We start from the raw sequence: 144,179 nt of genomic DNA on the forward strand, positions 1-144,179 counted from the left end.
TAATGGATGTTTGTTGATTGAATGTCATGACCCCTCCACATATAGACATCCACTCATTCTGTGTGTTTGTATATCTACATTCTTTGAGGGGTTACACATTTTATATCGACTGAATGTCCTATTTAAAACAAGCTTTTAGTGAAATCCTTGATGAGTGGAATCATCTAGGAGACATCCTCAACCTCTTCTTTGAAGAAGCACTGTGCAATAAGAGATTTGGTAGCAGCAGACCGAAACTGAAACCTTGACTTTGCTTTCTACTATTTGTATGACTTTCACGAAAGTAACTTTATAATCAAAGCTCATATTTTTGTATCACTTTAAGGTTTGTGAAGGACTTTCTTTGCAACATTCCATTTGATCCTCACAATAATCCTGTGTGGCAATTGCTATTTTTATCGCCATTCTACAATGGACGAAACTGAATTTCAGAGAGGTCAGTCGACTTTCCCAGAGTCAACAGAACCAGTAAGCAACCGAAGCAAAAATTGAATCAAAGTCTATGAATCCAAGTTCAGCAGTCTATACAACATTCCTCTCTGCCTCTCATAAACTCTCTGGACCTCAGTGTCCCCATCCACAAAATGAAGAGGTTGTACCAGATAGAGTCTCATACAGATCTAAAGCTATGATCATGCTGCCAAAGGGTCCCAAATAGGACTGGGTTAGATGCCATAGACTGCCTAGAAAGCCTATTTCCAATGCTATTTTATATTTGATGCACTATTTTAACTTGAGGGAGAGAGACCTTTGTTAGTTGGAGAAATTAAAACAACCAATCAATAGCATTAATTAAGCCTCTCTCATATACCAGGCAGTATGCTAGGCACTGGAGATAGAAAGACAAAAATGAAGTTGTCCTTGCCTTTAAGAATCTTATATTCTGCTGGGGGCAATGATATGTAAGCATAAGTATGCTAAAGTATATTAAAAATAGTACAGAATACTAAAGAGGTAATTTCAGGTGTGGGAGCAGCACTAACAGCTGGGGAGGTCAGGGGAGGGCCTCATATGGGAGGCAAGGCTCAAGCTGATTTTTGAAGTTAGCTACGAAATCTTAGAGATTACTGGTAACTTCACTGAGAGCATATTCACTTCAGAAAAATAAAATTGTAAAGTAGAACAGTGTCTCATCATTGTTGTTTTGTGGGGTAAATAAGGAAGTCTTTTCCACTTTTCCTTCTGGGAACTTCTTCCCCTTCTTCTCCCCTCTTCTCTAACTTTTTCCCAGGGGCAAAGCTTCCCCATACTGTCCTTTGATCAAACCTAACACTTCACCATTCTAGGCCAGGCCTAACCCAGGCCAAGCCATTGATGCAGGCTCAGGGCTTAGAAAGCAAGGAAGTTCTTGTTGGTAATAATACAACTTTACTAGTAATAAGAGATTGAAAGACTATGATTCCTAAGGTTAAAAAGGATACTGACTTAGATAAAACTCTACTACCAATTGCCTCCATAGTCATCATGGTAAACGGCCATGCTAAGCCAGGAAGGGGTTCTCTGTAAGGTAAGAGGAGCTTTGAGATCCTCTAACAGCAGCTCACCCTTGGCTGGACCTTTTATGCCTCCAGTGACAAGGGATCAGATGAACAGCTTCCTTGTCTCTTTAAAAGACTATTCCCATCTACATAAAATGTATGTGTGTCTCCCTGCATACACAGTGAGGAAAGAGTGCATTCTAGCCACAGGGGACAGTCTGTACAAAGGCACAAATAGAATGTTATGTAGGAGGAACAGCAAAAAGGCAGTTTGGCTGGACTGAAGAGTGAATAAAGAGGAATGATATATAAGAAGCTGAGAAATGGAAGTCGAAGCTGTAAAGTATTTTAATGACCAAACAGAGGAGTTTGTATGTGATTTTGGCATTAATGGGGAAGTACTGGATTTTCCCGAGTGGAATAGTAACTTAGTCATGCCCAGTTCTGTGGAGGATGGATTGGAAAGGGGGGAGAATCAAAGTTGAGAGACCTGTTAGGATGCCATTGCACTATTCCAGGCAAGATGGGATGAGGGTTTGAACTAGGGTGATGGCTATGTAAGTGGAGAGAATGGAACAGAATGGAGGGAGAGTATATAAACAGAATTAACACAACCAAACACCTGACTGAATGGGATGTGGAAGGAAGAATTAGCTATGATTCTGATGTTAGAAACTTGGGTAACTGAAAGGATAGTGGAGTTCTCAGCAGAATGAGATATGTGGAAGAGAATGGGTTTTGAGGCAAAAGGTAATGAGTTCTCTTTCAAATTTGAGAAGTGTACATGATATGCAGGTCAAAATATTTAACAGGTAATTGTCGATGTGGAACTAGAGGTCAAGAGAGAGACCAGGTTGAGATACATAAACCTGGAAGTCATCTGCAAGGCGATGATAATTGAAATTGAGGAAATCATGCATAGTAGAGAGAGAGAAGATAAAAGAGTCCGGCATAAAATCCTGGGGTACATTCATAAAGAGCTGGTTTGACCAGCAAATTAGACTAATAATGAGAGGGAGAGAGAGAGAGAGAGAGAGAGAGAGAGAGAGAGAGAGAGAGAGAGAGAGGGAGAGAGAGAGAGAGAGAGAGTGTCTTAAAAACCCCAAGAAGAGAATGTATCCAGAGGAGAGGATGATTATCAATGTCAGAAGACAGAGAGAAGTCAAGGAGGAAGAGGATTGAAAAGCGTCATTAGATTTGAAAATTAAGAGCTCACTGATAACTTTGTAGAGAGGAGTTTCACTTTAGAAAAAGCAAAATCACAAAATAGAAAGATATTTTGTTGTTATTGTAGCTTTTGGGGGAGGGGGAGAGAGGGCATGGTACACTATTCTACCTTCCTTTCTTTGACCTTCTTTTTCTCCCTGTGACCTCTACTCTAACCTTTTACCAGGGGCATAATTTCTCCATTTTGTTCTTTGATCAGACCTGACAATTCCAAATCCTTCCAGGTCTGTCCTCTCCAAAAGTTTCCTAACATTTCAAGAAGATTCCTTCCCTTACCCTTTCCATCTTTGCCACCCTGAATCAAAACTGTAATTCCCTCAGTGCTAGTTGACTCAACAAGAGGCTAGGAGGAAAACAATTCAATCACACTAATTCACAATAAAGTGTGGATAATTAGCAGTCTATTTAACCCTCTCAGGGAACGTTTGAATTGTTTTAAGTGAAACTTGTCAACCCAAATTAATCTCTAAGTGTTGTAAATCTCAGTCCATGGGATACAAGGAAGAGAAAGAAATTTGTGCTTTCTGAGGGCAATTTTCTTGTTTGAATACTTCATAGTCATTTTATGGTGGGGGTGGGGGGGAACCCTGGCATCTTAGGTGTCACAGTGAATAGAGAGCTCAGGATCTTTAATCAGAAAGACCCAAGTTCAAATCCTGCCACAGACATTTAACAGATGTGCAACTCTGGTCAAGTCACTTAGTCTTCATTTCTTCATCTGAACAATGGGGCTAATAATAGAACACACCTCACAGAGTTGTTGTGAGGATCAATTGAGATAGCATGTAGTATGGTTTATAGACCTTGAAGTGCTGTCGAAATGCTGATTATGATAATAATAATAATAATAATAATAATTCCAAATAACAAGAGCTCTGTGAAGTCCCCCCAAACCTGAAAAGCTCTGCACACAAATTCAAGGAAACACTGTGTGCCTGTCAAATGAGGATTAACCTGGTTGACATTTTGAAGATTGTTGAAGGACAATTTATTTCCTGAGGACCGAGCCGGTAGCTAATGTCAGAGAAATGCATGAACAATTTAGCCCACCAGGTAATGAATGTTTCTGAGGACAATCTACTGATGAATTTGAACTAACAAGGCAAGCTGGATTGGCATTTGTGTTGGTGGAGAGATAAGTCACAACCATAAATTTAGTATCTTTTAGACTTTAGAGGGCTCATTTTGGGAGGGGAGGTTCATAAATTCCTTTAAAAGCTTAACTAGTCAGAAAAGTCAAGAATATCAAGGAGATGAATGAAAAAAAAATGTGAAGGAACATGGCTTAGCCTTACAAGATCTCAAATTGCATTACAAAACAGTAATCATCAAAATCTGATACTAGCTAAGACATGGAATGGTGGATCGGGGAATAGATTAAGTATACAGTACATAGTAGTAAATTACCATAGTGATCTAGTATTTAATAGACCTAGGGACAAGAACTCACTATTCAACATAAACTGCAGGGAAAATTGAAAAGCAATTAGACAGAAACTTGGTATAGACCAATATCTCATACTATTTCCAAGATAAAGTCAAGATCAGTAGATGGTTTAGACCTAAAGGTTGATACCATAAGCAAATTAGGACAGCATAGCCTGTCATATCTATGGATAAGGGAATAATTTATGATCAAATGAGAGATAGAGAACATTATGAAATGTAAAATGGATAACTTCCATTACATTAAATTTTTAAAAAAATTGCACAAACAAAAGCAGTAGAGCAAAAATTAGAAAGAAATCAGAAAATTGGGGAAAAATTATAGCAAGTTTCTCTTGTAAAGACCTCATTTCTTAAATATAGAGAGAACTGAATCAAATTTATAAGAATATAAGTCATTCCCCCAACTGATAAATGGTCAATGGATATGAACAGGCAGGTTTCAGATGAAGAAATCAAAGCTATTAATAGTCATAAGAAAAATGGTTGAAATCACTATTGATTAGAAAAATGCAAATTAAAACAACTCTGAGGTACCACTTCACACATCAGATTGGCTAATATGACAAAAAAGTAAAATGACAAATGTTGGAGAGGATGTGGGAAAATTGCAACACTAATATAGTGCTTTTGGAGTTCTAGACTGTTCCAACCATTCTGGAGAGTAATGTGGAGCTATGCCCAAATTGCTATAAAATTGTGCATATCATTTGAGCCAGATCAATACCCCAAAGAAATTTTAAAAAAAGTAAAAAGGACCCATATGTACAAAAGTATTTGTAAGAGTTCTTTTTGTGGCAAAGCATTGGAAATTGAAGGTATGCCCATTAATTGAGAAATGACTGAACAAGTTGTGGTGTATATTTGAGATAGAATTCTATTGTACTACACAAAATGATGAACAGGCAGATTTCAGAAAAACCTGGAAAGACTTGTATGGACTGATGCAAAGTGAAATGAGAAGAACCAGGAAAACATTGTACACAGTATCAGCAATGTCTTGTGATGATCAGCTATGAATGACTCAGCTCTTCTCTGCAACATAATGATCCAAGACAAGTATAAATGATTCATGGAAGAAAATGCTATCCATAGCCAGTTAAAGAACTGATAGACTCAGAATGTAGATTGAAGCATATTTTTCTACTTTATTATTTTTCATGATTTTATTTCCTTTTGATCCATTTCTTCTTCCACAACTGTGATGAATATAGAAATATGTTTTACATGATAGCACACGTATAACCTGTATCATACTTCCTGCCATTTTCAGAAGAGGGAAGGGTAGGGAGGAAGAGAGGGAGAAAAATTCAGAACTCAAGATCTTGTAAAAATGAATGGTAAAAATGTTCTTAATATGTAATTCAAGAAAAAAATACTATTTAAAAAAAACCAAAAATTAAAAAAAGAAATGACAAATAGAATTCTCTTAGAAATATCTAGAAAATTTTACATGAACTGATGCAAAGTAAAGTTAATAGGATTAGGGGAACATTGTATACATTAACATAAATATTGTATGATGATCCACTGTTAACAACATAGCTATTTTCAGCAATGTAATAATCTAAGATAATTCTGAAGGACTCATGGTGAAAAATGCTTTCTACCTCCAGAGAAAGAACTGATGGAGTCTGAATGCAGATTGAAGCATCTTTTTGGGGGGAGGGTCTGTTTTTTCCACAATATGACTAGTATGGAAATATGTTTTGCATGACTGCACATGTATAACCTATATCAAGTTTCTTGCTTTCTCAGTGAGAGGGGAGGGGAGGCAGGGAGAGAGAGAATTTTGAACTCAAAATTTTTAAAAAAAGAATGTGAAAATTTTTTACATGTAATTGGAAAAAAGTAAAATGTTTTTAAAAAGAAAAAAAGAAAAGATTTTTTAAAATCTTAACTAGTCAGGAACCAGTTATTCTGAGAGCCAGGTCACTTGGCCTTGACTACTAGGGTAATTCCCAAAATAATGGGTTCTCATTTCAAGAGGATTAATTAAGCACAGCCTCAGAGATGACCTGGAAGTTATTAATTGGAGGAATTAAATGGGGTTCTGGACAGGGTTCAGCAAGGGATGTGCAAATGGCCTCACTTTTAATCTTTTCAGTAGTTTGCTCTGCCCATAAATCTAAGACTAGTCTGGGTTGATCTAACCCCTTTGTCCATCATTTGTGATCTTCTTAGTCAGTGGAACCAATTCTTAGCCAAGAATTTAAGGTAACTAGAAAAGTTTCCCATTAGAACTTTGTATCATCATTTCTTAGGTACTTGCTATTGCCAGATTCTCTTCTAAGTGCAAAGGAAACATAGAGAAAGAGTGATTCAATCTTTACTCTCAAGGAGCTCATATCTAATATAGGAGGCAGTTCTATTCAAACTTCTTTGGTGGGGAAACTCATGAAGGGGGTAGAAGTCAGATTATTTCACTGTGTCTGAAATTTGATCAGTACAGATGCCTTTGCATTATTGTTTTGGGAGTCAGGAAAGATAATTTCTAGTCTTGGATTTGTCATTGCTTAGTGTGGCCTTGGCCAGTCACTTAGCCTTCATGGGTCTTAGCTTCCTTATGGTAAGGAGAAAGGAACAAGTATTTATTAGCACCCACTGTATTCCAGACACTGAGTTTAGCATTCTTTAAAAATGTCATCTCACTTGACCATCATCAATAAAATGAGATTGGGTAGATTTTCTCCAAAGTCCCTTATATTGCCCAAATTCAATTATTCTCTTCCTCTCCCTGTGTTCCTCCTTTCAAGGAGGACAAACCATCTTTGTCTTTATGAGAACTCTGCTAAATTAATTTATGCCAAAGGCATTAGTCTTTATCAGATGTGGACAGAAAATAAAAATATGAAAATGGATATGAAAGCAGAGAAATTTACACTGAAAGGGAGAAGTATAATTAAAGATGTTCATAATAAACTTTGGGCTAGTACTGTATATAAGAAAGATTATTTTCCCTAATTTCCTTCAGATCTCATTTCAAGTGCCACCCTCTATATGAAACTTTTCCTTCTCTATCCACCTACTACCTTCTTCCCTGCAAAAATTATCCTAAGAGAGACAGTGGATAGAAAACCAGTCTCACAGCCTGGAAGATGCACTACCTACTGTGAGTCTGAACAAGTCATGTATCATCTCTCTGCTCTAGATAACTTCTTAAGGTGAAAAGGGCCAACCTAGACTGGTAGAGGGACTTTCCTCACCCAAGAGTTCCCTATAATAGTAAAATCACAGGTTCCATCCCCATCTTTTTCTATTTTAAGAATACTTACATATACACATGCTATCCTTTCTGATAAAATGTAAGGTCATTACAGGTAGGGATTGTTTCATTTTTTTTAAATCTCTTTGTCTTTAATAATTGTATCACTACTGAAAAAGTTTGCATCCACATGTGATCGGGTCATGGAAAACTGAATGCTGTACCTGATAGAGAATTCAGGGCAATTATTTTTTATTCAATTCAGTGAATATTTTTAGATTTTTATTTTGTGTGAGGCACTGTCCTAGGTACTGGAAATACAAGGACAAAAATGAAACAATCCTGTGAGTGGGGTGGATCTAATATGTAGAAGTGAATAAGTGCAAAAGATCTATAAAACACAGTCTATATAGAGGACAAAAAGTGAGTTGAACCTCTCTAGAATTTGGCTAGCTGCTCTCTGTTCCAGTATAAAACAGATCTGATCAGTTCGCATTTGTACTTTGCATCTAAGGATTGCATAGGTATATTCCATGAAACACGGGGAAGAAATTGTATAAGAGACCCCAGGAAGGGATGTTAGAGATAGGAACAGCTCCAAGTCAGTGACTGGAAATTAAAGACCAGAAAGAACAATGACCTGAAGAACTGGCAGATAGTTTCCCATCTATCAATTTTTCACTAGGCATAATAAAATATAATAGCTCTAAGATTTCCAATGACTACATGGTAGTCTAATCTTCTTATGAAATATTAATATTAAGTGGCTTGAAGCTCAAGTAGGAAACTGGTTTCATGTGCTTTCAGACCACTTGGAACAAAACCAAAAAGACCAATTTAAAATCAACTGGTAATATTTCAAAGCCATCCATTGGAGAGCTCAAAAATGAAATGAAGTGATCTTTATGTTACTGTAAGCAAATTTTTTAAAAGGGCTTGGTAATTTAAAATTTTTTCTCATTCTATTGTAAGTCAAAGTATAATGAGGATAGTTAAGACAATATTATGAGAAATCGACAATTTCATTTCAGTGAGATTCTTATGTAGTGGATCAGCAATTGGAGCTGTCATTATTTGATGAAAATGAGTAAGCCTGGAGTGCCTGTCAGAATTGGTTGTGGACCAAATATCACACTGAATTATTAGCTTTAGGCTTATATCTCCAGCATACAACACAGTTTGGAATATCCATGAAGGAGCATAGATTTCATATGAAATGAATGGATGCTGGGGATCAATCTTTTAAAGAGAAACTACTTTGTATGTATCAAACAGAGTTAAAATTTGGACTTTATGTGCCCCAGGAAAAATCATGTAAGAGGAAAAAGGGAAAGGTAGAGGATGGTCTAACCAGAGTAGTAATCATATTTGGAGAGGTAGAGGTCCATCTCTCTCCTTAGTTCATCATCTGTAAAATGTGGGAGCTGGACTAGAAGATTTTCAAAATCCCTTTCATCTCTGAATCTATGATTCTATGATCATATGGTCCATCATCGTGAAATTATGACCACAGATAGGGAGCAGGAAAGTGGATCTTGGGATAGGGGCATTTCAGTGATGAAACCTTAGGAGTAGCACTCGAGGTTTGTGGCAGTGAAGATGTGAGGTTATTCGGAATCCAGAAATCAATACTTTGGAAAAAAGTCCTGTTTGTCCTATGCTAAGCAAAACTATGGTCTTAGATTGTTTCATCAAAGCTTTTTTTTAAAAATCTGAAATGGATCTTAGGGAATGTTGGCCAAGTCCCTCAGTGTAGCATTGTGGAAACTGATACCAAAATTGATTAATGGACTTACAGGAGTTAATCCAGCTATTCAGTAGCAGAGACAGGGCTAGAACCTGGGTCTCCTTATATTGTACTTCCCTCATGCCACACTGTCAACCTAGAATTCAATATACTTTCTTATTTCCTTAGTCTGGTTCTTTGTTCAGCCTTTCTAGAAAGCTGCTCCTTCCTGTCCATGTTCAAGTGAACATTAAAGCTGTGCTTATATGTGGCAAGCAGACTGTATGTGGAGTATGTATGTGCCCCTAGACTCAACAGCAGTGGTAGCATTAGCCACTAGGTCAAAATATTTTTTCTAGATCAATTCTTAACATTTTTCTGTCAAAGGTGACGGTCTGGTGAAGCCAATGGACTCCTTCTCAAAATAGTATTTTAAATTCATAAAATAAAACACTTAGGATTACAAAGGAATCCAATTATATTGGAATACAATTATTAGAAATGTAATACATATCACCTATGATATATAGTAGTGTGTATATATGTACATGTGTATGTGTGTATATATGTATGTGTATATATGTACATATATATATATATGTATTTGATCATAGATCCTAAGTTAAGAACTCCTAAGACAAAAAGGAATGATGTCCTTTTCACATGACACTTTGTTATTATATCACTTTCCTCTTTTCAAAACACAGCACAAAATTTTCATGTTCCAAAAAGCTCTCTTTGATTGCTTTTATTTTTTTTTGATTGACTGCTTGCTTCCTAAGGTCCTCTTTCCACTCTCTTTAAACCTATGAGCCATCTCTATCCCACCCTCCACTCTCTTTCCATTTCTGTCTCTCTATCTCTGTGTGTTTCTGTCTCTGTCTCTTTGTCTCTGTCTTGTCTCTCTCCCTCCCCCTTGCCCATTGCCTCCTCTCTCTCTCTCTGTTTCTCTCTCTCTCTCTCTCTCTCTGTCTTTCTCTCTCTCTCTCTGTCACACACACACACACACACACACACATTCACACCTGATTGCATTAATTCCTTCATTGCTTCTGGAATCTATATACTATATTTGCTTGCCCTTGTATGGTGCTTTGTAAATTTCATAAGACTCTGTCATTTACATTGCACACTAGGTAGCCCTAGGTCTTTGAAAGTCTGTATTTGTGTATTCTTTTCCTTTGCCATCCTTCCAGCAGCACAGAGTGTACAGATCAACATGTCATGGATGAAAAAGGTAAGGGGAGAAAAGAATAAGTGGTAAGGAAAAAACATTGAAATCAGGGTGGAACTCAGTCTGAAGAGCCAGCGGAAGTCTTGTTGCTTTGTCAGTGCTAAGAATTGGCTTTCCCCTCTGCCCCCTGTTCTGGCACCTTGTCTGTTTCTACACCAATCTTCCTTTCCCTCCTTTTATTTTGTTTTTGCTTTGATCAGGGTGACTAACCTTTACATATTTGCTGCTTCAGCCTAACTGGACTGCTGACTACTGCCCTACTTCAACAAACCGTCTCTCCTACTTCTGTGCACCCATGTAAGCCATAGAATGCACTCCACTCAGCATCCTCTTCCTTCAAGTGTCATTCCGGGAGCCATCCCCCCATCTTTAAGTTTTCCCTGATTCTCCTCACCTAAAGGTATTCCTTCCTTCCACAAAATAGGGTTCATTTCTGGGATCTCTCCTTTTCTCCATTCATGTCTCACCTTGGACAATACTTATCCATGTACATGCCCTGTCCTCCTCATAGAATGCAGGCACTGTGACAGCAGGGGATATGACATTTTCATCCTTGTATTCCTAGCACTTACCACAGGGGCTCATACATAGTATACCTTGACCTAGAAGGATAATACAAACATAGATATAGAAATGAAAAGAATCTCAGATGCTATCTGCTCCATTTTGATACAAAATAAACCTGAGATGCAGGTGTGTGAAAGACTGGCCCAAAGTCACATAGTCACTACTATGTATTAGAGATGGAGTCTGAACTCAGGTCTTTTGACTCCAGAGACAATGCTCTTTCCATACCTCACACTGTCTCCCAAACTTAATAACTACATTGGTTGCTCAGAAGCCTTCCTGTCATAGTTAGGTACTTCCTAGAGATAGCATGACCTTTTTCTTATAAGAGGTTCTGACAAATAACCAAGCCCAGGCAACTCCGAATCTTCAAGCTGTTGAGGAGTATCTTTGTCATTAGAGGTACAGTAGTATAAAAATGCTTTGTCAGTCTTTCTAAACTCTCTAACACTTTTCGGATTTTTGGGTTCATCATTAAATAACAACTGGTATGTAATTTCTATATATCAGGCACTGTGCTATGCACCAGATATATGAAGAGGAGCAAAAACCATCCCTGCCCTCTATGAGATCACAGTCTAATGGAGGATACAACCAGCAAACATCTGTGTACGTACATGATAGAGACAGGATAAATAGGGGATAATCTCAGAGGGAAAGAACCTGCTATGTACAGAACTGGGAAAGGCCTTTTTGCACCACATGGGATTTGAGCTCAGTCTTGAAGGAAGCCAGGGAAGCCAGTAGATGGAGATGAGGAGAAGCCAAGAAAACCAGTAGATGAGATAAGGAAGAAGAGCATTCCAGGTATGGAGGACAGCCAGTGAAAAGGCATCTTGTCTGGGGGTGGTATTCTATGTTTTAGGAATAGCAATAGGGTAGAGTATGTGATAGGGAGTAGAATGTAAGAAGACCAGAAAGATAGTAAGGGACCATGTTATGAAGAACTTTGAATGCCAGATTGAACATTTTACATTTGGTCCTGGAGGTAATAGGGAGCCACTGGAGTTATTGAATGTGTGTGCATGTATATATGTGACATATTAGACCTCTGTTTTAGGTTAATCACTCTGGCAACTGAGTGTAGGATGGCTTGAAGAGAAAAGAGACTTGAGGAAGGGGGATTAACTACTAGACTATTGCAGTAGTCCAGGAGTGAAATGGATGATGAGATAGCTCTTCTTTTCCATTGTCATGCCCATTCTTCCCTTACTATGGGCATTCCTCATATGAAAACTGGAAGAGATCTTCAAGTCGTCTAATGACAATAGCAACAGCAACCCATATTTATATAATGCTTTAAGGTTAGTACAGTACTTTGCTTTGAAATATGTTGTCTTATCTGAATCTCATAACAACCCTGTAAGGTAGCTGCTATTATCTCCCATTTAACACTTGAGGAAACTGAGGCAATCAGAGGTTAAGTGACCCACAGTCACACAGCTAGTAATTCCTTGAGAGAGAATTCAAATTCAGCTTATCCTTATCCCAAGTCTAACATACTCCATCAGCCACCTTTAGACAAGCATCCTTGTATCACCATCATCATCATCATCATCATCATCATCACCATCATCATTATATTAATATTAACTGATATTCATATAAATGATTTTCATATATTTCATTTTCCAAACTATTAAAAAGGTTAAATCTTTGGTTAGATGTGGTTAATCTTCATACTAGAAGAGTATTGGGCCTTCCCAACATGCATTTTTCTTTTAAGCCTGGACATCTGTTTTCAGTGAGATGGCCATTTTAAAGCAGTGGGTGCCTTTTAGTATTGCTGATATATATCTTGATTTTTTTTCACATTTACGCCATGTAGATTGATTTCTTTTATGTTTGTTCAGCTCAAACCTGCTGCTACTTGAGAGAGGCTGAAATGCAATGCCATTTGTCATTTTACCTGGCCATGTCTTTAAGTGACCTCCCTTTTATTGAATATTTTCAACATCATTTATTTATAGAATGTATATGAAAACAGCCTTTCACCACATTAAAATATCTTTCATTCACTGACCTCACACCATATCTCTCCCCATTTTCTTCTTTAGGAGCTGATTCTTAAGGGGATTCGTGGTTCCCCTATTTCTGTTCATGGCACATTCTGTCTTCAATAATTCACCTCCACCAGTGCTTTCTTTAGGTCCATAGCTGAGAAAGAGAAAAAAATCTTTAGTGCAGCTTTCAATCTTGTCTTCTCTTTGAAATTGTGGGGCTGAACTGGAAGCTTTACAGTTTGGCAGGCTGAAATTACATTGGCCCTGGCTGCTCTGCTCCGGTCAGCTGCATGGCCATTTGCTGTACAGCATCAAGAAATGTGTTGGTCTGGGCTTTCTTCAGCCACCTCAGGAAATATAATAATCATGATATTTGAAATGATCCTGGCCATTCCTGACTCCACAGCCAGATTTTTTAGCTACTGGGAACTAGGAGCTCATAGGCACCTACCTACCTCAGCTCAGATCAAGTAGGAATTTTGTTCTTCTAATACATGAAAAATTTGTTGAGTGCTAGAAAGCCAGTAATGACTTGCAATGGTAGAGGCCAGGCATGGGATTAGGGTGGAGATATCATACAGTTGCTTAGTGGAATGGGAGAGGAAGCTTGATTTCTCTGAAGCGTTTCTTAAATAGCTGAACACTGAGTTGCTTGCTTGATAGTAAAATGGAGTGTAGACAAGATGATTTTTCTTTATTGGATTTGGGAGGATGCTCTGCAGAGCCATGGCACCAAGTGTATTCAGGACTCCTCTATGGCTTTGGATCTTTCCTATGTTGTTCAGTCATGCCTGATGCTTCGTGACTCTGTTTGGGATTTTCTTGGCAAAGATACTGGAGTGGTTTGTCATTGCCTTCTCCAATCATTCCTATACTTGCAGGTATAAGCCTAAAGTGCTTGTTATTAATCCTTTCATTTTCTAACACAATGGCGATACACACAGTGATGCCACACTGTTGGTTGGGTGCTGTTCAAAAGTGAGACTTCAGGCCCATTAAGAGTATTTCTTAATTTAGGGACAGAAATTGAAGAATTTAGATGAATGCTCCTTTTTGTATTCTCATACCTGTGGTATCTGAAAAACTCTGAGTGAAGGTTTCTTTTTTTAACATCAATATATAGAAACCTAGGGAAATGTGGATGTTTCAACTATTACTGTTTTAGGGGCTCATACAATCATAGATCATATATTTAGTTTTGAAAAGTTTCTTCCAGATCATCTAGTTCAACACCTTCTCTTTTGGGGGGAAGGGTATAAAGCAGGGCAATTGGGGTTAAGTGACTTGACCAAGGTCCCACAGCTGGTAAGTGTGTCAAGTGTCTGAGGCCGGATTCAAACTCAGGTCCTCCTGACTCCAGGGCAAGTGCTCTACTCACTGCACCACCTACCTGCCCCCTGAGATCTTTTTTTAAACCCCTTTGTTTTATAGCTAAGAATCCCAGTTTAGGAACAGCCATTTGAGATTTTTGTCTTTAGGGTTCTTATGATTAGCTTTGGGATGTAGGAAAGGACTAAGGAAATGTCACCTGAATGATAAAACTTGTTGTTTTATTGTTTGGTATACTGCCACTCTGGTGGAAGCAGAAATGGGTTAAGGGGTGCTCAGGAGGAATTATAAAGTAGATGAAGGAGCTAAACCATAAAAGGACATCACTTCAGGAGTATCCAGGGATGCTGTGATTTTTCAGCCATTCACGTTCACTTTTTTGTAATATGTAGCTATTGTCCCTTGCAAAGCTTGTGATCTCTCTTGGGTTCTAAAATATTAAACATAATCTCCTTTTCCATCCAGGAACCAGAAAATTGCAAGCAGAAAATGAGCAGAGATTTGGATTTAAAGGGCAATGGGCCCATCACAAAATAAATCACAATTAATGTTATATTTCAGCAGAGTTAAGTCATTGTCTGAGCTGAATTCAACGTTGCTTGCAAGGAAGTCACGTAGAACTAAATGGTGGCTGCAACGTTTAAGACTAGACTTTGTATCCAGGACACAACAATCTGATGTATTTGTTGGGAGCTGATTTTAAATCCAAACAAAGATGGACCTTGGAGTTGTATTGCAATGCACCAGAGATGAGTGTAAATGGGTAGCACAATTAACTGGAAACCATTCAGTAAGTCAATAAACATTTATTAAGCACCTACTACATACTGGGCACTAAGCTAAGAGCTGGAAATACAAAGGAAGGTAAAAAAAATGGTCCCTGCTCTCAAGAAACTTATGGTCTAATGGGACAGGGAACATGCAAACAACTACATACAAACTATATACAACATTAATTAGAAACAATCAACAGAGGTAAAACACTAAAATTAAGAGGGATTGGATAAAGCTTCTGGTAGGAGCTGGAATTTTAAGGAAGCCAGAGAAGCCAAGAGGCAATGAGGAAGAGGAAGAGCATTCCGGGCTTGAAGGAAAATGCCTGGAGTCAGGCGATGGAGTGTTTTGTGAGAAGAATAGCAAGGAGACTGGTGTCACTGAATCTCTGAGTAAGTGGGGGATGGTATACTGACTGATTTCACCTCTCTAATTTTCTTATTTGTAATGAGAAAATGTATATGAAAAGACTGTATGAAGTGCTATTTCACATTTGAGTTGTTTATTATTATTTATCTGGCTAATGTCTGTCAACAAGGAGGAAGCTAGTGAATCCATGAATGATATCTAGATCACAGGTCACAGAGTTGGAAGGTACCTCAGAGGTCATCAAGTGTAAACCCACCTCTGCTTTCCTTCCTTCCCTCCTTCTTCCTCCTTTTCTTCCTTCCCTCCTTCTTTCCCTTTCCTTCTCTTCCTTCCTTCCTTCCTTCCTTCCTTCCTTCCTTCCTTCCTTCCTTCTGGGGGAGAACCCAGCAAATATTATCTTGTTTGTCTGACTAATGATAGTCTTTTTACCTATCAATACTTGTGTGTTTGAAACTCAGGGTGGTTATGGAAATGAAAAATGAGAAAAATTAAAGACAAAGGAAAGAATTTCATGAAATATTACTGAAGAGGCACAAGTGACTGGAATCTTCATGAATTTTATTCAGTTCACTCTCTTATTTCCACTCCTTCAAGGGAATATCTTCTTTCAGGCCTGAAGGTTGAGCGAATTAGATCTTTTTTTCTCCTCTGACCTGACAAGCAGTAAAGCCCCTTCCCAAGATGACAAAATCCATTATCCCCCAGAGCAGTGACAGCCTCTCCCCAGCACCCCACTCCATTTTCCTTGTGTAGTGATGAGGCTTCAGGAGTCACTTCTTTCATACTAGACTCTGATGGGTCACAGGCGCAAATCAAATCTACATTCTTTCCATAAATCTAAACTGGACCATCCCCAGAGGTGTCTGCTTTCTCATTTGTTTAAGTAGATCCCAGGCAGCAGCTATTCTATGAAGGAGTTTGAGTCAACATGTCCTATTCATGAGGAAAGTTCCAAATGAGGAATTCAAGGGTGTATGATGTACTAGGGAGGAGTCCTGAAGAGAAGGACCCTCAGATTCGGGGTCAAGTTCTGCCATTGATTAGCTAGGTGTCCTTGAACAAATCATGTGCCTGTTTAAGAGTTCAATTTTCTGATTTCACAGGTTCAGAGCTCAGACCCAACTCAGAGATCATTTAGTGCCATCCTTTCATTTTACAGATGAGAGAACAGGTCAGAAATGGCAAGCCTTAATGTGACCAAGACCACACATCAAATAAGTGGCAAAGCTACAATTTGAACCCAAGTCCTCTGGCTCTAAACCAGCAACCTTTTTCAATCTATGTTACTTCTCAATAAGTTAAAGAAAAGATAGGAAGAGATGATAGTCAAAACTTCTTCTGGCTTCTAACATCCATTACTTAACACCTGATTATGTAAAGAGTGTTGAAGTAGGAATCTCAAGTGTTTATTTATTCACAAGAAAGATCATTACCATTTTGTATGCTTGGAAGCCTCTCCCAAAGGTGGACCTATCTTGGCAAAGATGTGCAACTTGATAAAATTCTTTAGATGGATCGTGTGGAGGAGCCAGAGCATGATTTTTAATAATACCATGAAAAAATCACTATAAAAGCTGGCATTTATATAGTACTTAAAGGCTTCTATAATCCTCTCCTCTGATAAATTTCATTCCCTGTTTGCTACTCTATTATCTATTCCACCAATCTCAACATTACATATGTTCCCTTTCCATACTGGTGAATTGATTTCCTGTCTTGGACATTTGATTCTTCCAGTACTCTGTGGAATCTATGGTCTAGAAAAGTATACCTTGGAGCTTGATTTCCTTAATGCTCCCTGGATAGTGATGGCTTTCTATTACAGGCCTTGCTCCATGCATTGGTGGGTAAACTGTGGGAGAGGATGACATCTGCTTTGTTGAGATGTTTGGTCTCTCTTTCTATCAGTGTCTGCATTGCCAATGTGATATGAGCAGCTGCTATGAATATATATATATATATATATATATATATATATATATATATATATATATATATATTAAGGATTGAATCCCATAGTATAATAAGCACTCTTCACTCAAGACAAAACCAGCACATTTTATTTTTCATAGAAAAACAAAGCTCAACAGAGTAACAGAAATATTTACACACAGCACCAGACTGGGAGCACCAACATCTGAGTTCTCATTCACAGCCCAGGGTCCCTTGATAACAGCTATTCAGAGTCCCTAATAGAGGAAATCAAAAAGGTCTCAGATGAAAAGTCTATCCGATCTATGAGTGAACCCCAAGGCAATATCAATCTTTCAGTATATAGTTTTCTAACAAAGACTTGGCACTTGATTGGCTCATTGCAGAAAGGCATGAAAGCCTATGTGACTCAGTGCCTAATTGACTCTCTGTGACTCAGCACAGGATGTGTTACAGCTGTGAACTTGGCCAGAGTTCAAAGGAGTAAGACATCTTTGATTGATAAGGCAAAATACCTGTGTACCTTTAGACCTGGAAACACAGGCCCTGTTCCAAGGAGAAAAAAAGAACACATGTAGTCACATAGGCCTATAAATATACAGGGAAGATCTTTATATTCCATTAACCTTTCAGTGTCCTGTCCCAACTTCTGAGTATCTAAATCCCACCCACACCCAGAATTTTCCATTATCATCCTTACTTAATGTGATGAAACACTAAAGAAGCATTACTACCAGCTTTTTAGCCAAGTGTCCATTGACTATACATTATTTTCTGACCTTTGTAACCCAATTTCAGTCCTGTGAGTTCCAAGGATATAGCCTGATTAATCCCAATCAAATCAATCTCATCCCTGGGTAAAGTCACAAACCCATGCTGATCGGGTCTACTAAAAATTTATGTTACATAATCTCAACTTGGGGCTCATTGTTCAGTTTGCTTACACTCACCACAATGACAATTCCAAACCTTTTCATCCATCCCTTTTCATTCCTTTCATAGCACCCCATACCCTAGCTGGGGACCTTGCCTCATACTTTACTGAAAAGACATCCAATGAGAACTTCCTCTTTTCCTTCTGATTCATCTCAGATCACTCAGACATCTTCCTCTACTATCTCTTCCATTAACTCTGATTCTTATGAAGAGATGATTCTTTTCCTGGCCAAGGCAAATCTCCCTACATGCACTCCTGATCTCATCCCATCCTGTCTTTTTTCTTTTAATAAATTTATTTTTATTTTTAATTTACAACATTTCAGTTCCACAAGTTTTTGGGTTTCAAATTTTCTCTCCCTCCCACTGCTCCCCCCAGCCCCCCCAAAATGGCATGCAATCCAATGTAGGTTTTACATATACCTTTGCATTGGACTTATTTACATAATAGTCCCATTGTAATGAAGAATTATAATGAATGGAATGAATCATAAGAAAGGAGAAAGAAAACCAAAAAAAGAAGGAAAAAAAGAGAGGCAAAAGTTTGCCTCAATCTGAATTCAGACTCCATGATCCTTTCTCTGGATGTACATAGCTTTTTCCATCATGAGTCTTTTGGAGCTGTCTTTGAACCTTGCATTGATGAGAGAAGTCAAGTCTATCAAAGTTAGTCCTCACAGATACCATGTGTCTATAATCGCGTATAATGATCTTCTGGTTCTGCTCCCCTCACTCAGCATCAGTTCGTATAAGTCATTCCAGGTTATAATGAAGTCCGTCTGCTCCTTATTTCTTATAGAACAATAGTATTCCATTGCATTCATATACCACAATTTATCTATCCATTCCTCAATTGATGGGCATCCCCTTGATTTCCAATTCTTTGCCACCACAAAAAGAGCTGCTATAAACACTTTTGTACATACGGGTTCATCCTGTCCTTTTCAACAGATTTTCCCCTCTAATATCTCATTTCTCTAATCTTCATTCTCTCCCTATCTATTGACTCCCTTGATGCCTATAAACTAAAACTTGCTGCCTGCAACCTTACCTCTGTACCTCTATCCTTAAAAATTTTCAGTTAATCCTACTGTCTCAGCTAGCTATTGGACTATATCTCAACTCCCATCACAGCTAGACTCCTACAACTCAATGCCTCACTTCTCTCATTTGACTTTTGAGACTCCTACAGTCTGACTTTCAACTTCCTCCTTTAAATGAAACTTCTCTTTCCAAAGTCATGAACAATCACTTAATTGACAAATCTAATAATTTTTTCTTCAATCCTCATTCTTCTTTGCCTCCATCTAGCCTTTGAGACTACTGATTATCCTCTTCTCTTCAATACTCTCTCATCTCTAGGTTTTCATGACGTATTCTCTCCCTTTTCCTATCCGTGTGACCCCTCCATCTCAGTTGCCATTGCTGCTTCTTTATCCAAGTCATGCTCACTGACTGTGTTGTCTCCCCAGGATCTATCCCGGGACCTCTTGCCTTTTCCATCTGTATTATTTACTTGGTGCTCTCATCATCTACCATGGGATCAATTGTCATCTCTATGCAGATGATTTCCAGAGCCATATATACAGCTCTAGTCTCTTTCCTGAGCTATCTATTCTTGTATCACTAATTGACTTTTGTAAATCTTGAACTGAAAGTCCTATAGGCTTCTTAAGCATAGCCTATCCAAAACAGAACTCATTAACATTCACCCAATGCTTCACCTTTTCTGAACTTCCCTATTACCATCAAGACATCTTCTCAGTCACCTGGGCTTGCACCTTTAATATCATCCAATCTTGGCAATCTAGTTGCCAACTTCTACGTTTTCTACTTTCCTAACATCTCTCGTGTAAGTCCTATTCTCTTTCCTCACACAGCCTCCACCCTAGTGCACACTCTCATCACTTCACACTTAAATTACTGAAATAACTTTCTGGTTGGTTTACCTTCCTCAAGTCTCTCCCCTTTGCAATCCATGCTTTGCTAAACTGTAGACAAGATTTTCCTAAAGCTCAGATTCAACTATGTCACCTCTCCTTCCACACCTACCTCCTTACTCAAGAAACTGAAGTGGTTCCAAGGACCAAATATTAAATCCTATTTGGCATGTATTTATTTACTTATTTTTAGATATCGTCCCTTCATATTCAACACACCCTGTGTCCTTTCCCTCTCTCTCTCTCTCTCTCTCTCTCTCTCTCTCTCTATATATATATATATATATATATATATATATATATATATATATATATATATATATATTTGTATATATACACACATACACACACACACATACATATATGCACACACACATATGTTCCCTTCAACTACCTTAATACTTAGAAATGTCTCATGAGTTACAAATATCATCTTTCCATGTAGGAATGTAACCAAAACAGGTCAACTTTAGTAAGTCCCTTATGATTTCTCTTTCCTGTTTACCTTTTCATGCTTCTCTTGATTCTTGTATTTCAAAGTCAAATTTTCTATTCAGATCTGGTCTTTTCTTTTTCAAGAATGCCTGAAAGTCCTCTATTTTATTGAAAATCCATATTTTGTCCTGGAGTTCTATGCTAAGTTTTGCTGGGTAGGTGATTCTTGGTTTTAATCCTAGCTCCTTTGCCCTCCGGAATATCATATTCCAAGCCCTTTGATCCCTTAATGTAGAAGGTGCTAGATCTTGTGTTATCCTGATTGTGTTTCCACAATACTTGAATTGTTTCTTTCTGGCTGCTTGCAATATTTTTTGCTTGACTTGGGAACTCTGAAATTTGGCTATAATATTCCTATTAGTTTTCTTTTTGGGATCTTTTTCAAGAGGAGATTGGTGGATTTTTTAATGTATGTTTTACCCTCTGGCTTTAGAATATCAGGGCAGTTCTTGAAAGATGATGTCTGGGCTCTTTTTTTGATCATGACTTTCAGGTAGTCCAATAATTTTAAGTTATCTCTCCTGGATCTGTTCTCCAGGTGAGTGGTTTTTGCAATGAGATACTTCACATTGTCTTCCATTTTTTCATTCTTTGGTTCTGTTTTATAATTTCTTGATTTCTTATAAAGTCACTAGCCTCTGCTTGCTCCATTCTAATTTTTAAGGTAGTATTTTCTTCAGTGGTCTTTTGTACCTCCTTTTCCATTTGGCTAATTCTGCCTTTTAAGGCATTCTCCTCCTCATTGGTTTTTTGGAGCTCTTTTGACATTTGGGTTAGTCTATTTTTAAGGAGTTATTTTCTTCAGTATTTTTTGGGTGTGCTTTAGCCAGTCATTGATTGGTTTTTCATGATTTACTTCCATCACTCTCATTTCTCTTCCCAATTTTTCCTTTACTTCTCTTACTTGCTTTTCCAAATCCTTTTTGAGCTCTTCCATGGCCCGATACCAATTCATATTTTTCTTGGAGGCTTTTGATGTAGGCTCTTTGACTTTGTTGACTTCTTCTGGCTGTGTGTTTTCATCTTCTTTGTCACCAAAAAAAAAAAGATTCAAGAGTCTGAGTCTTTCGCTGCTTGCTCATGTTCCCAGCAAACTACTTGACCCTTGAGGTTTTTGTCAGGGTACGACTGCCTTCAGAATGAAGAGTGCTTTGTCCCAAGTTTCAGGGGCATTGTGTTGTTGTTTTCAGAGCTACTTGTGCATGGCAAGCTCTGCCACAACAGCGCCCTCCTCCCCCAAGAACTGCCAACGCGGAATGTGGACCCAGATCCAAACAGGGCAAAGTAAGAGAACCCTGTACTCATGCCCTGATCTGCAGCTTGATTCCTCCCACCTGGGCCTGGGGCCAGAAGCAACCACAGCTGGAGCTCTGGAAGCAGTTGCAGGAGCTTCCTGCCACTGCAGTCGCAGCACTGTACCACCTCCACAGGTCCTGGGGCTGGGGCCTACTGCACACTCCTCTCACCTTGGTCCAGCAGCTTTCCCACTAACCTGCTAAGTTGTCTTTGGCGCTTGTGGGTTGAGAAGTCTGGCGGCTGCCACACCTCAGTGATTCAGGGTCCTATGGCTTGCTCGGTCCCATCTCCTCAGTGCCTGGTCTGTCCTGATGTGGCCCAGGCTGGGCTGTGCTCTGCTCCAAGCACAGTGCGATAGACACTTCCCAGCAACCATCCAGGCTGTCTTGGGCTGCAGATCTGCTTCCCTGTGTTATTTCATGGGTTCTGTAGCTCTAGAATTTGTTCAGAGCCACTTTTCGCAGGTGTTTGGAGGGATTTGGGGGAGAGCTTGAGTGAGTCCCTGTTTTCCTGCCACCATCTTGGCTCCACCCCACCCTTGACATTTAAACCTCTTCACAACCTGGCCTCTTCCTGCCTTCCCCAGTTTTATACTTTACTGCCATCCATATTTATTATGACCCATTGACCTTGTTCTTGCTGTTCCTTTCACATCTATCTCCTAGTTGCTGTGCCTGTTCACTGACCAAATCTCTCTTCTTTCTAGAATTCTCTATCTCCTCACCTCTGCCTCCTCGGTTCCCTGGTTTCCTTCAAAACACTGCTTAAATCCCACCTTCTGTAGGAGGTATTTTTCTAGTCCTCCAGTCTTCAGTGCTACTGACTTCACTCTTAGATTACCTTCCATCCAGTCTGCATGTATATATGCATGTGTCTTGTATGTAAGTGGTTATTTCTATGTCATCTCCACCATTAGAATTTCAGCTCTTTGAGGGAAGACATCATATGTTTGCCTTCTTTGCAATTACTGCTGTGCCTGACATGTACTATGCTATTAATGAATGCCTGTTTACTGATGTAGACATCTTAAATTCAACAGGTCAGAAACTGAACTCATTATCCCCCACCCCCAATCATCCACTATTGTTAACTTCTTTAAAAACTGTTGAGGTTACTGCCATCATCCAGTCGCCCTGTCCCACAATCTAAGTCGTCGTCATCATCATCATCATCATCATTATCATCATCATCATCTTCTTCTTCTTCTTCTTCTTCTTCTTCTTCCTCTTCCTCCTCTTCTTCCTCTTCCTCTTCCTCTTCTTCTTCTTCTTCCTCTTCTTCTTCTTCTTCTCCTCCTCCTCCTCCTCTTCCTCCTCCTCATTTTCCTCTTCCTCTTCCTCCTCCTCCTCTTCTTCTTCCTCTTCCTCCTCCTCCTCCTCCTCCTCCTCCTCTCTCCCTCCTCCTTCTACCTCTCCCTCTTCCTCTCTCTTCCTCCACCCCCCCTCTCCTCATATCCAATTATTGTCAAGTTCTGTCATTTCTACCTTGGCAATATCTTACATATAGTTTCCTTTCTCTCCTATAACAATGCCATGACCCTGATACAGGCCCTCACCTCCTCATGCCTGAACTGTTGCAATAGTCTTCTGGTTGGTCTCCCCACCTCTAGTTTTTCCTCACTCCAATCCATCCTTGACTCAGCTACCAAACTGTTTTTTTTTAAATGTAGGCTTGATCAGATCACTGCCATTTTTGATCAACTCCAGCATCTCCCTACTACCTCCAGAATTAACCATAAAATCTTTGTTTAGATTTGAAAGCCCTTTATAACTTGTCCCCTTCCTACCTTTCCAGTCTTCTTAAACATTATTCTCTCCTCTCCCACTCCATACTCTATGATTCAATGACACTGGTTTCTGCTGTTCCTTGCATATTAACATTCTTATCTCCTGACAAGTAGCATTTTCTCTGGTTCTCTCCCACACCTGGAACTCTCTCCCTCCTCATCTCCACCTCCTGACTTTTTAGCTAAAGTCCCATCTTCTGCAACAAACCTTTCTCAGTCCTCTTTAATCTTCATATGTATCTTCCTTTGAGACTATCTCCATTTTATCCAGTGTATATGTTGTTTGTAAGTAGTTATATCCCCCATTAAAATGTGAGCTCTTTAGGAACGGGGACCATCTTTTGCTTTTCTTTGTAACTCAGGCACTAAGCACAGTGCTTAGCATGTAGTAGGTACATAATAAATGCTAATTGAGTGACTGAGTGAATACTTTAAAAGTTTCATCAAATCCAGGAATTAGATCTGCAAGGGACCATGTAGTCCAATCCCTTCATTTTACAGCTGAGGAAATGGAGGCCTAGAGAGGTTTTGACTTGCCCAAGGTCACACAGATAGTAAGGGTCAGATCTAGAATTTGTACCCAGGTTCTCTGATTCTGTAATCAGTGTTCTCTCCACTGCACTCCAAATGTCCAGTTCATTTGCAGTTAGCTCTCATCAGAGGAGTTTTGATTTTTGGAAGCATTAGGAATTCCCAGAGCATCAGGCATACCCATATACAAATATATATTTAAAAATATTCAAAGCCAATTATGAATCTTGCATTATTTAGATTTGAATTATTCCCACTGTGCCTCCTCTATATTAGGCATGCACAGTCTATTGTTTGTTCTAAAACATTAACTATGCATTAACATTCAAATGAAACAAACATTTCTTAAGTTACTACTATACTAGTGGTACATTCCACACACATAAGCACTCATATTTCACTCTCCTTCTCTTTTCCCCTTCCCACCTCCATCCTACCAGCCATGGCATCTTGCAAGACAGCCATTTGTCTAGTTGGAGAAACTATTCAGAAGAGAGAGTCAAAAGAGATTTAGAGTTGGGGGTAGAAGAGAGACACAACTGGAACAGGAAGCAGTTTCAACAAAAGTCACCCTTGCAGGGAGCTTAATGTATATTTTGGAAAGAACTAGCTTTGTCCATTGAAAGTCAAAATATGGAGAGGAGCAGAGGTAGGAAATCCAGCTAAGTGACCCACCAGCAGAGATGCTGCATTAGAGAGGAGCAGCATGAGGACATCATGAAAAGAGAATAAACATTGGCATCCTACATAAATTGGCTTTGCCAAATTTATTGTCTGCATGTTTCACTATCTACGTAGGATACACTCATATTATATATATAATTGACATTATATATTGACATTAGGATAGCATACCCCCAGTTCAGCGGGGGTTTTTTATAGTTACTTTTCTTCCTATGTTATCTTAATAAATGCTTTGTTTTGAGCTAATGGTGACAACTGACTGACCCATTAAAGGCAAGTATTTCAGTAGGGGTGTGTGAGCTATAGGTTTAGGAGTGTAACCTGGACATATCCGAGCATGCCCAGTTCAGTTACCTAGGAAGCACCCTTGACGAGTCTTTGGAGCATGTCCAGATTGCCTCACATAGAAGATTTTTAATCCCCTTACATGAGGGTGGGGGTGGCCTCCTGTAAGTGGCTGACTGCATTTATAAAACAGATAAGACTGAGCTGAAATTCTCTTTTCCTGCTGCTCCCCTTTTGGACACTCATATTTGAGTGAGGGTAAAGATCCCAGTTCATTCATAGTATGGGCACTATGAACTGAGCTGGTAGGAGGAAAAGGATTTTCCTTCTTTTCTTCCCTTTCTTTTATTCTACCTCTGAGAGGGGGGTGTTTCTGTTCTATGTTGTTTATCCTCTTCAGTTTAAGGTGCTGGTGGTGATCCCTAGGAGACTCTGGAGTTTGAACCATGTTGACTTTGGAGTGATAGTGCAGCCACCCAGCCTGGAATAAAAGCTCTGGGAAGCCAGGGTGCCTGAGACTCAAGCTCCAGAGGGTTTGGGACTTGGAACTGGGACTATGCTTTATAGGAAGTGAGCTAAGCTATTAATCCAAATCCTCTTCCCTTCTCCAGAGACTTAAGGTGGTACAAGTTGGGGATGGGGAGGGGCCAGAGAAGGAAGGAAGATTAGGCCTCTCACTTATTGGAGAAGTAAGTTTCTATATTGGTGGGTGTACTTTTTGAAGTAAATATTTCTATGCAATAACTAATTTCACTGTTAGTGGATAAGGGAACTGATGTGTAAGGGACCACTCTTATAATCAAGAGAATTACATTGGTAAAGGCTGGAACTATTTGCAGAGAGTCTAGATACCATGAAGTCCCCTAACAGGTACTCGAGAATCTACTTGAACACAGGAAGTGGGACCCAGGACAGTCTGTGTTACAGGACCATGGACCCATTGAATACCCCTGAACCTGAGAATTTCTCTGTGTTCAAGAAAGTACCTTTGAACACTTGATTCCTCAGACTCAACCTTCAAACTTGCAAATTCTAAATTGGGGAAGAAGCCCAAAGAGGGTTCTCCACTTATAACTTACCAGACTTTGAGTTTGATGGTCATAGCCAGGTGTGGGGAATCTAAGAACAGATCTGTTCTGTGAAGTTTGGATTCAGTCAAAGGGCTACACTTGAGGACCTAGAGAGCCACATGTGGCCTTGAGGCTGCAGGTTCCCCACCCCTGGAATAGCCTTTGCAAAACCATGGTTAATTGTGCGTCATACTGAGATATTAGAAAAAGCTTTGGTAAAAGACCATATAGTGTAGTGGAAAAAATAATGAAAGAAAATTAACAATGCTAATGATTTTGATGAGTTTCTTTTTATATTTTCCATTAAAATTAAAAACCTGATGGAAAATTGTTCCCAACACAAAATAATAAATGACGTTAGTTATGCATTATTATAAAGCAGTAGCATGCAGTTGAGTCTCTCTGACAACAGATTGAAGCTATCATCAAAGGAATAGTATCTCTTAACCAAATAGAACAAAATTCTTCTTTCTGGGTTGCCCTACAGGTGAATAAGTTATCACTTATTATAACTGTGCCCTGTAAGTAATTTTACTATATTAATGTAGTTAAAATATGAGTTATCCAGGGGTTTGTTTTTTATAAAGAAGTTGGTATGTTGACAGAATTGAACTTTGAAAAAGATATTAATTGTACTGAGTGGAAAGTTTTGGGGAAGGGAAAGAAGTATGTGGATTACAGGAAACTTGAATCAAAAATAATGCCATAGAAAGTGAGAATGGTAGGGTGGGATGTCAAGGCAATCTGATGAAATGTCAGAAGAAATGGTCAGTTAAACTGACTAGGTGACCATTATACCTAGTAAAGTTTTCACTTCCATAGGGACAAATGGACCTTTTGTTTCATAGTTGACTTCTGCGCAAAGCGTGAAAAGCACTTGGAGGCATGAGGGGAGAAAACAATGAAAGGAATGAACTAAAGAGAAGAAAGGTTAAAACTTTGGACATGTCTTTGGGCATGAGGGCTTGTCAACCACTCTAGGTAGCATTTAATAGAGCATTTTGAATCTGATTTTCTTGTTCATTTTCTTCCCTCCTTAATTTAATTTCCAAATCCATGGAAGTGATTCTCATACTGCCTTGACTACCCTGGAGAGGAATTTTCTCCTCTTCTTAACAGAATAAAGATATTACTGCCCTCATCTAAGTCCATTTCTTTCCATATCATCCACCAATTTATCTCTGCCTTAAGGTGTGAGAACTAATCTTAATTCAGGAAATTCACAGCTTCCATCTTTTATCCTGCCCCTGGCTCTTGCTGTATGCCTTGTGATTTGACTAACATGCATTTTTTAGCAGGTGAGTTCTTGTTTCTTCCTTTCCAGTGAATAAGTACTGTCATCATTAAGTTCATATTTATGTGCATAAATGGTTACTGGTACAGGGCATGTGGGCAGTAATGTAGGAGTTGTCTGTGTTAGTCACCATTCTGAATTTTATAGGTAGCTGTGTGTAAAAGGCATTATTAAAGTGGTTTAAATCATTGATTCAACTTGAAATACCTGGAGTCAAACTAGAGAATGTTGCTAAACTGAATCTTGCAATTGAATTCAAGAGACTGCAATGTTTTTCTCTCCTTTCTCATCAGCACAACATCACATCACTTCTAAAAAAATAGCAATTTCTTAATGGGGGATAGAGGTGGTTCTTGCCTCTGGGTGGAACAGAAGCATATGGGGACTCTGGAAGGGTTGCTGCCCAACTCTTTATTGTGAGCACCTCTTTGGCTGGCTGATTTATAGAGCCACTCTCACGATGACTGTCTTGGGGGTGATAAAAGCTTTTAAAGAAGGGAATTATGGAGGCTGAATGGCCTCGCCATTTCCCCAAGCATTCTCCTGTACAAGAAGAGACAATCTATGTTTCTTTCTTGGAATGACAGCCCCAAATAGCATATTCTAAGGGTAATAGAGCAGAAGGCTCACCCAACAGTGTTTGGCAGGGTTTGGGGGAATCTTCACAGTGAGGGGCTCAGAGAGTACCCTGATCATCAATGGATATTTATTGAGCATCTCTTATATTCAAGGAACCTACTGTGCTCAGTGATTTAAGTGCTATACAATACAATCCTTTCCCTCCAGGAGATTAAGTTCTAATTGGGGAGATAAGACATAACATATCCACCATGCATTTACTAAATGCTTTCTGTGTGTCAGGCCTCATGTTGAGAAAAATACACATGAAAAAATAACTACAGTTAGGGATTATATATGAGAAATTCCAAAGGAGTGGTACAGATGAAAATGTACATAAGAGTTCATTGAGAGAAAGCTCATTTCCAGCTATAGCAGTCTGGGAAAACTTCACAGTTGAAATAGAATTTGACCTGAGTCGTGAAGAATGAGGTAGAATCAAGAATTTGCTGGAGCTAGTCATACCAGCTCTGCAGAGCTGATTGTCAAGTTGTCAGTTTGAGCAATTCCACCCTGAAAACTGTCAAATGCTAAAAATCAAGGTTTGTTTTGTTATTTTGGGCTCGTCTCGACTTAAGAAAGTGATGAAGAAATATTAATTGTTCAGATTAAACTTAAAAGCATGTTGTATGTACATGTTTATTTTTACAGAGATGGTTGTTAAATATTCACAAGCACACCCCTGAAATAGGATATAGAACTATGGTAGTTGGAGAGGGGAAGGAAGGACTTTCCAAATGAAAAGAGAAGGCATCTATAAAGGTGCCAAGTATACTTTATTAAATTCAGCTTTCTGTATGCTATCTACATGCTTTTTCACTGGCTATCCCTCATGCTTAGAAGGCTCTCCTTTATCATTTATGCTTCTTAGAATCACCAGCTTCCTTCAAGGAAGACATAAACCTAGGATGGATTTCTCATCTGCCATAAGACAGATGGGAGAAACAGTATCCCCAAAGACATCAAAAGGCTACAATGTTGGACCAAATTCAATAAGATGGAATTTAATAGCAAAAAATGTAAAGTCTTAACCCTTGGGTTCAAAAAATCCATTTCACAAGTCCAAGATGAGGATGTGTGACTATTTATCTGAACATGACTCAGGGGCTTTGTGGAATGTAGGTCACTATAGATCAATAACATGCCATAGGACCCCAACAAAGCTAATGCATTCTTGGGCTATATTAAGATGCATAGAAGGCAGGACTGGGAAGGCAATAGCCTTTCCTGTACTCTGTCATGGTCAGAGCACATCTGGAAAGTGATGCTTTGTTCTGTGTGGGGCATATTAGGAAGCATATTGCTGAGCTAATGAAGATGACTAGAAATGAGAAAAGTCTTGAGTTCACCCCATATGAGAGCTGATTGAATCAACTAGGAATGTTTAGCCTGCATAAGGGAAGACTTAGGTCTATTTTTAACTACCGACATTTTGCTGGTGTTATATGGCAGTGAAGCAAGGAATCCCATCATTTCCAAAGACCTAAGGGTGATTATGACAAAGAGAAATGAAATGGTGTATGGTGGGTCTGAGCAGACTGCACCATATAATGGAGGATCCCAATAGTGCAGTTTTAATCTCTAATAGCTATTAAATTTTCTATCAAATTTAATAGCTAATAAAGTTTAAACCACACTAAGACTTTTGAGACACCCTGTGTAACCAATGAGGAAATGTAAAGATGAACAGGAGTCAACATTATCAATAGAATGGCAGAAACTAGGCATAGATCAACATCTCACACTGTGTACCAAAATAAGGTCAAAATGGGTACATGATTTAGACATAAAGGGTGATGCTATAAGCAAATTAGGAGATCAAGGAATAATTTACCTGTCAGATCTATGAAGAAGGGAAGACTTTATGACCAAACAAGAGAAAGAGAACATTATGAAATGCAAAATAGATGATTTTGATTACACTAAATTTAAAAAAAAAGGTTTTGCACAAGTAAAACCAGTGCAATCAAGATTAGAAGGAGAGCACAAAGCGGGGAAACAATTTTTAAAGCCAGTGTTTCTGATAAAGTCTTCATTTCTCAAATATATAGAGAATTGAATTAAATTTACAGGAATATAAGATATTCCCCAATTGATAAAGGGCCAAAGGATATGAACAAGCAATTTTCAGATGAAGACATTAACCCTATCTATGGTCATATGAAAAAATGCTCTAAATCAATATTAATTAGGGAAGTGCAATTTAAAACAACTCTGAGGTACCACCTCACACCTATCAGATTATCTAATGTGACAGAAAAAGGAAAATGGTAAATGTTGGAGAAGATGTGGGAAAATTGGGACACTAATGCGTTGTTAGTGGAATTGTGAACTGATCCAACAATTCTGGAGAGCAATTTGGAACTATGCCCAAAGGGCTATAAAACTGTGCATACCCCTCGATCCAGCTATATTACTACTAGTTCTGTATCCCAAAGATATCACAAGAAAGAAAAAAGGACCCACATGTACAAAAATATTTATAGCAGCTCTTTTTGTGGTGACAAACAATTGGATATTGAGGGGATGTCCATCAATTGGGGAATGGCTGAACAAATTATGATAGGAATGTAATGGAATACTATCATTCCATAAGAAATGATGAGTAGGTGGATTTCAGAAAAACCTGGAAAGACTTACATGGACTGATGCTGAGTGAAGTGAGCAGAACCAGGATAACATTGTACACAGTAATAGCAACATTATGTCATGATCAACTATGATTGACTTAGCTCTTTTCAGCAATCCAATCATCCAAGACAAGTCCAAAAGACTCATGATGGAAAATGCTATCCACATTCAGAGAAAGAACTATGGAGTCTGAATGCAGATCAAGGCATATTATTTTAATTCTTTTTTTGTTTTTTTCTTTCTCATGACTTTTCCCTTTTGATATGATTCTTCCTTCACAGCATGACTAGTATGGAAATATATTTAACATGATTGTACATGTATAACCTTTATCAGATTGCTTCTTGTCTTGGGGAGGGGGAGGGAAAGGATAGAGAGGAGGAAATTTGGAACTCAAAATCTTATAAAAGTGAATGTTGAAAACTATCTGTACATGTAATTGGAAAAAATAAAATACTATTAAGTGGGTAAAAAAGATTATCATTAGGGAATGTTTTGGAGAAAAGACAAGATAGATAGGCAGTGTTCGTGTGGCAAGAACAAGAGATGACAGGTAGACACCCTAATGCTCCATTGATACGTGTGATGCCGGAAGGAGACAAAAAGACCTTTGGCACATTTGGTGGATCTCTGGGAGTGAACTCTTGGGAGAGCGTGGGATAAAAGTCACACAGAATGAACATTTGTGAATGGATTGTAACTTACATCAATTGCAGAAAACTCCCTCATGAATGAGAGCAGAGATCCACTTGAAGAATTGAGGATAATGTTTGTCTTCAGATTTTTAAAGGGATATCATGTGGAAGATGTTTAAAAATGCAAATCAGGAAATGACATGTTAGAGTAATGCCACCCATGAATACTTAAAGGAGTTCAGAGGAAAAAGATCCCACAACAGATTGACATGCTCCAAGAATACTAGAAAGTTAATGTGACATAGTGGATCAAATGCTCAATCTGGAGTCAGAAGAGCATAGCTCCAAAATCCAATTCTAATGCTAGCTGTGTGGATCTGTGTGAGTCACTTAACCCGTCTCTGAGCTTCAGTTTTGTCATCTATAAAATCAAGATAATAATACCTGGGGTACCTACAGGATGGGGTTGCAGCAATATTCAAAGGAGATAATTAATATGTAAAACACTTTGAAAATTTTAAATTTAAAGTGACGTAGCAATGCCAGTTGCTGTAGAGTTGTGAAAAATTAAGCTTGGCCTTGAAGTGTGGGTGGGAATCTGGTGGGCAAAGAGGAGATGAAAACAGTACTTTCCAAAGAAAAGGAACAATAGAATAACAACAGCAGAAGTAACAATTATAACATTGGCTAAAATTTATACAGCACTTTGAGGTTTTCAAAGCACAGGTTCAGTAGATAGAGCATTGAACCTAGAGTCAGGAAGACCTGAGTTAGAATTCAGACTCAGGTACTTATTAGGTGTATGACCCCGGGCAAGTCACTTTACCTGTCTGCTTCAATTTCCTCATCTGTAAAATGGGAAGAATGATACTACCTGTATCACATGGTTGTTGTGAAGTGAAAAAAAATGAAATAATATTTACAAAGGGCATTGCAAACCTTGAAGCATGGTATGAATGCTAATTCAAATTTTTATTATTTTTTCATCTGATCCTCATACGAGAAAAGGTTTGGCAGCAGAAATCCTCAAAATATGTTTAGGGGTGTTTCATCAGTTACATTTTTACTTTAACTAGATAATATTTAATGCATAATTTAAAATGACAATTGAAAAATAAAACAAGCACTAGACAAAGGAAGTGATTTTCTTTTCTGTGCTGTGACAGATCCTAAACCAAAGATGCCTTCCTATGTCCATGCACCCCAGCTCCCAAACTACCCCTCCACCCTTCCCCTGGCCACTTGCCTTTTCTCCTATGCCCTGCCATGTCTCTGATTCTATCACTTCCAGCTTAGGATAGGGAAAAATAAATGGTGACTGATAAATGGCCTCTTTCCACTTTCCTCAGTTCTGAATGGCTATAATTATAAAAAATACAAGATTGATGTTGGCTGAGGACGCTGAACGGCCAAATCAATTCTAAGAGCCTGATCTTTGATCCTTTATGTTTGTTGAAATCTGCTTTCTTCAGAGAGAGGGAGTTGGAAGAAAAAGGGGATGATGGCTTCTGCCCATAATGGTCTGATCAGAGGACCCTAGGAGATGGCAGAGAGTAGTGTGCATCGATTTCTGGAAAACTTCAGTCCTTGCTAAAAAGGTGGCACAGTACACTGGGAAACATATTGGATTTGGAACCAGAGGAGCCAATTTCAAATTCTGGCTTGGCCACTTTAATTGCCTTTGAGACACTGGACAAGTCACAACCTCTCTGGACCTCAGGGTTTTTTTTATCTATATAAGGAGGGGATTTGGTATCTAAATGAAATGGTTCCTTCTAGCTCTAAATCGATTATCCTGTGACTTGAATGGAAGTACTCATGTTTCCCTGCTCAGGCAGGTTTCTGGCCTTTGTAAAAGCATTTGTTTTCTGTGACTTACATTGCACAGAGTAGGCTTAGTGCCAGTTCATATATGTGTAAGAATCAAAAATTATTTCCCATGGGAGGAAGCACAGGACCATGGAAAGAAAGCTGGATTTAGAGACAGATCCTGGGTTCAAATTCTGTCTCTTTTATTTATTACCTGCATGCACAAATTGCCCAACCTCTCCAGGCCTCAGTTATCTCATCTGTAAAATTAGACTTGAAAGAGATGCCCTTGGAAGTTCCTTCTTGCTCTACATCTGATTCTTTGATCTCATGATACTGTTCTATGTGTCACCACACTATCAGTGATGGAGGGTGTATATATACAGAGAATACATGTATTCAGAGAACATACATAGAACACATATGACTAAATAATACACATAGAAGGCATAAATGTAGAGACACATGTAGCCAGGATGCATGTGATTAGATTAATCCATCCCTTCAATACTGCAAAGCTACTAATATTCTCTGGGGATGTCACTGGTCTGCTTTCTGCAGCTTTCTTTTGGGTGCTGTATCTCTTCTCTCTGTTGTATTATCCCTGCTTGGAATCATTGCTATTCTTTTGGTCACTGAGCTGCTCTCTCTTGGGGTCAACTTCTGCTCTTTGCTCTTTTCTACTATGGTGCAATAGTTAGTAAGGTTCTCCATAGTAAGTGTGGACTGGATTATGAAATATAACAGTCAGCAAAAATTCAGCATTCATGGGAGCAACTAGGGGTGCTTAGCTTGAAAGAGAGAAGACAGGGAGTGGAGGATGGGACATGATAGCTTTCTTCAAGTATTGGAAGGTCTGTCATATGAAAGAGGAATAGACTTATTCTACTTGGCTCAAGAAGATAGGGCTATGAATGATGCATAAGCATTAGAGGGAGGCAGGTTCCGCTTGATATCAGGAAAACTTCCCAACAGTGATAAATATCTGAAAGTGGAGTAGGCAGCTATAGGAGGTAATATCCACCATCTCATCATAGGTCTTCAAAGAAAGGCTGGACAATCACTCATCAGGTTCATCATAGGATTTTTTGGAAGTAGATATAGAGTTAAATGGTCATTAAAGTCCTTTTCAATTACAAATCAATCTAAAATTGTGATGATTAACTGTAATATTTTAATTGATTTTTCCCCCTGGAACAGATTTAAAGATCTTGGACTCAGCCAACCGTTTGACTTAAGGTTAGAAAAATTCCTCTTTTAACACTTGTCAAATTCCTCATTGTCAGACTATATCCCCATAAACCATTTTGTGGATCCCACCCAACAAAACTGTATGGAATCAATCATGATGAAGTTTTTTGGAATGCTCTCTGATTGACATGTAGATCAACCTAGGGGCAAGATCAGAGGGAAATAGTAGCTTGAGTGACCACCAAGTATGTTGTGTAAAAAAAAAAAGCCAATCATAGTTTGTTATTCTATATAGTACAAAAGTACCAGTCTCTCTATACGGTTATAATATTTTAGGGGAAGTCCTTTTAAGAAAGGGTGCTGGGGGCAGCTAGATGGTGCAGTGGCTAGAGCACCAGCCTTGGAGTCAGGAGGACCTGGGTTCAAATCCAGCTTCAGATACTTGACACTTACTAGCTGTATGACCCTGGGCAAGTCACTGAACCCCAATTGGCTCACCAAAAAAAGGAAGGGTGCTGAATAATGTGCTGAGGACCTTTCAGTTCCTCTATACATATGCTCCCAGAACATTTGATATCCTTAATTTCATTGTATCATCAGTTATTTTTAAAATCCTCACCAACCCATTTCTAATGGTATCCTAAATTTCACCTGCTTCTGACCAAGGGTAACTTTCAATGAGTGAACCCGGGGGTGAAAGGTTTGCTTCCCCATATACATTCAAATGTAATCCATGCTCTATAGCAGGGTTGGCCAAGTATGTAATATGTACATGGTGGTTTTCCATGGAAAGGGCTATATTTGTCATCTTGAGCAGAGGTACACTCTGTCTGGCAAAAATAAAAAATCCCAAGCAAATCAAAGGATGAACCTACCCCATATTCCTGACACATTAGCTCTATTCCTTGTGGGTACAGTAATTTAATGCAGAGTGGGAGAAATGAGAAAGAATGAACAGGCAAAAAGACGTAAGACTGGCGTTAGAAAGCCCATGCAGGTGTGTGGTTGGACCTTAACACGTTTTACTGCTGCAAAAAGGAGATTGTGCTAAATTTCTCCCAAATTAAGTTTTCCTTTTTGCTTCTGAAGAATAATAAAAAAATAGCTGACTAAGATGTTTATTCTGTGAATGCTTAAAATAAAATTTTAGCAAGGCAAAAAAAAACCCAAAACCCAGAATAGATTTAAATTTAACATTGGGAATGTCTAACAATACGTGCAATGTGTAATTAAACTCTAATTTATCTGCCCTAGCATTCATTAATGGCATCTAAACCAAAGGAACATTGGAGTTCTTTCAGAAGCAATCAATAACCCATTCTGGCAGGGACACAAGTCCTGGACCTAATTACCAGTCACAAAATCATCATGGTTGATTGAAGAAGGTGCTTGGATTAGAAGGGGGTGGGGAGTGCCATGTGGGGCTATGGGCCCTTGGATGCCGCTGAACTCCAAACTCATACCTGGTTTTTCTGACCCGTGGGAATAGTTGTATTGAGGGGAAATTCTAATTAAACCTTATGTTTCTCTTTCTTTTGTCTTAAATTATGGTGTTCTCAGTGAAAGTCTTTCTTTTCATTTTCCCGGAAGAACAGATAGTTTAATTCACCACATTTTACAAGATTGACGCGGCACATTTCTCTCTTTCAACAATCTTATTAATTGTATTCACTATCCTTCATTTTCATTTGTTTGCTTAGCTTTCAGAGAAATTCATTAAAAAATCTTCAGTCATATTCTGAGTATGATACAGTCATCCAGCTGTGCCTGGCTCTCTTCTAGATGCTGAGTTTGAGAAAGAAATGTTAGCCATTGTTGGTGTAGCAGATGGAAACCTGGGCCAAGATTCAGGAAGACCTGAATTCAAATCTAACCTCAGACTCTCGTTAGCTTTGTGATCCTGAACAAGTCATTTAATTACTGCTGGCCTCAGTTTCCTCATGTACAAAATGGGGATAATAATAGTAGTTACATCCCAGGGTTGCTGAGAAGATAAAATGGGACAATACTTTTAAAGTGCTTTGCAAACTTTGAAGTCCTATATAAATGACAGCTTTTTATCATTTTGTTGCTGTTGTCCAGTTGTTTCAGTCACATACAAGTCTTAATGATACCATTTTGGGTTTTCTTGGCAAAGATACTGAAGTGGTTTGCCATTTCCTTCTCCAGCTCATTTTACAGATGAAAAAACTGAGACAATCAAGGTTAAGTGATTTGACCAGGGTCACACAGTTAATAAGTGTCTGAGGCCAGACTTGAATTCAGGTCTTCTTGACTCCAGACCTAGTGCTCTATCCACTGTGCTGCCTCGTTGTCCACTAGCTATTATTGCTAATTATTGTGGTTTTATTGCTTATTAATTATTGTGGTATTATTATAAGTGGCTATGGTTTTCCCTTATGCATACGGTAGCCACCACCAAGGGTCTTCACTGTAGTATGGCATAGTGAAAAGGGCATAGCAATGATAATTAAGAAACTTGGGTTCTAATCCACACTTTGCTACCTACCAGCTATGTAGTTCTAGACAAGCCACTTAATGTCTCCGAGACTCAGTTTCCATCGCTATGACATGAGGTGGTTGAACTGGATGATCTTTAAGACTGATTAGAACAAACACATTTTAAGGTCTGCTGGTGTGCTATGACAATCGTCCAAGCATTTGGCGGGGGTGGGTGAGTGAAAGGAAGGAAGAAAGGAAACAAACATTCATTAATCACCTATGTGCTGGGCCCTGTGCTAAGCACTTTATAAATATCATTGCATTACCTAGCTGCCCAGATGGTAAGGGGACTTATGAGGTGATGCTGTCAGGAGCAGGCTGGAAACTTATTTCCTAGACCAGGAGTGAAGAACCTTCGGCCTCGAGGCCACATATGGCCTTCTAGGTTCTCATGTGGCCCTTTGACTGAATTTGTTCTGTGAAGTTTAGATTCAGTCAAAGGGATGCACTTGAGGACCTAGAGGGCCACCCCCATGCTAGACAATGACAAGCAAGAGATCATTATCATTTATATCATTTATAAATATCATTATTGTATCATTTATAAATATCATTATTCTATCTATCTATCTATCTAGCCATCTAGCCTAGGTTTGCAAAGACCTTCCCTCTCCATAACTCTCTGAGGTAGATAGTTTAAGTATTGTTAACATAACAATGGCTTATGGCTTCTTCAGTTCCTGTGCTGTTAGTAAAGGAAAGAATTCAGGATGGTCACCCTCTGGACCCTCAGGCCCTAAGATCCGCCTTACCACTGAAGCCTCCAAACCTCTGGGCCTTGTCATTTCCCTGGTCTCTGAACCCTTCAGATTCATTGGCCTTGCTGTATGCCTTGCCATTGTACCCTGCAGACCACTGGGGCTTCCCATCTACTTTGTACTTTCCCTTATGTGTTGTTTCTTCAGAGTAGAATGTAGGCTCTTTGAGGGCAGGAAGAATCTTTAATATTTATATCGCTGACACTTTTCACATTTCTCAGCACCTAGTAAGTGCTTAGAAAGGACTTTGCCATTCATTCATTTTAGAATGGAAGCTCTATTTGTTGTATCTGTATCCCCAGACCTTTCATAGCACCTGTCACATAATAAATGCTTAATAAATGCTTGTTGATTGATTAATTCATTCTCATTTTACAACTGAAGAAACCGAGGCTCACAGAGGTTAAATAACATGTACTCATACTTATAGCTTAGGTCAAAGCAGGTGTCAAACTTGGCTATATTTACTCCAAACCCAAGATTTTTTCCATAAGACTATATGGATGATGATGATGATGATGATGATGCTAACTTACATTTAAAGCACATCCGTGTACTTCTTTAAGGTTTACAAAATGCACTCTATAGAATCTCCTTAAGGGATCCAAGTGCTTGCTTCCCCCACCCCTCCTCCTCCAGCATAACCTCCCAGTCTGTTGAGCAATCTCACCTTCCTTTTAGCAGTGTTATATCAGGAAGCACAGATCAGCATATGGGAGGTTAGGTGGCAAATGAGCTTTTAGGTTACGGTGAGAGTGAGGAAGCAGCAGGCTTAAATTTTACATATCCATTTTTCAATTGAGTCTCTTTAGGGGCAGTTTGAGTATCTAGCTGTCAATGGTTTTGCTTACAGAATAAGCATCTTAACCCCAAAATGTGACTTTAACTTCTGAATTAAAGATACCAACATCAATAGACTGGTGAGTGGTATACCCTGATTGCTTTGTTTAGGCCATGATAATGGTTCTTTATTTCGATTCTTCAAACAAAGCACACCAGAACCTCAGTGACCCTGACAGTCATGATCCAGATGCCTCTGTTCTTTTTCTACTGTCTTCTGGTCTCACTCTGCATTCATTTTCTATTTTCTAAGCATCAATGCTAAACCTTAAGATGATGTTAAGTTCTGTGGTCCTATGGGCTTTAATTAGAAGTTCATCAGCCATTTGGGACTTCTTCCACGGAATCTACTCTCCTAGGACTTAATTCCTGTGAAATAAACATGATTAATGCTTGCCTTGCTCTTAAGGATCTCACATGGCTAAAAACATGATAGTTGCCCTCCATTGACCATTATACACCTTTTCTTTCCAAAGTCAATCTCTTATCCGTCTTATCTTCTAGGTTGTCCCAGAGCTCTCTTTGTAATGGATTTTCCATTTTTCCTTGCTTTTGAAAAGCCTTGTCTGCTCTGTTTATTTGTTTATTTTTTCTCCTCTACAATCCAAGCAGAGTTTGAGGCTAGATTTATGACATGTTCTCCAGGGGAAACAAAAACCTCAGACATTTATTCATTCATTAAACCACCGTTTATTAAGCACTTGCTATTTATAAAATGCTGTGCTAAGCAGAACTGGGGTGGGGATACAGAGATAATTAAGACATGGTCCTGTCCTGAAACTAACAATATAGCAGGGGGGCCAAGTGATATATACGAATGTGTGATAACTATGAAAAATGTAATAACCATATGTCAACATGTCAACATCGAGGATCTGTGATTTTCCCATTAGACTGCCCACACAAGGCTTAATCCCTTGATAACCTATGAGATAAGTCTGAGAGACTTCCCTGATACTAAATGACATGCTTGCAGTCATACAGCACCAGAGATAGGATGACTCCAAGTCTATCACTCTAGCTATGATTTCAATTTGTCTGTAATAACCATAGCACTATATGAATTAAATAAAATCATGAGAGGTACAGAGTTATAGGGGAGATCATTCCTGACTAGAGAAATCAAGGCTTGTTAGAGTTGGCATTTAAAATGGACCTTTAAGGACAAATGTCATTTTTTAAAATGTGGATTTGGAGAAGACTTAAGCAAAACAAAGGCATAGAGATGAGAAATTGCTGGACACATACAAGGTAAAGTGAATGGTCCAATTTTGCTAGAGTACAGGGAGGTCTAGAGGAGAGGAGTGTGGGATAAAGCTAAAAAAGGCAGAAAGATTGATTAAGCCCCCTTCTTTTGGTTACATTACACTGCACATAATACATTTTATTTGGTCTAGTCCAGAATTATTCCCCCATGTTCCTATATGGCAATGCCTATATAACGTGAGACAATGAAATAGAACTTTTGCATGTCAGGGAATTTTATAGGAAAGGGTGAAACAGGATCATAGAAGAGGTGAACAGAGGACAGATAACCACCTAATTGAATGATTACATTCTACTTTCTGAAAAGACAAAGGAGCATGTCAGTGCTGAGCAGAGTAATACGCCCTTCATTTCATGCTATAGATGAGAAGCTCCATGTGAGTGCGATTTCCAGATAATTGAAGCTTATCTGTCCATTTAAGGGCCTTGGCTTTGTTTATTACCACCATTTTGGATGCAATCCTTTTCTTGTGCCACATACTTCCTTGCCTTTTCACATACTGTATATCGATCTTAATTTAATTCTTCTAGTGATGCTAACGTCATTATCAAGATCTTCCAGTACTATAATGTGCTATTTTTCAAGGACACTCAAAGACTCCCTCTTTGGCTACTGAGCAATACAGGGTAATTTACCCCTTATGTTCAATTGTCCCAAACCATTATGCTTTTTGAGTTGTTATTTCATTTAAAAAATCCTTTTCAGCCTCCTCATTTACAGGAAGCTTAGGCATTACTACATCCAGCTGTTGCCACTGAGTAGGGACCTATTCTAGCAGGTTTTCCTCCCCCTTATCTTCCTTGTTCTTTACTTTCTATTTTGATGATTTTAAACTGCTGTGGACTGAAGAAAGAAAATACCAAGGCTATTAGAACTATGTCTAAAATAAAAGCAAATAGACTGCGAGTGAGGTCAGAGAATGAGTAAAATATATTAGCTCTAATGCATGGATTTCATGACATTCAACGTAGTTACTCAAAGGCTCTTTTGGATTGCTTCTTGATTTTCACTGGTATCTTAAATAACTGAAATTTATATATAAGTGACTTTGGGATTTGAGGTGTTACAGTGTTATTAACAAAAACATAAAGACATTCTCATACAACAACAAAAGCCAACGTAAATTTAGATTTACTGGTGATGTCCAGCATTGCTTTATCAACAGTATTATTTGTGAGAGTACAATTGGTATGATTCTCTAGTGTGTGTTGACTTTTAATTACCATGGAATATTTTCCTTGTTTAGTACAAAGTTGGAAAGCCTTAAGTGCATCAGAAATTTCTCCGTGTTTGCTGGTGCATGGTTCTGCAGACACCTCCCCTGGAGACATGGTAATTTTGCAACTTTATATTCAACACAATTCTAATTATAAAGTGTTCTCTTTGAGAAGCGATAGCCAGACTGTTGGCACACTGTGCCTCTTGTTATATCGGTAAGGATGACAGCATAATGACTGATGATAGGCGTTGGGTTCCCTCATTTCTCCTAATTAGAATTTTCTCAGCATTATCATGCTTTGTAACTAACCAGCTTAATCCTGACAGTGGCTAATGTGTTTGGGATGGTTCTAACTTTTTATTTCATCAGGAGGAAGTAGTTCAATAAGCCGATCAGTTATGTAGGCAATCTACCCTGGCTGGCACACTCCCTCCTGCTGTCTTGCTTCCTGTGGGTCTGGCCCTGGTTTAGCCAGAATAGTAGTCCTGCTTTGAGGAAAGAGGCTGATGTTTTCTGTCCATGGGAGTAGATGAATAAGGCAGTATAGGGGCATCTAGATGGGGAAGTAGTGGAGTAGCTAGGTGGCACAGTGGGGAGAGCCCTAGTTCTGGAGTCAGGAGGACCTGGGTTCAAATCCAGCCTCAGACACTTATTAGCTATGTGACCTTGAGCAAGTCACTTAGCCCTGTTTGCCTCAGTTCCTCATCTGTAAAATGAGCTGGAGACAGAAATGGCAATCCAGTCCAGTATCTTTGCCAAGAAAACTCCAAATAGATTATGAAGAATTATATAGGACTGAACAGCAGCAGCAGCAGTATGAATTTATGTTGTCTCCTCCATTAGATCTATGCTTCTAGAGGACTGGGACTTGTTCATTTGTCTTTCTATCCCCAGGGCTTAACACAGTACTTTGCACTTAGTAGGCACTTAATAAGTATTAAGGGCCTGCTATTTGTGGGACTCTATGCTAAATGCTGGGAACACAAGGGCAAAGAATGAAAGAATTCCTACTCTGAAGACCTTATATTCTAACACATAAGCAGGGACAAAATAATGTAGGAGAAACTGAATCTCAATGTGTAGGAGACCTAGGACTGGAAAACCATCCTAGCAGGAGTAAGATTTTTCTAGGGAGGCATTAAGACATATGGGGAGTTGTCCTGGATCTGATTGCCATAGGGAAGACTAAGGACAAAATACATCCTTGTGTGTGTTACAGGTGAGAATATTGGGGATTAGGCAGGGGGTAGGGAGGGCTCCTGGTTGTTGTCAGGAGAAGTGGTGGGTATTCCCAGCATTCAGCACAGTGCTTAGCACATAGTAGGCGATTAATAAATCCTTGTTGACTGACTAACTTAAGCTCATGGTTTCCTGGTTCTCTGCTTGGATTCATGATCTTCTCCAGTCCTTCAATCTTAAGCCCTCTTACAATCCAGGAAGCACAGAAAAGGATGATTTCTGGCATCTATTGGAAAAAAAACAACACATACAAAAAAAAACTGAAGAGAGAGGGCAAGCATGTAGGGGATAGGGTGGCAGAGAAAGTCTGAAGAAATTCAGCCTGGAGAAGAGTGAGACATGGCAAGCTTGGGGGCCCTCCTTAAACAGAGGTTCCCAGAGGAGTCATCCAATCAAAGGGAGAGGCCTCAGAGCCGGAGGATGGTTTTGAAGGGTGAATTTTCCAGCTGGACTGAGGCTTAGGGATGAAGAGCTGAGGTATGGTAGAGGAGGTCTGGAGTGCAGCCCAGAGAGGAATGAAGGATTTTATTGTCATCCTTCTGGCCAGGATGCTGACAGTGATGAGTCACCTGGCTTAATGATACCTAATGAGGCACACAGTGTACCTCAGGTAAACCTTCATGGTCACTTGCTAGGTTTCCTGAAAAAGGTAGTTTTTAAGCCAAGAACCACTCAATTCTTGTTTACAGGATAGATGTAGGGCAATAACTCTTAAGAGTGAACTTGGTGTTGTCAGAAGAAAGTTGTATTTGGAGTTAGGAGCTCCAGGTTCAAGCCTGGCTCCACTAACTTATTAGCTATGTGACCTTGAGAAAGTGATTCAACTCCTCCTGGTCTAATTTTCCTATCTCTAAAATTAAATGTGAATAGTAGGACAAGATGATCTTGTGGATGAGACAGAGAATTGTTGTCTCAACAATTGTACAATTGAATTGTAGACAAAATTGCACTGGTTGAGTAACCAATCCCAAAGAATAGCCATTAAAGAGTGGATTTCAGATTCAATTCAAGTATTTAAGTGCCTACTTCCAGGTAAGAGAGAATATAACCTAACGAATAGAAAGCTGGCCTTGGAGTCAGGATGCCCTGGGTTCAATCCTTGCTTCTCACATGTACATGCTATGTGTCTCTGAACAAGTGCCTTAGTTCTCACTGTCCTCCAGACAATTCTTTGACGGTGTCAGTTACAGAGAAGTTGCTGATCTGTCCAGGTAGCAGAGGCCCCTCGCTTGGAGGTCCCTCTGCCGTTTAGACCACAGGTCTAGTGAAAACAAAACATGCTGCCTACTGTTCTAGGTTATGAGGACCTGGACTAAAGGGAGGGAGTTACACAAGGGCAGAGAATGTCACCACAAAGGACTTCCTAGTCTATCAAGTCCTCACACGCCATTTTATAAAGAAAGGTACCAAGGCCACAAGACGTTGAATAATTTACCCAAGGACAGGCAAGTAGTTATTGATGGAGATTTGAATCCAGTCTTCAAACTCTAAAGCCAGCACTCTCTCCACTGTACCATACTGGGGAACATAATCAAGACATATAGAGGTATGGTTAGTAAGAGCTGGCAACCATTTAGATCTAACGAATGAGATGCTTAATCAATGTTAGTTTCAGTCAAGAGAAGTAACCAAGGTGGTTGAGGTAGTTGGAGGCCCAGATGGGTGCCCCAGCCCCAACTTCAGCTCCCTTTCCCTTACATTTCTATGCCTTTTTAGCTTTCACTAGTCTTATCCACTAGCTTTTCCACTTTGTTTTAGGCCTCTGCTTATTCACTTCATTTAGTTCTTACTCCACATGGCCTCTTCCTCACAAGTTGTTGGAAGGGAGATGGTTTGCAAAGCCTAAACCTCTACAAAAAAATGTGAACTATTTTTTTTAAAAAAATCATTTTTTATTATTCTTCACTTGAAAAGCACCAAGGGCTGTGCCTTCTCTCCTCCTATAAACCCTTCTGAAGTGGAAAAATGAAGCCTAGAAAGGTTAAGTGATTTTTGCCTAAGGTAACATAGTCAGTAAATAGCAGAGGGAAGATTTGAACCCAGGCCTACAATTCCATATCTATTACCATTTTCACCATACAAACTTCCAATCAATTCAAATCAACCCATTTCACTGTTACTTGCAAAGGCAATTAGAGGAAAGTTTAAATAATTGCTTATAATGATTCACTTTTCATTTTCTTGAAATCCGGCATGGGCTATTTAGATTAATTGGCCACCTGACTGGGCATATCCAAACCCTTTCTGGCTTACTGACGGGAATTTTTTTTGCCCATATGGGTGTTTATCTACTCTCTGTCAGAGATAAGGAGCCTTTCATGATGGGTGAAAATATTCCTCAAACTGCCACCTTCCACCTCTGAATTCCTATCTCCCTCGACTACTGGTGGGGAATATTTTTCCATAGCATTATAATTTGGATTACATTTCCCAATAAAATAATGTTAAAAATGATGGTTAAGTTTCCAGGCTGATGCAGAAATACCAATGTCATCCAGAGGGTAGTTGAAATAGAGCTACATTCTGAGTTCTAAATAGCTGACCTGGAAATCAACTTTAGGAACACACACACTGCTTCTAAGTCAGGGGACTGCATCTGTGCTTTGTAGTCACTGCTCATCCTCCTCTTTCTGGCTTCCAAACACATGTTTTGTACTCACCAATTTGCTCAATAGGAACTGTCTTCATGGAGTACATTCAGCTTTGTAATCCTCTCCTAGTTTGTAAAATTAGGAAATGCTCAGCATTATTTGAGTTTCAGAATTTTCTTTCATAAATTGGATCGTCATGATCAGATCCAGGGATTATTGATCTGGGGGCAAATTGAGTAAGGAATGAGAGAATGGGGAAGCAGAGGCTTAGGGGATTCAGTCACACAAAGGGTTGGTACATCTCCAAGCCAGTCTGCCCATGCCCATGAAAGGATTGGGAAGGGGACAATAGAGGGGAAGATGGCATGTCCTGGAGAGGGGCACCACAGTGATAGGAACCTGGGGGTGACAACCTGGGGCTATGATGCTAAGTGGTGTCACATGCTAGCAGAGGGGATATGGTCACTGTGGAAAGGGGAAGACAATGCACCCTCTCAGATGGCAGTGCCTTAGGGTAAAGCCCTGGTAACCTATTCTAGTAATACCTTTGATTGTGGTATAATGTAAAAAAACATCATATGGGTTGGTCAGGTAACTTGGGTTCTAAGAAGCCTCTAACAAGCCATGTAAATTTGGGCAAAGTCACCTCACCTTACTCTTATCCAATATAAAGGATGTGCCCAAAGTCTTAATGTACTTTTAAACTTCAATAGCTTAATCTATTTAGATATTTAATATAATTCTAATATCTTTCATTCACATAGCACCTTACAGTTGGCAAAACACTTACAAATATCATCTTATTTGAAGCTCACAACAACTCTGGGAAGTTGGTGTTATTAATAAACTCATTTTACATATGAAGAAACTGAGGCACACAGAATAAGTGACTGGTCCAGATTCACATAGCTAGTGAGTGTCTGAGGCTGGATTTGAACTCTGCTCTTCCTGACTCCAAGTACAGTGCTCTTTTCACTGTACCACTTATAGCATATATGTATATGTATATATGTATATACACACATGTATCCACATACATTTAATTCTAAACAATTAAAAAGCTTTGAAAAAGAGAAGAAGCTTGGCACTAGTTTGTAAAGGACTTTAAATGCCTTTAAATGCCAAATAGGAGTATAAGCTTCATTGAAGGAAGCAAAGGATTATAAAAGGTTGTGGTGAGAAGAGAGCGGATGCATAGGCATGCTTTAATATTTCTATAGTTTTCTTTCAAGAAGAAAGGGCAGCCAGGTGGCCCAGTGGATAAAATACCTGGATTGGAGTCAGGAAAACTCATCTTGAGTTCAAATCTGGCCTCAGACGCTTACCAGCTGTGTGACCCTGGGCAAATCACTTAACCCTGTTTGCCTCAGTTTCCTCATCTGTAAAACGAACCAGAGAAGGAAATGGCAAATCACTCCAGTATCACTACCAAGAAGCTCTCCAGTGGGGTCACAAAGAGTCACACATGACTGAAATGACTAAATAACAACAATTCATAAAGAAATATGGCTACATTTTTATACCAAATTTATATACAAACTAATAGAAGTGCTTCACTTTTAGGAAATTTGAGAGGGATACATATATCAATACACATGACCATGGCAAGTTTTTTTTTCCCATGTATTTCTATTTCTGTGAAGTTATTGTAAGAATGAAAGTGCTTTTGAGCACATATCACAGGCCCAGTGCTCTGCTGAAGGCTGGATGGGATGTTAAGGAAGCACAAAATTCCAGGTTCCTTGTTGTGGAGAAGGTTGCAATCTAGTGAGAGCAAATTAGTGCTCAACTCAGGAGCAAAGGCTAAACTAGCGGAGGGCTGCTGGAGTCTTGTTACAGGGCATAGAATTTAGAGAATACTTACAACACTTGAAGTCATTAATGTCATTGAAACAGCTGAGCTCAGCACTCAGTTATCAAGAATAATTCATTACAAGAGGAAGCTAACTGATGAGTGGGTGAAATCCTCCCTTCTTCCCTTCCTCTCTAACCCAAAGGCTGTGAGGGCCCACTTGGTGTCATTTAACCAAGCACTGCTTCTATAACTGAGAAGCAGTGTGTTATCATGACCAGAATGTTGGATTTAAAGTTAGGAAGATCTGAATTCCAATCTTGCCTCTGATCACTTAATAGCTGCGTGATCATGGGCAGATTGCTTAACATCTCTGGGGCTCAGATTCCTCATGTATAAAATGGAGATAATTTGTTGTAGTGTAGTTGTTTCAGTCTCCATCACTGGGTTGCAGTGAAATTTAAATGAGATGATGTATGCAAAATGCTTTTACAGACTTTAAAACATCTGATGAATGGGGCGGAGCCAAGATGGCGGCTGGTAAGCAGGGAATAGTGTGAGCTCCATACCGAGACCCTCCAAAAACGTATAAAAAATGGCTCTGAACCAATTCTAGAACGGCATAACTCACAAAACAGCAGAGGGAAGCAGGGCTCCAGCCCAGGACAGCCTGGATGGTCTCTGGGTGAGGTCTATCCCACACGGAGCTGGGAGCTGGGAGCTGGGAGCTGGGAGCTGGGAATGGAGTGGAGCAGAGCCCAGCCTGAGCGGCGTGGACCATCCAGACCAGAAGCCGGGCGGAGGGGGCCCTAGAGCCCTGATTCAGTGAGTTGCGGCAGTTACGAGACTTCTCAACCCACAAACACCAAAGACTACAGAGAAGGTTAGTGGGAAAAGCTGCAGGAGTGGAAGGAGTTCACGGTTTGGCTTCCAGCCCCGGGGGCAGCGGAGGTGGGGAAGCTACAGTTGTTGTTACTTCTGGCTCCAGGCCCACCTGGTGGGAGGAATTAAGTGGCGGATTAGAGCAGGGATGCACAGCCTGCCGAAGATCTAAGCCCAGTTTGGGTTGGGGGTTCTTGGGGAAGGAGCAGTGCTGGTGTGGCAGAGCTGGCACCTCCCCCCAACACGTGGAACATAGAACTCTGTAATCTACAAGCAGTCATACCCCACTGAAAAACTCAAGGGTCAAGTTAGTTGGCTGGGAATATGGCCAGGCAGCGAAAACGCACCCAGATTCAGTCTCAGACTTTGCATTCTTTCTTTGGTGACAAAGAAGACCAAAACATACAGACAGAAGAAATTAATAAAATCAAAGAGCCGACAACAGAAACCTCCAAGAAAAACAGGAACTGGTCCCAGGCCATGGAAGAGCTCAAAAAGGAGTTGGAAAAGCAAGTTAAAGAAGTAGAGGAAAAATTGGGAAGAGAAATGAGAAGGATGCAAGAAAACCATGAAAAACAAGTCAATGACTTGCTAAAGGAGACCCAAAAAAATACTGAAAAATACACTGAAGAAAACAACACCTTAAAAAACAGACTAACTCAAATGGCAAAAGAGCTCCAAAAAGCCAATGAGGAGAAGAATGCCTTGAAAGGCAGAATTAGCCAAGTGGAAAAGGAGGTCCAAAAGACCACTGAAGAAAATACTACCTTAAAAATTAGATTGGAGCAAGTGGAAGCTAGTGACTTGATGAGAAATCAAGATATTATAAAACAGAAACAAAGGAATGAAAAAATGGAAGACAATGTGAAATATCTCCTTGGAAAAACCACTGACCTGGAAAATAGATCCAGGAGAGATAATTTAAAAATAATTGGACTACCTGAAAGCCATGATCAAAAAAAGAGCCTAGATACCATCTTTCAAGAAATTATCAAGGAGAACTGCCCTGATATTCTAGAGCCACAGGGCAAAATAGAAATTGAAAGAATCCATCGATCGCCTCCTCAAATAGATCCAAAAAAGAAATCTCCTAGGAATATTGTCGCCAAATTCCAGAGCTCCCAGATCAAGGAGAAAATACTGCAAGCAGCCAGAAAGAAACAATTTGAGTATTGTGGAAACCCAATCAGAATAATCCCAGATCTGGCAGCTTCTACATTAAGAGATCGAAGGGCTTGGAATGCGATATTCCGGAGGTCAATGGAGCTAGAATTAAAACCTAGAATCACCTACCCAGCAAAACTGAGTATCATGTTCCAAGGCAAAATATTGGCTTTCAATAAAATAGAGGACTTTCAAGCTTTCTCAGTGAAAAGACCAGAACTGAATAGAAAATTTGACTTTCAAACACAAGAATCAAGAGAAGCATGAAAAGGTAATCAAGAAACGGAAATTGCAAGGGACTTACTAAAGTTGAACTGTTTTGTTTACATTCCTACATGGAAAGATGATGTGTATGATTCATGAGACCTCAGTATTAGGGTAGTTGAAAGGAATATGCATATATATATATATATGTTTATGTATATATATATAAGTGAATGTGTATGTATGTATGTATCTATGTGTATATGTATGCGTGTGTATGTATGTATATATATATGTGTATGTTTTATATATATATACATATATATATGTAAAAGAGAGAGAGCAGACACAGGGTGAGTTGAAGATGAAGGGAAGATATCTAAAAGAAATAAAATGAAATTAAGGGATGAGAGAGCAACATACTGAGAGAGGGAGTTAGGGAGAGATAGAGTGGGGTGGATTATCTCGCATAAAGGTGGCAAGAGGAAGCAGTTCTGTGGGAGGAGGGGAAAGGGCAGGTGAGGGGGGAATGAGTGAACCTTGCTCTCATCAGATTTGGCCTGAGGAGGGAATACCATACATACTCAGTTGGGTATCTTACCCCACAGGAAAGAAGAGGGAGGAAGATAAAAAAAAATAAAAGGGGGGGATGATGGAGGGGAGGGCAGATGGGGGTGGAGATAATCAAAACAAACACTTTGGAAAGGGAACAGGGTCAAGGGAGAAAATTCAATAAAGCGGGATGGGTTGGGAAGGAGCAAAATGTAGTTAGCCTTTCACAACATGAGTATTGTGGAAGGGTTATACATAATGATACATGCCTGGCCTAGGTTGAAGTGCTCGACTTCTTAGGGAGGGTGGGTGGGAAGGGAAGAGGGGAGAGAATTTGGAACTCAAAGTTTTAAAAACAGATGTTCAAAAACAAAAAAAAAGTTTTTGCATGCAACTAAAAAATAAGATACACAGGCAATGGGGCGTAGAAATTTATCTTGCCCTACAAGAAAGGAAGGGAAAGGGGGATGAGAGGGGAGGGGGGTGATAGAGGGGAGGGCTGACTGGGGAACGGGGCAACCAGAATATATGCCATCTTGGAGTGGGGGGGAGGGTAGAAATGGGGAGAAAATTTGTAATTCAAACTGTTGTGAAAATCAACGCTGAAAACCAAATATGTTAAATAAATAAATTTAAATAAAATAAAAAATTATAAAAAAACAATAAAAAAAGAAAAAAAGAAAAAAGAAGAAAAAAAAGAAAATTAAAAAACAAATCAATAAAGCATATATTTTCCAAAATATATCTGATGAATGTCCATCATTGTTACTAATAATAGTAACATTAGTAACTAACAGTTACTAATAGTAACTAATAGTTACGACATTAGTAACTAATTCTAGATTTGGCTCTGGCTGAACTGTATGGTTCTTTAGTGAAGGGTAGTAGGAGTTTGAAAAGGGAAAAGAGAATTCATGGAAGAGACTGGCCAAGCCTTGAAGGATAGATGGTATTTTAAATAAGTAGGAAAGAATAAGGAGGCCCCTTTGGAGTGGAGACAGAGTGGGGGGATACAGACACATATTGGAAGGAGCAAGGAATGGATTTGGAATGGATTTTTTTAATCTCCCCAAAATAAAGTTGACTAGGTAGAGTGATGATTTATCACAGGGAACCTTGAAAGGAAAGCAGAGGACTTTTATATGATTTCATATACCCTGAAACTCACCGCCTCCCCATCCTTGGGTGTCCATGTCCGGAAGACTAGATTAATAGTGATAGAGGGAGGCATTGAAGAAGAGACAGATAACTTAAAAGATGAGATTTGACCTAAATCTATTTAGCATATTTCAAACCGCATGATGCTTAAATCCTGGGCTATTTCCCATCTATCTTTGATTCTCTTAGACTCTGTGCCATAAGATATGATGAAGAAAAGGTCATTTATAAAAGTAATAGGTGTGTTCTGAAATGGGGTACTGAGAATCTAAATAGTGGGTCAGACTTTCTCCTGATATATCCAATAAATTATAGACATGTGATGGACAAAATCATTGCATTTAATATTTCTATCTACCTACTAAGCATTGTGTTTTCTAGGTAACATTTTGAAGATGTGCAAATGGAGGAAGAGAGCCTAAATTAATGAAAAGACTGAATTATAGAACATTTAAAAGGAAACACCATTTTTTTAAGTACAAAAATTTAGAACAGGCCAGCAAACTTTGCGAAGCATTCTTGGGAACTTTGCTTTAATAAAGTGTACATGGAGGTGGGGGTGGGGGTGGAGAGAGATCTGTGATTTCATTTAGTAGAGCTTCCAGTTGAGAAAATACCTCCACCAGTACAGGTCAGTTCAGTACCTTCTCTTCAACATATATATCATCAGAAAGAGCTGCTTGGAGCACCAAGAGGCTGAGTTACTTCGATGGGCTTCCATGTCAGAGGCCGAAGTTGAGCCCAGGTTTTCCTGGCTCCAGGGCCAGCCCTCTCTCTAATATACCAGCCAGCTTTGCAATAAAGGACAGTGATTTTTAATTAGCTTATAGAGAATCAGGTATAAAATGATGAAGGATATTAGCGAGTGGAAGGAGCTAAGCTTCCAGCTTTCTTGTACTCCCCATTCAATTTGTTAGTCAATCAATCCAACAAATGTTAATTAAGTTATTAGGTGTCTACCAATGGTCTAGGCACTGGGTCTATGAAGATGAAAAGAAAATGATCTCTGACCTTTGGGTGCTTATATCCCATTTGGAGTCATCCTACCCTCACAGACGAGTCCATTCAAAACAACTTCAACATAAATGCAAGTTAGGTTGACAGACCACCTTAAAATTAGCTCCACCTGGGGTTTTAGTCCTAAAGCCATTCCTGACCATGGCTCATCAAGAATTCATCTCTTTATTTTCAGTAAAAAAAAAAGATGCACTTTAGGTCACAGAATCATTTTGAGAGCTGACAAAACCTTAAGAGCCATCTGGCACAACCCTGTCATTTTATAGATAAGGCCTAGAAAGGGCAAGGGACTTCTTTAGGTCAATAAAAGACAAGATCAGGGAATTAGAGGCAAGACCAGAACTTGAACTTTGAATTCAGTACAAATTTCTTCTCTCCCTCAACTCTTCTCAGGTAGAAACTGTAAAACCCAGAGTGGGAGAATGGAGAACATAGGAATTAATGAGAGGCCACCCACCTACATTAAAAACAACTTTCTTTCCACAAAGTCAAGCCTCAAATGATATCTCCAATTCAGTTTTTCACAGGAAAAGCATGTTCCACACTGGACTCACAAAACCTGCTTCTTCCCTCCCTGCCCCCTTCACTCAAGGTTGAGCTGTTAAACATTTAACAACCAGCTCTCTAGAAAAAAAAAGTATGTATAACATATTTTTAAGCTTAATCTGCATTGTTAACGTTTTCTCCATCCATTTTTCAAGTTTACAGAATCAACAAAACTATAAATCAAGCCCTGATTTGTAGCCTTTGCTGATTTCCAAAGTGTGAAAAATGCTTACAGTGAAAATGTAACGATCAGTTTTCTGGAGATGGTTCAGGCTATCTTTAGCACACCCCTGCCTCCCTTCTTGATTTCTATTCAAGCTTTGTGAGTTATTGTAAGTCACACTCTTCCCTGCCATATACTCTCTATGCTCAACAAGTGTTTGTTAATTATAATTAATTATTCATTTATAATTTTCCAGACACTGTGATAGATTTTGGACATACAAAGACATAGATAAATCTGTCCCTGGACACTGTGATAGATTTTGGACATACAAAGACATAGATAAATCTGTCCCTGATATAGTCTGGGAGTGGGAGGAGACTCATGAATAATTTTTAATAGGCAAAATAAATATTAAATGCTTGGTGGGGAGAGAGTAATACCTACTGTTTGCAAGGGCAGCTGGGTAGTGCCATAATGCATAAAGTGCTGGGCCTGGAATCAGGAAGATTCATCTTCCTGATTTCAGGTCTGGCCACAGACACTTATTAGCTGTATGACCCTGGGCAAGTCATTTAACCCTGTTTGCTTCAGTTTCTCATCTGTAAAATGAGCTGGAGAAAGAAATGGCAAACCACTCCTGTATCTTTACCAAGCAAGCGCCAAATGGAGTCATGAAGAGTGAGACAAAACTGAAATCAACTGAATAACAATAACCAAATGCCAGGCACTCTGCTAAGTAGCTTATAAATATTAGCTCATTTGATTCTCATGTCTCTGGGAGATGACTATTAATACTATCTGCATTTTATAGTTGAGGAATCTGAGCCAGAGGCTAAAGTAAAATTAGACCATGAAAGGTCTCGTTGAGAAGATAATTCTTAAGCTGAGTTTTGAGGAGACCTAGGTATTTCAAGAGATGGAGGTGATCAGGGAGAGCATGTCAGGTGGGGGAAACAGCATATGCAAAGCCACTGAGGATAGAGATGGTAGTAGGCCAGTTTGGCTGAAGCTTAGAGAGTGTGAGAGGCGCTAATGTAAAATCAATCTGGAAAAATAGGTTAGGGCTAGATTGTGCAAGGCTTTTAACTCTAATAGAAGATTTTGTATTTTATCCTAGAGGTAATAGGAGAGACTGAAGTAATGCAGTCAGACTGTGCTTTAGGAATCTCAACTTGCTAGCTGAGTAGAGGATGGCTTAGAAAGGGATAAGACTAAAGGTTGGGAGACCAATTAGGAGAGAGTTGGGAGATGAATTGCAAAAGTCCAGGCAAGAGGTGAGTAGGGCTTGACCTCTGGTGGTGGCCATGTGAGAGGAGGAAAGGGCATAAATGAAAAAAAAAGCTGAAACTGACAAGACTTGGGAATGAATTGGATATGAGAGAGGGGAGTAGAAAGAGTCAAGGTCAAAGATGATTCTGAGGATATGAACCTAAGTAGCTGAAGTGATACTTGTGCCTAAATACTGCTTTGGCTCTATCTCATAAAATTTGGTATGTTTGGTATAATTGTCATTCTCTTTAATGCAATTATTGTTCCTGTGATTTGTTGTTTGACTTATTCATTCTTTAGGATTAGATTAGTTAGTTTCCAGTTAATTATTAATCTGTCTTTTCATTGCCCTTTTTTACATGTAATTTTTATTGCATCAGGATCTGAAAAGGATGCATTTAATATTTCTGCCTTTCTGCATTTTATTGTTAAGATTTTATGCCTTGATACATTGCCAATTTTTGTATAGCTGCCATGTACCACTGAGAAAAAAGGTATATTCTTTTCTATTCCCATTCAATTTTCTCTAGAGGCCTATGATATCCAACTTTTCTAAAATTCTACTCACCTCTTTAACTTCTTTCTTGTTTATTTTGTGGTTAGATTTATCAAGTTCTAAGAGGAAAAGGTTGAAGTCCTGTACTAGTATAGTTTTGCTTTCTATTTCCTCCTTTAACTCACTTAGATTTTCCTCCAAGAATTTAGATGCTATAAAACTTTGTGTATATGTGTTTAGTATTGCTATTATTTCATTGTCTATGGCATAGTTTAACAAGATGTAGCTTGCTTCCTTGTCTCTTTTAATTAGATCTATTTTTCCTTTTGCTTTGTCTAAGATCAGGATTGCTACCTCTGCTTTTTTATTTCAACTGAAGCAAAATGGATTCTGCTCCAGCCTTTTACATTTACTCTGTGTATGTCTCTTTGCTTCAAATATGTTTCTTGTAAACAACATATTGTAGGATTGTGGTTTTTAATCCATGCTGCTATCTGCTTCCATTTTATAGGAGAGTTCATCCCATTCACATTCATAGTTATGATTACTGTGTACCATATTTCCCCATGTATAAGATGCACCCCTTTTTTCAAAAAATTTGGGGTATAAAAACTGAGTGCATCTTATACAGTGGTTGTAGATTTTTTTACTTGCATTTTCTGCTTTTTCACACTTGTTTTTGTGCTCATTGTTGTAGATTTTTTTTACTTGGATTTCCCACTTTTTTGCACTTGTTTTTGCACTCATTGGGGTAGATTTTTTTACTTGCATTTACCACTTTTTCATGCTTGTTGTCTTTGCACTCATTGTTCCGCATTTATTACCGGTATATTAGGTTACATTTTTCCCACCTTCTGCCCAGAAATGGCTCGGAAAAGATTTTTGTACAGTGCTGAATTCAAGTTAAAAATGATCTAGTTTGCAGAAGTGAATGGAAATCATGCTGCTGAAGGTAAGTTTGGTCCTCCTCTGTGCTGGTGTGGCAGAGCTGGCTGTATAGAAATAGCTCTGAAAACAACAGTGCATCCCCTCAGGCTTGGAACAAAGTACTCTTTACTCTACAAGCAGTCATACCCCACTGAAAAACTCAAGGGTCAAGTAATTTGGCTGGGAACATGGCCAGGCAGCGAAAACGGACTCAGATTCAGTCTCAGACTTTGGAATCTTTCTTTGGTGACAAAGAAGACCAAAACATACAGCCCGAAGAAGTCAACAAAGTCAAAGAGCCTACATCAAAACCTCCAAGAGAAACATGAACTGGTCTCAGGTCATGGAAGAGCTCAAAAAGGATTTGGAAAAGCAAGTTAGAGAAATAGAGGAAAACTGGGAAGAGAAATGAGAATGATGTGAGAAAACCATGAAAAACAAGTCAATGACTTGCTAAAGGAGAACCAAAAAATACTGAAAAAAATATTGAAGAAAGTTTGGTCCTCCTCCAACTGAGAAAACAATCTGAGACTGGCTACAGGAAAAAGAAACCCTACTGAAAACACCATGGCAGAAGAAGGCCATGAGAAGCAAGTCAGCAAAATGGCCTTATTTAGAGAGAGAATCGAAGATATGGATTGAAGAGCAAAGGGCAATTGGAATTCCTGTGTTCACAAAGATGGTTCAGCATGAGGCAAGAACTGCTGGTGAAAAAGAAGTTACTGATTTCAAAGGAGGGCACAATCAGTGGTTCGGGTTCATGATACAGAATGGACTAAGCATGTGTACATGCACCAGACTTGCCCAAAAGATGCCTGAAAGCTATGAGCAGATGAATAAAACTTGAGTTCAATAACTTTATGTAATGTACTTTTTTTCAAATTTAGGGCCCCCAAATTAAGGTGCGTCTTATACGTGGGGAAATATGGCATTTCCACCCATCCTATTTTCCCCATTTATACTTTTCTTTCTCTCCCCTTTCACCCTCTCCATCCTCACCAGTGTTTTACTTATGACCACTGCCTCCCTCAATCTGCCTTCCATTCTATCATTCCCTCCCCCAACTTTTCTTTTCTTTTCCTCTTCTTCTTCTACTTTTCTGTAAGGTAAGATAGATTTCTTTACCCAACTGAGTGTGTATATTATTCCCTCTTTGAGGCAATACGAAGAAGAGTAAGGTTCAAACAATGTTCACCCCCTCTCTTCTTTCCCTCTAATGTAATAGATCTTTCATGTCTCTTCATGTGATATTACCTCATTTTCCTCCCCCTTTCCTCTTCTACCAGTACTATACTTTTTCACCCCGTAATTAATTATTTTTTATCATCACATCAAAATCAACTTATATCCACACCCTCTGGCTAAGAACACTCCTTATAACTGCCCTGATAGAGATACAGTTCTTCAGAGTTTCAAGTATCACCTTCCCATGTAAAGATGTAAACAGTTTAACCTTATTGAATATCATGGTTTTTTGGTTTACTTTTTTATGCTTCTCCTGAGTCTTTTATTTGAAGGTCAAATTTTCAGTTCAGTTCTGGTCTTTTCATCAGGAAAGTTTGAAAGTCCCCTATTTCATCAAATATCCATCTTTTCCCCTGAAAGATTATGCTCAATTTTGCTTGATAGTAGATTCTTGATTGTAATCCATGCTCCTTTACCTTCCAGAATATCATATTCCAAGCCCTCTAGTCTTTTAACGTAGAAGCTGCTAAGTCCCATGTAATCCTGATTGTGGCTTCTTGATATATGAATTGTTTATTTATGGTTTCTTGCAATATTTTGCCCTTGCCCTGATAGTTCTGTAATTTGGCTATGTTATACCTTGTAATTTTCATTTTCTCTTTCAGTGGGTGATGGGTGGATTCTTTTTTTCTGGTTCTAGGATATCAGGGAAGTTTTCCTTGATAATTTCTTGACAGATGCCATCAAGGCTCTTTTTTGTAACATAGTTTTCAGGTAGTACAATAATTCTTTTATGATCTCTCCTGGATCTATTTTCCAGGTCAATTGTTTTTCCAATAAGGTATTTTACATTTTCTTCTATTTTTTTTATTCTTCAGATTTTGTTTGACTGATTCTTGATGTCTCATAGCGTCATTAGCTTCCACTTGCCCAATTCTAATTTTTAATGCATTATTTTCTTCAGTTACCTTTTCTACCTCCTTTTCCATTTGGCCAATTTTATTTTTAAAGGAGTTATTTTCTTTACTGGAGCTTTTTTTCCATTTGGCCATTTCCATTTTTTTAAGGAATTGTTTTCTTCAGTCAATTTTTGTGCTTCCTTTTTCAAGCTGTTGACTCTTTTATCATAATTCTCTTGCATAATTCTCATTTCTTTTCCATATTTTTCTTCTACCTCCCTTACCTGATTTTTAGAATCCTTTTGGAGTTCTTCCAAGATGACTTTTTGTACTTGAGACCAATTCATATTCCCCTTTGAGGCTTCACATGTAGGCATTTTGACATTGTTATCCTCTTCTGAGTTTGTGTTTTGATCTTCTCTGTTACCATAGTAGCTTTCTATGGTCAGGGCTCTTTTTTAGTTTTTTACTCATTTTTTTAGTGTTGAGCTCTGCTTTTGGGGCACAGGGGCACTGTCCTAAGCTTCTTTTACTGGGGCAAAGGGTCTGGTCACTCACTTTCTGTGCCAGAGCCTCTGAACCTGACAGTTTGCCCACTGCTCTAGGGTGGCTAACCCTAGTCAATCATGTTGTGCCCTGGCAGTTTGCCTGCTGTACTGAGTCTGAGGGCCTCACAGCTGGCCTGCTGAGCCAGGATTGTGGGGCCTCAGTTGCTGATCTGTGTTGTGGCTTACAGCCTCCTGCTAGCTCACTTAGACACTGCCTGCACTGGCTCTGCTCCCCTTTCACCCAAGTGAGACAGATGTCTCACTTTCCTGATGTCCTTCTAAATTATCTTGAGCTGGAAAATTGTTTCACTGTCTTTTGTGGATTCTGTCACTCCAGAATTCTTTTAGAGGCTTGATTTAATGTTGTTTCTGAGTGAAACTGGGGAGAGCTCAGGAAACTTCCTGGCTTCCCTTTGCCATCTTCCCCAGCACTTGTGTGTAGTAAATACTTAATAAATCCTTGATGAATTAAATGGAAACTCTCTCTTTAGTCATTTCTTCTCCAAATGCCTACAGGATTCATTGCAGTGTACCAGATAATCTTGTGTTTAGTATGATATACATATATACATGCACATATACATATATGTAAAATTTAGAAATGAGGCAGAAAAGAAATGATGATAGTTATGGTATACCCTGGTGATATCAGACTGAAGCTTGTAAAAATCTAACATTTCACCTCCGTTTAAATTTGTTCTTTCAATTCCTGCTTGATCTGTTTTTCAGGCACATTATCCATGCATATGTGTATATGGTATGTATGTATGCATGTATAATACATATTTAAAGCAATCCTGATTTAACTAGTGTAGCTGTTTCTTTCTTGTATTATTATAAAACAGTGCTTCAGCTGTCTGCCTGCTGTTTTGAGACATATGTCCCTCTCATCAGAACAGTAATGTGTCTGCCTTTTTTAGGGAAGGAAAGAGGTCGAGGGAAGGCTTTGGCTTGCCTTCAGCAAACCCAGGGTGGGCACAAATGGCATCTCTGTGTAACCTTGTCTTCTCACTTATGGCTTTTCAATATTTCTGCTGAATCAGAAGTCTCTTCCCCACACACCACTCACTACCCCTTTCTCTTTGGGTAGAGCTGGTATTAGAACCCAGCATGATTTAAGTATAAAAGCTTGTCTTGCAAAGAAGAAGCAGTCTCCAGATGCAGACAGGGGGATCATAAGTGAGGCTTCTATTCCTCAAGGACTCACCCATTGAGCTTCAATGACAGTTCTGAGATCCCAATGATGATATATTTATAGAAATCTAGTGTTATGAGGGAGGTCATAGGTCATGTAGTCTAACCACCTTAGGCAACTAGGTGGTACAATGGTTAGAGGGCTGGAACTAGAGTCAGGAAGACTCGAGTTCAAATCTAGCTTCAGATACTAACTAGCTGTGGAACTAGGCAAGTCACTTAACCTATTTGACTCAGTTTCCTCATCTGTAAAATACAGCTAATAATAACATCTACTTCCTAGGGTTGTTGTGAGAATTAAATGAGGAAATATTTATAAAGTGCTTAATAAATGGTTGTTTCCTTTCCTCCCTTCATTTTTTAGATGGAACTATATTCCAGAGAAATTAAATGACTTGGCTGAAAGCATGAGATAGAAGTGGCAGAACTGGGATTTGAACCCAAGAACTCCCTATTTCTGTAGAACTGGTGAGGGCTTCCATTTTGCCACAGTGGAAAGAACAATGGATTTGAATTGAAGAACCAAGAATAAGTCTTACTTCTTGCAGCTCTGTGACTTTTGACAAATCACTTGACCCCGCTGGGCCCCAGTTTTCTCATATGTAAAATAAGTAAGCTAAGCAGAATGGTCTCTGAGATCCATTCTCATCCTATTGATGATCCTATTGATCATGTCCCTTTGTTCCAAAATCTCTTCCCTGTAGTAATAAAATTAACAATAGATCACATTTGTAGGCAGTTTTAAAGTTTACAAAGTCATTTATGTTTATTATTTCATTTGATTTTCCCAGCAACCTAGGGAAATATCATTTCCAGTTTTTACAGATAAAGAAAATGGGCCTCAGAGAGACTGCTTTTTGCTCATGGTCACATAGCTGATGAGAATGAGACAGAATTTGAAAACAGATTTTCTTGATTCCAAGGTGATCATTTTTCCTCTCTGAACAGACCCCATATGAACCCCCATTTTGTTAATATTTTATTTGTTCTGGTTTGGTTCACTGATTCCAGAACAGTCACTTAAATACATATGTACTTAAATATGTATATTAAATACACACTTACATACACTTACACTTAAATACACACATACATACATATATATATATACATACACACACACACACATATATATATATATATATATATACACATATACATGGAGAGAGAGAGAAAGAGAGAGAGAGAGAGGAAAAAAGGAAAAGATAGACAGAGACAGATAGACAGAGGCTGAGATAGAGACAGAGAGGGAGAGAATCAAAAGCATGCATGACCTTTACTAAAAAAAAATGCTAAAATCTAATCAATGATAACCCATAATCATTAGTGTGCATCCTGAGTCTAAACCAGTTATGAGGAGAGGGTGCTGTACAGAACATTACTGAATCAGAAACATAAAAATGAAAAGGTGAGGAAATAGAAAGAAGAGGACCAGACCAGAGCAGCAAAAGACAGTTAAAATTAGCTTTTATGGCTCTCCCACGTTCAATGAATAAACTCTGCAATGTATTTTGGGAGCATCAGGATCGGTCTCCTGTGTATGTTTGAGAATTAGGCTGTAGTTTTCCCATAAAGTTCATTTAAAACCTTTGCCACCAAGCAGGAAATTGTACTTTATGTGAATGTTAGAAAATGAAGATGGAATATTAAGTAGGACCAGGATGTTAGAACAAGAACATTATGAAGATTACTGTATCTTAATCAAGATAACCCCAAAGGCAAATGGTTGAAAACTCAGTGATCCAGCAAGGTAGAGGAAATTGTATTGCCTCTACCCTTTTCACAAAATAAGGACACATTGACCCAGAGAGGTTTAGTGATTTGTCTTAGGTCAAGAAGCCTGAGGAGACCAAGGATCTAGTTTTCTTAACTCTTACTAGAATGGTCTTTCTGTTGTACTGCCTCCCAAACTTCTGTGCATATGGCACCCTTTCACACGTAGGGCCCCAACATAGCTACTCCTCATTCAGGGTAATTCATTCACTCAAAATGATAGTTCAAGAGCCCAGATCCCTTGTTTCTATTCAGCTAAAAGCACCAAATTAGTTCAAAGTAAGACATTTAATGAAATAGCATGGTAATTAGATTGGCAATAGATCATTTTCCAATTAAACCTAGGGCACACTCTCCTGTATAAATACCATTAGTGTGGAGAATGAATGTGTATATGAAACCCACATAAGACTGATCACCACTGGTCTCACCATGTAGTCTCTGCTAGCATGTTATTCCTCTGGTCCCTATTAGTCTCCGCTGAGATATGGGGTTCTCTTTATATATAGATACTGATCACATAGTCTCTGCTGGGCATTATTCTATTTTCCAGATTTATATCTGCAGGGCCAGCCAAACCATATGAGCTTCAGTCAGCCAGTGTGCAGTTGTTAGAACCTCTACAAGGGCAAGCTGATACCTCTTTAGTCATAGCTATCACACCCAGATGACAAAAGCAAGCTAAAGTGCTCCCAGATTAAAATTAGATCTTTACCTATTGATTCCTATATCTGGAGGGAGATCAAACTTTGTCTTACAGTTATCTAGGATTAGATACTGCTAGGTACCCTCAAAACCTTCTCTAATTTAGCATGTAAATAAATTTTAGCCAGAACAAGAAGTAAGCTACTGAAGCAATGTCCTTGTCCTCTACCCCTCTATTCCATGGTCCTATTATATTTTATTATATTTATTTTTATATATTTATATATAATATATACAATGTGTAATATATATTATATTATGTTATCTTATGTTATATATATATATAGATATAGATATAGATATATAGATATTTCCCTAGGTTGCTGGGAAAATCAAATGAAATAATAAACATAAATGACTTTGTAAACTTAAAGACAACCTATAAATGTGAGCTGTTATTATTACTGTTATTATTATGGGGAAGAGATTTTGATGCATGGAACAAAGGGACATGATCATAGGATCATCAATTTAGGTCATTATACATACATACATATATATATGTGTGTGTATATATATATATATACACACACACTATATATATATATGTATATATATATATATAATACATATTTGGCAGTAATAAAAACTGATCTTGCTGGTCAAACTTCATTTTGAATCCTGGATCTGAAGTCAGGATGACCAGAATTCAAATACAGCCTCAGAAACTTACTAGCTATGTGAACATGGGCAAGTCACTTAACTGATGTCTGCCTCAGTTTCCTCATTTGTAAAAAGGGAGTAATAGCTCTTTCCCTTCTCTCAAGATGACTGACAAAAAGTCCCCCAAGGAACCAAAGGAAAAGAAGGTCAGAATGGAAAAAATGGAGAACAAAAATGAAGATGTGGTTGAAAAGGTGGCAAATCCAAAGCATTGCAGTCAGAACCCAGTCCTGGCCTGAGGGATTGGTAGACACTCGTGGTCTGCAATGTATTCCCAGACAGCCATGTCCAAGTAGAAATACAATGCACCAAAAACCTGGATGGAAAGGAAAAAGAAAGAGAAGGTGCCTGATACCATCTCAAAGCTTGCTGGTGGTGATGAGAATGGCGGAACCCATGTGGTAAAGATTTACAAAATGCCTAGGTATTACCCTGCTGAGGATATGCCTAGAAAGCTGCTAAGTCATGGCACAAAGCCTTTCAGCCAGCATGTGAGGAGACTTCAAGCTGGCATCACCTGGGACATGGTTCTGATCATGTTCACTGACTGCCACAGTGGCAAGTGAGTGATTTTCCTAAAGTGGCTGGCTAGTGGCTTGCCAATGGTGACTAGACCTCTGACCTCTGACCATCAACCATGTTCCTCTGAGAAGGATCCATCAGAAATCTGTCATTGCCACCTCTACCAGCGTTAACCTTTGGGGTGTTGTAGCAACAATTCGGCTAGCAGCAGCTGTTGTGGGGTGTAAGACCCAACAAGACCAGCAGCAAGAGCTGCCAGCACAGGTTCTTTGATCTGCTTTACTAAGGAAAGCAACATTAAGAGGTTAACAATCTTATTTTAATCTAACATACAAATATCATTCACTTAGTTCAGGAGGAAAAGCCAGCAACCTGAACTTAGAGCAAATACAAGCAAATTACAAACTTACATTAGGAACAGACCTAATCACAATTCATAGTTACCAAGCATCAATATCTGGGTTCTCGGGCTGGGAAGCTCTTAACAACAGCTTGCCCAGAGTCTCCACATCAACACTCTTCCGTGAGTGAGATCCCCAAACGAACAACTCTGTTCTCTCTTTTATACAGTCCTTAGATGTCATCCGATTGACTAGAACATCATCTGATTGACCAGAACTGGTCTTAGCAACTCCCCTGAGGACCCTGAGGACTTCATGCCCACATTAGCTTAGCACGTAGTAATTAGGGGTTTGGGCCTGGGGTTTTGCAGCTAGTAAGGCTCAATCAAAGACAATTAATTTAGCATTCTAAAACAGTAAAATAAAAGCCCCACCTTAATTACCAATACAGTGTGAAAATTCCAAATCATCTTACTGATGTTTATGTCAAGAAGGAGATTTTTTGACACAGAAAAAGAGAAATATGAGATTATACAGCATCACATGGCTGATCAGAAAACAGCGGACTCTCAGATCCTGCACCAAATCAAGAAAATTCCTCAGCGCCATGGCTACCTGTATTCTGTATTCTTTCTCTCTCTCCAATGAGGTTTATCCTCACAAATTGGTATAGCAAATGCCTTGTAGAAAATTCTTATTAAAATATTTGGAATAGCTTAAAAAAGCAGTGTGTGTGTGTGTGTGTGTGTGTGTAATAATAGCATCTAGCTCCCAAGACCATTGTGAGGATAAAATGAGAAGATACTTGTAAAATGCTTTGTAAACTTTGAAATTTTATATATACACTTATACACACATATATTCCCATACATATGTGTGTGATATATAGTACTATATATTTATTACCATATTATTAATATGTTATTACTATTCTTGTTGTGTTGTCATCATCATCATCATCATTATCCCTATATAAAAACAGGAAGTGGTGATGTTTCAGAGACAGTATGGTGTAGTCAGTTGATGAAGGGCAACTGACCACAGCATCAAGACAGTAGGTTCAAATCTTACCTCTGACATGTACTAGCTGTGGGACCATTGGAAACTTCTGTTTCCTTGAGTGATTTTTAATGCCCTAAGTTACAGGCAAGTTGATAATGTGAATCAGTAAAGGAAATTTTCATACCAGGAGATCCCTATACCCAAGAGATCACATATCTAGTCTCCCCATCCTGCCTCCATGTAAATTAGCAGGACCATAAATTTTAAAGCTCTAAACACTCTGAGAAGTCAACTCCAATCCTTTTATTTGAAAGAGGAAACTGAGACCCAGAGAAGTTCTTGGACCTTGTGCTGGTCACATAGGTAGGAAATGGTACAGTTAAGTCCTCTGTCACCAAATGTACCATCCTCTCTAATGTACCACTCACTTCCCAGCATCATGAGGGTGAAATGACCTAATGGATGTAAAGGCCCTTCACAAACTCTAAAGCATTAGACAAATATCAAGTGGCATCACTGTATAGTCAGAGCATATAGTATCCACTTGTCTTCCCCTGTAGGTCTGTTGGTCACGATATAGAATGTACCTTCAGAAAGTCAGTGGCTTTCTTGCTTTGCAAATTGGGGATATTTCCTCTCAATGAGTAAATTTGAAGAAGGCTGAATGAGTAATTTAAGTTTCTCTAATCCTTTTCTTGAGCTCCAGTCCCCCTACTGCCAAATTCCTGTGAACTGTCTCTACCTATGTGCTCCTACAGCATTGCAAAATCAGAATGTCCAAGATTTGAGTTCATTTGTAGGTTCCCAAAGTGGATGATACTACCCCCTGAGGAGTACTACAACAATTTGGGCACTGTATTTTTTAAATGATGCAGATTTTTAAAAAACTGTTTAAGGGTTAAAGAAAGTAGATTTCCAGGGGGTACTGAGTAATTTTTTGAAAGGGGGTATAGGCTAAATAAGTTTAGGAAACTCTGAATTTCTTCAGTTAAACCTGTCGTTTTTCCAAGTTTTCCTCATTCTGTTGAGGGCAGCAGAAGTCTTCCAGGCACCTAGGTGGTGGTGGTGGCGGTTCTTCCTCTTCCTTGTCCTCCTCCTCTTCCTCTTCCTCCTCTCCCTCCTCTTCCTCTTCTTCCTCCTCTTCTTCTTTCTCTTCTTTTTCTTCTTCCTCTTCTTCTTCCTCCCCCTTCCTCTTCTTTCCTTCTCCTTCTTCCTTCCCCCCTTCTCCTTTTTCTCCTCCTCCTCCTCCCTCTTCTCCTTCCCTTTGAATTTAGTTTCATTTTTTAGTTTTTTTCTCAATTACATGTAAACAACAATTTTTAATGTTCGTTTTTTTAAAATATTGAGCTCCAATTTCCTTCCCTTCCTTCTTCTCTTCCCCCCTCCTTGAGAAGGTGAACAATTTAATATATATTATACGTATGCAATCATGCAAAACATTTCCATACTAGCCATGTTGTGAAAGACCAAAAGAACAAAAAAATAACAAAGACAATTTTAAAAGTATCCTTCAATATTCATTTAGAGTCCATCAGTTCTTTCTCTGGAGGTGAATGGCATTTTTCATCATAAGTACTTTAAAATTGTCATGGATCATTGTATTCTGAGAATAGTTAAGTCATTCATAGTTTATCATCATACAATATTCCTGTTACTGCGTGCAATATTCTCCTAGTTTTGCTTATTTCCCTTTGCATCAGTTTGTGTAAATTTCACAGTTTTTTTTTTCTGAAACCATCCTGCTCCTCGTTTCTTATAGTACAATAGTATTCCATTGCAATCATATGCCACAACTTGTTCAGCCACCCCTTAATTGGTGGAAAATCCAACAATTTCTAATTCTTTGCCACCACAAGGGCTGCTATAAATATTTTTGTACGTATAGGCCCTTTTCCTTTTTTTTCTTCTTTGGGATACAGACTTGGTAGTATACTTACTGGGTCAAAGTATACATAGTTTTATAGACGTTTGGGCATAATTCCAAATTGCTCTCCAGAATGGTTGAATCAGTTAGTGCACTAGTGCCCCAATTTTCCTACATCTGTTCCAATATTTGTCATTTTCCTTTTCTGTCATATTAGCTGATCTGATAGATGTGAGGTGGTATTTTAATTTGCATTTCTGTAATCAATAGTGATTTAGAGCAGTTTTTCCTATGAGTGTAGCTTTGATTTCTTCTTCTGAAAACTCAGGCACCTAAGTTCTTAACATAGAGCTTCTTCTTGACCTTTTCCTTTCCCTCACCCTCTGCTACTTGGTGTCTGATCAGTCGCCACCTTTTGTCAAATCTACCTTCCCAACATCTTTTACATCTGTTCCCTTCTCTAAGCTCACTGGGCTACTACAACCTTGGTTCAGACTCTCATCACCTCTATCTGAACTGCTGCAGTAACCTTCCTCCTTCTATTCTCTCTCCTCTTTGCTTTATCTTACGCACAGCTACCAAAAGCATCTTCATAAAACATGTCTGACCATGCTACTCCTCTCTTCAAGAATCTTCCCTGTCTCCCTTTGCCCCTAAGGTAAAATGTAAAGTCTTATATTTGGCTTTTAAAACGTTTCATAGTCTGACTCCAGCCTACCTGTCCAGCACTAATTCCTCGTATTCCCTTAGATACTCTCAGGATCCAACCAAATTGGCATAGTTATTCTTCCCTGAATTTGACATCATATCTTCTGCCTCCATGTCTTTGAACTCCTTCCTTATTCCCATCTTTTATTATTTTATTTTCTTTTAATGTTCAGCTCAGGAGCCATTTCCTATGACAACCTGTCCCTCAATTCTCTACTTGTTAGCACCCTCTTCCTCCTAAACTTATCCCCTGCACACCCATATCTATGCATATTTTATCCTCCAGGAGTCACCTTTAGTGCATCAACTTTTTTCATTTCCCCCCATATCCCCAACACTTAGCTTGGTATTAGGCTACTGTCTTAATTGGTTCCACTTCTTTTATTCTTTCTCCTTTCCAACCCATCTTCCACACAGCTATTAAATCATCTTCCTAAGGCAGATCTTTGACCATTTCACTACTGTATCACTGTAGGTGCTTAATCAATGGACATTAAATTGATTTAACCTTGAGGCAGTTGGTAGTGCAGTGATTAGAGCACTTGGCCCAGAATTAGGAATCTAAGGTCAAATCTGACCTTTGTCCCTTTGTCTTATTAACTGTATGATCCTGGGCAAGTCACTTAATTTCTATTTGCCTCAGTTTCATCAAGCATGAAATGGGGATGGTTATACCATTTATCTCAAAGAATTTTTATGAGGATAAAATGAGATAATATTTATAAAATGTGCCTGCTGCTATAAGATGCTTATTCCTTTCCTTTCCCTTCCACTGTGTTCCATATGCCTTCCAAAAGGATGTGGATGGATTTTCACAAAGTTTGCAGAGAATTCTTCAAACTCATTTCATTATCTAGAGAGACTGAGGGTTTTCCACATCTGACCCCTGGATGTAAGAGACCTGAATGGAATACTTTAGCTGCCCAGGTAGCAGCAAGGCAAATAAGATGGCTCTGGGGTGATTTCGGAAAATGGTCTTGTGGCCAGAAAAAGGAATATTGCTCTCATCATCTGCAGGACCAATGTTTTATCAGGAACAGAGGAAAGGGACAAATCAAGGAGGGAGTGTGAATGTGATTAGTTCAGAGAGGTTTTTGTAAATAAATCGTTCCAAGATTCTAGGTAGACCCAACATCTCCCTTGTGCAGGGAATGAATAAGCAGGGATTCAAAGGGAATGCAGCATTTTGGAGACAGCCTTCCTGGCGAATGCGCGCTTGACCTTGGGGTGAGGCACAGTGCTTATTTTTATATTACTTGCTCAAAACAAAATGTGCTGGTCTGCTGAGGTTGACACTGCAAAATGATTTATCTAGGTTCAAAAGGTTTTAGATTAATCTCACCCTAATTTTGCAGATGATGGTACCTGAAAGCATTTTGTTACCACCCCCAGGATAATGGATATTTTGACCCTGGGGCATGTTTCTCTAATATCAACTGTTCCTGCCTCTACTTCTTCATCCCTCTCTAAATGATTCCCTAAAAAACTCTCCTGTATTTGGCTGCACAGAGTCAAATCAGAAGGCTCAGAATTTTTTAGAGCTGGCAGAAATCTCAGCAGTCATTGAGTCTAAACCATAGCCCAAAGACTTTCATTCTTAAATATAGCTGACAGAGGTTAGTCACTCACCCTCTGGTTGAACACCTCCAATAAGGAGGAACTCACTGCCTCCTGAGACAGCCCAGTGCACGATGGGATAGCTACAATTGTTAAGGAAGTTTTTTCATGACATCAAACCTAAATTCTTTGCCATTTCCAACTGTGGAACAAATTGACTCCTTCTTTCCATATGACAACCCTTCAGGCAACTGAAGACAGTTACATCATCTCCCCAACTCTTCTCTTCTTTAAGCTAATGATCTCCAGTTCCTTCATTTAATCCACTGGTTCTGGTTATACTTGTTCTCTTCCACTTATGAACACAATGTGGTCAAAAAGCAGCATTTTAGGAATCACAATAGATCTCCATAGTGAAAAACTCCTGTTATCACCTCTCTATGACATGTCTTCTTTCAGGGCTACCCTGAAGTCCATATTGAAAACCTTTGGGCTTCCTGTTTGTGGCTTATTCATTTCATCCATTTCCCACTTGCCATGATATTTCTTGACTAAATCATTTTGACTTTAAGCCTAGCTCTTAACAACAAATTATTGGTATTTTTATTTTCATGACCTATTACTTGAGAATATATTCCTTCCTCCTCTTGCCAGTGAGTCATCCCTTCTCATGAGGAATATGAAATAAAGAGAGAAAAAGCGGTTAATTAAAGCAATTTTGAGTCTGATATTATGTATGGGCCCACCCATCACCAACTGACTCTTGGATTGAAAGGGGGGTACAAAGAAAGAAGAGCTACCTTGGAGCAGAGATCTGTAGGTACCTTGGACTTGTTTGTAGAAGAAAGTTTTACCTAGATTGTAGCCCAGCTCGAACCCAGAAGAACTATAATTGCAGTCTTTCACAAGACTCCATAGGGACAGAACCAGTATGTATGGCACATGTCAACTTCAAAGGCTTGCACTGAAGTTCAGAAAATTATGGGCTAAGTGCAAGAGGGGGAGATCTAGTTAGTAGCAGTTCACATAAAAATCAGGTAAACATTTTCATTTAGTATATGTCCAATATAACTGCAGCTGGCCAAACATATCCATAAGCCCTCCCCAACCTGCAGCAAAAAAAAAGCTCAAAAAACCCACCCACCTGCAGAGAGACCCATACTGAAATGTTGAACTGTGTTGATAGAATTCAGTGTCAAGGAAGTTGACAGTTTCATGATTTCACTGAATGCTGTGCTGGTCAGTTCACATATGGAGCTTTGTCTTCATTTCTGGACTCCTTGGCTCAAGAGAGAAATTGGCAAACTGGAGAAAATCCAAAGGAGAGAGACCAAGATAGAGCAAGATTTGGAAACCAAGTAATAGGAGGAATGGTTTAAGGAACTGGGGATCTTTATCCCAGTTAAGAGATGTGTACTCCTTCATCAAACTGCCTTGTATTCATTACATGTACAGTTATCCCTTCCACATCATGACTTTCCCTATCACAGTTTCAATATATCATGGCTCATCACAAGAAATTAAGTGGGAATTTTGGGGGAGTTTTGCAGAAGCCATAGAAGACCTGTGAAGGCCAACAGACAACATAGAAAAAATTTAGAAACTCAGAAATGCATAAAATATATGTATAGAAGTATATAGCATCAACATATTTTATCTTTTAATGCCATAAAAATTTAGACTTCTACTCTGGTACAAAGGGAGGGCCAAAAATTTTTCCACAGATTTTCCAGATCATGGGGGTTCTGTGCCTCTAATCCCTGTGATGTGGAAAGGATAACTGTATGTACATACAGACAATTATTTATATTACATACATCTACATATGCACATGTCATTTATCCTGTTAGAATATAAGCTCTTTGAAAACAGATACTATAGTTTTTGTCTTTGAATCCCAACTGCTCCATTCACAGAGTAAACCTTTAAATATGGGTCTCTCTGCAGGTGGGTGGGTTTTTTGAGCTTTTTTTTGCTGCAGGTTGGGGAGGGCTTATGGATATGTTTGGCCAGCTGCAGTTATATTGGACATATACTAAATGAAAATGTTTACCTGATTTTTATGTGAACTGCTACTAACTAGAAATATATACTAATAATCACACACATTTAAATTAGACTTTTAGATTAATAAAGCACCTTTCCTGTAAGGGCACTTATGCACATATGCATATATATAATTATAACTATATATATACATATATAATAAACAATAAACATAACATGCCTAAATATATGGCCATACACATGTTTATACATATACCAATAGATACATAGTGTGTGAATGTACATGTATATGTATATATCCATGCACATAGACACACTCATATATACTGGTCCTGCTCTGTTATTTTTCTTAGTACAGGGAATTCAAAAGCCAATATAGATAAGCAGCTCACAGTCTTTAAAAGTACCTGGTGCACCAAGAGATGCTAGGATATACCAGCATAAAGATTTAAACTTGGGACTTCTTGATCATTTCTACCTTTTCTCCCATGGAGTTTTTTGAGGAAGAGCTCGAGTTATTATTATGCCTTTTGTTTTATGGTTAGGGAAACTGAGAATCAAAAGGTCTATATAGTTTGTCCAGGGTTATACAACACATAGGCATCATAGCCAGGAATTGAAACCAGATTGTCTGCCTTTCACTCCACTGCACACACCATGACATTCATTATTTCAAATGTCTGGTTTTGTCATATAAATCAAAGGGAAAATAGAATTTTCTTTACAGAAATTTGTTTTGCAACCAAATCAGAAATACTTCTATTCCTTAAAGCAAGAAACAATATATGCATACACACACATATATATGTATATATATGCATATATATACATATATACATTACAAATATACATGCATATATCTCCAAGTGTATTTTTTCATCTCTACTAGGTTCTTATCAGTCATGTAATCAGGGAAATAGCTATATGTAAAACAATTAGTGAAAGATATAAGTTAATGTATAATTTTAACCCTGGTGTGTTGACACAGGAATTCTGAGCTCAAATTCCTTTTACTTCTAACTAGGAGAACTGAGAACATGCCCTCATGACCGGCATTTCCATTTAACAGTGCCAGGAATGCAGCTTCACTGAAGGGGCATGGTTGCTTATTTCTTGATAATCACAAATAATTTGCTTATGTCAATTTAGGCTTTAATGACTGTAGCCTGGGGAATAACATGAGTGTCTTTCCAGACCCTTGTTGGAATGACAAGTTGAATATGCTTCACTCTCCAATGGCTTTGCGGTCACCTTGACATAGATCTCTCCTCCAATGATGCAAACTGTAACCCCTTTATGCTTGCCCGTTCTTTGCCACTCTTGTCCATGTCTTCCAATAAATTAATCACAAGAGGCCCACCCACAATGTCTTTAGTTCTATCGACTTCTCAATGATAGCAATGTCTTATGGAATAGTCATCCCTTAATCTCACAATGTAAGTAGACACATGAAAGTTATTTTAATGAACCCAAGCTTCACTCTAAAGCAGAAACTCATATTTTTAAATACCAACATTCAGCTAATAAAAGGCACCAATCAATGAGACACACCATGGTATAGGGTAGAGCAGAGGTCATATTTCTGATGCATTCATGCAGAGGGTCAAGTTATTTATCTTTTCTTTGCCCTAGGCAATTCTCTGAGACCATAAGCTACAGCTCTCCATGGATAAAGGAAGTTTCTGTCACTGAATTCCTTGTACTAATGAAATCACATATCTCTATCAAGTTTTAGTGGTTTTGCACCAACTCCCTCCCTTGCGGAATGGATTCTCTTCTTACCTTAGAGCAGGGGTGGAGAACCTGTGGCCTTGAGGACACATGGCCCTCTAGGTCCTCAAGTGCAGCCCTTTGAGGGAATCTGTAATTGAGGACCTAGAGGACTAAATGTGGCCTTGAGGCTGCAGGTTTTCCACTCCAGCCTTAGACTTATAGATGGTACATATTCCTTTGTGATACAGACCAGGCATCATCTTCTAACAAGCCTTTGCTAACCCCACCCACCCTCAACTGCTAGTGCCATCCCTTTCTGTTCACCTGCTTCATAAGCGTGTATGTGTATTTGTCAATAGTACATTTCTTGTACATCTTTTTTATATACAGTTGTCTCTCCAGTAGAATGTAAGCTTATTGTCAGTAGGTATTGGTTCCTTCTTTGGATCTTCATTCCCCAGAACTTAGAATAGTGCATGGCCCATAGCAGGTGCTTAATAAACCCTTTCTGATTGGTTGATGCAGGAAAGAAGCTTAAGAGGAGATAGGAGATAAGACAGGGCTCCATCTTTCAGGGGCTTGAAAGACAGACGGAGTAGTTTAGAATTGGTATAAAAGGCAATGGGGAGAAATTGTAGATTTCCTCAATCAAGATATGCTGTGATAAAAGCAATATCTAAGGAAGATTAATCTGGCTGTAGTGTGCAAAGTGGTTTGTCATGGTGACAGACTAGAGGCAAAGAGGCCAGCTTAGAGGCTAAAGGAATAAACCAAGAGTGAAGTCATGAAGTTAAAGATCAGAGTAGCAACATGGGGAATAGAAAAGAAGGGATGTATGTGAGAGACATTTCAAAAGGAAAAAAAATCCACAAAACTTAGTGACTGACTAAATAAAGGGAGTGAAGAAGAGGGATGAATAAAACTATAAAATATATAGCAGAATCCCCTTTAGGCCCTGATATATTTTACATGATATATTCATGTAAAAATAGTAATTGTCAAGAGATTCTTTGTGGTGTTTACCTAGAATGAATTTAGTACAGTCAGAGAATTCTAAGTCAAAGAATTCACAGATACTTCCTGCAGCCTCATTTGTTTTATTGTTTATTTTTAGATTTTTAAAAGCACATTCACTCTAATAGTATCTGGGGAAAAATCAATAAGAAATCTTACATGCAGGAGAAGCCAGCCACAACCTTCACTTTATCATTCCATTAGGCAAATGATTCAGTAACATCACTGTATAGTTAGAAATTGTTTAGCAACATGGTTAGGGAAAGTTCATAAGATGCTACCCACCTGGGATTCACAATCTTTCATTTATGCTTTTCTTGTATTTTCTCTTTCTGTTCTACCATATTCTATTCAAGTTTTGCTTAAGGCTACTTCCCATTGAATAGCTGAACTGTGCCTTGAAGAGACCATCCATAATGAAAACTGTAAGGAGGATTCAGACTAAAAACAATTTATTTTTAAACAGTGATGCTCCAGTGATTAGCTACAGTGTGTGTGACAACATAGCTTTGGCTTGTTAGCTATTCCCTTCATGGTCATAAGGGATAACTTGACCTGATGCGATCTGATCAAGCAGGGATCCCTCTTTGTCATACACATGACAATATTCCTGCAACTAGTAGAAGCATAACTTGTCAAAACTTCTTTGGCTTCAAGTGAGCATCACAAGATATACACAACAGAGACAAGTTCAGTTTCAGTTTAAAGACACAAGACTCCACGAAGGACCCCTGAAACCACCCTATGGAGAAGACATGGTAACTCAGATTCTAAGTGGTTGTGGGTGGGTGGGGATGGCTGCAGGAGGAGGTAGAGAAAGAGATATATAGAATTATTTTTAATAACTAGGTGCTAAGTTTGTCTGTTTTGACCTGCTGAAAGCCTGCTCCCAAATGCTGTCAGAATTCTAGATTTCAACAACTTGGAGCATGGTCCTCATAGTCCCACACTCTGGGTATGGCTCTGGTGATTCCTCCCAACCCTCCATACCCCCCACCACACACACACACACACACACACACACACACACACACACACCACAGACATACTTTCTTCACCAAATTCCACTCACTCATCTGATAATGAATGGCAGATTACATTGAAATTGAAGGACTAACTTATGACTCCTGTTCATTGTCATCTTATTTCATCCATAGGGGATAATCTGGCAGAGTGAAGAAGGAATCAGAGAACTCGGTTTCTGATTCTTGCTCTTGGGGACAGCTAGGTGGTATAAAGGATAGAGTTCTGGACCTGGAGTCATGAAAGACCTTAGTTCAAATCTCCTCTCAGATACATAATAGTCGTGTGATCCTGATCAAGTCACCAAACCTGTCTGTGTTAGCTTTTTCAAGTGGAAAATGGAGGTAGTATTAGTGCCTATTTCCCAGGTTATTGTGAGGATCAAATTAAAGATATTTGTAAAGGACCTTGCAAACCTTAAAGCACTCTATAAATGCTAGCTATTATTATTATAATTATTATTGCTCTGATACTGACAAGTTTCTTGACCTTGGGCAAGTCTCTTTGGGCTTCTATTTCCTCACCCAAAACAATATAGAGTCCTTATTACCTCCAGTTTCAAATGCAAACTTCCTTGGCATTAGTAGCTGTTTGTTTCCTAGCTTTCCAGTCTTCTCATCTTATTCTTCTCCATGTTGACTATAATTCCAGCAACACTGGCCTATTTGCAGTTCTTGGAATGTGACTCTTTTATCTCCCACCTCCATTCCTTTGCCTGGTGTTCTCTATTCACTCATCTACCCTTTTAGTTTCCTTGCCTTTACTCAAGGGGCAGCTAGGTGGCACAGTGGATAGAGTACTGGGGTTGGCACCAGCAAGACTCATCTTCATAAGTTCCAATCAGGCCTCAGATACTTGCTAGAGGTGTGACCCTGGGCAACTCACTTAACCTTTTTGCCTCAGTTTCCTCATCTGTTAAAATGAGCTGGAGAAAGAAATGGAAAACCCCTTCAGTATCTCTGCCAAGAAAACACCAAATTGGTCATGAAGGGCAATGCATGATTGAAATGACTCAACAAAAAATGATCTAAGAGTTGAAAGCGAAGTCCTTTTTTCAAAACTCAGCTCAAATCCCACCTGTTCTGGTTCCCCCAGACGCTAATACCTTCTTCTCAGATGATCTTCCATCTACTCTGTGTGTATATTGTGTGTAACTACTTCTTTATTTGTTGCCTCTCCCACTAGAGTGTGAATTTCTCAAGCACAGGGGCCATTTTGCCCTTCTTTGTTTCCCCCATGCTTAGCACAATTCCAGGTATATAGTAAGTGTTTAATAAATGCTTGTTGACATGACTAGATTCTCAGTAATCGAGTAGCAAGATAGGGTGGAAAGGGGGCTAAGTTTGAGGTCAGAGAACTTGGTCTCAATTCCAATGTCTGCCTTTTACTACTACTACTATGACCTTGGGCAAGTCACTTGACCACACTTCTCCAGACTTCAGTTTCCTCAATTGTGAAAGGAAGAAACTGGACTCAGTGGCTTCTAAGACCATTCCTAGAAATCTACAGTCTCATGGGCCTCAAAGTCTCAGCTCTAAAACTCTGGTTCTAAACAAGGAATGCAATCCTAAGATATACAAGATAAAAAGGAGAATTGTTTCGCTCTGAGAACCATGTAGAACAATGGGGCTCTCCTCTTTATGAAACTTGAATGAATAGACAAATATGTCTCTATTTAATCCACCATCACCTATATATTTGTGGGCATTAGTTGGGTTGTTCATTAAGATTTACTCTATGTGTGACCTTCACATTTCCCCAAGAGGTTATGGATGAAAAAAGAGGGATGGGTGCTATGTTGGCTAGTGAGATACTTCATTTATGTAATTTCTTCTGGTGATGAAACAGTTTACATTTCAACAAAGTGGCTTTATCACACTTAATAAGAAAGTCAGTACGATGAAGAATAATGTCTCTGCAGCCTCCTTGGAATTAGCCCATTGCATGTCATATAGTAGAGGAAACGAGAGGGAGGAGTGAGGGTGGGTGGAGAAGACCTAGAAATTTTAGCTAACAAAGCTGATTTGGGCTTCTCGGATTCATTCAAGTGACTGCAATGGCTTCGTTTAGTTAGTTAGAATGTTACAGCATGGTAATTTATCTTTATTTGTCAGCTCCCAAGAGTTGAGCTCTTTTCAAAGGCAATAGTGAATAGGAGGCAAAAATAACCTCCTGATTTTGACTCATGATTGCCCTCAGATGTTGTGGCGAAGTCACTTGAAAAGTGTTCTCACTGAAAGAAAAAAAAATGAAACCTTTAGCTAAGAGGTGAAAGCAGGAATTTAGTGGAAAGCAGGAAATATTAATAGATCCCATATTTTCTTCCATGTAAAACGTGTGATCAGACTAATGGTATTTGTCAGTCACTCAATAGACAGGTGGCATCGATTTCATGTAAATCAAAATGAACTAGGTCAGAGTGGAGTTTTGTTGCTGCAAGAGTCCCTTGACTTGGGTCATTTTTATATCAATGATACTCCTTTGGGGTCTCAGGCTCTGAATGACTGCCATAAAACCAATGAGGGAAGTCTCCTGGGACTTGTTGTACAGGTGAGAAAGCCTATCTCCCCGCCTTCCCCAAACATTGCAGTGAGAGAAATGGAAGATGTTTCCTTCCCTTATGGTACCTCATTGATCCCTATGGTACAACAGAATTGTAATGAGCAACTCGGGCCCCCAAAGCAATTCAATTTAATCTAGAACAAATTTATTAAGCACCTACTATGTGCCAGATGCAATACAAAACTTAACCAAAATAACCAGCAGGAGAGGCTCCTTCAAAGTGAGAGGCAGTATAACCTAGTGGATAGGCTGGGTTCAGATCCTAATTCAGATTCTTCCTAGCTGTGTGACCCTAGGCAAGTCACTTGAACTCTCTGTCCTTTAATTTCTTCTTCTATAAAATGAGATCTTGGTAGTTTTCTTTAAGATCCCTCCCAGCTTTAGATCTATGGTCTTATGAAATCAAATTTCAAAAATAAAATCTGTTTAAGGGCAGGGATGCTCCAGAAAAAATAGATGCTTAGCCCTGAGGGCAAGCATTAATTATTATACATTAATTATTCTGGGTAATTCACATTAAATTTCAGGGGTCTTTTCTGTATCTGGACATGTGCTATTAGCACATTCTCAATTCCAACACCCTGGTTCCCCTGGTTCACCCTGCTCTAGTTACAACTTTGTGGTTGAAAGAAGAACTAAATGAACGAACATGAGTACTCTGGTAGAAAATGACCTTCCAATGCCATGGAAAAAATGAAACACCGTACTCTGGTTAAAGGTTTACCCATCCTCTATGGTCAGCTTCAAAAAGCAAAAAAAAAAAGCTTTTGGAAAGCAGAAACACCTTTTAATTCTGTTTCAGGTAATGAATGGGTACTTAGTAAATGTTTTCAGTGGCAATACCACCCTGCTCATTGTCCTAACTATCTGTTACTTGATATGGTCAGAGAGGACTCATTTGTTCCTCTACTCAATATGGTCTCCTTGTATAGCTTGATGCAATGGATAGAGGGTCTCAGAAGTAGAAAGACCTGGGTTCAAGTTTTATCTCTGACACATTAAGAATGTGTGACTTAACTCCTCCATGCCCCAGGCAACTCTCTAACAAAAGGTTCCTTAACCTTTTCTATAAAATAATAATAACCAACATTTATACAGCCCTTGCTATGTGCCAGGTGCTTTACAATTGTTATCTTATTTGAACCTCACAACAACCCTGGGGGAGGGGTAGGTCCTATTAATATACCCAATTTATAGATGAAGAAATTGAGGCAAATAGAGGTTAAGTGACTTGCCCAGGGTGACATAGCTAGTAAATCCCTGAGCCTGTATTTGAACTTTGATCTCCTTCACTTCAGATCTGACACTCTATCCATTGTTCCACCTAGCTGTGGACCCTTTCAGCCAGTCTGGTGAACCCTATGGGCCACTGTCTTACATTAGTGTTTGTAAACGGATAAAATAAAATCACATAGGAAACCAATTATGTTGAAATACAATTATCAAAATATTTTAAAAAATCAGACACCCTAGCTTAAGAACCCCTGCTCTAAGACTATATGTTGCATAGAAAGTACTTATTAGGCATCAGTAAAGTATACCATCTCATCCTGGAGATAATGTGATATGATATGATATATAACATAACAGCATAATATAATATAACATAATACAATATAAGATTAACAAGTTTCAAGGAATTAGAATAAGATAAAATGTCTATTAACAATCAATATATACTAAATTTGCTTTCATCTTCATTTAATTCAGAAGACACTTTGGTGGCATATTGTAGAACCTCAGGTGTTCATTAGGAACAAAAATGATTATTGTACTTATAACCCATAAAACGCTTTCATCCAAGGTAGGCAGAATAGAACAAGCCTCCATTTTAATTTTTCTTTTTTATAAGAGATGTTCGTTTCTTTAAGATATCCTGGTATCGTAGAAAGAGCACTGGATAGGGAATGAGAAAATCTTAGCTCTTTCCCTGTCACTTATGGACTACAAGGCCTTGAGCAAGTGACTTACCTCTATAACTCAGTTGCCCCATGTACAAAATACAAGCAGCATATTGGATGATGTCATAGAATCTAAAAGTTACAAAGGACCTTAGGAATCTCTAGTGTTCGAAGCCTCTCATTTACTGTAGGGAGGGCTATCTATAATGTCCTTGATAGACGGCCATCCAGCCTCTTCTTCAGCACATGCAGTGACAGAAGGCTCACTATCTCATGGTAGTTAATTTTCTTTTGCATAGCTCTAATTGTTAAATAATTCTTCCTTAATAGTCAATTATGGAGCATCTTTGGAAATAAAGCGACACTAACACATTATTGGTATATCCAACTCCAACAATTATGGGGGGGGACTTAGAATTATGTGAAAAACATATATTTTTATATACTGGAATATTATTCTTAGTATTGGATATATACCCCAAGGAAGTTAAAGACAGAATGGTTCCATATATACATATATAGTAATAGCAGCACTTTTTGTGGCACCAAAGAACTGGAAATAAAGGAGAATCCATTGATTGAGGACTGACTAAACAAATTGTGGCATAAGAATGTAATGGAATATTATAGTACCATAAAAATGACAAATGTGAGAAATTCAAATAAATGAGGGAAGACTTGAATGAATTGATATAGAGTGAAGCAAGCAGAAATGGGCAAACAATCCTCACCTTGACTATAACAAGATATATGTAAATAACCATAAAACAATACTGAATATTTTGTGATTATAATAATTGACCTTAGAGAAGAGATGAGGAAAGATACCTTTCTTCTTTCACTGGAGAGGTGGGATATTCTGGGAATGAAATATGTTAAGTGCTTTCAGGTGCCATCAATGAATTATTTGTTTCATTTGACCACTCTGTTGTTGTTATTTTAAAATTTTACTTTGGTACAAGAAAAGGTTGACTCTAGAAGTTAAGGTGGAAATTAAAAGGGGAATATCTTGGAAATGACTGTAAAATAAAAACAGAGTTAAGATCATAGATTTAGAACAGGAAGGGACCAAGTTCAATGGCTTCATTTTACAAATGAGGGAAGTACAGCCCATTTTACAGCTGAGGAAAAAGAGGCAAACAGAGGTTAAGGGACTTGTGCAGAATCACATAGCTGGTAAGTATCTGAGCAAGATTTGAAGTCTCATCCTTCCTGACTCCCATGCCTTTACTCTATCCATCACACCGTTTTCTTCCACTGATCCAAAATCTACTACCTGAAACTTTTACTTTTTGGTACTAGTTGTACTCTGGGAAATTAATTAGACTAAAGAAACTCTCTTTTACATGACAGCCTATCACATTTTGAAGACAACTACCATGGCCTAATTAATAGCCCTACTGCTGTCAATTATTCTTCGTATTTCATGATTTCTGGACCCTTTATCTTTCTGATCGTTCATCCATGGATATACTGCAGATGGTCAATATCCATCTTAAAATGCGGTGCCCAGAAGAATTCAGCAGTAGGAATGTGGTCTGACCTGTGCCAAATCTATCAGAACTATTACGTTCCTTCTGGCTCTAAAATTCTATGATTCCCCAGAGTATATTATAAGGCATAATGCCTGTAGAGGGCATTTGATCAATGTTGTGATCTCTTAAGATGTTTTTGAAGGTCATACAGAAGGTGTGAGGCACAACCAAGAATAGAACCAATTCTTTTACCTCCTAGGATCTTGTTAGTGTCTAGTTGCCAAAGGAGTTCATGATATACACAAAAAGGTTAAGAACTCCTGTGTTACAAAGAGCATCTCTCTTCAAAAGCAAGATACTAAAAACTATTTTGGAATGCTGGTGGGTATTTTTATATGCTGTAGAATCCAAAATAAGAACAAGATGAAGGGTTAATGACCTAGATGGTGACAGCCAAGCCCACAGGAATCACAGGATGTTTGGATGATCATGGAATCCAACCCCTGCCCCCCCATTTTATAATTGCAGAAAATGGGCCTAGACAAGTGATATGAAGGAAACTTCTTCAAAGAAAGAGTAAGTTCATAGGATCAGAAGATTATACATTTAGAGGTAGAGGGAATTCTATATATTATTGGGTCCAAACCCCTTATTTTATGAATGAGGAAACTAGGATCCAGTAAAGGTCTGTGACTTGCCCAGGGACACACAGAGAGTAGATTACAGAGCCATGATTTGAACACAGGTTCTCTGACTTCAGTCAACACTCTTTCCACAGAAACATATGTAGGACCAACACCTGAACCTGGAATTTTTTACTTTAACTCTAGTGCTTTTTGTTTTCACTTCCTCTCTGTTTCTCTCCTGTCCCCTTTAGTCTGTTTGTGTTCACACTGAAGTGCCAAGATATAGCTAGACTGATTTCCATCTTGGTATTTGGGCACATACAACATCAGATTTTAAGTTGGAGTGGACCTTAGAGGTCATCTGGTTACAGGAAAGCTCATCAGATCCAACTTCTCTCATTTTTAATTAAATTTTTAATCAATTAACAAAAATCTATTTTCTCTCTCTTCCACCTTCCAAAAATTGAAAAAAAAAACACAAGCCCTTTGTAATAAATATGCATAGTAGCACAGAACAGATTCCAACATTTACCATGTCTAAAATCTCTATGTCTGCTTCTGTACCCCTTCTGTCAGAAGGAAGATAGCATGTTTCAACCCCGTTATTTTATGGAAGAGGTGTCTGAGGCCCCTCGAGTTTGAATGGCTTGTTCAAAGTCACCTGGATAATCAGTGGCAGTTCTAGGATTTGAACCCAGGCTTTGACTCCATCCAATACTCTTTGTGCTGCTCAGCTATGGGGCAGATGTAGTTCATGCAATATTCTGGAACTAGGTACATTCTATCCACCTTGTTCTCGATATGCTCACCAGGCCATATGAGAGGGCCTATGGCGGGCAGCCACATGGGAATATGTGTCTTAATGCCACGGGAAAATTGCATGCTGATAGAAGAACCATTTATAAATTCATGTCTTTTTCTAATATGTTTCAAATGGCATCACTCTTCTTTGTAAATTAAGTTTCAGAGCTTGTTTGTGTGAGAAAGAGAATCCCTTTCAATCAAGAACTGGTGACTAGTGACTGGGATGTAAATTAGACAGAATCTTTACATGTCCTAGAAAAGTAGATTAATATCTGAAGGCCTCACATAGTTCAATTTCCATGAAGTTTCAGTCTTTCTGGAACTCACTATCTGAGTTCTGACAGACTGCTATGTAGGTAAATGGTGTGTGGGCCTCCTCCCACTCCACAAACCCCTGGAGATTAACTCTATGAACACTCAAACTGGTTTTGATGTTTATACCTTTTCCATGAGGGTAGTGGAATTTTTGTGCAAAAGGATTTTCCCCAGGGGAATAATATAATATTTTTAACGATGTAGCAAAAGATCTGTCTTCTAAAAACAGAAACAAAACCTGATATTTGTGTTCTCAGAGCAGCATGGATGAAGAGCAATTCCATTTGGCTTCTCCATGGACATTGCCTAGAAATGTGCTCAAGAAATGGTCATCAATACAGAGTTTTTACTATTTGATGCCTGGAAGGATAGGGAGGAAAGATGCCATTACCGATGTAACCGATGTACCGATGTAACTACTGTTTGGAACTGGACTAGGATAGTGTTACTAGGGCTTTGTCGGAGGGTGGTTTTTTTTGTTCTTTGTTCTGTTGTGTTGTTTGCCTTTCTCTGTATTCCCAGTACTTAGCACAATCTTGGCTCATAGAAAGTGTTTAATAAATGCCTATTCACTTGACTGGTTGGCTTATGGGGAGGAGGTGTAGACATAAGCTGAACTCCTCTAGTTATGTTTCCAGACTGCCATTCCCTGGCTATCTCTCCCCATGCCATCTTGTGTACACCCTTCCTCTCCTGCCTGCTGCTTTTAATCTTTTTCTCTGGGAACAATAATCCAATCGACTCTACATATCATTTAACCACCCAATGGCTCTATTCACCCTTCCTATAGCTTCTAAAACCAAAACACTCTTCCCCAGTCACCTCTGTGTGTCATCTCTCTCTATTTGGACATTAGCTCCTTGACGGCAGAGATTATCTCATTCTTTTCTTTGTATGCCCAGAGTTTAGCATAATGAATGACAAATATTGCCTTTTCATCCATCCATCCATCCATCCATCCATCCATCCATCCATCCATCCGTCCATCCATTCCTCCACCTATCCATCCATCTATCCATTCATTATGGCTCAGACTCTTCTGGTCCCATGCTGTAGAGTTTACTCCTAAGGCCCTCTCCTAGGCTATACCTTCCCTAATGACTTCACTTTCCTTCTACTTCTGCTGAAGGATCAGAGAGTCAAGGTAAAAACCAGGGCTGGGCCTTGGGGGCTAAAGCTACTTCCTTAGGGACAGGTGTTCCCTCTCCTGGCATAACTGCACCCAACTGGGGCTGATTGTCCTCTTCGGTCCTGTCTGGTCCCCAAAATGAATTGACTCCTTATGCTAAAATTCCCAGTTGTAGCTCTGCTACTATGAGTCAAAATAATAGCTAAAATATCCATAGCACTTGAAGGTTTGCAAAGTATTATCTTCAAAATGGCTCTGCAAGGTAATAGTAATTGACATTTTTATAGGTCTTTAAAGTCTGCAAAGTTCTCTGCATACATAATCTCCAGAGATGCTCCTGGAGGATGGGCTGAGTGTGCCTGTTTGAATTGGAATGTAATATTCATCCACCCTAGGGTTGATCGGCATATCTGGTCGATATTCTATGCACATTTATGATGATCTCCTTGAGCCATGTAATTATCCATTGAGGTTGATACTATAGCCATTATTAGGGTCATTTTTGCAGGTCATCAGAGAAGCTAAGTGATTTTTCCCATTGTCACACAGCCAGCAAGTCTCACAGAAGTGATTTGAACTCAGCTCTCCCTGACTCAAAGTCCGCACCCTGCACTATCTCTCACTGGGAGGTAATAAAAATGTCAAGGTGTATGATGGAGTTTGGTTTAGATCCCCTTCTCTATTTGCAGTTCAAATCCCAGCACTGCTACTTACATATACTCTCTGTCACTTTGGACAAAATCGCTTATCCACTCCCCTGTGCCTCAGTTGATCATCTGTAAAATGAAGGTCTAGAACTAGATGTTCTCTAAGGTTTTTTCTAGATCTAGATCTATCGTTCTATCACCATAGTAAGCACTGCCCACATCCAGTATCTGGTGTCAGAGGACCCAAGAGCAAACCTCAGTTCCGCTACCTTTGTGACCTTCAGTTAATCATTGCCTCTCTCTGGGATTCAGTTTTGTTCTCTGAAAAATGAATGTTATGGACTAGATGATTTTTAGTGGTCCTTCCAGTTCCAAATTCTTTAATCCTTTTGTCCCTGTTCTGTAGATGAAGAAGGAAGTCCTCAGGGAGGAGTGAAGTGATTTTCTCTTGGAATATTCATTCAAAATCAGATCTTCTCACTTCAAGTCCAGTGGTCTTTGCATTATACCATCAAACCCGGCTTACAGAGTCCAAGTCTTCTTGGAAGCTGAGGCAGAAACAATATTTATGGGATTGAGTTGAGCTGATTTGGACAGTTCTACAGCATACACAAAGAGTATCATAGAATATCAAGTATGTGCCATAGAAACATGGAGCTAACACGAATACTCATCAAGACCTTCTCCAGAGCGCCAGCCAATTCTCATTGGTTTTGTCTTCTATCCCTTTGTTCTGAGGGATTTGGCCCACGATAATTGACTTCTGTTTGGATGCTTACCCATACAGTCTTTTCGTGTGCATCTGATTTATTTACTCATTCCCTAGTCCTGGTCAATCCCATCCCTTGCATCATCAAATCCGGGGCCTAGTGATCACGAAAGGAATGTCTAAGTTGCTCTCCTGCTTGACTACAATTCTTTCATTTACATGGGCACCTTTTTGGCAAGCCTTGGTATCAGTGGCAGTTGGCCAAGAAAGTGTGGAAAGTTGATACAAAATGGACTGTGAAATTCTTGGTACTTGCTGTTGCTAGAGTCTATTTGCATGCCTGCTGAGAATTGAGAGATATAGAACCAGGAACCGGACTCTTGACTTCCTTTTGGAGAGGGTTCCTGGCTCTCAGGAATTGCATGATGGTGCTTTAGCAATTGACATTACACCTCCCCCCACCTTATTGAAAGGAATTCCTTTATTTCTGAATTGACACTGTAGTATTAAATATGTCCATACATATATATACACACATATATTTTAACATCTGACTGGCTTGAGGAGTTAGGTCCCAAGAACAGTTTTAAAAGAGGCATTATTATGAGAGAGTTCCCTTTCCTCAGAGTCACTTGGATGAAACACCAATTGTGACAAGAGTACTGATAAGAAAACAAGTTAGATTGGTACCGTGAATAAGCAGACCATTCACATCCTACCCTCTGAAGCTTACAGAGCAAATCACTTGACTTTGATCAGCCTCAGTTTCCTTACCTGTAAAATAAAAGGTAGACCTCCATAGCTGCTTCCATCCTTTGGAACTTTAGATAGTATCCCATGACATTTTTTTTTCTTTTCTGTCTAGACCTGCGATTTTATCACATGTTGTCAATTCACTTGAAACTTACAATTTTAAAAAACTGTCTGAGGAAATGAGAGATTAAGTGATTTGCTCAGGGTCACATAGCCGACATGTCAGAAGAAACACTCACATTGTAGTACTTCTTGACTCCAAGGGCAGCTTTCTGTCAACTATGCCCCACTGATCCAGTAGGAACTTGAGCTGTCAGAATGGATGTTCAGGAACGTAAACAGGGAAACAAACAGTGTAGTGCTATGGAAGGAGAGCTTATCTTGGAATCAGAGGATCTCAGTTCAAATGCTCATTATCCCATCCTTACCTCTGACCTTGGGAAAATCAGTTAACTGCCCTAGGCTTCAGTTTACTCATCTGTAAAATCAAGGGGTTATGATCAAGATAGACACTTAGGTAGTAGCTGTATGACCCTGGTCAAGTCACTTTACCCTGTTTGTCTCAGTTTCCTCATCTGTAAAATGATCTGGAGGAGGAAATGGCAAACTAGTCTAGTATCTTTGCCAAGAAAACCCCAAATAGGAATCATGAAGAGTCAGACATGACTGAAACAACTGAATAACGAATGATCAAGATGCACTGGCGTATTTGTTTTTCCTGACATATAACACTCTTCCATCCCCAAGTCTTTGCAAAAGCTGTCTTCCACACCTGGAATGCCCTCCTTCCTCTCCTCAGATGCTTCATTTCCTTGACTTTCTTGAAGACTATGGTCAAATCTCACCCTTGGCAGGAGGCCTTTTCCAGTCTCCCCAGCCACTAGTACGTTCCCCTCTGAGATTACTTTCTATCTATTCTGCTTCTACCTTTCATGTACCTAATTATTTATGCATTGCTTAGTAACTGTTCATTGCCCTTTGAGTCAGTATTTTGATTATTTGGGGATACGGATCCAGTATTCTTAGCCATATAGAATTGCAGTGGTACTCATTCAATGATACCAGCCTGTTCTCTGACAATGATACCCATTAAAAATAAATAAAATAAAACTGATATGAAAGACTACCAAGAATCTAATTTGAGCTACAAATAATGGGATACAAGTTTAACAAGACCCTGGGTTCAAGCAGAAGAGTTCTAGTCAAGAATTTTATTATTTTTTAAAGATATGAAAGATAAAGTAGGAAGGAGGATCTTTTGGCTCAGGCCCTGCCCCCATACTGAGCTTTGATGATAGGAACCAGTCTGCTGAAGTACTGTTGTATGACGTATGTTGTATGAAGTATGGCTCAAATAACTGAGGTGAAATAGAACCCTTAGTAAAATTCGTAAAAAGCAACGAGATCTCACTCATTCCAACAAATATCTATTGAACACCGTTTTGTTCAAGGCAATGTATGTGGCAAATGTAAAGACAAGTAAAACATTCATATGAATTATTTTTACTCTGTCATTTGCTATTTTAAAATAACTTGAAAGAATGCCAATAACTGATATGCACAAACATAAAAACAAAGATCAGGAGTAGAATTTGTTTGGGAAAGCATGTCTATAAATGTATGTATATATGTATATATGTATATATATATCTATAGCTCTAGAGAAACATACCCAAACTTAGTTGTAGCCTTCTGGGGGATGGGGAGGGAAAAAAAGAACAAATAAAAGAAGTACAAAGTAGGGAACAAAAGAAAACTTACAAGGAAGCAAAGAAAAGATGGATAGTTCTCAATACATATATTATTTATCATACAGGCTTTGTTGAAATGAAAATTTATTGTTACATATTTTCAATCTTCCCTTATGTTCTGTTATGCATATGACATGCTTTTCCCCCTTTTTTACTTTGTATTTAAATTCTAATATTTAAGTTTATGATATGTTTTTGTTTCCTTTCCTTATTCTTTAATTGTGTTCCAGCCTTTGAGTCTAAAAAAATAAAAAAAAACAAATATTAAAAAGATAAAAATTAAAAAAGAATGCCAATAATCCAAGGGGTTTGGCATTATATTCAATGTGGTTCTTTTTAAAATCCTGATCTACTTTTTTATACTTTCAACTTTGAACTCTTCTGGCCTTCTAAAGCAGTCTTACAAAAGTCCTTGAAATTTTATTAGAAACATTTTCACTCCGGAAGCTGGTGGCTGAATTATTGACATAGGTTTTGGTTACATCCACCAAGATGGCAGTGAGGGAGTTTCTATGAGCTCACCAGTTTGCTTGCTAATGTGTGCCATGCCCATCTATTGTTGAGGCATTAACACCAAAGAACCCATCAAGCTCCCATTACCCAGAAAATTATTTTACAGTGAGCCTTTGCTGAGCTGTACTGCAAGGAATTAAATTGCATTATGTATAATGACCATTTGATTGTTTGATTACTTTTGCCTGGTTTTCTTCCCGGGCCATTGGGGGAAAAATGTTTCAGAGTTCCTCAGGGCTCATCTCTGTGTAGAAACTTCTTGAAAGTAAATCAAGATGGGAAGGCTTAGAGTCTCCTAAAAAAATTAGAGCTCCTCATTCTAGGCAAAGTGACTTACTAGCTGCTCCCCCTGAGTAACATTTTGCTTTTACATAGTGCAATTTTACATCATGCAATTCGTTCCCTCCTCAGCTTCATCTCTTAGAATCCCAGGCAAGAACAGGCCATGGTCCACATCTTATGCCAGGCCTTTCTTGATCCCAGTTGTTAACATGCTCTCGTACTTGAAATTCCTCATTATTACTTTGTATTGTAATTTTAATTACATTATTTATTTAGGTACATGTTAAATTCCTCCACTAGAATGTAAGCTCTTTAAGAGCAGGGATTATGCTATATTGGGTCTTATGTTTCCAGTGTCTTATATATGATAGGGGCTTGATAAACATAACCAGTGGCCAAGGACTAGAACTTCCCTCAAGCTCATAGTTTCCAAGCACCAATATTGAGAGCTTCCCCTTTTCCTTCACACACACACACACACACATATTGCCTAAATCATATTGCCCCTCCCCAGAATTTACCCACAACATAGCTTATTTCTAGGTCTCCCCAAATGTAGCTAAAAGGGCTCCCCAGGTCCCACAAATTCCTCAAGATAACAAATGTGTCTATGGAATAGGACAGTTTTTATTTCACTCTCCATAGAAAATGCAACAAATGTAATAAGGCATTTAACATCTCCATCCAGCCACTCCCCATTCCCGTCCCCTCCACACCTTTTCCTATAGGAGTGAGTCAGTACTAAAGATCAAGGACTTTGGATTCTAGCTAAGCATATTGGGAAATGTAGCACAGCATATGGATGGAACTACCATACGATTTAAACTACAGGGTGAGATTATGCCAGCCTGGGAGATATTTGAACTTATCTTCTATGAGAGTTGGGAAGGAGATGAATAGAAGGGAGCATGGCCGAGGCAGATAATAGAGTTGAGCCTAGTAAGGCTGTACCAAGACAGCACAAATCTTTCAAACAGAAGCAGAAAAGACAGAACTGACCAGAAAAAGAAGCAAGCCTTACAGTCTTTATCGTCCAAGAGGAGAGAAAGTGAGTGGAGAGTCTCGATTTTTCTGCTTTCTCTTTTCTTCTCTCCTTCTATCAGAAAGGAGGGAGATTTAAATCCAAAGTATCCTATTTTCATCTTAAACTGCTCTTTATTGTTTCAATAGTATTCTAAGTCTGGCTTTCTTTAGGTGAAAAATGAGATTAACATCAATTGTTCTATACCAAGAGGAAGCTCTGTTTGTTTGTCTTCAGAGAAGGAAACTCCATGGAAAGGTTGCCTTCTAGCTTAGGGCAGAGATCTCAGTCTTTAGCTAATTGTTAGAGGACTTCTTACTGGGGAAATGACAAGCAACTATTTGCGTGTTATTAATAAATCTATATACTTCTAAAAGCCAATTTTAAAATGGCACCTGGAGCTTTTCTTTCATCCCAACTCTAGACTCAGTTTATTATTCATTCCTTGCTATAGCCTGAGCAGGTCACTTTGAATGTGGTTGCCTGAAGATGTACAATGGGAGAGGGGAGAAAAAAAGAGACAGAAAAATAGACAAAGAGGCAGAGATAGAGACTGAGAAAGACAGAGAAATACAGATAAATGGATATGGAGGGATAAGAGAATGGACACAGGAATTCAAAGGGAAGCCCCTATCTTGAGCTGACTCTGGTTAAAGGAGACAGCCATGATCTGGAAGGATTCCAACCTTCCCACTCCCAGAAGAGGAAAATACTTCTCAGCCAACTATCCTCCATATCTATACCTGCTGCTATATAAAGAATTCAGAGAATCTGTAAGTACTGAAGAATGCACATAAGGGACTCAATCACTCATCAATATAGTTCCCCTCCTTTTCAAGGAGTTCCCTTTTCTATGGGGTCCTAAAGGTTTCCAGATCAGCGCCACCTCATAGTTTGTGCTCACTTCACCAGGGTTCTGAATTTAGGGCTGCTAGAAAGATAACCCCCTTGCCATTTTAATTAGTCCCTCCTTATCTTCCGAAAGACCAATACAGACATTCAAGAGTTGTGTTATTGGGGAGCAGAGCCAATAAGGCAGTTGGAAAACAGGGACTTGCTTAAACTCTCCCCCAAATCCCTCCAAAGACCTGTAAAAATGGCTATGAACAAATTCTAGAGTTGCAGAACCCACAAAATAGCAGATGGAAGCAGGTCTCCAGCCCAGGAAAGCCTGGATGGTAGCTGGGAAGGGTCTATTGTACCATGCTGGGAGCGGAGTGCAGCCCAGTATGACCTGTGCCAGGACAGACCAGGAGCTGGGCAGAGCAGTCCTGTGGGCCATGAATCACTGAGCTGTGGCAGTTACCAGACTTATCAACCCACAACCGCCAAAGATCACAGAGCAGGTTAGTGGGAAAACTGTTGGACAGGGGTGAGAGTGTTCATGCCCCAGCTGTGGAGGTGGCTAGAGGGTGGGGTGGCAGCAACAGGAAACTCCTACAGCTGCTTCTGGAGTCCCTGGCTCACACAGTGGGAGGAATCAAGCTGGGAGGAATCATGCAGCGGATCAGAGCAGGAGTGCAGGGAGCACCTTGCTGGTGCACAGCAGGGTTCTCTTGTGGTGCCCTGCTTGGATGTGGGTTGTGGTCCTGGCTGGCAGTTCTTGGGAGAGGAGAAGAGCTGCTGTGGCAGAATTTGTGGTGAGGGTGGAGTAGAAGTAGCTCTGAAAACAGCAGCACAGCCCCTAAAGCTTGGGATGAAGTACTCTCTACTCTACAAGCAGTCATATCCTGACAAAAAGCTCAAGGATTAAATAGTTGGCTGGGAACATGAACAGGCAGTGAAAATAGACTAAGACTATAGAATTTTTTTGGTGACAAAGAAGGTCAAAACATAGAGCCAGAAGAAGTCAACAAAGTCAAACAGCCTACATAAAAAGCCTCCAAGAAAAATATGAATTGGTCTCAGGCCAAGGAAGAGCTCAAAAGGGATTTGGAAAAGCAATTAAGAGAAGTAGAGGGAAATGGGGAAAAGAAATGAGATTGATGCAAGAAAATCATGAAAAACAAGTCAATGACTTGGTAAAGGAGACTCAAAGAATACTGAAGAAAACAACACCTTAAAAAATACACTAACTCAAATGGCAAAAGAGCTCCAAAAAGCCAATGAGGAGAAGAATGCCTTGAAAGATAGAATTAGCCAAATGGAAAAGGAGGTCCAAAAGACCACTGAAGAAAATACTACCTTAAAAATTAGATTGGAGCATACGGAAGCTAGTGACTTTATGAGAAATCAAGATATTATAAAAGAGAATCAAAGGAATGAAAAAATGGAAGACAATGTGAAATATCTCATTGGAAAAACCACTGACCTAGAAAATAGATCCAGGAGAGATAATTTAAAAATTATTGGACCACCTGAAAGCCATGATCAAAAAAGAGCCTAGATATCATCGTTCAAGAAATTATCAAGGAAAACTTCCCTGATGTTCTAGAACCAGAGAGTAAAATAGAAACTGAAAGAATCTACCTATCGCTTCCTCAAATAGATCCCCAAAAGAAAACTCCTAGGAATATTCTCACCAAATTTCAGAGTTCCCAGGTCATGGAGAAAACACTGCAAGCAGCCAGAAAGAAACAATTTGAGTATTGTGGAAATATATTCAGGATAGCACAAGATCTAGCAGCTTCTACATTAAGTGATTGAAGGGCTTGGAATATGATATTCCAGAGGTCAAAGGAGTTGGGGTTGAAACCAAGAATCACCTACCCAGCAAAACTGATTATCATGCTCCAAGGCAAAATATAGATTTTCAATAAAGTGGAGGACTTTCAAGCTTTCTCAGTGAAAAGACCAAAGCTGAATAGAAAATTTGACTTTCAAATACAAGAATCAAGAGAAGCATGAAAAGGTAAACAAGAAAGAGAAATCATAAGGGACTGACTAAAGTTGAACTGTTTTGCTTACATGCCTACATGGAAAGATGATGTGTGTAATTCATGAGACTTTTCTCAGTATTAGGGTAGTTGAATGGAATATGCATATATATATATGTGTATATATATATATATATATATATATATATACATATATATATATATATATAGACAGAGGGCACAAGGTGAGTTGAATATGAAGGGATGATATCTAAAACAAACCAAAATAAAACTGAAGGATGAGAGAGGATTATATTGAGAGAGGATGAAAGGGAGAGATAGAATGGGATAAATTATTTCACATGAAAGTGGCAAGAAAAAGCAGTTCATTGGAAGGGAAGAGGGGGCAGGTGAGGGGGAACAAGTGAATCTTGCTCTCATTGGACTTGACTTGAGGAGGGAATAACATACACACTCAATTGGGTATCTACCCCACAGGAAAGTAGGGGGAAGAGTATAAAAAGGGGTCATGATAGAAAAGGAGGGCAGATAGGGGGAGGAGGTAGTCAAAAGGAAACACTTTTGAAAAGGGACAGGGTCAAGGGAGAAAATTTAATAAAGGGGGACAGGATTGGATGGAGGAAAATATAGTTAGTCTTTCACAACATGATTATTGTGGAAGTGTTTTGCATAATGATACATGTGTGGCCTATGTTGAATTGCTTGCCTTCTTAGGGAAGGTGGGTGGGAAGGGAAGAGGGGAGAGAATTTGGAACTAAAAATTTTAAAAGCAGATGTTCAAAAAGAAGTTGTTTTTGCATGCAACTGGGAAGTAAGACATATAGGCAATGGGGCATAGAAATCTATCCTGCCCAAAAGAAAGTAAGGGGAAGGGGGATGGGGGAGGAGTGGGATGACAGAAGGGAGGGCTGACTGGGGAATTGGGCAATCAGAATATATGCCATCTTGGAGTGGTTGGGGGGAAATGCAGAGAAAATTTGTTACTCGAAATCTTGTGGAAATCAATGTTGAAAACTAAAATATTAAATAATAAAATATGAAAATGATAAAAAAAGAGTCGTACTATTATCTGAGGGCTGAAATTCCCTTGGAAGAGCAACATACTACAGTTTAATACACAAACAACACTCCCTCCCACCCTTCCCATTGGACCTGCATCATCCAGGTAATATTAGTAATTGTATAATGCAGTTATATGTAACATAATCATTGTAAATGTATTATATATTATCCATAATTATGTTAATACAAAGTTGATCTTCTATGTCATGAATTTACTCTGTTGTCACTGGTTTCTCTACCACTGGGTAGGGCAATGTGGAACGTCCTTTTCTTGCCAAATTTGCACTGCTCAGGAAATTCCCCTTTCTTGAATAGACATGTGGGTCCCTGGACTTTTGAATTTTCTCAGCTCATCTGCCACATCCTCTATGAAGCTTTCTGCAATTTCTCCATTTTGAAGTGATCATTCCTCCAATTCTTTAATACAGCATACTGGGGTACACCGTATTATAGAGTCTCTACTTGATGGAAGGCCAGTTATTTTACCTGTGATGTTATTAGGGTGGTTTCATGAGAGATATGACTTTCAAACAAGGAAGATTTTGGGTAGGGGGATTCCAAAGAATGAGCAGAGCAGGGGTACCAGGCAAGAAGAAGTGACCATCAGAGATAAAACAGGTTTTTCTAGACTACCACAGGAGGTGCCATTTTTAGATAAGCTAGTTTACTTACTATCCTTTAAATCATGGTTTTTTCACTTGGGGTCTGTAAAATGATGATTAAAATATTTTGATAATGTATTTCAATATAATTGGTTTTGTTTGTAATATTTATTTTGTGTAATGTGCATGCATTTCCCATGTCACATATTTATCCACATGGGTTTATCTAAATGTGGAAACTTCATCACTCTCCAAGGGTGGCTTTGATTCTTGGTTGGAGGGGGCCAAAAGATTGAGGTCAAGAGGCTGGACAGCTTAGCTCTTCTCAGGAAGGACTATAAGACCAAAATTTTATCACTTTCCCCCAACAAATGGTACTAGTCTAGGGCCGGCCACAGCTGAACACACTATAACTTGACTCTAACATTATGATGTCATTTTGGTCCTTTCTGAAAATGAAGGACAGCAACCAACCAACTAGTCTATGGGAAATGACTTTTAGTTCACACCATTCTCCTGATCACTATTCCTTAACAGAAGAGTGTCTGAAGTTTTATCCAAAGTCTTGGCTTCCTTTGCAACAACTGCCAGTTACACAAAGACCATCATTGTAGTGAAAAGTGAATAAATGTATTTCCTACCAAGCTGGTAGGAAACAGAAATCAGAGAAGTTACACAAATTAGAATATGGTAGACACAAAGTGACTGTGCTCTCCCACTAGGAATGATATTTCTTCGGAGGAGAAAGAGAAGAGGGTGGGGAATTACCCAAGGTCCCTAGCATGGCAAACCAGAAATGGAGACATGCTTGAGGAACTGGTTCCACTTCATGTTGGCTTCTTCTCAAAGATTTTCTTTCTCTCCAAGAGCTTCTCCCTAAAGAGAACATGGAATAGTGTATTTTCTTTAAAATCTGGAAGTCAGTGGTATTGTTTTTTATTGCATTATCATCACAGATTTTATGCCAATTGTTTTGCAAAAAAGTGGGGTGTGACCATGATGTGAAGCTTTAAAAAAAATTGTGCCGGTAACTTGTCTTTTAGTTTCCACCAGTCTCGCACCAACTTTTCACTCACTGAAAACTGTCTTTCCACAGCTCTGTTTCCATGCTGTTCAGCTAACACAATCACTTTTAGCTTGAAGCCTGCAAAATAGTTTTTATATTTACCCATAACCAGAAAGAAATGCTTTACACATTAATATATTGCTGGCAGACGAATTGTACAGTTTAGCTAGCATGGGAAGATGCAAGTCTTACCATATCATGAGACTTACTCATGGCAGCTTCACCTGTCCACCAGCTCCCCTGGCACCTATAGCTCTCCATTGGGTTGAGTGACAATACTGTTAGTACTGTTGTGCTCTAAACAAACCACTCAAGTTGGCTTTCATATATTGACAATACACCACTCTGAGTATTCTAGGCTCAGGGCTTGCAATGCACAAGCGATAAAGTCACATCCATATGCCACTGGTGAATATATTGCTGCTCCATTTACCTTTTCAGGTGGCATGACAAACAGAAATCGTATCATGCAAAGATCATGTCATGAAAGGTTACAAACCAATTTTTGGACTGAAAAAACAGGGTGCAATGATTATGTGGTGGCAATGATTATGTGATGGCAACAATTATGTGGTGAAATACAGCAAGTAAAGAACTCTCTTCTCCCAAGGTCTTACCAAATTTGTTCCTCAAGCAGTAATCATTCTCTCATCCGATGAGGAGGGTCTTATGCAAATACCCAGGCTTGAATCCTGGGTAACACTATTTTATGCCAATAGGACCCAGGAAGCCAAAAAGGTTCCTCTTGCCCTCAGTTGTGAAAGGGGGGAGCTTGGAATATAGATGGGCTCTACAAAACATCTTTGTGGATTGTTTAGGGCAAAATGATTTTCAGGCATACATTTTCTACTTTTGGAATGAATATCTGGATCTTCAAAATCAAAGATCTATCTAGTCCTGTTCATGTTTCATTTGTAACTTTTGTTTCTGCAACTGAAATAGAAATTCTCCTTGAGGCCTAAGAATATATCCTTTATTTCATTGTTCATATTTCTTTTTTTTTTTTTTTTTTTTTTAAAGACTTATTTTATTTCATTTTTTAAAATGGATTTTTATTTTATTTTTTTTGGAGGGGAGAAGGCAGGGCAATTGGGGTTAAGTGACTTGCCCAAGGTCACACAGCTAGTAAGTGTATCAAGTGTCTAAGGTTGGATTTGAACTTAGGTCCTCCTGACTCCAGGGCCAGTACCCTAGTCACTGTGCCACCTAGCTGCCCCTCATTGTTCATATTTCTAAGGATCGTGTTTTGCACATATTATCCCATTTCCAATGAACATGAATGAATTTATTTTTAGCTCCTTAAAGTCATGGAACCTTTTTTCAGTTTTTTTTTCCCTTCTAGACTGTGTCAGCAGCATATAGCATTGTCCCTGGAATATGGTAGACATTTATTTATTTATTTTTAAATAGTATTTTATTTTTTTCCCCAGTTACTTGTTAAGAAAATTTTTAGCATTTATTTTTACAAGATTTTTAGTTCAAAATTTTTCTCCCTCCCTCCTCTCCCATCTTCTGAAAAAGGTAGGCAGTTAGATATAGTTTATACATGTGCTATCATGTAAAAATATTTCCATATTAGTCATAATTGTGAAAGAAGAAACAGCTCAAAAGGGAAAAAAATACAAGAAAGAATGAAGTAAGTGAAAAAATATGCTTTGATCTGCTTTCAGAATTATGGTAGACATTTAATAAAAATGTTTGCTGCTTGGTTGGTTATTTGATTATAATAAATTCAAACCCCATAAAATGCTACAGAATACATTTTCTCATTTTACTGTACTTCTGATGCTTACTACCTGTGAGGATAAGTCAGTCTATGTCTGTGGGACTCAGTTTCCTCATCTATTGTCAGTAAGCCAGTCAATAAGCATTTATTAAGCTCTTGCTAACTTCTAAGCACTGTTGGGATTCAAGAAAGGCGGATCTCTGTCCTCAGTTTACAATCTACTGGAGGAGGCAACATGTAAAGGACTGTAACTCTTTACCAGCAAGATAGATCTATACAATGAGAGAGCTATGATCTAATGTCCCTTATCCACAAAACCAGGCTTGCACTTACTTTAAAAAAAAGTAGTAGTCTGAAACATCTTTAGTATTCCTACTTCCCAAACATCATTCATGCACAGTTCATGGGATCACAGGTTTAGAGGGAGGGAGAAGTCACTTAAGGTTTCATCTCATCTCCCACTCCCCTCCCACCCCTCCCCCCATATTCACTTTACAGAAAAAGAAACTGTGGCCTAGTGAGGTTAAGTGACTCTCCTTAGGACTCACAGGTAACAAGCAACAGAGTCAGGGTTTAAACCTACTTGCCCTGAGTACAAAGCCAATTCTCTGGCCTATTTTTCTACAAACCAGCCTTGAAAGTATGAAAAGCAAGAGAAGGAGGCTATTTCATCTTCTTGCCGTAGAATTTTATGCAAGGTCTCTCTCTTAGGATGATTCACTTTCATACAATGATTCACCTTCTAGGCCTCCAACCACAGTGGTAGTAACTAAGAATGGCTTTATTGATCCATTTTTAAAACCAGAGAGGAAAACAGATGGCCCCAGGTTTTTTTTATTGGCATCGGTCACTAGAGTCTAGAGAGACACTAGAAAATTTGGCTTTCAGAGTGTAATTCAAAAATCCTTTGTGAACTATGGAAACAGGAGTATGTATCATTTCATATTGGGGGCTGGGAAAATAATGATGATAAATGCCCTTTGAAAGCTTTGGATGCCAAGCATTAATGCTTCTCTAACAGCTCATCAGAGTTGATAAAAAGCTTTGAAAATTCCATTATTGTCAAATGCAGATCACTCAGCCATTCCCCTTTGGTGGAAAGTATTGATGTGTAAATATAGAAGTGGTGTTTGTTAATTGAATAATAGCCACTTTGTTTGATAATACAGTGCACACATTACTCATTAGAAGGTGAGTTGTTCTTTACCTAGAGACGTCACAGCATTGTAGGGCTACATGGGTCTTCAGAGATTACCTAGTCCAACTCCCTCATTTTAAAGATGAAGAAACTGAGGCAAAGAAAGCAATTAACTTGCCAAAGGTGTGTAGCTTGTAAGTGGCAGAACCAGGACTGAAACTCAAGTCTTCTGACTCCAAGTCTGATGTTCCTTCTCTGATAGCTCAATTGTAGTTTTAGTGGAGATACGGATGAATTGAATCTAAAATCTTCACAGCCTTTTAGTTAGGTTTAGAGCTTTGATGTTTCTCAGGATGTGTGTGTTATGTTTATTTATATATATATATGTATATATGTGTGTGTATATAAATATATATATATGTGTGTATGTGCATATATGTGTGTGTGTGATGTGTATATATGTATATATATAGTGTGTATATATATATATATATGTATTATGTGTGCATATGTATATATAAATATTTGTGTGTGAGATTAACACAAAGAACTGGGGATGGGGGCAATCAAGGAATATAACATGGAAAGCAATTTGTGGGGAAACACCTGTCTGAGATTCAGAAGACTTTTATTGTAATCTCAGTTGTGACCCCATGATTTTTTTGGGGTTGCTTAACCACCTCCTCCCCCTCCCCTAAGGACCTCAGGTTCATTAAGTGTCAAATGAATGTGTTGGATTACATGATTTATGACATGCCCTGCAACTGTTGAAAAATGAAATTAAATGAATGCTAATAGTTTTAGGTCAAGAAGAGAGCTTATAAATAAAATAAACTTTTTCTTATTACTTTTTGGGTCATGGTATCAGGGTCAAAACTAAAGTTGGGTCCATGTGATACCAAAAAGCAAACTAAAGAGCAAAAAATTCATCAGTTTGTCTACACATCCCAAAGTAGTTGGTTTGACAGACTATTCTCAACAAATTGACATTTTGATTGACTTGCTTGATTTGGTGTTATGTAAACATTGACTAAGATGACAGTAGCACATAACTCCACTTTGCTAATTTTAAAAATGACAAATCAGGATATGAACTGAAAGATAGCTGGCAGTGAGGTAGCAGATGAATAGCATGCTGGGCATAAAGTTCAAATCCTGCCTCAGATGTGTTCTAGATATGTCACCTTGGACAAGTCACTTTCCTCCCCAGTTTCCTCATTTCTGAAATGGAGTTACTAATAACACCTACTTCCTAAGCAAGTGAAGTTATTGCGAGGATCAAATGTGTTCATTGATGTAAAATGCTTTGCAAACCTTAAAGAGCTAAATAAATACTCTCTCTGTACTGTAATTGTAACTATGGAAAAAAGATTTGGTTGACTTATGAAATGTTTGGAAATCCTTTCTCAGCATGAACATTTTGAATGATCTACATTTAATATTTTTCTCATCGTCACCATCATCATCATTCTTTCTCTGTCACATCTGTTAACTTGATATATTCAATTCAGGAGATACATATAAGAGGTGGAGAAATCACAATAGGATTTTATAGAGGGAATTAAAGAGGATTTAAAAAGGCAACACAGATCCCTTTAAATTTAAATAGTATGTGGATGGAGCCAAGAATAAAATACCAGAAATAATCACACATTCTCTCTCTCTCTCTCTCTCTCTCTCTCTCTCTCTCTCTCTCTCTCTCTCTCTCTCACACACACACACACACACACACACACACACACACACACACAAGAAATGGAAATGTGTAGAGCTAGGAGGCACCCTCAGGGGTCCTCAAGTTCATTCTTCTACCTCCAAAGCTGGACCATATTAAACTATTCGAAACTGATGAAATTCTTTGCTATTTTAAGACTTTCCATGAAGGAGATTCTACAGTTGCCCTCATTCTATTCCAAAAATAACTCTCATGGTCAGTATTTTTTCCCGTGAATCATACCTAATTCCCTCATGGTTTGTTTTTCTTTGATTTCATCCTTATACCCAATGTGGAGACTAGTAGGATTTTGTTACTGCTATAAAAGCCCTTCATACACTCCCCCCGACATGCATATACATACGCATATATATGTATATATATACACATATATACATCTATCCATCTACCTGTCTATCTATGTGTGTGTTTGTGTGTCTATCTATTTATTGTTAAATTACACCAGAATCTTTGCTTCTTCTGGTGAAAGAATTCTAGTGTCTTCAATCTTTCCTTGCTGGTGTTGCATACACACTGCATTAACAATTAATATTCTTTATTTTAACTTTTCCTTCTTTGTTTCTTTTCCTTCCTTCCTTCTTTCCCTCCCTCACTCTCTTCTTTCTTTTTTTCTTTCTTTCTTTCTTTCTCTGTCTCGTTCTTTCATTCTTCCATTTTTCCCTTCTTTCTTCTTTTTTGAAAGGACATTATAACTAGCATACCTCCTTATACTTTCTAGAATCATCGACAAGTGTTAACTTTCTACTATGTGTACGGTACTGTGCAAGGCACAAGTTATACAAAGAAGCAATGAGTATAGTCCTTTACTTAAAGGAGTTAAAGTCTATTTAAAGCATGCTACAATTAGAGGAAGAAGCAGCTGGTACAACAGACAAAGAAGGCTCAGAGGAGAGACAACTGAAGTGTAGGAACAAACATTCACCTTTTCCTCTAGTTGCAGTCACACATAAGGTCATATGACAAATCCCCGAGCCTATACAGATCTCTGGGGAAGAGTGGCCTATTAGAAAAGGGTACCATTTTGAACATGGTGAGAGTGAGATTTTTAAGAGACATGCAGGTAGAAATGTCCAGCAGACAGTTAATAATGTAGGGCTAGCTCTGGGCTTAGAGCGCCTTGGTTCAGATTTCTCCTTTAAACTGTGGTTCTCCTACTGGCCAAATCATTTCACCTCTCTGGGTCTCAGTTTCTTTGTTTATAAAATGAGAGGTGACTATATTAATGAACTGTACAATTGCTTTTAACTCTATGATACTACAGATGGCCTCAGAAGTCTATTCCAGCCCCATATCAATTAAAGAATGAATCAATAAACATTTATCCAGCAACTATATGGCTGGCACTCTGCTAGACATGGGTACAGAAAGACAAAAATGAAACATTTGAGAGTTTAAGAGCCAGATTAGGAAGGAGATGGTAGATAGATAGATAGATAGATAGATAGATGAAAAACATGGGAAGACTTGCATGAAATAAAGAAGAGCAAAATAAGTGGAACCAAGAGAACACTGTATACAGTAACAGCAGTATTATTTAAGAATGACTTTGAGCAAATAAGTTATTTTGACTATTATAAATACCCAAGTTAACTATAAAGGACATATGAGGAAAGACCTTATCTGCATCCAGAGAAAGAAATGATAAATAGAAGTATGTATAGAATAACTTTACATATATTTACCTTTTTGTATCTAGGGTGAGGTGGGGAAAAGAAAAAGAAAAAAATTTATATGGTAATTTTGTTGGATATTTGAAAGGAATAGAAAGTTGTGCATAATAGATTTGTGGTTTCATGTACAATCATTTTTTTACTGTACCATGTTATGAAAATGCTTGTTTTATTTCCTAAATTAGAAATAAAATAAAAAATTATAGATAAATGTATATATTGTATATACACATATGTATACACACATATACAATCTATATACCTATAAGTGTATACATGCATATGAATGTGCATATGTGTGTGTATATTTGTGTGCATATATACATGTATACACATACATATTCTGTGAAAATAAAATCCTAGGAACAGGAGAATGTACATGGAACATGTGTTATCTCCTTAAACTGACATTTGCTCCATGAATATTTTCTGTTCCTAGGTCTTTGTTTATTTTCACCAAATGCCAACAGCCTGGAGCTGGGAGGAACCTCAGAGGTAAAGTACTCTGATCTCCCTAATAAACAGTCATTAAGATTTTGCCTACATACCTCTAGTGAGGGGGAATCAACTCATTCTACTTTTCAACAACTCCGATCATTAGGAAATGCATTTTAATCAATGCCAAGTCCCTGCCACTTCTACCCTTAGCTCCTAGGTCTGCCCTCTGGAATCAAGAAGAGTAAATCTAATTCCTTTCCCAGTGGGTTATACTGGATGAAATCTGGACTTGGAGTAAGGAAAGCCTCAGTTCAAATCCTGCTTCTGATGCTTACTTGTTCTAGGATCTGTGCTGTCACAACAGGGACTGTTATAAAGTGCTTAGTAAGTAACTTTCCTTCCCTGGGTTTCAGTTTCCAAACATACGAAATCAAGGGATCAGAATTGATGGTGGACAAAATGACTTCCAGCTTTATACCTGTGATCCTATGATTCCCTGTGATAGTCCTCTTACAGAGTTGGCTATTTTTAGGTTAAAATTATTATTCTAAGCCCATGTCTTGTCCGGAGACCTAAGGAAAATTCCAGAATACATTGGGTAGACCATTTGAAGGCTTTGGATAAGAATCACACAAGAGGAGTTGGCTATCTGCATTCTTCAAGGGAACACCAATGGATCAAAGAGATAATGGGTCCACTTGAGTCATTAAAGTATTAATCACACATCAGGACTTGAAGAGTGATAGAAGGAAAGGTAGGGAAAGAGAAGCACAGCCTAAGAATGGGATAAAGTAGCAGATGCTACAAAGTCTTTGCCATGGTAACGGACAACAGTCAAGGTGGTGGAGGTGCTCAGAACTCTCTAGCTAAGGAGACATCAGAGGAAGCTGGTGCCGCCACAGTGACTGGTCACCAAAGCATGCATGCTTCCATATAGACTCACCTGTGGTGGCCAATTGAGATTCCTTTTTGTCTACTCAGATATCCTATTCCTTGTCTGTTGGATGAGAAGATGAAATCAGAATGGTCTGGTTTTGCATCCTGACTGGCACTCAGGAGTAGTATGACCTTCTACCAGTCATTTAACATTTCTGGGTCTTATTTTCCTTATCTGTAAATTAGGGATAATACCCATGGAGTTTGTTGTGAGGCCAAGATAGCAAGTCAGCTAACAAACATTTATTATGTACTTACTGTGTGCCAGGCACTGATACAAAACGGGCAAAAATACAGTAAAGGCTAGAGATACGAAAAAGGCAAAAACACTGCAAACATCCCACAGATGATACATATTAAGTACTTTGTTAAATCTTTTTATAAATGCCAGTTATTACTACTGAACTCTTGTGTCCTGAACCCTGGACCTTACCTCTTTTCATTACCTCCTTCTCAGACCTTGTGGTGGTTCCTAGTTTTGATCTTGGTTCTGCCTCAGATATTATATCTTCCAACTCTGGCCCTTTCTGATGTCCAACTTTTCCAACCTGTACTTAATCTCTTGTCATTGTTTGTTTGTACCATGACTAGAGGGAAACAGTATAGCAAGAGACTGATTTTTTTTCCTCTCCAAGCCATCCTTATTTATTATGAGCTCCTTCTAATATTCTGATCAGTATCCCTCATGGACCATGGTAAGTTTGTAGTAAGATGGAAGTATGAGCAGAAGAAAGGTGGGAAGGAATTGAAGGCATTCCTAAAAGTTTCTAGCTTCTCATAAATGGAATGAAATTTAAAATTCCTTTCTGGATAGATGTGGGTTGTGATGGCCAAATATTTCATTACCAAGTGGGTAACATACTGGTGATAACCTTCTCCATACTTAGCTAGGCTGGTCCTTGGAAGCCAGCTATGGACTATTGCTGAAGCTGTGTTCCATGCTTTCCACCCCAAGCACTGATTCTCTTTCCATCCCAGGGTCCCTAGCTATCAACTGAGCAGAGCAATCCTTATGCAGAAGGGACTCACCATCCTCATCAACTCCAACTTCAACCTCTGAGCAACTGTAAACAATGGATATTTAAGCTAAGAGCCCTGGTTATAGCAGCACTCTTCTTTCCCTGGACTGTTGACTCTGCTGTCAACCTAACCCCAAAAATACATTATCCAAGAAAGCATCCTCTATGGAGAAGGTGGCAAAAATCCTCTCCAACTGCCAACCATCTGCTACCTAAAGAGAAGAAACGCCAATCTCACTGAAGTAGCAAGATGCCTTGAGGGAGAGAAAAGAGGATATATGTGCCAAGTGAATCATGCCACTTTCACCATGAATTCCTTAACTATCTCTTCCATTCAGACCCTGATGGAGACAGCCTAGGACTCAGATCCACCAGCAATAACAGTGCTTCTCCTATGTCCGTTATTATCCGTATCATTCAATTTGGTACTAAAAATGTTAGCCCTAGCAATAAGAAAAGAAAAAGAAATTTAAGGAATTAGAATAGGCAAAGAAGAAACTAAGTTATCACTTTTTGCAGATGATAGGATGATTTACTTAAAGAATCCTAGAGAATCAAGTAAAAAACTACCTGAAATAATAAAAAAACTTTAGCAAAGTTGCAGGATATAAAATAAACCCACATAAATCCTCGGCATTCCTATACATTACTAACAAAGCCCAACAGCAAGAAATAGAGAGAAAAATTCCATTTAAAGTTATTGTAGACACCATAAAATATTTAGGAGTCTATTTGCCAAGACAAAGCCAGGGCCTATATGAACATAATTATGAAACACTTTTCACACAAATAAAGTCAGATCTAAACAAATAGAAAAACATCCTTTGCTCATGGTTAGGCCAAGCTAATATAATAAAAATGATAATTTTACCTAAATTAATTTACTTATTCAGTACCATACCAATCGAACTACTATAAAATTATTTTACAGAACTGGATAAAGTAATAGCAAAATTCACCTGGAAGAACAAAAGGTACAGAATATCAAGGGAATTAATGAAAAGAAATGCTAGGGAAGGTGACCTAGCCATACCAGATATTAAACTGTACTGTAAAGCAGCAGTCATCAAAAATACTTGGTACTGGCTAAGAAACAGAATGGTGGATCAGTGTAATAGGTTAGATACACAAATGCAGTACTCAATGGCTCTAGCAATCTAATCTTTGATAAACCCAAAGAATCCAGCTTCTGGGCTAAGATCTCACTATTTCACAAAAACTGCTGGAAAATTGGAAAATGGTATGGCAGAAATTGGGCATAGAGCAATATCTTACACCATATACCAAAATAAAGTCAAAATGGGTTCATGATTTAGGAATAAAGTCTGATACTATAAGCAATTTGGGTGAGCAAGGAATAGTTTACCTATCAGATTTACGGGAAAGGGAAGAATTCATGACCCAACAAGAGATAGAGAGCATTACAAAATGCAAAATGGATAATTTTGATTATGTTAAGTTGAAAAGTTTTTGCATAAACAAAGCCAATGCAACAAAGATTAGGCAGGAAGCAGAAAACTGGGAGAAAATCTTTACAACTAGTGCCTCTTATAAATGCCTCATATCTAAAATATACAGGGAACTGAGCCAAATTTATAGAAATACAAGTTGTTTCCCAATTGAGAAATGATCAAAGGATATGAACAGGCAGTTTTCAGAGGAAGAAATTAAAGATATCTATAGGCATATGAAAAATGCTCTAAATCACTATTGATCAGAGAAATGCAAATCAAAAAAATTCTTAGATACCACATCTAACATGACAAAACAGGAAAATGATAAATGCTGGAGAGGATGTGGGAAAATTGGAACATTGTTACATTGTTGGTGGAGTTGTGAATGGATCCAGCCATTCTGGAGAGCAATTTGGAATTATGCCCAAAGGGCTATAAAAATGTTCATACCCTTTGACTTAGCAGTACCACTCCTATGGCTGTATCCTAAAGAGATCACACAAGGTGGAAAGGGACCTGTATGTACATAAATATTTATAGCAGCTCTTTTTGTGGTAGCAAAGAATTGGAAATCAAGGGGATGCCCATCAATTGGGGAATGGCTAAACAAGTTGTGGTAAATGAATGCAATGGAATATTATTGTGCTTTAAGAAATGGGGAAGATACCAAATTCATAATAACCTGGAAAGAACTACATGATATGATGCTGAGTGAGAGGAGCAGACCCAGGAAAACATTGCACACAACCACAGACATATTGATTCTGTGATGACTAACTTTGATAGACTTGGGTCTTCTCAGCAATACAAGGTTCAAAGATAGCCCCAAAGGTCTCATGATGGAAAGAGCTATCCACATCCAGATAAAGAAATATGGAGTGTGAATGTAGATTGAAGGAAACTATCTGTTCTCTCTTTTTTTCTATGTCTATTTTTGTTTTATTTCTTCTTCCTCATGATTCACTCCATTGATCATGGTTCTTCTTTACAACTTGACTATTGTGTGAATATGTTTAATGTGAAGGTATATGTAGAAGATATATCAGATTCCCTGCTGTCTTGGAGGGAGGGGGAAGGGGAAAAAGGGGAAGAAAATTCAGAACTCAAAAACCTGTGGAACTGAATGTTGTAAACTAAAAATAAAAAAAATTAAAATTATAAAAAGCAGTGCTTCTCCTCACCCCAAAACCCTGAATACTGGACCTACTTCCATCCCAACTCACACGACCATCATCCACTGAAATAAAACCATGGAAATGAAGTCTGGTAATTTCTTCTTCTGATGCTACAGCCACATCTACATAAAGACCCAGAAGGGAAAGCTCTCAACACCAAAGTCCTTAGCATTGTCAAATAATTCAACATCAGAAACTGATATGGTTTTATTATTAGAAATGACATTGAAGAAAATGAATTATTGTCTGCCTTGCCACTGAACCCTAAGAGCCACTAGTCCTTTCCACCTTACTTATAGTTAAAACCTCTTATATATGTTGTCTGTCTACATCTGCCCTCAATTCGAATGTGAACTCTTTGAACATGATGACTGGCTTTTTCTTCTTTTTGGATCCCTAGTCCTTAGCGTAATGTCTGGCACATAGAAGATCCTTAATAACTATTTATTGGCTAAGTGACTAAATGTGTTGTCTCCCCCATTTTCATGTGAGTTCCTTGTGGGGGGCATCTCTGCTCTTCTATTTGTATCCCCAGTTCTTGGCACATAGTGAGTACTTAAATAATTTCATTCATTCTTTCATTCATTCCAGTTTGATGGAATCTGTCATAATTTTCACTCCAATGTCATAACCTTCAAGAACAGAGGATGACATCCTCACCCCAAGGAAGCATCAGAATAAGACCTCTACAAGAATTACCCAGAATGCTCAGGATGAGTTGTAGTCTGCATTTGTGGGAGTGCATACTCAAATTAATGAAATGACAAATTTATTGGAAAATTATAACATTCTGGCTGAAACTAACCAAAAGTGTCCTTCTTGATGGGTGTCAACTGATGATGAAACATATCAAACATTATAACTGGATGCAATACCACCTAAAATATGATATTAATCCAGTCAATCCAGTCTCTACTGTTAAAGACTGAAGAAAAAGGAGAAAAAGCAAGAGAAATGACTGAGAAGATGACCCAGATTAGGTGGAAAGGAGAGTGAAAGAAATCATTTGGATACTTTTCATGACAACACAGATTTAGCGCTAGGAGGGAACTTGGAGGTAATCCCCTTAAACCTTCTCATTTTGAATATGAAGAAAATGAAGGCCAGAGATAGTAAGGGATTTCTCCAAAGTCACAGTGTTAGTCATAAACAGAGCTTGGCTTTAAAGCCAGGTCTTCTATCTCCAAACCTTTTTGCCACCCCTCTGCCCATAGCTGGTACAAAACAGCATGGAGGAGAAAGTAAAGAATAGGTCTTGAATTATCTAGATGAACTTTTAGCATCAACCCAGTTAATCAGATTCATGTTCAAGTCCTCACTTTACTTTGCTGAGAACACACACACACACACACACACACGCACGCACGCGTGTGATTTCTTACGTTTGTATCTCCAAATGGGCAATGATATGTCATAGGAATTTATTTATACTTATTTCTCTCTCAGTCTGTTAGCTTGAGATATTTATGTTGCGGTGGGAATAGTTACCATGGTTGTTCCAAGAGCGTTTGCAAATTTGTCCAGATTTCCTCTCTTGATATTTCTTTCTTCTCTAAGATTAGCATCAGCGAAAGTAGTTGGGTGAGTCGATATCACCCTTTTGAGTAGAACAGTTGGGATGAGATAGTAAAGCCAGCAGAGTTTTTTTTTTAAATAAAGGCATTAAATGATCAATCCTAAAGGATATTTCAGAATGACACCAAATGTATGGAAAAATCACTAAATGCAGATGGGAATACAAGTGCCTCATTCTTTTTTTAAATTATGTTTTCTGTACTATCTTCTGTTTCTTATATTATCATAGTATCTCTGCCTTTCCTCCTAACAAAGGGCCATCCCATATAACAAAAGAAATCAGTACAACTGATTGATGCATTAGAAAAAATCCAAAAACATGTGCAATATGTAATACTTGTGGACTTCCCATCTCCGTGAAAGTGTTGATTGGAGGGTGTCCTCTCATAGCTCTTCATTCAAGTCATGCTTGATCGTTGTACTTTTGTTATATTCCATTTTGATTTTCTTTGTCATGTAGTTATTCTTTCATTTACGTTGTTGTAGTCATTGTGTATATTGTTTTCTTAGCTCTGCTTAGGTTACTCTGCATCAGTTCATATAGATCTTTCCATACTTCTCTATATTCTTCACATACATAATTTATTCTCGCACAGAAATATTACATTACATTCATATACCAGAGTTTGTTTAGCTATTCCTCAATCTACAATGGGCATCCACTTTGTTTCCAATTCCTTGTTATAAAAAACGTTGCTATAAATATTTTCATGTATGCGGTGACTTTCTTCTCATTGATGGCTTCCTTGAGGTATAATGAAGTCTCTGCTTCAAAGGGTATAGACATTTTAGTCACTTTATTTGCATAATTCCAAATTATTTTTCAAAATGGCTATACCATTTCACACTTCACCAACAATGTATCTATCATTCTGCCACCCCTTCAACATTGAGTATTACTATTTTTACTCATCTTTTGCAATTTTCAGCGTGTGTTGTGAAACCTCAGTGTTGTTTTGACTTATATTTCTGTTATTTGTGATTTGGAGCCTTCTTTCATGTGAATACTTTACAATTCTGCTCTTGAAAACTGTTTATTTATATCTTTGGACCATTTATTTATCTGTTGGAGAATTATTTACAAATCAGATACTAAGCCCTTGTAAGAGAAATTTGTACAGAGATTTTTCTCCATTCAGGTACTTGTCTTCTTATCCTATGTGTATTAATTTGGTCTATGCAAAAGCTTTTCAGTTTAATGTAATGAAAGGCATTTGTTTTATCTTTTGTAATTGCCTCTATCTCTTGTATGGTTAATAATATGTCTCAGACTCATAAGTGTGAGAGGCATATTATCTACCTCTCTTCAATTTTTTCTTATAATATGATCTTTAATATTAAGATTATATATCCATTTAGTATGTATTGTCAAATATGGTGTTGATTTATGCCTTGTTTCTGTCAGACTGCTTTCTAGTTTTTCCCATCTATTTTGATCAAATAAGGAGTTTTTTCACAGGTAATTAATATTTTCTCCTTTATCAAATACTGTTGTTCAGATTCTCCCTTCTGTAATCTGTTCTATTGCTGTATCTCTCTATTTTTTAACCAATACCAGATGGTTTTGATGACTGCTGCTTTATAATATTACTTAAAGTCTGGTGATGTATTCCTCCTTCATCCCTACTGCTTTTCATCATTTCCTTAATACCTTATGTGTTTTGTTTTTCCAAATGAATTTTGTCATTATTTTTTATCAAGTTTTATAAACTCTCTCCAATAATTTCATTCGTATGGCATTCAAAGTGTAAATTAATTTTGGTAGTATTGTCATTTTAATTGTAATGGCACAGCCTAGCCATGAACACCAAATATTTCTCTAGCTATTTAAGTTGCTATTTAAGGAGCACTTTGAATCTAATCTCTACAACTCTTCTGTGTGCTTTGGTAGTTAGATGGCCAGATATATTTTGTGCTTATTTGGATTGAAATTTCCCATTCTATTTTTTTCTTCTTGTGCTTTGTTATCATCACATAGAGATGCTATTGCTTCTTGATGGCTTATTTTGTAGTCTGAGACTTTGCTGATGGCATTAATTGTTTCAATTAAAAATTTTCCTGATTTACTAGGATTTTGCAAGCATATTATCATATCATCAGTAAATGGGAAAATTTTTATCTCACCTTTTACCTGTTTTTTGATTTTAATGTTTCTCTTGTTTTATTGCTGTTGCTAGTATTTCCAGAACTATATCAAATAATAGTAGGGAGAGTAGAAAGCTTTGCTTCACTCTTCTATTTTTGGAAAAGATTCTAGTGAATACCCAGTGAAAATGATCATTTAGATATTTAGATAGATGCTTTTTTAGATTGGTGGTTTTTATGTCCCTAAAAAAGGTCCTGCTGTTACTACAATAAACTAACATTACACTTGTTTGGGGTTTTAATTTTATTAAATATATTGATTGTTTTTCTAATGTTCAACCATCCTTGCAACCCAGGTGTAGATGTCACTTGGTTATAATGAATGATTACTTCACTACCAAAGAAAGGGATCTTTGATTTTCCCCTTTTTCAAACCTTTCCCTTTACTACCTGTAGTTTCATCTCTTCCTGAGACCCCAGGGATCAACTTTTCCTCATTGATAGTCCTTGCTTTGATGTGGCATATTACACATTCCTCTCTATGCCCCTGCTCCTCTCCTCCTCTTTCAGGAATGCTCACATTTTTAATATAATCTGAGAGAAAACATTGATTCACCCTGCAAGGTGAGTTGTTGTCAAGTTCTGTCCATAATGCCCTAGCCTTGTCTCTTCACTATTATCTCTACCTGATTTCAGCCCTCACTATTGTACTCTTGTGCACCTTTAGAAAGATTAATTGTCTCTCTGCAGCCACTTTGTTGCTATATATATATATATATATATATATATATATATATATATATATATATATATATAGTCTTTAACTACTGTATTCATTCAATCCTGTATTTCTGTTGTCTGGGGTGTTTGAAAAGCAAATATTCTCTTAAGGTCTGGTTCTCTTTCAAAGAATATTTCAAATGTCTCTTTATTATAAAATATCAACCTTTCTCTCAGTTATGTTTAAGGTCAGACTTTCAGAGATGGTCACCCTGAACTCCATCCTGAGCTTCATCGCTCTTTGGAACACATTATCCATTCTTTCTTGCATTTTGATAGATACAGAATAGTCTTATATTATTCAAATCTGCTTTCCTTTTTATTTGAAAGTCTTTCACCTGATCACTTGCAGAAATTGTTGATTCTGAATTAATTTTTTAAATCTAACCACTATATGGCTTGAAGTTGGCAGCTTATACTCTTCTTAACCCAAGGGGTAATCTATGAATTCCTTCAATTGGTATTTCACTTTCTGTGTACAGAAGTTCTGAGTTCTCTTGTATTTTTTCTTGCATTATGGTGTTCAGGTTTTTTGTCTTGTAGTGTTCTACAGGGAGACCTATGATCCTTAGACTGTCTCTACATTCTGTCTTTGAGATTATTGGATAGTGAGCACATTTTCCTTTAATGTTATTTGGTTTTTTTTTGGGGGGGGGCATGTTTGCTTCTCTTCTTTTAGATTGTCCTCACTTCTGCCTATTTGCATTTCATATCTACTGTTCTCTTTTATTTCTTTGGTGGGATTTACCAATACAGAATCAGATTCAAGTTTTTCTATTCTGCAAACCACAAATTCTGCTCTCATAATTTTCACTTCTCTATTAAACCATTTAGGAATAGTGTGTTGTATTTCCATGTTCTCAAATTCCACAGGGTCCTCTGTCTCATCAAGTGTTGGATTTTTCCTTTGTTTTGCAGTGTTTATTCATAGATACTTGAACTCATTTATAAAATTTGGAGGCTATTTTCTGTGGCTAAGATTTTTCTTGTTTATCTTTCTGCTTATGTCCAACATCTTTGGGTCTCCTTCTTCCTGATATCTTTTATATTTTCAGTTCACTTCACCCCATACCCCCTGCCTTTTCTCCCTATTGCTTGCTTTCTGATTCCCTCCTCTCTGATTGTTTCAAATCATCTCAAGCCTCTTTCTACACTGGCCAATCTACAATGCTGAACTCTTTCCTTCTGGTTCAGTGGAGTACCACACATCGCATTCCCCCCATCCCCTGTGGTGTCCTGTCTCAGTGATCTGACTAGCCCCCTGCTCCCTATGTTCCTTAGTTCTCTAGCCTGCCACCAGCAGTTTAGAGAAGTGCCATGCTGGTGTTATAGGATTGATTTCTGTAGTTCGACTTTTTATGGGGGTGGGGGCAGGGGTGAATTCTATTGTGTCCTGCTCCTTTTCCTCTGTTTTTCACTCTCCTGAAGAGTTTTTTTTTTGTTTTGTTTCATTTTTTCAGCATAAAATGTTGCCTCTGTGGATCTTGCTACCTGCCACTACCTGGGCAAATTTCCACAGCCTAGAGCCTGGGTGGTGGTGGTGGGGAACCAGAGTGTGTTGTTGGATTTTGTTGCATGCCTTTTTGTTGCTTCCTTGTCTTTTGTTGTAAAGCCATTTATTGTTTCCTTGGGTTCTTGTTGCAAGGCTATGTGTCAAGTCCTTGAGTCAGCTAGTGTAGCCTTGCTATAAGTTGTATGGTGGTAGAAGATGCATTGAGTCAATTCAGGGTAGGCTTTGGTTCATAGTTGCTATTTTTTTAAACTTTAATTGGATTTTGGGTGTCCCCTAAACCATGGAGGCAGGTGAAGTTGCTTTATCTTTAGCATATAATTTCTGTTTGGGGAAGTTTGAGAGGGCCTGGGGAATCAGAGAAAATGCCTAGTCCTCTCTTTTGTTGGTCACATGATTCAGAAGTCCAAGCATCCATTCTGATGGGAGTAGCCTCTCCATTTAGAGTAGGCAAGGAAACATTCTGAAAAAAAAAGATGACAATCCTTAAATATATTTTTGTAGTGAACTTTAATCCCTCTGAGGGCAGGGAAGTCATTGCTACATCTGTGTCCTTATTACCTAGTACAGATCTTGTCTCATAGTTAGGGCTTAGTAAATATCTATTGCTTGATTTATTCAATGAATGATTGGAATCTGGGAGTTTGGGGGAAAATAGTGTAGTAATATATAGTTGCAGCTTCATTTAAAAAAATACAAATTCCAGAACATTTTTGAAGGGGCAAGGCAAGGCAATTGGGATTAAGTTACTTGCCCAAGGTCACACAGCTGGAGAACATTTGTTTGAGGAAGTAAAATTTATTTTTAATCAATAAACTTGGGGGCAAATGAATAATTTTTATCATCAAGAGCCTGGATCCAGAGGTGAAAGAGATCTTGGAGGTCAGTTCGTCCAATTCCTTGATGTAACAGATTTGGAAACTAAAGCGCAGAAGACCTGTGTAACTTGCTGAAGTCACATAGGTAATAAGGGATGGGGCCAGGATTCACCCCAGGTTCTTTCACTCCAAATTAAGATCTCTTTCCACTCCACCATAAGGCTTCTTAAGCAGAAAAATAATGAAAAATTCAATCAAAATTATTTCAAATATGTAATCCCTACTTAGTTACTAGAACAGCGTTTAAGTTACTTATGTGTCATTTCTGGTCCTGTTTGAATTGAGGCTCTTAGACTTGCAGAATTCTTAGTGGTCAAAGAATGTTACATTATTAAGCCAAAGTAATCTGTTAGGAGGTAAGTTCTTTATGTATTATGCTAAATCAACTGAAAAATTAACTAGTGCATGGGCAGGAAATTTTTGATTATCTTATTAAACTCAACCAAATGGAAATAAAAGCAGACATGTCTAGTTTGGGGTGATATTTTTCCTGGAAAATATCTTATGTAACTTAATTATTTAAAATCTCTTTTCTAGATTCCAGAAAAGAGAGGAAAGAGATGGGAATGAGCAGATACTCATTTCTTTGGGGTAGTAAAAGCATCATGACAGAGGTTGGGGGTCATGTTCTCAATGGGTTCTTTATGCTTCAGGGATAGTAGCACAGGGTATGGTAGGAAGATAGATGTTTCTGCTTGGAATAGGTCCAAAGGAAACATATTTATTCACTGCAGTTGGTCTGGAGACAATCCCTTCGAATGCTTTGAGGCACAGATATTGACCTCATAGGTAAACCCAAATGATTTCTACACTATACTATTTCATGGAACTTCTCACATTATAATAAGAAATTTCTAGATCCAAGTACATTATCTTTCCCCCAAAGGCAATTCCTAGTGTTCCCCAAACTCTGATAATATCAAAGCTCTAGGGAAATTTTCACCGAAAGGTCGTGGTCCTCTTCTATGCCCATAGGAATACTATGAGGAAAATCAGACACTGTGACAGAGCCAACAATTCATCTGTACAGAGGGGACTTCAGTATCACCACAGAATTATTAAAAGCCTTCTATGAGCTAAATGGGCTAGCTGCTGATGATACAAAGGATTCCACTATGACAAAAAAGAATAGAAAAAAACATAGTCCCTGATCTCAAGGGGAGGTAATTGTTGGGAAAATACAAAGCTCCCCTAAATAAATGTGGAATGGTTAAAAGGCTCTATGGCCAGTGTCCAATCCTTCAATAGAAATCAGAACCAAGCACATATGTTTCTCACCTAATCTCTTTGCAATTCATTTTACTTTCTGTATTCTTATTTGACCTAGAAGTATATTTTATCAACCTGTCATGTCCCAGAAACTCTATCGCTGTCCTTGTTCCACTACCACTCCCTTCATTTTCTTTCCCCTCCTGTTGCTTCATTTATCACTTTTCCTCGATGTTCTAGTTCTACATATAAAATAAGAGATGGTATAGGATGGTGGAAAGAAAACTGAATCTGGAATCAAGATTGCTATGTGAAAATCCTGTACTATAATCTACTACCTATGTGACCTTTGTCAAAGTACTTCTCTCTGGGATTCTGTTTTGTCTTTGAAAAATTGGGAGCAGAGTTATCTACATATTCCCCAAAATCCCTTTCACTTCTACATCAGTGATCCTATTATTATATTAATGAGTACAAAGTAAAATCAGAAGCATTTATCTAATGTAACATTGACTATACATCCACACAATATCGGGTAAATCCACCCCTTCCTACTCATAGCAGAAAACACCCCCATTTGGGTTTGTTTTTGTTCCCCCACAGTTTGAGTTATAGAAAAATGGAAATTGAGATCTGGTCATAGACATTCCAGTTTTCAACAGAAGCACAGGTCATAGGTTCTGAATAAGGATTTGTCATTTTTTGTTTTGGTACCTCCAGAACTTGGCACAGTGCCTGACACATTGTAGGCACTTAATAAATGACTGGTTGACTGATGGATGACTTGAAATTTGAAAAACTCTTTTTGCCTAGGCTGGGGTCCATCAACTGCTTCCTTTTCCACTTGCCCCAACATCCCAATTTGAAGTGTCTTCACTCCCATGGTGATTTGCTTAGATCAATCTGCTCTGGGTTTGGGATGATATCTGGTCCTTTCAGTCCTACATTCATAGGGTTGTGACTTAAAAGTTCTTGTGGTTAGCCTGACTGGAAACCAATCACTTAATCATATTCCTCCAGTGGCACGGAGAGAAGGTTCAAGGATTTTGGTTACCTTGGGGAGGGTATGTGTGCCAGGAAAAGAAGCACTTCCATCTCTATGTGGCAAAACACCATATGTCTCTGTCAGTTATGGGCTTTTGTGTCTGTATGGTTAAGATCATAAAGCTAGGTGGCACAGCGAATAGAGTACTGGTCCTAGAGTCAGGAAGACGTGAGTTCAAATTTGACCTCAGACACCAGCTGTGTGACCCTGGACAAGTCATTTAACCCTGTTTGTCTCAATTCCTCATCTATAAAATGAGGGGGAGAAGAAAATGGCAAACCACTTCAGTATCTTTCAAGAAAACTCAAATGGGGTCACAGAGGAATTGGACATGTTTGAAATGACTCAACAACATGGTTAATACCAGCAACTCTCAGCCCTGGTCTCTTAGAGATAAATTTGCATAGCCATTCTATACCAGCAATACTTCTTTTTTGTCAAGTAACCTAATGTACAATTTTATCTCATTGAAATGGCATTAAAATTGGAAGGAGGTTTCAGGAAATAAAATTGGAATCATAGATGTTTAGTTATAAGGGATCTTAGAAAGTCATCTACTCCCAAATCTTCATTTTACGGAGAGGGAAACTAAGACCCAGAAAGTGTAAGCAACTTTAACAAGGTCACACACGTAGCAAGTGGCAAATCCAGGGCCTATATTCAGATTCTCTTATTCTGAATCCCAACAACCTCTCCACTAGGTCATGCTGAGACTAGCCTGGGAGAACATTTTGAAAAAGTGCCATGGAGACCCTAATGACCCATATGACAATTAGGTTTTTTCTATTCCAAAAACTTTCCCTAAAGACAAAGTGAGGTCAGCATTTTGGTAGTGTGTGCCAAAAGGCCCTCTAGGTCTGATCTACTTGGTAAACACAAAGTCATCATCATCTATCTTCAGCACTTCATGCTGTGCCCATCTGGACCTGTTAGCAACAACACACTGTTTGCTGTGTAGAAGACTGATGTGACCTCATCATCCTTCTTTCTATTTGTGCTGTCTCCTGGTGTCTTCTTTACCAGTGGGGTGGCCCCAAGCAAAATTGTGAAGCAGGGGAAGTTTGGCATTGGTACCCTCTGGCTCCATTTTTGGCTCCCCATCTCTGCCTTCCATCTGGCAACCTCCCTCCAGGTAATTAGCGCCCCCAGAACAGCCCCTCCCCACTCCACATTCACACATGGCAGAACTCACCCAGGCTTGCCCACTCCAATTCCCCTCCTCTAAGCCTCCCCACTATAGCACCTAAGCTACTTTTTTCCTCATTATCAACGCAATTACATGGTCCCACTTGCGGCTGCCTTCATAACTTTTAGGAACAAGAAAGTAACTGTTTCTCTATACTCTACCCCGGTCAGACCACATCTGTAGTATTGGGCTCAATTTTAGACACTACAGCTTAGAAAGGACATTGACAAACTGGTGGGCATGCAGAGAATGTCAACCAGGATAGTAAAGGGTCTTGAGTCCATGCTATTGAATAGAGGAATTGGCAAAGAGCCTTGAGTTTGTGCAATTGGCTAAAGAAATTGGGAAGTTTCATCTGAAAAGAGAAATCTCAAGGGCTTCCTTTAAGATCCAACTAAAATCCCATCTTTTACAAGAAGTCTTTCCCAATCTCTTTTACTTCTAGTGCCTTACTTCTGTTCATTATTTGCCATTTATCTGTCATATACCTTGCTTCGTATACATTTGTTTGCATGTTATCTCAACCATTAGATTGTAAGCTCCTAGAAGGCGTGGACTATATTTTATCTCTTTTTGTATCCTTAACACTTAGCACAATGCCTGGCACGTAGTAGTAACTTAATAAAACTGATCGATTGATACTATGGTGATGTTCAACTGTTTGAAGGACTGTCATATGGAAGAAGGATTAGAAATGTTCTGTTTGACCACAGAAGGCAGAACCGGGAATAATGATTGGAAACTGAAAAGAGGCAATTTAGGCTTGATGTAAAGGAAGGGGTGGAGATTGTAGTCAGGGAAGGGTTGTGAACAGCCCTCAGATCACAGCAATAGAGATGGCTACATACTCACACCATATGTGCCACTGGCCTGATTTACAGGAATGACGCTAACCACTAAATAAATGTGGAAATTATTAATCCCTATTCATGTGGCTTTAGAGTACATGATCACAAATAGCTGAAAATAACCTTTTTTAAGTCTTAGTTTTGTAGGCCAAGACTTTCTCTGAACAGTCTGCTGCCTCAGTTTTGGAACTGGAATGAAATGAAACACTAGCAGTTAGCAAATGAAGCTTGGTTTGGCCGTACTATCAAACGAGTGGTGAGCAAGGACACAGCCTTGATTCAGTCAGGCCCACTTCCCAGGTTCTTTGGTTGGCCCTGCTGGCTCACAGGTCAGAAGCCTGAAGATGAAGGTCTTCATTCCTCTGGTGCCAACTTTTGTACTTGAGACCCTGGCAAGCCTCATCAGTGATTTGAACCTTAACCCCTTGCACCAACGAAGTCTCAATGATAATTTCAATATCTTTTAAAGAAAAATTGGCCTAGCATAAAGGACTTTTCCATATACCTGCCAGAACTAGAAGAAGAACTAGTATGGTTTGCCTTTGGATTTTCAGTTTCAGGGCCTAGTAGATAAGAAGGATTTGACCCAGAGACTCTGGCAATTTTGACCAAGTTGCCTAATGGATATTGGGGCTGAAGTGAACACTAACATGTGGGAATGGCATAACTTGTTTTATGTAATAAATGTAGATGAATTGAACTTTTGTAATTATCATTTCATTTAAAAAATGTGGAAGGAATTTGACCATTAAAAGACCTGCTAGAACCAGTAGAACATTGTGCATGGTAACAGGAATATTTTACAATGAACGACTAGAATGACTTAACTATTCTCAGCAATACAATGATTCAGGACAATTCCAAAGGACTCATGATGAAAAATGCCATTCATCTCTAGAGAAAGAACTAATGGATTCTGAATGCAGATCAAAGCATGCTACTTTTCACTTCCTTTATTTTTTCATGGCTTTTTTTGGTCTGTGTTTTCTTTTGCAACATGACTAGTATCGAAATATATTTTGCAATATATTTTAGATATATAACATATTAAATTGCTTACCATCTCAGGGAGGGGGGAAGGATGGAAGGAGGGAGAGAATTTGCAACTCAAAAATATTTTAAAGGAATGTTAAAATTATTTTTACACAAAATTGGGAAAAATTATTAAAATTTTTAAAAACCCTGCTAACTCCAAGTCTGTAGAAGAGGATTGTAAATCAATTCGCACAAAGTGCCTGGAGCAGGTGTCTTGCCACAGATATATTAATTCTCTCTCCTTCTCCTCCCCACCCTCCCTCCCTCTCTCCTCCTCCTGTATTTCTATCTCTTTTTCCATTTCTCTCATCTCTGCATCTATTGGTATATGTATATATATATATATATATATATATACATATACACACATATATATACACACACACATACACACACACATATATACACACACGCACTATATATATATATATATATATATATATATATATATATACACACACATTGTGTGTGTATGGAATTCAAACCCAAGTCCTCTTATTCCAAATTCATAAACACAAGGACCCATGCTACTGGGATAAAGAGTCACTATTTGGCAAAGATTGCTGGGAAAATTGATCAGTATGTACGAAATTAGACTTAGACCAACATCTTACCTTATACAAATTTAAGGACCAAGTGGATAGACATAAACTATCACATCATAAACAAATTAGAGAAATATGGAAAACATCATTTGTGAATAAGAGAAAATTCAAGGTCAAACAAGCAATAACAAGTGTCACAGACCATAAAATGGATAATTTTTATTACATAAAATTTAAATGTTTTTACACAAAAACCAATAAAGTTAAGAGCAAAAGGAAAACAACTGCGGAAAAAATCCAGATCATTTTCTACTATACTACTTCAAAGATGGTCTTTGTCCTTGAAAAATCAAGAAGGGAATGCAAAGGCAGGTAAAAGGAAGCCACATGGAATTGGGCACACCTTGCACAAGAAACAACAGGACTAAGCTGACTGGGTTGGATGAAGGAAAATTCTTGGATTCTATTTCAACTAGAGAGAGTTTCTTTAAAGTATGTTCCTGGACCTTAATTGGTCTTAATAATCATTAATCTCCAGAGGCCAGACATACAATAGTTAACTATTTGGCCACTGCAGTTAGCCAGCACTTTAACTCTTTCCAGAGAAATGTTCATTGCTTGAGGGAAAAGTTAGCTTAAAAAGAGAGCATTTAAATTTTAATCATTGAAGGGGAAATTGCTTACATATAGTGTATCACTTTCTGTCTCATCTAGAATTAAACTGGCAAATATTTATTGAGCACCTACTATGTGCAAAACTCTAAGTCCTAAAGGAAATATATGACAGCAGAATGCCATGGATATTATATACCTGGAATTCATCTGACAATGGATTTGATGCTAACCTTTTGGTCAAGATGGAGAGATGTAAAATGGATGACAGTACAATTATGAGGTTTTGGAAGTAGTTGGTTGACTGAAAGTATGGTGTCAAGAAGGGAACACTGAACCTACAGTCAATAAACAAAGTTCAAGAATCTTAGAGTGGGCGAAGATCTCAGAAATCATCTTAACCAATCTATAACTCTGTAGGCATACTCACTACATTCTCTAGTCATTATCCAGGGTCTTCTCCAAGACCTACAATGTTGTAGGTCTATTCAGTATTTCTTGTAGCAATCCATTCCATTTTTGAAGAGCTCTAATTATTAGAAATTTTTTGTTTTGTTTTGCTTTGTTTCTCTCTCATAGTGGATAAGAATGGTTCTCATGCCTATTTCTCCTAGTTCTGGTCTTTTTGCAATGATATAGGGCCAGTTATCAGGGGAAGAGGAACAATCTTAATCCTTATTCGACATGATGAGCCCTTTAGATATCGCATGATAACTATTTTGCTCCCTGTGTCATACAGGACTAAATATCAAATCTTTGTTTGCCCTTTAAAGCCCTTCACAGCCAAGTCTTTGCTGCCTTTCCAGTATTCCTACCTTTTATTCCCCTTCATGTAGTCTATAATTCAGTGAAACTGACTTGCCATGCCTCACACATGACACTCCTTCTCCCTACTCTAAATCTTCATTGGCTCTCCCCATGCCTGGAATTTTCTCGCTCCTCTGCCTCCTGGTTCTCTGGCTTTTTTCAAGTCAGCTAAAATTGCACTGTCTGCCAGAAGCCTTTCCCAGTCTTCCTTAATGCTAGTAGTACATTAAGAAGAATATCCCCAATCGATCCTGTATATAGCTTGTATTAGTTTATATAATATATAAATGTAGCATAATTAATATAATTTAAAGTGTACATAGTTGTTTGCATATTGTCTCCCCCATTCATTTTTTAATGCTGTCGGGACAAGGACTGTTTTTGCCTTTATTTTTTATTTCTGATACTTAGCTTGATGGTGGGCATATAGTAATTATTTAATAAATGGTTGTTATCTTGACTTAACTTGACAATTATGTCCCTAAGAAGTCTCTTCTTCTCCAAACTAAGCAAATCCATTTCTTTCTATGGATCCATATATGGCATATACTCCACTTCTGGTTCCTCCCCATCTTGGTCCCCTAGCTCTGAACACACAATGCTTTGTTAAATAAACATACGCAGGGGTGGGGAACCTGCAGCCTCGAGGCCACATGTGGCCTTCTAGTTCCTTGGATGTGGCCTTTCGACTGAGTCCCAGTTTTACAGAACAAATCCTTTTATTTAGGGGATTTGTTCTGTGAAGTTTGGATCAGTCAAAAGGCTGCACTTGGGTACCTAGAAGGCCACATGTGGCCTTGAGGCCACAGGTTCCCCACCCATGAAACATAGTATTTCAGATGTATTCTGATCACAGTAGTGTACAGTAGCCCTACCGCAGCCTTCTTTCATTTTAACATCCCAAATCATACCTTCATTAGTGGAGGGAAATTCCATTGTAGAAAATCTCTCTACCAATGTTGGTCAACAATTGTTCTGTAACTTACAGTCTTAGAAAGTAAAGTCATTTATCTACTGCTAACCTACAGCCATAGAGGCTGGTAACCTTTGACAATCCCATCCTAGTGTTATGTCCTAAATTCATACCTCTAGTAATGCCACTGCCGTTGGTTATCACAACTGTTCTGCTAATGAATACTGCATTGCTCCACTGTACTGTGCCATTTAGCTGCCCCTTTATGATCTTAGGTTGCATTAATAGAAGGGTATTTTCCAGAGAAAGGGACCATATAATTCTTCTGTACTCATCTGGAGTATTACCTCCAGTTCTGGGTGCCACATTTCCTTCAAAGGCAGGAAAGCAAGGTTAATCAACCAATCCACAAATATTTGTTAAATTCATAGCATGTGCCCAGCTCTGTTAAGCTAGAAAATACAAATAAAGTAGGAAACATTTCCTGGTTTCAAAAAGTTTACATTCTAAGAGGGGACACCTGAGGAGAATTGAAACCATGCCAAAGGTGACTCATTTGAAGGAAATGGGGTTATTAAGCCTGACAAAACAAACAAACAAACAAAAAACACACTTAAGAGTCACTGTCTTCCTAGATTTCCTCTGATTGGTTCCAGAGAATAGAATGAGGGTCAAAGGGTGGAAATTGAAAGGAAGCAGATTTCAACTCAACTTTAAGTAAAACATTCCTAAAAATTAAGTCTGTTCAAACATAGACTTGTGTAATTCCAAGTGGAATTTGGATGATCACTTGTCTGAAATGGTGTAATAATAACAAAATAGGTCACATTTCTATGGTATTTTAGATGGACTTTGGTGGTCAGTTCCAAATCTGTAGAAAGGATTCCCTGAATACATCTCTTCTGAAATGCTACAGCATCTATTGTCTAAAGATCATTTGACAATTAATCATTAACTGCCTTATGAGATGGTTTCTTTGACTTTCACTTTTTGGTAGCTCTTGAATTATTACTTAACTTTGAACATCTGTAGCAAAGTTCCTTCCAGCACTGTATATCTGTGGTCTTAAGTCTTTAAATTGTAGGCTTATGGGAGCCATTAAATGCTTTCTGTTTGCTCCTCTGCTTGGTCGCACCAAACTATTTAAGATAATAGGAGTGAGACTGTTCTCTCCCAGCCTGGCCAATGCCCAAAGTAAATTTTGTACAGTATTTACTAGTAATGATGAAGGACAGAATCATCCTCACTCTAGTTTGCAAACTGAACTCCACACAATTGTCAGTTGGTGTCAGTAGATGCATTTAGGGCCTTCACAAAAGCCACAGAATTTTCACCTTTTACATTTCTTTATTTGGCTTGTTTTCTGTATATTTAGGATAGAGTTTTGCAAGGCCCTCCTGAAACTGTGCTCTAAAGCAGTGCTGTCAAACTCAAATAGAAATGGGAGCCACTATTCCACGCATAGAGATCCCTTTTGTTGCTCAGTCATGTCTAATTCTTCATCACCCTACTTGAGGGATTTTTGGCAAAGATACTGTCATTTCCTTCTCCAACTCTTTTTACAGATAAGGAAATGAAGCAAATGGGATTAAGTGACTTGCCTGGTCATACAGGTAGTAGGTATCTGAGGCCAGATTTGAACTCAAGATGAGTCTTCTTGACTTCAGGCTGGACAGTCTATCTACTACCCTTGTTCCACCTAGCTGCCCTAAGGATACCTGTGGGCAACATATTGACGTAGTCTTAAAATGTAATGTTATCTGTTACACTTTTATTTATTTTGTTAAATATTTCCTAATTAAATTTTAATCTGGTTCCTCCCATATTTGGGACTGTTGTGAGTCACATGTTTGACACCTCTGCTCTAAAAGACATCTAATTGCTAGATACGTACTTTCCATTTCTCTCTTTTGGGGGGAGGGATGGTATCCTGCTTGATGGTATCCTGGTCTTTGCCATGATATAAGTTTATTAGCTCAATCAATACAATGCAAACTTTACTATAGACACTGGCCTGGTGGGTAGAGAACACAGCATCCCATCTGTGACAGATAATGGCTGTGTGACCCTGGCCAAGTCATTAACCATCTTAGTTACCCCTGGTAAGTATCAGAAACTATTAGTTTCAGGAGTAGGTGGCAATTTGCTTTGATAGAAGGAGTTTCCTCATTAGAAATTCTCTATGCAAATGAAATCATAAATCTGGTAAAAACAAACTAACCCATATTATTGACTTTGAGTATTTTAGATTATCAGTGTTTAGAGCACAGGTCATTGTAAGGTTAAAGGAGGATAAGATCTTCCCTGCCCATGAACAGGGCCTCATGTGGAGCCCATTAGGGGAAGCTTGCTTGCTTGTAGGAAGGCTTATATACCTTTTATTAATTTCTAATTAGGCACTGAGTTAGGAGAGTTCTGGCTCTGAGCCTATTAGCTGAAAGCATATATATTGTGAGAGGTGAGCTATTGCTTTGAGGGCTCACTTATGAAAAAAGATGTTGTGATTCTGAGTGGTCATATATTCAGAGCTCTCCAACTCCTCAGAGGTAAAGGCTCTCAGTGGTAGATGGATATAAAGCTTTGATTCAGGCAGTAGAGCCCTATCTGTTGATCTTTATTTCTTTTCTATGTATTTTTCTGTTGAATTAAAGAAGATCATTGACCCCTTTTAAGTTGCTTTCCTAGTAAAGTGGATAAAAGAACCTGCCCTAGCAGCCATCCTGGGTATGCCAGGGTGGTTGCCATTACACTCATGTATATGCTAATTTGTTCCATATGAAATCTATGATAATCCCAAGTATATGTACGTAGTTGATAAATCATTGATGATAATATATGTTATTCTTACTAATGCCTCAATGAAAATCTAGAGGCTATACTCTCTTTTCCTTTGAATCAAAGACATTTTTAGAGCTGGGACAGACTTTAGGCATCATCTGGGCCAACTCTTCACATTACTGTTGAGAAAACTGAGGCTGTCCCAGGTTAAATGATTTGCTTGAGTCCCTGTAACTAGCTTCTCTCAGAGCTGAAACCAGAATACAATTCTGTGCCTCAGCCTCATTCATTAGACTGTGGCCCTCGCAGATTCTTAAAGTAAAACTTGTTTAATCCACAAGTATTAGATTTAGTCACAGAAACTGGATTCAAAACTTGCTTCTGCTATTGACTTTATGACCTTGGGCAAGTCATTGAAGTTGTCTGCCTTTCTGTTTCCTCCCCTGCAGAATAGGGGGCCTAATCTATGACTCCTTACAGTTATGATCCTGTGAACCAGCAGGATGCACAGAGCTGTGGAATTACTTTTTGTTTGTATTATTTGGCACTACTTTTAGTAGAAGAGACAAATAGAAAACAGAAAAGATAACAGCAAAGATGTATTCCTATTCTTTAAAAAAAACACCCATCCAAGTGTACTTCCAAGAACCTCAGTACAACCCTCTTCCAATTTTCTACATCTTCATTTATTAAAAAATAATAAAATAGCTACTGAAGATGGTGTTTTCCAAGGCTACAACCAAGACTCTAATACTTTAGATAAGATTTCAACAAAAGTTGAAATACGGAAGATCCATGGCACCTAAAGAGTTAACTACTAACCATCACCCCAGCTTATTGGGTTTTCCCTCTTCTTCTTGAGAAAGGCTTGGTTACCTGTAGTCCTGAAGTATTGATATATGTGTATTTTTAATGCTTTTCTTTGCAGAAAACATTATTGGGGATGTGTAGCTTATAGGTTTCCACAATAATGGTTTACATTTCTATAATACTTTAGAGTTTATAGAGCCCTTTTTTCACAAACAATTATGATTAACAAGGTACGGTGGGAATAACCTTAACAATAACCTTAACAAAAGGCCTGATTTGAAGTCTTGTCTCTGTCACCTAACACCTGGGGCAAGGTCACATTTCACTGTCCTGGGCCTCAGTTTCCACATCTGTTAAATGAGGGAAGTTTACTAGATGACCTCTGAAATCTATGATTATACCCATTTAACAGAGAAGGAAATTGACCTTCTGAGAGATGAAGTTATATACCCATTGTCATACAGCTAGTGTGGGACAGAGGCCCTTAGGATATGAACCCAGGCCTCCTCATTTCTTTCCAGGACTCTTTCCACATTAATATATTATCTATTTATCTCATTCTATTTTTTAAATTAATTTCTGTGTTGGTTTTTTTTTAATTAAATATATTTTAAAGTACATTCACATCTTTTTTTCGACCCCATCATAGTGGTGCCATTTTGGTCCTCTTCAAGAGCAAAGGACAACAACCAATCAGGCTTTCCTGGGGGATCCACATTTATGTGTGTGTCCTAGGTGCTGGAGTCTAACTATCCTGAAAGTTAGGGGTCCAGACAAAGAGCATCACTAATAAAAGAAAAAAAAGACTCAAATTGATTCCAAAATTCTTTGGAAAAACCTTGAGCGTGTAAGCACTTGTCTTGTATGAGTTCTCCATAAAATAGTCTTTTAGGCAAACATATGTTTGGCATTCGAACAACATGGCCAGCCTATTGGAGTTGTGATCTCTCCAGTAGAGTTTGAATGCTTGGAAGTTCAACTTGAGGAAGGCCCTCAGAGTCTGGTACCTTATACTGCCAGATGATCTTCAGAATCATCCTAAGACAATTCAAATGGAAATGGTTCAGTTGTCTGGCATGGCAGTGGTCCAGGTTTCACAGGCATACCAAGCTTAAAGTTTTCTGAGGTTCTACATCTACTCAAAATAATAGTTCATGAGCCACTATGAAAATGTTTACTTTTTCTTTCTAGTCAGCCAGAGGAGACAATTGTATGAAATAAAGGGCATTTAATCAAACAACATGGTGGAAAAAATCTCAATATTCTACTTCTCACATAAATCTGATGCACAGTTTTTTGGAAACTTATGTGAAAGGCCAACATAAAGCCCAAGTACATACATGGAAGGCTAACTCATGTCTCTGTTCTGGAAAGACCTCCATGTGTTCTAGCGATGTCATTGCACTGCTTTCACTGGGCCTGCTCTCCATGGGATGTTGTATCTCTGTTGGGCAGATTGTCCTTCTGGTCTTAGGATGACCACTTGGTATTTTAGTCTTGGTTGGGCATTATTCCTCTTGTATCAGGTCACAAGATCAAGGGTTTACAGATTTAGACAAGAAGGAAACTTAGATGGCATTGAGTCCAATGTCCTCATTTTAGAGATCCGGAAAGTAAGGCAAAGAGAGGTGAAGTGACAGGTCCAGGGTCATACAATTAGTAAGTGTTTATGGTAGGATTTGAACTCAGGTCTTGATTACTTTGAGTCCAGAGCCATATGGTGGATGAAGAGCGCTTAGTGTCTGTTGGTTGTTACTTCTGGCTATTAGCTTCTGCATTTCACATTTTCAGGACCCCCTGCTCTAGTCTGCTTGGGTAGCAGGAGTGGGGAATCTGCAGGCTGGAGGCCACACGTGACCCTCTAGGTCCTCAAGTGTGGCCCAAACTTGAAATTTTGGATTCAGTCAAAGGGCCACACTTATGGATATGGCCTCAAGGCTGCAGGTTCCCCACCTCTGGGCTAGAAATTCTGATTGATAATGTAAAGTTGGCATTGTCTTAATTAGAGTCATCACATACAGCTAAACAGAAGGAGTTCTGAGCTGTAGTGGGCTTGGTCAACTATGTGTCCACACTAAAGCTAATGTTAATTTGGTGAGCTCTCATGAGCCAGGAGCCACCGGGTTGTTGAGGAGAGGTGAACTGAGCCAGGTTGGAAACAAAACAGGACAAAATTCCTGTGCTGATCAGAGTAGGCTCCAGCCCAAGAATACACTTTGTACTTCCAGCCTGGGATGGTTAGGGGGAGCTAGTCTTTACTACAACAGCAACAGGAAAGTATCCTTTGTCCACTAACTCTTGTTCTTTCTCTTCATCTTCTAACTTTAGAGCTTGTGTTGTTCAGTTGCATTCAACTCTTTGTGACTTCTCAGATCATAATGTCCATGTGGTTTTCTTGGTGAAGATTAGTAGAATGGTTTGCCATTTCCTTCTCTAGTGTATGAAGGCAAACAGAGGTTGAGTGACTTGCCTAAGGTCACACAGCTAGAAGCATCTGAGGCTGGATTCGAACTCAGGTTTATCCTAACTCTAGGCCTGCTGCTTTATTCACTGAGCCACCTGGCTGCCTCCTGTTTAGCCAGCTGCCTCTACCTAGCTTTAGAGCTACGAATCTCTAATCTTAAGCTAATATCCACAGCCTTTCCCAATTTTGTGATCATGAATAAGTGAGATGGTTCTCCTTGCCCATTCTCAAGATCATTGGAAGATGGTAGGTGTCAAAAAGAGCAAGAAAAAGGTGAATCATCCTTCTCTGGATTAAATACTCAGAAGTGGAAACTTGCCTGGGCTTTGTGAGTGGCAGCGCTATTATCTAAGCCTACTGTTTATGCCATGCTGGCTGCTGGAAAGGGAGTCAGAGACACAAGTTTGCATGGTTTTCCATATGTTTGAAAAGTATGAAACCTTATTTTTCTATTTCCTTTGGGATGGTCAGGCACTAAGACATCTTAAAGGCATCCTGGTGTTAACCCAATTATCCTGTGATTTAATATTTTTCCCTAGTCTCTGGCAATAACATTTCTCACCCAAGACACAATATCCAGGCTCAGATTATTTTATCTTCAAACAAAGATGCAATTTGGGGGAGGAATATTTGTGACTTGTTTCAAGAAAAGAGTTTGGTAGGGAACAGATGGCCTCCCACAGCCATACATATTCATGAGTGTGCTGATTTCATTATGCTGTCCCCTGGGAAACTCCACACTTCAGCTTTTATAAGTTTGTTTGGCCATCAAATTGAGCAGTCAGAAGCCCGCTGTCACCAACAGTGTTGTGGCAGAAATTGAAGAAAAGTCTGGTTCAAGTACTCGCACTTTTGTCTTGACTTTTCTCCCCAAACACCTGTTATTTCAAGATCTGAATCTAGGATGGCATCAAGCATAATCAATGTTAAATGTTGATAGCAAAACTGACATGTTCAATTAATCTGGTAGAAGGGTTGTCTATTTCGGGGATCACTAAGCACAGTGTTTAGTTAATTTCATAAAAATGATAGATGAAAGCAGTCACCGCTGTGGTTGTGAGGTCTTCTAAGAGCAACCTCAGGTTCTCCCCAACATAGATATACACCCCTCAAACAGCTGTTCCATTGGTACAGTATTTGTGGTTCTGATTCTCTATTCATCTGCTGATGTGGCAAAGATCCAGATCCTATCACAATCTTTCATGCTGAAATAGGATTCAAAGGGGTCATCAGAAGAAGCGGGAAGGAGTATACATCCCCTTACCCTTTCTTACACTTTCTGGCTACAGATTAATGGATAAATCAAAATAGCCCATGCGTTCCGTATTGTTACCTCTATTTTCAAGACTTCCATCTCAAGCAAGCAGAAGGATGTTTCAGGTTTTTGCCTGTTCGGGTTTTGAATCCCCCTTACCAGCTATATGACAGTGAATGTCACAAAACCTCTCAAAGCCTCCATCTCTCCATCAACAAAATGGGCTTAATAATAGCATTTGCTTCACAGACTTGTAAGGATCAAGGAAGATGATAAATGTAAATTGCTTTGCAAACCTTGAAGTTCTAATACACATCACCTTTTATCATCATCATTATTCTGAATAATAGTAGTAATGTGAGGGGGTATCAGTGATAGCAGTGGTGGTATTTACATTCTTGATTGAAAAGGGAAATTTATCTTCCTGTTTGCCTGTCTGTCTGTCCCTGTCTTTTAAATCTGAGATTAGCAACTGCCTACTTCTCAACAGGAGGCTGCCTAATGTGCTCTGCTTAGCAAACACAACTTGCTTCCATAGTGGAGAAATACATAAAGTCTTTCTTTGTGTGGGTTAGGAAGCCACTCACCTCCTTAAAATTCATGACATCAGTCTGTGAACATCTCATATTTGAAGAAAAAGGCCCCAACTGACCTGGCTGGCAGGCAGAAAATTCTGCCCACTTTTACTTAACTTGGAAAAGCAAAAACAAGGTAAAAAGAGGTACTGTTAACAATAAATTGAACTCCAGAGCATTGCAGCAAATACTAGCAGTGGGCAATTGCGTGACCAAATATTGCCTTTGAATGGATGTAGGATTTTTATTTATGGCCACTTTGAAGCCTGTACAGTAAAAGCACCACTGCCTTTGTCACAGTAAAGATAATATTTGATGTTATGTTTGTAGGTAGTCAGAATTCACTGAAATTCACCCACAAATTCACCTATGAAGGTTCAGACGGTTGCTACAAAGTGATCCAGGTACATTTCCATGGTACAAAATGGAGTTTGAAAACCCACATTTGAGTCCAAAATCTGATCCTTACTAGGTTGTGTGACTTTGGGTAAATCATTTCATCCCTTTGGGCCTCAGTTTCCCTATCTGTAAGATGAAGGAATTTGATGACATCTTCTCTAAGCTTCCCTTCAGTTTTAAATCTATGATCTATGAGAAATAATAGGTCACTTGAATGGGCCTCAATTTTTTCATCTGTAAGACAAATGGATTGGATGATATGATCTCTAAGTGTATGATCTTTGACTCTGTTTTCCATTAGGCAGAGATTTCAGAGACGGCAGGTCACTATTGTCCCCTACTTCCATTTAGAAGTGTATAAAAAGGAGACCATCAACTGCCCCTGCCTAGGACAAATGCCTAATTAATTTCTAAATACTTAAGGCCTGTTTCAGTTATGTTGAACATCTCCTCTGTGATCAGCATTGGGAATAGGAATACGTTTAATAGATCTCTGCTTTCAATTCAAATCAAATTCAATTCGTTAATCATTTCTGAAATGCCTACTATGTGTGTGGCATTATGCTAAGACCTACAGATGAAAAAATAAAAATTAAGTAGCTCCTTCCCCCAAGGAGCTTATATTCTTCTGGTGGAGGAAGCACACAACATACACACATGCACACACAGATACATACATATAATTTTAAAGGAGGGAGAAAAATAAAGAAAAAACTAAAAATGGTGGGGGGGGGTGATTATAAAAGCCCTTATCCCAAACATATACCTGTAGTCTAAGGCTGGTAAGACAGATAGGAGTTTTAAGGAGTTTAGAAGAAAGAACTTGGAGCTCTACAACTCTACTTTGTTGTTACCGTTTGTCTTAGAAATACGTCTATTTTTTAAAATGTGGCCAATATAGTACAGACACAGAATAGGACAATATCAAATACTGTATATGAAGTTTAATTAGATAGAAGGAATTTTGCTTTTCTGAGGATACTAAAAACCACCCTTCGAAGGACGTCTGTTACATGACATACTTCTGTGTTCCAAAGCCAGACTAGAGACATAAATCATGGAAAATGCCATATCACACTAGTATCTGTCCAGGAACCCAAACTATATAAACGGTTTTAGCAGAGAGAGATTTCTTACTGGATGAAGCATAAAAATGATTGATAAGAATGATTCCATGTCTTCATTTCCCCCATCTTTTTGTTTAAATGCCACAAACAAGCCCCAAACAAATAAAATAGTATGAGTTCATAATCTCATATAGCAGTAGTCACTCAACTCAAGGGTTTTTAAATGGGCCCCATGAACTGATTAATTTGCTTGACACTAATATCTTGTTCTTGTGTGTCTGTTCTGATGTGGTTGTTGTTTTCTCCCTGAATGTCAGGCCTAATCCATTCTATGTATTTGCTTCTGATAGACCCCAACTGGTAACTCCCCAGTCCCCAGGATGCTAAGGCTAAACCAGCCTAGAGACCTAGAATTTCCCTCCTCCTGTTTCCCTACTCCTCAATCGCTTTTATGATTGATGAGGCACAGTTAACGTCAAGTTTCCTGACTCCCTTCTTTATTAGGCAATTCCAAGAATATCTTCATCTTAGTGGCCCACACTACCCCATCTCATCACATGACTGGTGCTGGGGTATTCTTCTGCCACAGGGCCACACCAGCTTTTGGTCTAAAAACTATGTAAGTTTGAACCCTGAGTAGCTTTGGGCCTTTCATCCTAGTGCTCATCTCACTATATGTTTATGGCACCAACCACGTGCTGCCTGTGAAATTGTAGGGCAACAGGAGTCTCTTACTTATACTATTCCCCATTGGTTTCTGTTCTTCTCTGATCTTTGTGAGTATCAATGAAACTTTATTAATGGCTATCCCTGTATAATGTTATCAATCTTCAGAAATAACTTCCTTCCCTTTTATAATGCAAAAAGTGAATTGATATCATTAAGGAATTAACATGTCCATTTTCTTGTCTAAGTTGACTAGACTCTTTTGAACAAAGACTAGAACACTTGTAGGGTATGATGGACAGTGGAAAGATTCTGCATCTGGGTTCAAAACCTGCTTCTGATGCTTACTGCTTGTGTGATCTTGAGCAAGTCACATAATTTCCCTTTGACTCAGTTTCTTCATTTGTAAGATGAGGGGTTTAGACATGGTGACCTCTGAGGTTTCTTCCAGCTCTAAATCTGCATTTCAGTAATTCCTCTTCAGGTATAGATTGGACTAGATAGCTGCCAAAGGTCCTTGCCAATTCTAAGATTGTAATATGTGGTGCTCAAATTAGGTTTGGATAAAAATGTCAAAAATTTCTCTATCCCACGTGGTTTTCCTTTATAGTTTACATAAACATATAGTTTCTAATTTCACTTAGGATTAGGGTCAAACCATAGTACAATCAACTTGTGCACACCAAAGCAAGAAAGCACCTGATTTCTTTAGGTTAAAGTAAGCCAAGATACCTAATTTCAGTCGGCCTGGGGGGATAGAATCCAAAAAGTCAACTGCTGTGTGCCTCAATTGAAGAAGACTTCCATTCGTAGGATGTTTTGCTATTGCTGATAGTGGAATAAGTGCGGAATAAGTGGAATATAAGCCGTGATTGAGCATGCACAGAAAATGGGAATGATAAAAATATTTGACCTTTATTTAATGCTTTAACATTAGTAAGAAAGCAGCCCAAACTTTGTATGCACCACCTCATTTGAGCTTCCCCACAATCCTGAGGCAGATGCTCCAGGTGTTATTCTCCCTATTTTTCACTTGAGGAAATTGAGGCTCAAAGAGTTTTAGCTATTTTAGCTTATCTGCTCATGCTCACATAGCTAGTCACTCCGAAGAGAGATTTGAACTTCTGCTTATGAGTTTAGAACTCTATACACTATATTATGCTGCTTCACAAATAGAGAATTTGATTAAAGCAAGATATGACTCTTTGGAGACTCAGAGAATCCAAGTCAGTTTGAGAAATATGGATATGAGCCCATGGTCTTACTGGCATGGCTAACTCAGGAGTTAGTTGTTGACAGACATAATTAAAACATATAGTACAATCCAGGCTGGGGAATGTAAGACATTATCATAACAGATCAAAGTTGGGGAGAGATTGGTTGAGTAAGACATATAAAATACTCATATTTTGCCTTCCCATACATTACATGTTTCCTTGATGGCAATAAAGTCCAATATATCTCTGATAAAGAATTTCTACTACAAAATACTGGACAAGTAGTTATCCAACCTTTACTGGATCACCAGTGGGAGAGGGGGATCTTTTACTTCCTGAAGTAGCTCATTACAATGTTAGACACTTCTAATTGCTAGTAAGATATTTTTCCCTAATATCAAGGTAAAATTTACCTTTTTGGCAATGTGCTCTTTTCTGCCCTGTGATGCCAAACAGAATAAGTATAAGCCCTCTTCCACATGGTGGTATCCTTTTGACTACACACTCTTCCTCTGCTTCATCTTCCCAAAGTCTTTTCTCCTCCAAACTTAACATCTCTAGTTTCTTCAATTGATCCATCTATCTAGAGCATGGTCTCAAGGCCCTTCACCATCCTGGTTGCCCTCCTCTGGATACTCTCCAGCTAATCAGTATCTTTTTGAAAATGAGTGTTCCCAGCTGTACAAAATTCTCTAGATATGTTCTGACTAGGTCAGCATACAGAGAGTCTATAACCTCCACATTTCTGGAAGCTATACCTTTCTTAAGCAATCCCAAGATAAATTACTATTCTTTTTCTTTTTTTAATGGTATTTTATTTTCCTCCAATTACAAGTCCAGATGATTTTTAGCATTTGTTTTTCAAGATTTTGAGTTCCAAATTTTTCTCCTCCTTTCCCCTCCTCTGAAAATGGTAAGAAATCTGATATAGGGTATACATATGAAACATATTTTATGCAAAACTTATTTTCATATTAGTCACAGTTATGGAAGAAACAAATCATAAGGTAAAAAAAAACACAACAAAGAGTAAAGTAAGTGAAAAAAGTATGCTTTGAATTGCATTGAGTTCATTGGTTCTTTATCTGGATGTGGATATTATTTTCCTTCTTGAGTCCATTGTACTTGTCTTATATCACTATGTTGCTGAGAAGAGCTGAGTCATTCATAGTTGATCATCACACAATGTTCTCCTGGTTCTGCTCATTTCACTTTCCATCAGTTTATGTAAGTCTTTCTAGGTTTTTCTGAAATCTTCCTGTTCATCATTTTTTATTGCACTATAGTATTCATTGCATTCATATATCACAATTCAGCCATTCCTCAATTGATGGTCATCCCCTCAATTTTCAATATTTTGCTACCATGAATAGGGCTGCTATAAATATTTTTGCACATGTAGGTCCTTTTCCATTTCTTAATGATCTATTTGGTATACAGAGCTAGTAGTATTGTTGGATCAAAGTTTATGCACAGTTTGGTTATCCTTTGAACATAGTTCCAAATTGCTCTCCAGAAGGGAAATGGATTGGTTGGATCAATTCACAACTCTACCAACAATGTGTTAGTGTTTCAGTTTTCCCACATCCTCTCCAACATTTATCACTTTCTTTTTTGTCATATTAGCCAGTCTGATAGGAGTGAGGTGGTACCACAGAGTTGTTTTAATTTGCATTTGTCTAATGCAAAATTATTTAGAGCACTTCTACATATGTCTGTAGATAACTTTGACTTTTTCATCTGAAAACTGCCTGTTCATATCCCTTGGCAATTTATCAATTGAGGAGTGGCTTGTATTCTCATAAATTTGACTCAGTTCTCTATATATTTGAGAAATGAGGCCTTTATCAGGGACACTTGCTGTAAAGATTGTTTCCCAGCTTTCTGCTTTCCTTCTAATCTTGACTGCATTGGTTTTATTTGTGCAAAAACTTTTTTAATTTAATATAATAAAAATTATCTGTTTTACATTTCATAGTGCTCTCTATCTCTTGTTTGTTCATGAATTCTTTCATTCTCTGTAGATCTGACAGATAGACTACTTTAGTATTGATATTACTTCATTGTCTATGGTGCCTTTTAGCAAGATGTAGTTTCCTTCCTTATTTCTTTCAATTAGCTCTATTTTTTGCTTTTGCTTTGTCTGAGATTAGGATTGCTACTCTTGTTTTTTTTTTTACTTCAGCCAAGATATAATAGATTCTGCTCTTGTTCCTTCACACCATGTGTATCTTTTTGCTTCAAGTGTGTTTCTTGTAAACAACATATTGTAGGATTCTGATTTTTGACCCACTCTGCTACCTGATTCCATTTTATAGGAGAGTTAATTTCATTTACATTCACAGTTGTGATTAATAACTGTATATTTCTCTCCATCCTATTTTTCCTCCTGTTTTCTTCTCTCTTCTTTCTAGCTGTCCTTCCTTGCCAGTGTTTTGCTTCTGTCTACCACCTCTCCTGGTCTGCTCTCTCTTCTGTCAGCCCCACCCCCTTTACTTAATTTCCTCCCCTCCTACTTTCTTGTCATGTAAGGTAAATTTCTAAATTCAACTGACTGTGTATATCATTCCCTCTTTGAGCCAATACTGATGAGAGTAAGGTTCAAGCGATGCCCATTGCCCACCCTCCCTTCTTTCCTTCAACCGTAATAGGTTTTTTACACTTTTTCATGTGAAATAATTTACCCATTCTACCTGTCTCTGCCTTCTGTACCGACTATACTTCTCTTTCTCACCCTTTAGTTATTTGTTGATGTCATTCCCTCAAACTCACCTTATACCCATATCCTCTTTCTATGTATATTCCTTCTAGCTGTACCATTTGTGGCACAATTTTTAAGAATTACAAGTATTGTCTTCCCCTGTAGGGATGTAAACAGTTCAGCTCCATTGAATCCCTTATGTTTTCTTTTCCCTTTTTAGGCTTCTCTTAGGTTTTGATATTGAAGATCAAATTTTTTTGTTCAATTCTGGTCTTCTTATAAAAGCTTGAAATCCTATTTCATTGAATGACTATTTTCCGCTTCCAATATTATGCTTAATTTCACCAAGTAGGTGATTCTTGGTTGTAACCTTAGCTCCTTTGCCTTCTGAAATATCACATTCCATGACTTCCAGTCCTTTAATGTTGCAGCTAAAGTCTATGTAATCTTGATTGTGGTTCCCCAGTATTTGAATGGTTTCTTTCTGGTCACTTGCAGTATTTTTTTCCTAGACCTGATAGTTCTGAAATTTAGCTGTAATGTTCCTTGGAGTTTTTCTTTTGACTTAATATCCACCCAGTCTTGATCTTGACATGAACTCAGTTTTAGCTCATTGGAATGAGCTACTTCATGTTCATGAATTTGGCCAGAGACACTGCTATATCTCAGCCCTTCAGAATCTTGCCCTTAATTATCATCATTACCAAATGAACAGAAAAGCTAAAAAGTACTATAGGACATCAGAGGAAGCTGATTTTTGTGTGGTCTTTGTTGATTAGGAATACTTCCTAGAAGGTATCTGGCTTTGTGTATGGAAAAAAAATGAAGAGGAAAGGCATTCAAGTGGGGCTAAGTAACCTAATGAGCAGGATACAGGGGCAGGGATACACACATAAATGTATATGTATACACACATTCACACACATGTATTTGTGTGTGTATAAATACATACGAATATATTTATATGAGGTATGTGTGTGTATGTGTAAATTAGAGGCAAGCAATGAGTTAGAGAAATGAAGTTTTCAGAGGGAATAGTTGGAGATAAGAGTGTAAGTTAGCTTACAATAAAATTGTAAGATTGTAGAGGGCATAGAATGGCTTGCACAATGGAGGCAGGGGGAAAATCCTTGGTTAGAGGTCTTCAAGCAAAGGTTTATCAACCACTTTAAGGGCATGCTGTAGAAGTGTCCTAACTGTTCTGAGGCAGCTAGGTAGTGCAGTGGATAGAGCAATGGGTCTGGAGTCCGAAAGACTCATTTTTGTGAATTTAAATCCAGTCTCAGACACTAGCTATGTTACCCTGGGCAAGTAACTTAACCCTGTTTGCCTGAGTTTCCTCATCTTTAAAATGAGTTGGAGAAGGAAATGGTAAACCACTCCAGTATCTCTACCAAGAAAACCCTAAATTGGGTCACAAAGAGTTGGACACAATTGGTCAACAACAACAGTTGTGTTTTAAAGTAGTTGTCCCTACTTTTAAGTTCCTGAACATGTGGCATGCTGGTATTTTAGAAAGGCAGTGAGGAGGATGGATCTACATCCTTTGGCAGCTGGAAACTGAGAAACCCAGAAATTAGAGGGAAAGTAATAGAACCTAAAGCCTAGTAGAAAACCTGAGAGTGACTGGCATAGACACGAAATGGTAGACTGTTATGGGGGCACTGAAAGATTCAGCAATGCCCCTTTCTCTCATTCTAGGCCAAGGATACATACAATGGGGTAAAAAAGTGAAAAGATTGGCCTTAAGAATCAGATGTACAATTATATTCACTATGAAAGTATAAAGCATTAGGGAATAGAATGGAAAAAAGCATAAATACTCAGATCTGAATCGGCCATGAACTGGACTGATACATGAACTCTGATTTTTGGAGAGTTTTCCTTAAAATGAATACAACCTCAGCTAATGGAACTTTCTAATTAAAATTAGATCCTGCCTGAATACAAAAAAAAGTATGCATTTGCTAATAAAATATTGCAATAGAAAATTTTATTATTTAATTATCTAGATTTTTTTCTAAATAATAAAAAAGAGGTCCCATAGATGCAAAAGAAAATATTCACAGCATCACTTTTTGGAGTAACAAACAATTGGAAGCAATGTAGATGCTCATTGAATGGCTAAGAGACAAACTGGTTTATTTACTTTTTGGAATATTATCGCATTGTAAGAAATGCTGGATATGAAGAATACAGAAAATCATGAGAAAACCTATCTAAACCAATATAAAGTCAAATAAGTATCACCAGTAAAAAAAAAAGGATACACAATAACCGCAGATACTCAATAACTAATGTACCTAGAAAGAACATAAAAGAGAAATTAAATTGAATGTCATTGTGTAATTCCAATAGGCAAGCATGACCCTGAAAAAAAAGATGTGAGTAAAGTTTTACAAAACTGTTTTCCTTCATACTATTATTGTGATCATCATATAAATTGTTCTCCTGCTTCTTATATTTTCTTTTTGGTTCAGTTCACATAAATGTTTCCATGTTTTTTTTTTCCCAGAATTGATCATTTAAAAATAATTCTTGTTATAAACATATTTGTTACAAGGGAAGACTTTTATTCAGGGGTACAGTGGTATATTATATATTTTTCCAAAAAAAGAGTTTCAGTTTAATGTTCAAAATATATAGAAATAACTAACAAAAAGTACAAAAGTGGATATAGATAATTTTGTTACTTCCTTGTTTATATATGTGTGTGTGTGTGCATACTTTACAGACATTCACAGTTCCTTATATAATATTTTTCTCACTTTTCCTTTTACAATAGCTTTGTGTTTGTTGAAGATTACTAAGTTCAAAATTTTTTTAAAAAGTTAGGTGAAATGAGAATATAACCTCCTTTTCTGATTTTAGCCATGGTGGGGACTATTTATGTGGAGCACTGCAAATAATGCTAGACTTGGTGTGGATTGTATTAGTTAGTTTACCTGAACTACTTGCTTTTTTCTTCATCTTTATTTTTTTTCTTTGTTATAAGTTAATGTTCTCTTGTCTGGGAAGAGAGAAGGAATCATTGAGAAATGAAGTCAATGTCAAAAAAGTGTCAATTTAAAAAAATTAAACATAAGAAGGTTATTATTCTACCCTTTTGTTTAATTGACAAATCATTTCAATTAACTAAAGGTGTTCATTACATTTTGGGGGCATTACGGAAATGTCAATGGAATATTTTATTCCTTAAGGATCTTCATGATTTGCACTCATATTCAACATTCAGGGAGAGAGTATAAATGAAATAGGTAATATGTTTAGTCAACAGGAGCCATTGTTCATAAAAGAAGTTATTTGTTTTTGCCTGCCTGAAACCAATACTATTTCAGATTCTCAAGCTATCTCTGAAAAAAAAGTTTATTTAGAAAATCAAAGTGAATTAGAGAGCCATTTTCTTGGAAAATTAATCCTCAGGACCATGCAACAAACAAAAACTAAATAAAATCTATGCAGGACATCATATGTTATAAGTTTTAATTCATCCAGTTAGGAGAGTCCTAATTGTCTATTTTGTATGATGAGTTTGGAATATTCTGCCATTAAATTGCACAATGAATCTGGAATATAAAATTCTGCTGGCTGTGTTTGCCTTGGGGGCTGGGGCCTAAAAAAGAAAAAACCACCCAACTTCATTAATTGGCATAGCACCTTGAGTGATAGATAAGTACTGTTCAATCCAGTATAGTTTCTCAGTAGACAGGGAAGCTAAAGCAAGGAGGTTAATTAACTTGGCTCTATGTTCAGATTTGAGACTTAGCTTGTCTGAACTGGATGGTCAAGAACGAGAATTCAGGAGGTGCTGACCTTGGTACACAGACAAATCAGACCCCCAAAATAATACCCCTATTTCCTAAGAAAGCTATCATTACCACTCTTGGAGGACATTATAATGCCCTTGAACTTTGTACTCTCAGATTTGTATTTGGGAGGGAGGGAGGGAGGGAAAGAAAGAGAGAGAGAGAGAAAGAGAGAGAGAGACAGAGAAAGAGACAGAGAGACAGACAGAGAGAGAGAGAGAGACAGAGAGAGAGACAGAGAGACAGAGAGAGAGACAGAGAGAGACAGAGAAAGAGACAGAGAGACAGACAGAGAGAGAGAGAGAGACAGAGAGAGAGACAGAGAGACAGAGAGAGAGACAGAGAGAGACAGAGAGAGAGAGAGACAGAGAGAGAGACAGAGAGAGAGACAGAGAGAGACAGAGAGAGAGAGAGAGAGAGAGAGAGAGAGAGAGAGAAAGAGAGAGACAGAGAGAGAGACAGAGACAGAGAGAGAGAGAGATAGAGAGAGAGAGAGAGAGAGAGAGAGAAAGAGAGAGAGAGAGAGAGAAAGAGAGAGAGAGGGAGAGAGAGAGAGAGAGAGAAAGAGAGAGACAGAGAGAGAGACAGAGACAGAGAGAGAGAGAGAGGGAGAGAGAGAGAGAGAGAGAGAGACAGAGAGAGAGAGCGAGAGAGAGAGAGAGAGAGACTTTACTTTCCAAAACTTTACTTTCAAAATGAGGGCAATAATATAATAAAATTCCATACAAATAATTAGGATTTCTATATATTACCAATGAAATCTAGCAGGAAGAGATAGAAATACTAATTTTATTTAAAATCACTGCAGACAGTATAAAATACTTGGGAGTCTACCTGCTAAGACACAGACAGAAACTATATGAAAACAATTACAAAACACTTCACACAAATCAAGATAGATCCATACAATTGGAGAAATATTAATTGCTCATGGAAAGACTGAACCAATATAATAAAATGAGAATACTACATAAACTAATTTTTTATTCGGCGCCATACCAATCAAACTATGAAAGAATTACTTTATAGAATTTTTAAAAATAAAATTAAATTCATTTGGAGGAACAAAAGATCAAGAACATCAAAGGAATGAATGAAAAATGTGAAGGAAATGGAACTAATATTACCAGATCTCAAACTTTATTCCTAAGTGTTAATGATCAAAACAATTTGGTATTGGATAAGAAAGAGCGGTTGATAGATGGATTAAATTAGGTAAACAATATACAGAAGCTAATTAGCATAGCAACATAGAGTTTGACAAACCTAAAGATCCCAGCTATTGGGACAAGAAATCACTATTTGGCAAAAACTGCTGTGAAAACAATCTGGCAGAATCTAGGCATAGACCTATATCTCGCACTGTATACCAAGATAAGTTCAAAATTAGTAAATGATTTATGCGTACAGGGTGTTATCAAAAACAAATTAGGGGAACATGGAGTATCTTACATCAAATCTATGGATATAGGAACACTTGTTCACAAAACAAGACATAGAGAGGATCATGGAAGGTAAAATGGATAATTTTGATTATCTGAAATTAAAAAGTTTGGCATAAAGAAATTCAATATGGTCAAAATTAGAAAGAAGGCAGGAAACTAGGGGAAATTTTTTTACTGCAAGTTTCTCTTGTAAAGGTCTCCTTTCTCAAATATATAGGGAATTGAGCCAAACTAAAAAAAAATGAGAACCATTCTCCAATTGATGAATGTTTAAACAACATGACAAGTCAGTTTTTGGAAGAAAAATCAGAGCTAGCAATAGTCATATTAAAAAGTTCTCCAAATCACTATAATTAGAGTGTCTGGCACCCATGAAATTGGCTAAGATGAAAGAAAAGGAAAATGACAAATGTTGGAGGGGTTGTGGCATAATAGGTACACTTATGTACTATTGGTGGAACTATGAATTGGACCAACCATTCCAGAGAACAATTTGGAACTATGCTCAAAGAGTTACAAAACTACGTATACCCTTTGACCCAGAAATATCGTTATTAGGTTTGTACACCAAAGAGAGCAAAGAAAAAGGCAAAAGACTCAAATGTACACAAAAATATTTATAGGAGCAATTTTATGGCAGTAAAGAATTGGAAACTGAGGGAATGCCCATCAATTGGGGAAATGACTGAAATAGTTGTGGTATATGATTATGATGTGATACTATTGTGCTGCTAGAAATGACAAAAAGGATGATTTCAGAAAAAAAACCTTGGAGTGACTTAAAGAACTGATGCAAAGTGAAGTGAGCAAAACCAGGAGAACACCATACACTATAACAGCCGTATTTTAACAGTAAACAACTGTGAAATTCTTAGCAATGCAATGTATCAATGCAACGACCCATGACAATTCCAAAGGACTTGTAATGAAAAATGTTATCTAGCTCCCGATAGAGTACTGATAGATTCTGAGTGCAGATGAAGCACATTTTCCTCTTTATTATTCTCGCCTTTCCCCCATAAAATTGCTAATGTCAAAAATGTGTTTTGCATGCCTTCACATGTATAATGGGTGTCATATTTCTTGCCTTCTCATTGGGTGGGGTAAGGAATGGAGAAAAGGAAAGAATTTGGAGCTGATTGTTTTTAAAGAAAAAACTGGGCAGGGCAGGAATTTTGTCTCTGATTTCACCTTGAAAATCTGACTGATCTTGGCTTTCAGTTGTGCCTAATCAATCTTCAGACTCTTCATAAATCACAGAAAGTTTTGATATTCATCTCCCCTTGAATTTAAGGACCATCCTTCAGTGGGAAGACTGAGTGCTGGATTTGGAGATGCAAAACATGGATTCAAATCCCAATTATGTGACTGAATGCCTGGATAGCCATGAGCAAACCACTCAACCTTCCTTTACCTCTTCAGTTTCCTTATCCATTAAATTAGGGAAGTTGACTTCCTAGTTCCCTTCCAGTTCTTAATCTATAATCCTGTGATTTTAAACAACCAACCATTTCCACATATGGAATTCTATCTCAGTTAGAGGTATAAGAAGAGTTTGAATATGAGCTAATAACTTGGGAACAGATTTTGTGTCGAATCTTTTGGGTTCCTGTTTGTCTCATTAAGCAGATACAATATAAATTAATTCCTCATAATGAATATTCAAATCAATTTGGTAAATATTTTTAAGTGCCTACTGTGTCTAAGGTATTGTTCTATGTATTGTGAATACAAAGACAAAAAACTAAACAACCTCTGCCCTCACAGAATATTCTGGTGAAATTGCATTTTACAGGCATATATCTTATGTGTCTTAAACTGGTAAAATGGTCTAATGTGAATGGTTCATGGAACCAACTGTCCTCATTGAAATGTCTATAAAACAGAGGAAAAAATTCCATATTTTAATAGAGAATTTGAGAGGCAGCATAGTACAGGAACTAGAGGATCAACCTTGAAGACATGATGACCTAGTTCAACACTATCTCTACTAAATTCTAGTTGGGGCACTGTAAACAAGTCACTTAACGTTTCAGTGTCCTGGGAAGTTCCCTAGGATGCCAAGTGATAGATAATTATATCTGAATTAGTAAAGGGAGTTTTCATAACAGAGAATTGCCTATACTGATGAAATCACTGGTCTAAATGAAAAGAGAAAATCTAAGACTGATCCCCAGATAGGACCTGGATACCTTCATTCTATACTTCAGCCAACTCTGATGCATGCAATTATAGCTTCATGAAAAAAGGTTTCAAAGCCCACTCATTGGTGTACAGAAGAGAGATCCTTGAAATGTGTCCTTGACTAATAAGAGTAAAAGGGAGTTCTATTATCTACTTTTTAATCATTAGAGCCCTATTGTATGGCTGAGTGATTAAAAATGGATAATGAAAATGCATTAGTGGAATATGGATTGTAATTCAGTAAATTAGCCCTTTCTCCTGACTGAACAAAGTGTATGAAAGTAAGTCTAAAAGACTATAAAAAGTGGTGAAGGTGAGCAGGAAGAAAATATCTGCCCTGGATTCATCCATCCATCATCAGACATGTCTTCACACCATTGAGGATTAATTTGGGAACTTTGCTAACCACAATGGGATAATTTTGAAAGTTGCCGTTGAAATTTTTTTAGCTTTCATAGGGTATTGCTTTTCTGTCTTATATTGGTTCTCTGTGTCTGGAAATGCTCTATGCCAAACTTGGAGAGTGCTTGACTCCATTGCAAGTTAACCCTCTTGAAGAGGTTATTCACTTACTCCAGCGATTTTTTTCAATGACTGCGTATTACCAGTGGAAGCTACAAATTGGTGCACCACTCCAAATTTTTCTAAGCATTTTCATTTTGTGGTGATGATGATGATGATAATGATGATGGTGATGATAATGAGTCTCTGAGAAGGTAACAGATAATTGTTGTTATGCTAGTACCTTTTAGTGAGGAGAGCAAGTGAGGAAGAGGGGAATTACCACTGTAATCATCTACATGGGATTTAATTCTCGAAAGATCTGGGGGAGCTATTGTGAAGTTTCAATTTGCTTCAATGCCTCAGAAACAGCTTCAATTTTGTTACTGAAGTGCACTTTAAACCTTTAATCTTTCCACCAGCTGTGAGTTTCATAATGAGAGCCCAAACTTGACTTTTTATGTTGTGGTCTTACCTGGAATGTTTAAAGAGAGGGAAGGTGGTGGTGGTGAGGAAAATAAAGACCTCAATTTTAGTTTGGGAACTGCAAATCCATTTCCCTACCTGTATTCTTGTCTCCACTCCTACTTCCCATCCCTTTTCTGGCTTTATCTTCTTTTGCCTTGCCCTTCTTGCCTTCCTTGGCTCCTATTTTAACTCTCCTCCCACACCCAACCATAGTATACTAAAGACCACAGAGCTTGAGAAGTGGAAGAAATTTTAAAGATTATTTGGCTCAACCTTTTTATTTTACAGCTAAGTCTCATAATAATAACTGCTCTGGAACAGAATGATAAAGCTATGCCTGAGTCCTCTCCGTGGACAATTTCTACTGTGTTATAGTCACATAAGTGAAAATTGAATTCAGTCCTTCAGACCTTGGTGTCTAATGAGAGGAGTTGGGCTCCTTTAGTCATACTCTCTGGCTCTTTATACAACTACCTAGACGCCCAGGGAAAATTATTTAAAGCCTGCATTTTATCTTATGTCTAGGGTCTCTGCAAAAGATACTTCCTATACAATGTAAATCAGGTATAGGACTGCTATTATTTCCACTACACAAAAGAAATATTTAACACATATGAAAGCCATACACATTTATTAATAGCAAACGTAAAAAGCAGCAACAATCACAGAACTATTGTAACGCTATCCCAGGAGGCTGATACTTACAACAAGACACAATGCAGTTTCCTGTACATACATTTCATATTTCTTCTCAACTCTGCACAGTCCAAACAATTCTCTCCTACTCCATATCTTCTGGCAACCTCAGCCAGTCACTGGTTTCTTCCCACTGCTAGTTCTTTCCTCTCTGATGAAGAATTTCACCTTGCCACTCAGGTAAGCCCTACTAAGGGACCTAGAATCTCTTGTCCCTAAAAACTCACAAAGTTTTCTCCAAGGCTGGTCATGTCCATCTAAAGATTCTAATTCACAAGGCAAAAAGGCATCAAGGGGATCTAAGGCTCTGTTGGGGTATGGTGAAGGTCATTGTCCATCCATTATGTCCTCATGGAAAATATGGCAAGAAGATCCACTTGCCACAAAGGATTGTCAAGGGAAGAACAATCCAGAAGCTGTCATTTCTTAAAATAATGGTTTGGTATGCTGCCATGAAGCTAAGGTACCAATGAGGGGATTGATTCAAAGTGCTGTAGACATATTTGTCTGGAAGTGGGAAGAGAAATTCTTCTGGGTATGCTTCCAGGGCTTCTGTCCCTTTACATGAGAAAACCAAGGTCCAGGGAGTGACCTTCCCAAGACTGAAACACATGGTAACTGTTAGAGACAAGATTGGAAAGGGCCTCTGAGTTGAGATTTAGTCATCTTCAATGGACCACATTACCTGCCTACAAAAGTAAAGCACGGATGGGAAGAGAGGTCCTCTTGGGAATTCGCAGCTAAAATCAGCAATTGGAGTCCAGTCCATTGTCATTCAACCCTAACTTAAGACCTGGGCTTTCTGCTTTCAGTTGGAATCTGTTAACCCCTCCCCAAAACAAATAAGTAAAATAAAAACTTTCATATCTCAGCCAGTTCTACTTTGATATAGGAGAACTGTAAACTAGGAGTTGGAAGACTAGGGTTCAAATCTTGCTCATACCTGGAGCCTTGGGTTAAGTCACTTAATTTCTC

The sequence above is a fragment of the Trichosurus vulpecula genome, chromosome 9 (assembly GCF_011100635.1).
Source record: "Trichosurus vulpecula isolate mTriVul1 chromosome 9, mTriVul1.pri, whole genome shotgun sequence".
Classification (NCBI taxonomy): domain Eukaryota; kingdom Metazoa; phylum Chordata; class Mammalia; order Diprotodontia; family Phalangeridae; genus Trichosurus; species Trichosurus vulpecula.